Genomic DNA, 144,179 nt, shown 5'->3' with positions numbered 1-144,179 from the left:
TTTTAAATACATTTTGGTCTTTACATTCAAATAATTAATGGCTATAAGGTTTCAGACGGTGTCATACTACACCCAAACGTAAATGTTTAACTGAAAAAAATATCAGTCATGGCATGCAGCATATCACATTAATGAACAATTATAAGCTGAGCCACATAGTCATCAACCGCATTCAGTTTTTTAACAGATTTTAGACAGCATCTTGTTTTTTTTAACTGATTCTAGACAGCATTCTGCCTGTTTGACTTGAAACCTACATAAAATAGATTCCAACCACTTCCAAATGTCCATGTCTGTTACAACATAAAAACCTCATGTCATAATTTACTATTTTCAATACAACCATTAATAAAGGCAATCTCCATGTCTGTTACAACATAAAAACCTCATGTCATAATTTACTATTTTCAATACAACCATTAATAAAGGCTATGCGCATGCATAAAGTGAATGGCAAATTGAGTGGCAAAGTGAGTTTAACATTGTTTAACGTTGTTTAATGCAATTAGATAGGACCTTTCTGTTTGGATGTATGGGCTGTCAAAGCCAGAAAGTAGTTTTTGCCACTCAATAGGCGTTCCTGCATAACTTCCGGGTATGATGATGTCACGCACATACCCTCATATAGTAAAAAAAACGACACAACATATCCTATGACAAAATACTGTAATAATGCTGTCAAAAACATGAACCAATAATACTGTCAAAAACATGAACCTAACTAGCCCTATGTCGTCAAAAAAAAAAAGTGGGTTTTGATTTAACTTCTTTATTGACACAAATGTATATTAATAAACGCCTGTCAAAAGGATTTCCATTGAGTAGTGTGTCTGTGTGTGTGTGTGTGTGTGTGTGTGTGTGTGTGTGTGTGTGTGTGTGTGTGTGTGTGTGTGTGTGTGTGTGTGTGTGTGTGTGTGTGTGCGCGCGTAGTACTGCGTACGTGCCGTGTGTGTGTATCTGTTGGGAGGAGAGCAGATATAATTATTACAGGAAAACAAAATCAATAATACATTAATTAAACAACATTTCCAATTAACCAATCAATTAAAATAACATTAACAATATGGGCGTATGGAACCAGTTTTTAATGTCCCAAATGGTGTCGTTTTGTGGTGTTAAGGGCAGTTCACACTGAGCACTATAAAATACAATGGTGAACCATAGTTATAGTGGGAATGGTCCTTTGATTCTTGTGGTGTTAGGGTATATTTGTATGGTGTGTGGGTTAAATTCATACCCTCTGGTAACACTCCAACATGGTGTGGTCTCGTAGAGAAGGTCTGGAGTTCTCTACATCAGATCCACTCCCTCAACAGTGGATCCACCCTGATGGTCAAAGACAAAGGTCATAGGTCACAAACTGATGCATATGTTATATTTATAATCTATTCATTTCAACAGTAGAATAATGATCAGATCCTATAGCTATAGACAGTTATATCTAATCCATCCGAGGACACATTTTATACGGCCCGCGGCTTCATTCCTACATTGTATTATAAACGGCCCACAAAACTATATTACTCAGGATTCCTTGTTCCCTGTTGTCTCAATCTGAAGGGGTCAAGAAAGGATACTTTGTTGATTTTCTTTTACCTTGCACGTCTGGTTACATTTGGTAATGTGAGTTATTTATGTTTTGTTCAGAGCACACACACCTAACACCTGATATTGAATATTGATAGTTAAATCAAATTAAGATTGTTATGGTCCGACTAAAAGTACATTTTGTCAGGATATATAGTCGGCTCTTGGGTGTTTTAATATTTTCTAATGTGGCCCCCTTTGAAAAAAGTTTGGACACCCGTGATTTAAGAGGTCTAAATCAGCCTCAAATCGTATTGGGAGGAGAACGGCCCTTTGTGAGTGATTCAGATTGTAACTAACACCTGTGTTGAAAGAAGTTAACAACTCACATTCAATTATAATCAGTGATCTTCTGCCATTTGCTATACAGCATATACCCTAGAACACTCACAGCCATGGTTTTACTTTGTGTTAGTAAAATAGTCTGATAACAACAAAATTATGCATTTAGCAGATACTCTTATCCAGTGTGACTTACATTAAGCAAAATATTAACACACACACACACACACACACACACACACACACACACACACACACACACACACACACACACACACACACACACACACACACACACACACACACACACACACACACACACAGAAGTGTAGTCTCAGTAAACTCGGATCACATAGAGACAGCGTAGTCGTGTGTCAGTAAACTAGGTTCACATACAGTAGACACAGTGTAGTGCTAAACCATGGGTCTTCAACAGAGGGTCCGGGACCACAATGTCTTTGTGTGATAGGAACTTCTTTTTGTTTTTACATTACCACCTGAACCCAATAGCATCCCCATTCTGGTGGGAACATTCGCCAAAAATAGCCGATTTACAAGCTCACAACATTTTGGTGAAGAGGGGAAAACCAATGTCAGAACCAATACCAAACCAAAGTAGCCAAAGTTCATGTTAAATGTCTGAACATACACATGAACATGAATCCTACACAACAACGACAGTGCTGTAATCCATCAGGTTTGTTCTGTACATTTAAACTATGGGATAGCAGGTAAACAATGAACATAGCATCAGTCTAAATACCATGCCATCTCAATTACAAGTTTAACATTGTGGTCAAGACAAACAAGCCTAAGTAACAAAAACAAGAATGACCAGCATACATGTGCAGCTGCATGGTTGTCATATCTAGGTCGGTCAATAACATCAATCAAGCACAATGTGGAAGGGAAGGGACACGCTCTCTTCTCCTCCAGGCTAGTTTGTTAGTCCAGTGGTTCTCATCGCGACCCCCAAAATAATCATATTTGAACTGGGGATCCCCCACCCTGACAAGCACGTGGAATTGTAGGAGTTGAGGAATTACATTTAGTTTGACTCGGTTCCACAGATATTAAATATTGTGAAAACAGCAGATCGACAAGCTTATAAAGCAAAATGCCTACAATTCCAAGTGCTTGTCAGGGTGGGGGGTCCAAGTTCAAATGTGATTATTTGAGGGTCACAGCTGAAAAGTTAGGGGACCCTTGATATAGAGTGTAAACCTACAGGACTGAGTGGCCTCTGCGACGTGTGCCTTGAGAGAGAGCTGACTGTCCAGGACAACACAAGGTTTTGAATGAATGAATGAATGAATGACTGTCCAGGACAACACCAAGGTTGAATGAATGAATGAATGAATGAATGAATGAATGAATGACTGTCCAAGACAACACCAAGGCTCCTGGCTGTTGGAACCAAAGTCACCAGAGATGCAAACAGTGAGATCCTGCATGGGGCAGGACTTACCTGGGAAGAAGAGAAGCTCAGTCTTGTCTGGGTTCAGCTTGAGGTGGCGAGAAGAAAACATCCACTGTGAGATAGATGTCAGCCAGACATGCAGCGATACGCTCTTCAACCTGAGTGGCAGAGGAGTGGAGAGAGAAAATCTGCTGAGTTACAATCAACTAATTGCAACCGTAGGTCGCATTTAATTTGCGACTGAGGGTCGCAGTTTACCATGAGAAATGTCACAGCTTGTCTCCGTGTATCTGTCTGTGTGTGTCAGTGTGTGTGTGTACACATATTTTTACAGTCTATGGGTTGTTCCCTTGACACATCACTGTGAGATCACAGGTGACATCACCTATGTAAATGTCCATGTATGAGTATTCCACAGAATCCATTTCATGCACATACAGTATATGAAGATCCCTGGTGTCATCGATATATATCACTGGCCAGATGGCCAAGAAATCGAACCGCCGAACTATCTCAAATTGTGATGTAGTATCTGACCCGAGGCCCCTTACTAAGTAACATACATTTACACCATACCTTCCCTGAAAACGTCAATATTGAACTCCATATTTATAGGCTACGGATATATATTATTATTGACAAAGGACATTCTCAGAAACAAAATCCCTTTTATGCCCATATATGGAGATTTCTGATGTCAGCAATCCCAGGCCCTAACAGTTCCAAGAGCTTGCTTTACTCTGATTTACACCCTACCTTCCCCGAAAACGTTAATATATATGGATAGGCTATATATTGATAAAGGATAAAATGAATAAAATGCCCGTATACAGTATGGGCATTCCCAGATGATGCCGTGTTAGGGTACGCCCATATATGGAGATCCCCAGGCATCAAACCCAGGCCATAACATCTAATGTAACTGACTGATTTACATATCATTAAGGCAGCATCACAGATGTAAGAGAGAAAGAAGTAGTGAATCACTCTGCTTTCATTATAATGAGTCTGACATGACATGAAGGACCCATCCAGTCCAAAAGAGCATTTTAAACATTTAGCTTCACAAACCACATCCTGAATGCTTGGATTTTTAATCCTCAATGAAAGTATTGTCTGTGCTCAGAGTTCCTCTGAACTGAAAACTTTAGACAGACTCAGGGTTAAAGCCCCAAAAAATCCCAAGACTGAAAGTTATTTTCAGACCAAGTCCCAATATGTGATTTTTGAAACATGGCTCAAGCAGCGCACACCATTATTTGGGGTGTTTCCCTGAAGTTCTGAACTGCATTGGCACACACACATTTAGTGAAGGCATGCTTCATTTTATAGAAGTATCTTCTGAAGTTCTGTTGTATGTTCTATGCTAGTCTGGCCAATTCAAATACTCATATCTTGAAATTATAACTGCTTTTTAGTTTGGAGATCACTTGACTAGCGTTTTTTTTTTTCCAACTTTGTCATTCACGCCACGGCCATCGGTACACCTCCCCCTTATTTGTTTTATAGCCCATATGGAATCCTCAAGACTGAAATCAGTCCCCAGGACTGAGAACTTTAACCCCTACAGACTGCTGCCTGCAACCAGTTTCCCAACAAGTAAAGATGATTGTCTGTCTGTCTGTCTGTCTGTCTGTCTGTCTGTCTGTCTGTCTGTCTGTCTGTCTGACTGACTGACTGACTGACTGTACCTCGATCCTCTGATATGCAGTGACAAGTCCTGATCACCTCTACTGCACAGCTTTGGTTGCAGGTCCTGAAGCACAATATTCAAAACACCACAACACTGTTAAAGGTCCTACCTACTGTAATCCTAGAGTGGCTGTGATATTACATTCATTTAGTGTAGCCTATTCCATATACAGTATATAAAGCCATAGTAGCTCTGGTCCATCGCGTCTCCTCCCGGACGCGATGGACCAGAGCTAAAGCCATATAGGTCACTCCTATGCCCTCCTGTGTCGGTGACATTGTGAAATGTAAGTAATATCATCACAGCCATTCTAGTGCTGAAGTTGTCAGATAGCGTCCATACTCACAGAAACCTATTAAAAAGTCTCCCACACTCTCTTCTCCTCCAGGCTAGTGTGTTAGCTGACCCAGCCACAGTCCATCTAGTAGTTAGTAATGTCAGTTGGTTAACATTTACCAGATTATTTAATTACAACATCTCTGTTTTCAACGCGTGGTTGCACCTTCAGATTGTTTACCTTCCTGCTTCTTTTTGCCTCACCCCCTCTTAACTGCTAGGTTGTCTTGTCTAGAGTTGATTGACACCTGAATACCCAATGACATTGCTTCCATGATCTGGACCAAGTAGATGCATGTCTGCCCCCTAGTGGACATGCTGCTTTAGTGCAGCTGTTAGTGAAATGACAAAACTGGGTTCAAATCCTCATCTGATGATCTCAAGGTTAAGACTTAAGAGATCAAACAAAACATCACTCTAACAACATTTAAAGTAGGCTATCATTAATATGATGATGATGATAATAATAATAATAATAATAATAATATAGTAGCCTAATAGGGGTAACAATAAAACTGCTGTGAGTTTCAGCAGAAAATCCTATGCCGTTTGTAATGAAGGCTGATCAACCGCTGCCAACTTCCACAGGGTGTCCAGTCAAAACACCACAAAACTGACGTCAATGAGATTTTTTTCCTCTTCTGTTCACAAAACACACATAGGTCTACCTGGGGTGCCCAGTGCATTTTGAAAGACATTTTGAGTGCATATCTTTACAAAGATGCATGTTATATTGTTAATTTATTGTTGTTAATGTAGCCTACTGACATATTATCTCGCTTATTATAGTGATGTGTATTACCTGCATGCTTATTGTAAATCGCTTTGGATTAAAAGCATCTGCTAAATGCCTAAACGGTTAACTGTAAGAACATTCCAAAGTACTCCGTCATCAAATTACAGGTAGACTGGGGTTTGAATATGGAACCTCTCTGCTGAAAGTCAGATCATTAGACAGGGACGGATTAACCTCAGCAATGGCCCCTGGTCGATAATTCATAAAAAAAAATCAAACCTCGGTTCGAAGTGAAGCGGTGAACCTTAGTTTTATTTATTTATCACTGCTGCTTTCTTCTCTTTTCTTACTTGAATCTTTTGTTGGGTTTCTATAGATATCCACTCCTTTTGTTGATAATATTCTACATGTAGGCCTACAGGACAGATGAAACCTCTATTCTGAATTGTTATTTGAATAAGGTTTTTATAGTAGCATTAGTTGTGGATGCAGTAGGTGAGAACTATTGCATGTACAGGACAGATAAAACCTGAAGGCCAAATTATCATGTGAAGCTAGACCAATCCTCAAAGTATCATCAGACCGGGAGGGACACTACACACATATTCTGGACGTACAGGACAGATAAAACCTATTCATTCTGAACTGAAATGGCCATATATGGACATGGGACACACATTTTGCTTTTTGAAAAAGCCTATTCATTCTGGACTGATATTCTGGACGTACGGGACAGAAAAAAACTGTTCATTCTGGACTGGAGTGACCATATGACATGAGGTGACATACATTGTGTTTTTGAAAAAAACTGTTCATTCTGGACTGAGATGACCATATATGGACATTAAACACACATTTTGTTTTTTGTAAAAACCTGTTCATTCTGGACTGAAATTACCATATATGGGCGTGGGACACACAAAGCCACTCAAAAATGTTAGGGCCCCCCCACCCTCCACCCCCTCATCATTTACCAGTAGGCAGTAGGGGTGACCCTACTGGTAAATGATGAGGTTGACACACTATCTGGTCACCTACTGCTAACATGTACTGAATTTCTATCAAAATGTATTTTAATTGGTCATAAAATAGACATTATCCTTAAGGGGGGACTTTACCCCACTTTACTCTACACAGCATCTCAACATGTTGAGCTATCAGCAGGTTGCCAAATAGACCTAATACTTTTCCTTCCGATTTGAATTTCTGTCTATACTCTCTCTCAAACTAGGTGAAGGCGATTTGAATCAGTACACAATATTGTATTATATCAGATCTATATCAATTGATCCATTGTCCCTTCTGTGATCCTTTAAAGTTGTTCTTCTGGTAGTCAGCCTGCAAAGGTAAGCTTCATTGTCTAGAATGGGACTAGTATTATATTTTATGACCACTAGGTTGAGCTGTTGTATTAAATAAGAAATGTGCCCAGGAGTTAGTATCTGACTTCTACAGCTGCCAAAATAAGAAGCTAAATATCAGAGTTGACATGCATATCCTTATTTTCTCTTAGACAAGTTGTGTTTTCGTGTCTTCAGCTAAATAAGCCAGGTAGGAATGAGATTGGCCACGTTATCTGTGTAAACACAATATCAATTACACTGTTGGATGTCTCATCAGAGAACAGTTGGACCGAAATATTCTTTTTGTCCTTTTCACGATTCCTTAGGGTGTTCTAAAAGGACCCCAACAGGTCTAACTCTAAGAGTGTACAAATGGACCCTTTACGGATCCATTTGATTCCATTTACACTTAAATTACTTACTTACTTATACAATGAGTTGGGGGTCTGACAGTGTGATAAAAAACGCTTCCAGAAACAGTTTAAAATGTGATGGATTCCAGTTCCTAAATATTGGTTTTAGGCTAAAATACAAAAAATAAAATAAAATAAAAGCACCAGAGGACATTTGTAGTGAGCGATGGTGAAGTGTTCTAAGTATTTTACTCTCAGTGTAGAGGTTCCATGTTCAAATCTTGGTTCTCATGTAGGTTATTGCGGTTACATTGCTCCTCCTATATTGCTATGTTACTTTAACATTTCTTCCAAGGTTAAAATAACAAAGAATTAGTCAAAAGCATTAGGTAATGCTCCAAATGAGACATGGTCTAGAGACTTTCAGTTCAGAGGTCTCATTTTCAAATCTTAGTTCTCATGCAGGTCATTGCTGTGTTACATAGACCTTTTCAAGGTTAAAATACAAAAGAACAAGTCAAAATCAGCAGAAAATATCTTATGTGAGAGATGGTGTAGTGGTTTAAAGATCAGACTCTCAATGCAGAAGCCACATGTTGAAATCCCAGTCCACCTACAGTTCATTCCTGGAGTGCTTTGATCTTTTCAAGGCTAAAATAGAAGAGAACTCAAAAGCACCAGGAGATACCTGTTGAGGGCCCAAAGGTGCCTTGGCTCAATGGTGTGGTGTTCAGAGAGATTCAAGTCCCATGCCCAAGGTACACAGAGGACCCATGTTTTCTGAGATGTAAAGGTGTGGGCTTATGTCTGAAAGAACTCTGTCCAGCTATACTTTTACAGGAAGAAGTTTTAAATGGTGAACTGACCTTTTTCTGGATTCCAAGAATTGACAGTCACCTGAAAAAAAGTCAGTTGAATTCAACCATTGGTATTCCATGTACATACCTTGCCAGCATGGGACTTGAACCTGCGATCTGTCTATAGCAGAAACAACTGATCAAGCACGCCAACCACACCATTGAGCCATGGTACCTTTAACCTTTAAGCTCTGTGCAGGTATCTCCTGGTGCTTTTGTATTTCAACCTTGACACGGTCAAACTACACCAGCAATGAACTGTGGGAGGATTGGGATTTGAATATGGAACCTGAGAGTCTGATTTTTGGACCACTTCACCATCTCTCACTAAAGCATTTTTCTGGTGCTTTTGAGTAATTCGTTTTTATTTTAACTTTGAAAAGGTACAAGTAATAGAGCAATGATCAGTAGGAGGACTGGGATTTGAACACAAAGTCTGATGTTTAAACAACTACACCTAATAGAAAAATTCAAAGACTCTCATTCACTTAATTCAAAGAAATAAGACATGAGAGAAATCAGATATCGGATTTTACTCTGGAGAGGAAAAATAATCAGACACAGGCAGACATACAGTAAACAGGAGTGTCTGATCTCTAGACCACTACACCACCTCCCACTGGGAACATTTCTCAGTGCTTTGGAGTAATTATTTTGTATTTTAACTAAGGCTGGGACTTTAACTGATTAATTGCGATTAATTAATTACAGAAAATTAACGCGATTAAAAAAATTAACGCATTTTAATCGCACTTAGTTTTTGCACCACAGAACCTTCAGTTTCGGGCATAGCGATCATAGCGATGCACCAACCAAGAAGAGACAACAAATGCAAAGGGAGAAGTAGCCGATCAGAGTGCTTTGCTTGGCCCAGTGGATGTGAAATTTAGATTTAAAAAACTCACTTGTTGATTCACTCGTACAACAAAATGTGTTTTACTTGAAAAAAAATGCTTCTCTGGTCAAATATCGATGTGCGATTAAAATGCGATTAATTGCGATTAATTAATCACAGAGCCTGTAATTAATTAGATTCAAATTTTTAATCGCATCGCAGCCCTAATTTTAACCTTGAAAATGTCAAAGTGCTAACACAATGTACCACAGCAGATTTGGTAAAATCTTAAGAAAACCCATAATACATTCATGAAAATAAAAGAAACTTGTGTGACAAAGAACTATTTGCTCTAATCAACCTATCACAGAAAAATAAGAATTGTGTGTGTATTTTATTTAATTGGTAACCGTCATATAATTACACTATTACACTCAAGGGTTGTAATTTATTCATTATTGACACTATTTACCATCATTATTGACAATTGGTGACTGGAAATTGGTTAGTGTCAAGCATCTTGACACTGACAGTGATGCCAGTGTTGTGTCACCAATGGTGGTAAAATGACACCCTGATGGTTAAATATTGATGAAGTAACAAAGGTCTTGCAGTCCAAACAAACCGCCAGAACAGAATCATAATCATGACAGACCACCTCCAACAACCTAAATGTTCGTTAGGGCCCCACAAACAGACCCCAGGCAGTGTAGTACAGGGGCTAATACAAATTTTGGTACCACCCAGGGTGACCGTAACATTTTGGGATTTTCTTCTTTGTACATGTCTCTAGTTTATATTTTGGTATGATAACTCTTTCTGTGAAGTAGCTTAATTGATGTTATCACCCGCTATAGTCGGTCTTCCATCGACTTTCTATACAGGAGGAAAATACCCAGAAAACATTTTCTTTCTGGGTATTTAAGTAGGATGTGAGGGGTCTAACTAGGGGTTTGTCATGATGCTGAATCCATTGCAAGCATTTGTTTTGCACAAAGAACATTCATGGGGCTACAAATGGCCCAAGAAAACGCCCACAAAACTGATGAAAAGTGATGACTCATCACTTTATCACTAAACCACCGTTTTCTGGGGCCATTTGTAGCCCAAGGAATGTTTTTTGTGCAAAACAAATGCTTGCAATGGATTCAGCATCATGACAAACCTATTTAAATACCCAGAAAAAAAATTTTTTCTGGGTATTTTCCTCCTGTATAGAAAGTCGATGGGAGACCGACTCTAGCGGCTGATAACATCAATTAAGCTACTTCTCAGAAAGGGTTATCATACCAAAACGTAAACTAGAGACATGTAGGAAGACAAAATGTAAAAAACGTACGGTCACCTTGGGTGGTACCAATTTGTGAAAATATCAGTATTAGCCCCTGTACTAGTGTGTGTCTGTATCTATATTCCATTCAAATGCCCACTCAACACTGTCCCTGTCTTTGCTGTCAATGCAGATGGTCTTTAGTTTTACTCCTGCTCTGTCATGTAGTTGAGACACAAGGGGGCGGTGTTTAGCTTTGTCATGAATTTGGAAAGCAGTTACTTTATGAAATACTAGTGTAGCAGTAAACAGTAAATGTTCTTAGAAGAAAAAGAAAAAAGGTTTATCCTCAACTACATCCCTGACTTAACACTTTTTAAGAACAAAAGTAGAGAACAGTTCTGTGTATTTATACTTAGTTGCATGCTGGTGTTGCATGCCGTAAGTAGCAGACGTAGGCCTAAGTATAGTAGCAGGCATACAAACTCACAACTTGATCTTGTAGATGCTATTTACAGAGCAGCACACCAGCCTGCAACAAAGTATAAATCGGGCTTTACTGGGATCTTTGGCAGTGGCTGTTCAATCTATTCTTCTGCTCAACCTCCCAGTGTTTACTGACTCACAGCACCACCCACTGTTGGAAAGGGATAATTCCTCAGGACATTTGTGTTGTTACAAAGAAGCATTAAAGAGTGTTCATGCGCTCTTTTAACTATACATCTTCAGGGGGGGGGGGAAAAGAAAAAAAGTTTATTTTGCATTATAATTATGAAAAAATAAAAATAATAATTGGTGCAAATTGCAATAAACAGTCTTTGTCATGTTGCTCTCTACATTTCTCTGGGGAGTAGCTTAATGGTATCTTATCTCACTGCACCTTCCAGGTAGTTTGCCCAACACTGTATTTCTGAGCTGGGGCCATTTGATATGACCGGAAACTGGACCTACTGTATAAGCATAAACTTGAAGTGTTGTGTTGTGTCATGTATATTGTACTGACTGAATAGGTTTATGATGCAAAATAGCAAATCATCCTCATCATGGATTGGACTTGCAGAGTATAATAACTGCACATCTGTAGGGCATTACCAACTGAAAGCATCAAAACATGAATTCTGATTCATAAGCTAAGCTATGCAACTGAAATTGCTGTTGTTGTTTTTTTCCAATCTTCCTTTTTTTTCTGGGCAAGTGGAAAATCACCCAAGTTCCCATACAAGGGTCCGCACATACACAGACACACTCGCCCATACAGTTATCAGAAATATGATGCCTTTTCAAAGCCGACACCCACACTCTCTAATGCTATCATATTCATCACCAGCTATAGACAAACATTCTGAATGGCACAATGATACCTTCCTACCAAGAACGTGTGTCCCAGTGACCCACTGGCGTCAGCGCTCACACACACACACACACACACAGACGTACACACAATGCCCATCTCTGGGGATATTCCAGAACCTCTTTCCCGCAGGCCAAAAAGGCACCACATCTGCGCACGTTCAATCTAGGCCATGTGGCTACTAGCCTTATATAACTCATAAGATACAACTTATATGACAACAGAGGCATGCAAGAGGCATGGAACTTGCCCAGGGTTATTTGTGTGTGTGTGTGTGCGGCGCGCGTGCACGCGTACACTAGACATGTCTAGAGCAATGCTGCAAGTGATCTAGGTTAACCATTTGAGTGAATAGTGGAAATGCCATAAAGGCAAAGCTAGATTGATAGTCTAAACTCTAAAGACACTGTACACCTCAATTTGGCAAAAAAAGCAACCCCATTTTGGAACCAAATAACTAAATGGTTGTGGTCTACTGTGGTAGGAAGCTGCAAGGTCTGTCATTGTGGTTTCTCAAGTGAGACAGATTCAGGGGATGAATTCAGAAAGTGGACACAAAAAGCTTTACACTTTGGGATATGATTACCAACCATTGACAACCAAGGAGAGAGACAGAGGGGCTTGGCCGGCCACACCAATGAGCGGAACTGGCGGTTGGTGGGAAGCCAGCTGGGGATCATGTTCTTGTTGCGGGTTGGACTGTTCAGTGGAGAAGGGAACTGGGGGAGATGATATGAACCTCCCTGCACATTATACCAGAGTTGTACTTGGTTGCATGCAGGTATCGCACACTGGAAACAGCTGATCAACAATGACAAGATCTATTTTCAGTGCTCGACACCCGAGTGTGATGCTCATTGGCCGTGTTTATCTCAGGAGGACACATGTGGTTGTCTTTGTTGTCTCCATTAGAACTACAGGACAATGACAAACACTGCATGCAGGTTTCTCTCTAGGATATACCACAACAGTACTTAATTCTGTCTCTCACCTAGGAAATACCACAACAGTACTTAATTGTTTTTTCATTTACATTATACATGGAAATGATCTTTTCTTAATATTATTAATTACAATTGTCCACACCCAAGCCTTAAACAAAGTTAATTTATATTGTACATTTGTACACTCTCAGGGTTAAATTAACATTGTGTACGCATTTGTAATGCTGTCATAAGTCCTGCACATTCTGTCGTAGTATCATACATCATTGATTTTCAGATATGCAGTATACAGTGGTTCTCAAAGTGCTTTCGGGAGGGGTTCCAAATGGACCCTTACAGGTAAAATCGTACCATTTGTGGGCTCTCAGGAGTTATGGGAGACCTTGAATGATTGCACACAAAGAGAGGTCCCGCACACTGTCCAGAACTTGCAAAAAAAAAGAAAGAAAAAAAAGCAGGTGTGCATTTGGACCTTCCTTTTGTGCCACGCACCTGTCATCATCCTTTGAGATTGAAGGCAGTGTCCCCTAAGATTGGCCATTAACCCATTTAGAACGGGTACACATTTTGTGTATCATTATTTTATGCTTTAACTATTGAAAAATAGCAGATATACAAGCTCACAGCGCGGCACCGAGTGCCGCGCTGCGAGCTCGTAGATCTGCTATTTTTGAAAAGTCGTGAACATTAGAATTTTGACCCGATTCTATAAGTGTCTTTTGAATCCTTCTAATTCTAGGCCTAAATGGGTTAAATAAAGGGGGGGGGGGTCTGCTATGACTGGGGTCCTCCACCTCCTATGACCTGGACGACAGTCTTGCCTCTGGCGTGACCCTGCTCCACCTTCTCCATGGCCTTGGGGACCTGAGAGAAGGTGAACTGCTCCTCCACTACTGGCCGGATCTGGGGAGCACAAACACAAAGGTTCATTTATCATAGGTACTCAGGATAGGTTTCGAGTGGTTAAAGAATATCCTTTACTGAGCTTCTGGATAAAATTCTGTACTTAAAATATAAAACACCAATAATTATGCTCAGGAAAAGGATTTGGAACGCCCCTATTCCCCTTGCAGAGAGCAGTCCTGGTCTTCTGGCGGCATTTGGTGGTAGTAAAGGAGCACACAATCAATCAATCAAAACGCAAAGGGATGATTCAGTAAAAATAATATTACATTAAAGATGGTCCATTAGTGTGCTCCAGTAATTAACCCTGCACAAAATGACTATTATAATTTGACTAAGGATATAAGAAGCATTGATAGTAAATACCGAAACTCATTTTCAATGCATTATCATGCACTAACACTCACACTATGAACTACTGAAGGAAAGCAACCTTCACCAGGGGAAATAGGCCCCAGTGCATTTTAGAGTAATTCAAGAGGAAATAGATTTGAATGATGGAAAACAGTAAGGGAAGGAATTGGTCATGGAATATGGAAAAGCGTGATAGAATGAATGGTACCTGTCCTGCATCCACCATTTCACAGATGTCATCCAGGGCAGGACCACTCGGTGCAAAGAACCCCCAGCGGTAGTGGACGCCTTTATAGAGATGCTGAGAACAAACACAACAACAAGACAAACAGTGGGTTAATGTGAGACCCATTTTCATTTTTCTATTCTTTTTTTATTTTTTCATAAATGAAAAACAAATTCAAACATTTATCAAAAAAATAAATTAAATACTAAAAACAAAGAAATTCCATTAAAGAAATATATGCAAACTGGTTCTTGCCCGGGGGGGGGGGGGGGGGGGGCAGTATATGAGGGATTGAATGTAGGAGTTTCAGAAGTAATGGTGGAGACCTCAGACGTATCAGTGATGTCAGTCATATCCAAATTTGGGCATTGTTTCAGCATGCGGCTGTTACATGTGCAGTATACAGGCGATGGTATCAGTGATCAGTGAAATTTGGGCACTGTTTCACCCGTTTATGCCCATATATGGTGTTCCGTGTTCAGGCCAGTCGGTGACATCAGTACTATGACGTCAGAGTCAGACAGCGGACAGACATTCGCTAAATTAATAGTTAGACACTGTATATGCAACATCAACATGCATTCAAAATACAGAACAATTCATTGATTACCGTAAATGACATAATTATCCTGATTGGCATAGACATACTCGCCGATGCCGATACCAGCATCTTAGGGAGTATCGGCATCTTTTCCGATACTGGTAAGATTTCTACCCCGGTAGAAGTGATTTATGACCCCATAACTGGCTCCGCCGGTGTTCTGAGAGCCCTATTGTGGTGCATTCACTTTGTTTATATTTTTCCAATCAGACGACACGTTCCAAAGAGGCTACGGGAGGTAGGCCTACATCTGAGGAAAGGAGCCCCACAGTGTCAGGTGACTGGGTGGGGACACCGTCCACTTTTCACACATAATCCCTATTCAGACTTTAGCGATACAAAAGGACAAATGAGTTGTCTCAGTCTTTTGTGCAGTGTGTGTGTGTGTGTGTGTGTGCGCGTGCTTGTATCACTATACTTGTGTGGACCATTACTGTTATGTCCAGTGGTGTGTTCTAGAATCTTTTTGAGGGCATACTATAATCTACGATTCGCGGCCATTCCTGTGACCAGCGCATACGCCAGTGCATAATACCTATCAGATATGCTACTTTGAAAGGTTCACGAGGGCAGGCGCTATTTCTCTCTTTTTTTTCACAGCATACGGCGTAGACCCCCGTATCAGGTAGAACACAGCACTGTGTATGTCCCCACAAGTATAGAATTTGAGAAATAGACAATTTTACCTGGTTAGGATTAGATATTAATAAAGGAATTATGCCAGATTTATACAGTTTGAGCAGGTGCCGCACACTGAAAATAGTAGATCTAAAAGCTCACAATACGTCGCAATGTGACACGGTATGCGCTTGTAGATGGATCATCTTCAGGATGAGGCAAAAAATGGCATTCATTAAATCACTGTCCTAAAACATTGATGTTCTCACAAGTACAGTAATACGAACGAGTGTGTGTGTTTGGGGGAGGGACTTAACATTGTAGCCTCAGGCAGTATTACATGACGTGGATTCCCAAGCCCTATTTGGAAACCAGGACACCTTATCTTCTGCACCAGTTGACGGCGCTCTAGTTCTCCTTTCTATACCAGTGCATGTGTATTGTGTGTGTGTGTGTGTGTGTGCGTGCGTGCGTGCGTGCGTGCGTGCGTGAGTGCGTGCGTGCGTGCGTGCGTGCGTGTGTGTGTGTGTAAATGTTAGCAGTGGTGAAACCTAGTGGTATAAGAAATGCTCAGATTCTTTAAAAGTAACAATACCACAATGTCAAAATACTTGGTTACTAGTGAAAGTCCTGCATTGATTTTACTTGAGCAAAAGCAAAAGTATTGGCATCAAAAGATACCTAAACTACAAAAAAAAAAGTAAAAGTTCTCCTTATGCAGATGCAGAAATGACAGATTTAGCCATTTTGTAGTTCAGCTATTCTCCAAAAGAAGTAAAAGAAATTGTTTAATTGGTTAATGTATGTTTTGAAATAATAAACCAAATCTATTAAGTTATAACAGCAGAAATAACCGTATAAAATGGAGTAGAAGCGTTGAAGACTACATAAATACTCAAGTAATGTACAAGTACCTCAAAATTGTACTAATTCAGTACTTGAGTAAATGTACTTAGTTACTTTCCAACCCTGCCCTGAAGACATACTATACCGTTGCCTCCAGCCTAAAAACCCACATCCTTTCTCACCATGTTCCCTCCCATCCTCTTCCGTTCTGCACCTGTCAGATTTCCACTGTAGATGTGTCTTTTGACACATAAATATTGCAGTCTTCTTTTTTCTTCTTTTTTTTTTACTTCAGTAGCCCCTTTCCCTGATTTCTAAATCCAAGTACAAGCCTCAAGCCTCAAGCCACAAACCATAGGTACAGTAGCCATGGATGAATAATAATAACATTACAATAATATATAAAATAATAACATTACAAATAAAAAATATAGTGAAGGAGTTGCAATCAGTGCCTCCTGAAAAGACTTATTTAAACTGCATCCATAATATTTCAGTATAATACCCCCCTGTAGTACCCCAGTCTGCATACCCCTTGGGGTACACAAAGCCCCATCTAGAAACAACTAAGTATTATGTTATGCTGCAGGTTAGGCTCAACACACTCCAAGCCTTGAAAGAAAGCGAAAATAATTGTTCATCCATACATTTCTGTCTCAGAGGTACTTTCCCCAATTTTAAAATGTTTTTAAATTGTTTTTATTATGTTTTGACACTTGCTTTGGCAATATAAACGTATGTTTTCTCATGCCAATGAAGCTCCTTTGAAATCGAATCGAATTGACAGATTTAAGCACCCAATCACTTATCAGGTAGAGTAAACTCAGTGGGGGGAATCCTTTGTCCTTTTTTTCTTTTTCTTTTTCGAGACACCGTATTGAGATCCAGAGAAGAACAATTGCACCTGTACACAGCAACATCCCTGTGGGACACCCTCTCTTTGTTCCTTATCAAAGCTATTGTACTCATGGTCTCTGTGGCATAAAGTGTGACAAAAAACGAACCGACTGAACAGCGCTCCATGGCACAATGGTGTCAACTTTGGGTTAACAGGGCATGGGGGTGTGTGCCATTCAGCAGCGAAGAGCATCTCAATGTTTCCATCCTATTGGTGCATGTGTCCTCAATGTTTCCATCCTGTTTCCCAAACAGTGGGTCTGGGACCCATTTGTGTGTCACTGACTATGGGTTCTATGGGTCACGACTCGAGTAAAGATCCCATTTGCTTTTCCTTAATTAAGAAAAATATATATTTCAATTAGTTTTTTTTTTTTTTTAAGATTATATAATTCTATACATTTCGCTTTCTTAGAAACAATTAAAAGCAAGTCTCTTGCACACCTGCAAGGCAATAGATGCGTCGAGGAGAAGACAAAACAATGATCCAAGGAACTGAAAAAGAGAAAAGCTTTTGTATCATATCTTCATATCAAGAGCTAGCTTGTCGATCTGCTATTTTCTCTAGTTTGGGTCCCAGGCTCTTTTGGGTCTTGACCTAAAATGTTTGGGAACCACTGGGGTAGATGATTGTAGAATAATATAATCTGAAGTTAACATGTAGTTATGTGATTCCATTTCCCATTTTATATGATATGTTTTCCTCATCATCCCCATATGCAATGTGAGAACAATGGTGTTCGGAGCTATCACATCCATACTGGGAATGAACATGTTTATGTTACTAGCATCCTGGCGCCATAAATGTCTATATATATGGGGATATATAATCACCATTCTCATCAACCCTTCCAGACACTGGAGATTGACAGTTGTTGACTCTATCCATTGTTGATCCATACATGTGAGACATACTGATACCCCCTTCAACCTGCCTCCATCAAACAAGGGCCCCATGTCACGTATGTCCCAGAGACTAGAAACTGCTCAGTTCTGTGTTCTTTCACCTTCCCTGGCTGTGACCCTCAAGAAGGGTGCTAGTTCTGCTGTCTAGTGAACTTTGTAAATCATGGGTTGAGGTGTCAAACTGCATCCTGGTATTGTTGTGTATGGCAAACCTACTGTAGGTGGTGTTAGTTGCTTAGTTGGGCTTCCTTCGAGAAAATAGCTGATCTACATGCTCACAACATCTAGATTGGCTATTTGCTACTTTTGCACACAACATTAGTAGTATATATAAAAATATTAAATATAAAATATAAAAAAATAAAATATGTCAATAATGTATGAAACCACTCATGTCATTTCAATACCTGGGGGCAAACCCCTCACATAAAGTACTGTACTTGGGAGGGGAAAAAAAGTCTCATGGGTGAGTCAGTAGGATACGTGAAAACACAGAAATGTGTGTTGAGGAATTAATTGGCAAGTATTGATGTCGACTGACGAGTGAACAAGTTTATTATTTCTTCCATCTTCTCTTCTGGGGGGTACCTGGCACAAAATACTTTCAGATGGCAGAGATCTGTGGCCTGCATATGCATTTGGTAGTCCTCAACATGAAAATGTTTGAGAACCACGGCTGTAGATATTATAAGTATGAAAACAATGTAATTCATCCAGGCAATATAATAACTGAAACTACTGTACTCCCCTGGATTCAGTTCAGTTAATTTAATTTCCTTATCAGACAAACTTTCTCCTTCAAACCACACTCACTAGCATCCGTTGAAACAAGTACATACTGTGTATTTTGCGGTCACAGGCTGGGTGAGATGTCACGAGCGGAGTCACTGACTCACTCACACACACACACACACACACACACACACACACACACACACACACACACACACACACACACACACACACACACACACACACACACACACACACACACACACACACACACACACACACACACACACACACACACACACACACACACACACACACACACACACACACACACCCTCACCAAAACCACTGGTGCACTGCACCAACGCTGTGCAGCCGCTCACAGTTCACCACAGTGGTCAGGCTGACAGGATACCACACCACAGTGCCACACACAAGAACTCAAGGGGGGCTCAGGAATGAGGCATAAATAGTTTTAAAATCCAACTGTACTGTATGTAACATTCTGACTATGTACAGTATAGGCTAACTATTATGTTGCCAAATAAGTGCAAGATTGTAGCTAGGTACAATGGGCTTATACTAATATATAAAGGTTTACCTCCAAAATGCCTTTTTTTCTATCGAATACTCACGCCATGGAGACTTGAGTTCAAGAGTATTTTTTATCGCATTCCTAAGCCAATAATTTGATTATAAGAAATCTTCCCCCATTGGGCCTTCAAAGAGTTTCCGCAAATCATTGCGACAAAAACAAAAAGGTATTATTGAACTGAAGTCTCCATGGGGTGAGTAATCGATAGGAAAAAAAAAAAGTCATTTTGGGGGTGAACTACTCCTTTAAGCGCTTCTTTATAATATGCTTTGTTGTGGGTTTTTTTTGTTGTTTGAGAAGGATTGAGAAATTCTTTGAAATTGTTGAAAACGTTCAGCAACAATGACAGACACATGCCCAAAATAAGGACACCACATTGAAGGTGGTTAACGCTAAATCTAGGCAATGCTAAAACAGAGCAACGCTATTGAGATTTTGTCATGTAAATTTGAACTAACTGTATACCTTCAACCCGTACAGTAACAGAAGGGAGAACTAAAGTCTATTGACTTTGCTTCATTGACTGTTAGATTAGGTAAATCATACTTGTAAAAACGATTTACTGTAACTATAAATAAAGTCGCTCTTCCTACACAGAAAGTATGACGAGTTTCCAATGTCAAACATCTATGACCGAAGAGGATGTGAACTAATCATTGTAGTGCTACCTACAGTATAGTCATTGTTGTCCTATTGAATAAAATATATCTCTCTGCTGTCGGGCTAATCTCAATGGAGTTTTTACTACATTTCATTGGTTAAATATTTGTTAAAACAACACAAAGACTTAAAGGGTGTTCAAAATAACGCTGATTTATGAGAAAAAAAGAAAAGAGGGCTAAACAGATGGAGTTAGCTAGTTTGGCAGACAGTGTGAGGATCCAGTGGAGTTAGGAGGTTTTGGCCGAAGTGCTTTTTACTACTTTTCATTGGTTCAATATTTTTTTTTACCCAAAACACGTAAAGGGTGTTCACTAGCACTGATTTACGAAAAAAAAAACTGAAAAATTTAGTTTTAGAATAGATGGTTTCTGCCAGACAGCGACGATATATATTATTGTCCCCTATTTTTTGTCTATTTTATAAATAAGAGATGAAAATGAAATGGGGGAGAAAGCTCTGTCTGTGCAGCGCAGTCTGTTCAGTCTCTACAGTATTGAAATGACAACGAATGCAGCCATAATGGAAAGATAAGGAAGCCATAATAAAGGTGTGGTTTCCTTTAACCTAAAAGAAATTGTGCTTTGTTAAAAGTGGTTAATCGGACAAATCAATGTAGTGGATTATTTCAAAAGATCTATTGAAGGTTTTCGTGTTTATTCAGTGATATAGTAGACACTTCTCTGTCATTCAATTAATAAAAAAAAAGAATCATATAATAATCTCTAAGAAAATAATCAAGTGCTGCTGCCCCAGTTCACACTGTAGTGATCAGTATAGTCTGAACAAGTACAGTGTTCACAGTTCACACTATACTTGAGGGAGAAATAACTTCTCCCATCCAACACTGAAAAGTGTTTATTGCGCTGTTCATTCCAGAAGAGATCGGTTATCCATTGATCAGATAAATGGACCCTGTAGTCCATGAGTAATGGATTCATATCCCTTACATAGAGACACAATGTGGTGGTGTTTCTTTGTGTGAGGCTTTCATACGAGTCAGATTCAGTGACTCACAACCTGGCACACTGCTGGTTGTTACTGGAAGAGGGACGGTCTGGCTGCCTTGGATTAAAGCTACAATCTGGGACTTATTTGAATTAATAAAACGTTATTTTAACTAATTCAGTTATATGAAGTGCACTGAGACAATAGATGCGTACCCATCTTTAATGTAGTTTGGACATCTCTCTCTGTCAGGAGAGACTTATAGATTGTTACTTTAAAGGACCATATTGTTGCTGTCGGGCAGAAACCTCTTATCTCCGTATATTCTTTTGTGTTTTGCCAATTATCGGCAGTCCCACAGTTTTGGAATCACTGAACTAGACCAGTGGTTCTCAAACTGTGGGTCCGGTCCACATGATTTTTGGGAGGGTCCCCACTCCCCAGATGACATTGTGAAGTGTGAAGTGACAATTTGAGGACTTAATCGACTTTTAAAAGACCATTACTGCATTAAAAGTAATCAACAGACTCTACTATAAAAACGGGTCAAATATTGTCAAAGTTGTCAAATAATATAAGAAAGAGGAGAGAAAATAGCCGATCTACAAGCCGATCTACGCTTTTTGCTATTTTTACAATATTTATCTGTGGAACCAAATTCAAACCAAATTGATCACTGCAACTCCTACAATTCCAAGTGCTTGCCAGGGTGGGGGAGTCCCCGGTTCAAATATGATCATTTTGGGGGGGTCACGGCCTGAAAAGGTTGAGTACCATTGAGCTAGCTAGACTAAGCCCGGTGGTGACAGCACTGACCTTGAGGGCCTTGGTGGCCACGGTGGCCCCTGTCTGCAGCATGCCGTCACAGATGCCCAGCGTGTCGGTGTTCTGGAGGAAGGGCGTGACCAGGGTGATGTACTTGGAGCCGCTCCAGGGCTTCAGCAGGCCCAGCGCCCAGCGCTCTGTATCGCCACCCACGTTGTCCAGGATCAGGTCAAATCTGGGAGAGAGAGGAGAGGAGGGACGGGTCAATTGATTGATTGATTTCTTAGACTTTATTCTAAAACGGCTAGTTCCATTCCTTGATTCTGATTGGCTGGGTGCCATGGTATACCTGAGACTGTAACCCATACCTTGAATCAGTTTATATCAAAGCCAGGTGCGTTATTTCTTTCCACTGTGCCGTGAGGCTGAACTAGAGAAGCGAGCGTTTGATTTCCTCTCAAATCCTGCCGTGCGGGTGCTTCTAAGCACCGCCCGCATGCATAGGACAGTGACTGAATGGCTCCGGGCGGGGCTTGTAAAGGCAACAAGCGCCCTCTATTCTCCAGGCACCACTCGGCTGTTTAGCTTAGGTTGCTATGCTAGCGTTTTTGATGTGATACATAGCAGCTAAATCTGGATGAAAATAAACATGTGTATGGATCGAATATGGTTCTTAACTTCTTAACATGAGACTGATCTAACACAAGTGTTGTTTCCAGGTTGTTTCCCTATTTTTTTTTTTTGCAAAAAGAATGACGTGACTTTGTAAACACACACTGGCTTCCGTAAGTCCCGTTCCTGCTGGTAAACGCAAGGACATGTCTCTTCCTGGTGGCGGAGAAGTGTACTTTTTTCTTTAAATAATGCAATGCTATGATATTCATGTTGCAATATTGTGACCGTTTTAGAAAAGCAATAAGCCACGCGAGGCTTGTGGTTACCGGGGGAGTATACACCGGTAACCACTCGCCTCTTGTGGCTTATTGCTTTATTAGAGGTTTGCATTAGCCTGATCTCAGACTCAGCTCACGCAATAGTCTGAAACTGTGCCCTATTCTGAGCGATTTACGGGGGAGGGACTTTTTTGCGAGTGATCGCGACGCACGGTAATCGAGACGCACGGTGGACGCGACGCACGGTCACGGAGTGTGTGTGTGTGTGCGTGTGTGTGTGTGTGTGCGCGTGCGTGCATGTTACACTCACTTCTCCAGTGTAGCTAGAGGTAGCTCAACCGGCCCAGCAGTGTAGTCCACCACGTGGTCAGCTCCCAGTCCTCTGACCAACCGCTCTGCATTCTGGGAGCATGTCACTGTCACATGGGCTCCCCATGCCTTTGTCATCTGACCACAACAGAATTATATATAATGTGATTAGAATAATACGGTTCATTTTATTGTTCAGTTAATGATTAAAGGAATTTAAATCAAATCACGCAAAGCAGTACACAGTATATCTTGAGTCATGTCATCAACATGGATCGGTCCCATTTAGCGCCACCATCAGGCCGATTTTTTCAAACATTTTTGGACACTGCTCTTACAGATTCTGCTGTAAAATCACGCAAAGCGGTACACAGTATCTCTAAAGTCATGTCATCAACATGGATCTATCTGTCCCATTTCCCATATTCCCTCCTGATTGGCTACCATTGCCTTCTAAAGGTTGTGTATGCGACCTGGCGGTCGCTTACCTCCCAATTAGGGAGTCTTACTGGTAGTTATGCTTTTCCTATCCATGTGAATAGATATCTCTGTCTGTAGGTCACGCCTGACACTGTGGTTCCCCTAACACATCACTGTGACATCACAGGTGACATCACCTATGTAAAAGTCCATTTACGGGTATTCCCCAGAATCCATTTTATGCCAATATATGAAGATCCCTGATGTAATCAATATACATCACTGGCCAGATGGCTAAGACATGACTGTGTGGCTGGTTCAGATAGGGATTTCCATGTACAGGGATTTTATGTTGTGTGATGTCATGGGAACCACTCTAACAGTATCCCTTTTATGCCCATATATGGAGATCCCTGATGGACTTCATATGGGAATGGCCATATATGGAGGATGACACCCCATATCTGTGTGGCTGGTTCAGACATGGATCTCTATGTATGGGCATAAACGGATGTACCATATTCAGTACATGGATCTCCATATATGGGTGCCAGGGGTCTCCATATATGGGTAACTGGTCTGATATACTGTACATCACTGGCCAGATGGGCGAGGTCGCATGTCGCCTTGAGGCGTCTTACTAGTAATAAAATACTGCTACCAACTACAACAAATATTGTTATTTGTTTTGGCATTTTGCCAGCTGTGGGAATACATACATGTGTACACAATACATATGTACAGTACAAGAGCATACAGTACAATGCTACAGTTGTGTAACGTGAGCTATTTGGGCCACATATAAACCATAATGCTACCATGTAACACATTTTGTAAAGCCCTCAAGCAATGTGTATCACCTACCACCTTTATGGAGCATAATTTATATAACGCCTTTGTTTATTTTTGGTTCGACTCATTGCTGCCGTTTCTTCTATGGCCACTGTTTGCGCTCTGCTAATGTACTAGTACTACTATTTTTATAATTGTGTTAAGACGAGATTGAGAATTTTCTTAAAATCCGTCCCGCAAGATAATTTGGGGAAGAGGAAACTTTATTCATGAACATACTAATGACCATGTACGATTGTACGTATTAACCTATCTATGCATGTCACAGCTGATCTCTGGCTGTTCACTTGCTGCTGTCTCTCACTACCGCTGCGGTCTATCATGCAGTTTTGTTGTGGGTAGGCTACTTGGAAAACAATAGACAGTATTTAACACTGTGGTTAACACCCCTCCAGACAACCCCCCAATCTGTCCCAGCAAGAATGCATTGGTCCCAAATTCTCCAATGCAGTCACAGATAATTTCTCCTCTTTGCAGTCTCTGCGTGTCTAACCCTACACCCTGGGTTGAAAGCTGTGCACTGTGTGTTGAGCAGAGTAGTCTTTAGCTTCATAGATAGAGATAGATTTTTTATTTTTTTAACGCAATTGTGTGGCCAAATTTACAATTTGCTTTGTTCACAGTCTAGAGGGTTTAAGGGGTTAAAGTACCTGAATAGCAAACGTTCCCACTCCACCTGAGCCTCCCAGAATCAGGATCCTATGAGGAAGGAGAAGTCATAAATATGAAAATATGTTTTCTTCATGTTATTGTAAGCATCCCATCTGCGGTATTAGGTCAGAATCTTTCTGTGTCCTGGGCGAAAACCTTTTCTTCCTTTTCACTGAATTCAAATGTGCTTTTCTAATGTGTTTCCTTTGTTTCATGTTTTGTGTAACGCACATTTAATTGCATTGTTGTTGAAATGTGCAATGAAATACTGCCTTCCAAGGTTTATGACCCTTTCCAAGGTCCTAAAAGCACCCAATGGAATAATGAACAGGCACACACAATGTTATCTCTAAATGTAAGCGTGCGCGCGCGTGCGTGTGTGCGTGCGTGCGTGTGCGTGCGTGCGTGGTGTGTACCTCTTCTTGGCACAGTTCTCCTTGGTAAGCCCACCAGTGTTGACCAGGCATGACCAGGCGGTAGCAGCCACGTATGGCATGGCTGCCGCCTCCACGTGACTCAGTGACTTTGGCTTACGGGACACCTGAACACAACAACAAGAGAAGGAAGCGATGAGGATGGCAGCCCCTCCACTTCCTCCAACCCACCCCAGTGTTGATTTTGACAGCTGTTGATTTAGTTTGTCATATTTTAGTCATCTAAAATGTTTTAGTTTTAGTCTAGTTTTAGTTGACTAAATCTACAGTTGATTGCGTTAGTTTTAGTCATCTGAAAGGTTTTAGGTTTAGATCAACACTTCCTTGTTTGCATCGAGGCGACGTTGCGCTCACTTTCACTACTGTAGGCAAGGAAATATATATATTTTTTTTACTTGGGTCAATGTATTCATTTATTTAGTAAGTAAACGTGCAATAAGCGGGATAACCTTCAGGTTGATATGCCACCTCCACTCCGCATCGGTGGCATATCAACCTGTCGGGCTCCTATCACTCTGATAATGACCGCTGAGCGAGATGTTATCCCTTACGTAACAATCGTGAATGTGTGTGTGAAGCTGAACAATATACCTCATTGGCACTCAGCACCACAAACTCAGCCAAGCTACCCTGCTTCCAGGGTGGTATTGCAGCCCAAACCTGACAGAGAGACAAACAATGCAACACATGATTATCTGACAACACAATGTCTGCCTCATGACAAGCTAATGAGCTTTTCTCGACAGAAGGTCTACAGAACATTGACGCAGTTTGCCCAGGTTGTATGTCACTGTACAGTAACGTATCCATCCTTTCGCCCCAAGGGGAGCGTGGTTATGCAAGACGAAACAATGTGACGCTCCACATTTCTGCGTTGCTTGGATTAGTAAACAAAGGAAGAGGGAAGGGGGAAGTCCTTTCAAAATACAAGCTCAGTGGATGACTTCATGAGTGGGCAGAGAGAAACGCTTGTTAACTTTTGACCTGTTTTCCCGATTTCACCATAGGTGAAAATGTTCAATATATGCTTTAAAATGTTCACAAAATAACGTTATTTTTTGTTAGTTTTTTCACAATAACCATTCCACATGATTGGTGTTTTTGACAACTTCTCTAAAACACTTATTTGCATTTCACTCTAACTACTAAATTGAATGTCACACAGTATGACTACTAAGGCATAATCGAACATCCATAACACACGTCACGTACGCACTAGGGTTTTTAGTAATCTAATTATTCGACCTCAAAGTATTGGAATAGTCGAATATTCGACAGGACTGGCCAAACTGTCAAATATTAAGTAAGCAAGAGGCGAACATTGTGAAAATAGCCGATCTACATGTAGATCTGCTATTTTCACAATATTTATCTGCGGAACTGAGTCACATTAAATGTAATAGCTACAATTCTAAGTGCTTGTCAGGGTGGGGGTCCCCAGTTCAAATGTGTTTATTTTGGGGGTCACAGCCTAAAAAGGTTTGATAACCCCTGGTATAGAGCATTAACAAATTCATCCACCAGGGGCATTGACAACTCATTCTTATGACTTCCTATCTAGCCAAGCTTTATTAACTATATAAGAGAAAACAATAAAAAAAAAAGTGATTATTCGACTTCGATGAACAACGTCGAATAGTGACTTTGATATTCGAATATTTGGTGAATGCCCTAGTACGCACATGCACGCACCTCTATTCTATTATTATTCCCTCTTCTCTTACCTCGTCGCCCTCTTGGAAGTACTTAACGTCAAGGCCACACTCCATAATGACCCCAGACACATCTCTTCCCAGGACGAGAGGGAACTCACTGCCTGTCTGTTTGATGTTCAGAGGGTCCCTCTGCATAGACATGGTGGAGGAGCCATAGCCACCTGGATGGACAAACAATGACAAATAAAACCTTCGTAACGTCGTTGTCGGGTGGAAACCTTGTATGTCCAAGACCGTTCGTTTTGTATTTATCATTTTAAAAATGAACTAAACTAGTGAAAACAGCAGATCTATAATGTGTGCTTGTAGATCGGCTGTCTTCACTACAGTTGTGTGACAGCCTTGTATGATGAAGCAGGGCATTGCTTGGTGAAAACTGAAACTTGGAGATACAAGGTTTCTGCCCGACAGTGACGATAAATAGAATCTTCATAAAACCTTCTCGATTCTTCACACAGTACATGCAAATCAGTGAAAACACACATGCAGATTCAATCAACTGCTATCATGTCATGTCCTATATACCAGGGGTCTTCAACGTTTTCAGGCCAAGGACCCCTTGGTTGAGAGTAGTGTTGTAGTCGAGTCCACCTAAAGCGAGTCCAAGTCAAGTCCAAGTCATATGCATGTATGTATGTATGTATGTATGTATGTATGTATGTATGTATGTATGTATGTATGTGTGTGTGTATGTATGTATGTATGTATGTATGTATGTGTGTGTGTATGTATGTACGTGCGTGGGTGCGCGCGTGCGTACGTATGTACATGCGTATGTATGTATGTATGTATGTATGTATGTAGGTATATATGTAGACTACATTTTTATTTAGGGACGACTTTTGCTTTTGAAGAATTATATGAAAAATCATGAGTTAATTGACATTTATACCATTTATGGTATATGCGATACAGAAATCAAAGGATGACGTTAAAGGAAGATGGGGTAGGATTAAATAAGTTTTATACTTCTTCCTACTCCCTTTTGAACATGGAAAATCATTTGTTGTTGCCAGTGAGGCTTGTTTTGACTTGCTTTGTAACTTTAATTTTAAATTAATATTTCTTTTTAACTTTGTCAATTTTTTTTTAACATGTTCAAAATAAAGACTTTCATTCATTCATATGGGGTTCGAGTCCGAGTCAAGAGCCCCTGGGAGGGGGTCGAGTCCGAGTCGAGTCCGAGACCAATGGGAGGCAAGTCCGAGTCGAGTCCGAGACCAATGGTAGGCGAGACCGAGCCGAGTCCAGTTTTCTTTTTTTTTTCTTTTTTTTGATAGGTAGGCTGCAGAAAACAATATATATTTTTTTTTTCCGGGGACACAGACACAGACACACACACACACACACACACACACACACACACACACACACACACACACACACACACACACACACACACACACACACACACACACACACACACACACACACACACACACACACACACACACACACACACACACACACACACACACACACACACACACACACACACACACACACACACACAGGAGAGGTAGTTTTTTTTCCCATACCAATTTTCTGTCTAAGAACTAGACATTTGAGTTGCTACAATTACATTTTCTCCCAGTCAGAGAACAAGTACTTTAGTGTACAAATAAGACTTGGCATATACTGCAGTACAATATCCCAAATCACAGACGATAATTAGGACTATCCAGTCTAATATCATGATATGGATATAATATTGATGCCCATGCACCAAAAGGCCAAGTGATAACAAAAATAATATTATTTAAAAAAGAATTATGTCTACTACTGTAATCTATAACATTTTTAAACATTGCTGTTATAGTTGCATTGAAATAGAGCATGCATGATTTTTGCAAAACGTTTTTCAAACAAACTCTTATCTTAATATTTTATTTTGACTAAAAGCTAAAATAAATAAATAAGGTTTTCCCATTCAAACACATAGCAGTAGTACGTGCCTGTCTGCATTTCATTGTTTAAGGTGAGAAATGTAGGCTACCCTATGTCATTAGTCTGATGCCTTTCAAGTATATACTGTACAAGGCAAAACAATACCCCATGTCACTGCTTCAAGTTGTTTTGATTCGTTTTAACCTCTCTACAGGGACTTACAATGTTACACTTCTCTCTGTTGATCAGTGCACTTTAAAACTTTCGGACGAGGCTTGCTTAACGAGTAATAGACTACACCTGGAAATACAAAAAGACGTAAATTCTTAATCCAGCTGTGCAGGTGGACATACACATGATCACAAAGGCTTGTGTTTGGAAGCTGTTAGGATTTATTTATTTGGGGACACAAGGATATCCTGCAGGTAAGAGGAAAGTGGACTGTTGTGCTGTTGTCTGTTTGGCGAAAAAAATAACTTCTGGGAAGATTAGATGCTTGCTGCTGTGCTGAGCGGGGGGCTCTACGTGTGTGTGTGTGTGTGTGTGTGTGTGTGTGTGTGTGTGTGTGTGTGTGTGCATGCTACTGTGTGCCTATCAGATGTGCGTCAGAATGCTCCGTTACTTAACAAGGCAGCTCTCTTAATGTTAACGTGAATGCGCTCCTCATATGGATATACATTTATTCCATTGCATTGTAGTGATTTGACTCGAATGGACTCGGTGGGGGGCGAGTCCAAGTCAAATTAGACCAAGACCGAGACGAGTCCAAGTCAAATTAAGGGCGAGACCGAGACGAGACCGAGTCAGTGAAAATTTGGACTCGAGTCCTGACTCGAGACGAGTCATTGACTCGACTACTACAACACTAGTTGAGAGAGCGATGAAGCGGGGACTCCCACAACCTTCTCATAGATTCCATATAGTTTCATCGTTTGACAGCACGATCATCTGTGTATTTTGGATTCATGTATTGGTGTTTCAGATATTTAACCACTTGAACCGTCAATACTTAATAAACTTGACCTTTCACTCTGTACTTAGTCTGATCTTTTTACCCTCTACACAAAACATCTTTGCCGAAGATAGCCGATCTAAAAGCTTATAGATCTGCTATTTTTGGCTTAAGTTCTTAGAATTTGGACACTAGGGTTCACGTGGTTAATATAAAAAAGGGAGAAAAAAAGGTTTCTATCACACAAAGATTTGGAGGACCACCTGCAGTAACTCTGAGGACCCCCTAGGGGTCCCGGACCCCCTGTTGAAGACCCCTGCTATATACCATAGACTGGTAACTTTTAGTCCGGAAACTTTAGTGAGCTGCACATCTCTACACATTTTGTTTAAACAGCCTAGCCGCAAATTGCAACTCTTTTGTAACATGTTGAATCTAGAGTTGCAACACCAACCACTGGCAGGCTGTGGCAGCCCATGCATTCAAACAGAAAAGTGCTATCTGATTGTATCAAACAACGTTAAACTCACCAATATTGCAGCAATATGAAAAGCTTGAATTATCCTCTAAAATTTGGGCAATAACATGAAATTAATATATTCATTTTGATTTACCATGGCTGTTTTCTTGTACCAAGCCCCTTTGAAAAAGCAACTGTCCCCGTTAAGAACGTTTCGGGGCACCAAGCTACCCCATGTATGGAGATAATCCCATCGGGTCGGGCTCAATGCTGGTCATTGTGCCCTATGTATGGAGATGCTGGATGCCCTATGTATGGAGATGCTGAGAACCCTATATATGGAGTCTAATGGAGATAACCCAATGTGTCACATGAGACTATCATAATTTTTCTCATTTTTGTGTTGGTTGATTCACTTGTATAATGGTCAAACACAAAATATTTGTCTGCTTGTTGCATTTAAAAAGGTATTACATCAGGATGCTGCTAGCTCTATGCAAATGGCCCATGCATTAAGAACTGTAGTGTAGACAGAGTTATCAGCCTGATTGAGGATAGGATGAAGCTGTGTGTTCCGTGTGGAAGAGAGTTGCACCTCCCAGACGGCTGGAGACATCTCATGCCTGCAGGTACTCTGGCTGTACTCGTGCTACCTTGCGATACTCTTTGGCGTGTGTTCGCGGGCACTGCATCTCACACCAGCTGATGGGAACCATCTGGGCTCCTGCTTCACTGTGGGCAACGACCACTCCCAGCTCATTCTCTGCCGTAGTCAACAGGTAGTTCGACTGCACATCCCCCAAAGATATCACTTTAGCCAGTACAATGTCCCCTGGTCTGAAGCTTTTGTATGTTTCAACCTTGTCTTTCTCCGTGGCCCGTACATCTTCCTTCCTGATAGTGCCTCTGAAGCGGTCCTTCAGTGGTGTGGAGCCTACATAAAGGATGTGAACCTTGGCAAACCTGGGGTTAATGCTGGTCACCTTACAGGTGACTAGCGCTCCAACATCTGGCAGTCGTTGCGTCTCTGTTTCCCTCACCACTGAGATCACCGGTAGCTCCTCTCCTTCGTTTTTCCTCAGCACGTATCCTGCTAGTGAAGAATAGATGGAGCCGTGCCGAAGGTACACGCCTGTGCCGGGTATGCAGTCCTCTGTGCTGCATAGCTTGTCACCAGGAACACACAGCTTCACGAGCAACATGTTTCCAAGAAGTGCAGGACAGCAGAGCTGATGGCACTAATAGACAGCATGCGTTGCCGGGGCTGACGTCATGGCCCGCGCAACGGCAACAGCCATATACAGAGATACATGTGTCATTGGGACGTGTCATGTCGGCTCACTAAATAACTTTAAACAAGAGAATACCAGCACAGTAAACAACGTACGCGTTTCGGCGTATAGCCTTCCTCAGCGTTGTATATACAACGCTGATGAAGATATACAACGCTGAGGAAGGCTATACGCCGAAACGTGTACGTTGTTTACTCTGCGGCGTGCCACGCCAACATAATCATAATAAAAGTGCCTTAAATGACTGTTCCGTGAGTGCTGGTATTCTCTTGTTTAAAGTTACGTTCCCGACCGTGCACCCGGTAAAATTGCCCAGAGAAGAGAAGAGAAATGGAGTCGTGCTTGCTTCCTCTATGTAAAGAGGCTCACTAAATAACACCATCGACTTGACAGCTCTTCAACTAGGCTATATCACAGCAGCATTATAGACTTCATTGGCTTGGCTTACTCCATCTAGAGGGCTTAGCTTACTCCATCTAAAGGGCTAGGCAAGGCTGGGCATCTAGCAAAGCCTGTTGGATCCTCTCAGAGGGTCTTGCAGGCTAAAGGGCCTATCAGAGTACAGTCTGCTGTGAACTCATCACCGCGGTGTAGTTTTCTAGCTATCACCTAGGCTTTGTTATACTTTTTTAGGTGATAGCTGGCATAGCCAGCCTATATACTAATGCAGCTAACTAACTGCAGTATATATATATATATATATATATATATATATATATATATATATATACAATGGGGGAAATAAGTATTAGATACACTGCCGATTTAGCAGGTTTTCCCACTTCCAAAGAATGGAGAGGTCTGCAATTTTTGAGCGGTGGTCACACCGTCTCCATAGCGTGGCCGTGTGTGTGTGTGTGTGTCTGCCTGTATGTAGCCTGAGGAATGTGTAGCCTGAGGAATGTGTAGCCTGAGGAATGTGTAGCCTGAGGAATGTGTAGCCTGAATACCACTGAGTGACCAGAGAGGTTGAGCATCAACTGCAATACACACACACACACAGGCACCCCCCCCCCCCCACCACCGCTCAGTTCACACGGGTGTGATTTTTTATCGTATGTATACTTCAACTATGTGAGACAGAATCTAAAAAGAAATTCCAGGAAATCACATTGAATGATTTTTAAATAATCAATGTGCATTTCATTGCAAGAAATAAGTATTAGACACGCCTACCAATCAGCAAGAATTCTGGGTCTCACAGAACTGTCAAATATTTTTTAAGCAGTCCTCCTATTCTACACTCATTACCTGTATTAACTCATACCTCGCGATCCCCGTAGAGACCGTACATTTCCCGCTGTACCGCGCTGCCATGCCCGTAGAGCCCGCAAAGTTTAATTAGCTTTAATCATTATGAAAGGATTAAAAGTATTAGCGCAGATTTTCGCTGATTCTGGCTCTTTAGGCCCGCCCCCCTAACTGTATCCGGTCATTTCCGGTCTGGACCGGATCCAGCTTTCCGTATCCAGTCTGAGCCTGGGCCATAGTCCCGCCTCCATTGGTTTACTGTGTAACAGAAGTGGAAGCTACTGGGCGATGGAACGCTCGTTTTTCAATCGGATTCTTGCGTTTGGAAACTTTGATCCAGTCTCTACACGCCTGGATTATGATCCCCGCACATATCGTGCGTTTTGTGCGCGAACGTGTCCACGTGTTACCATTAGGGATGTCACCGAATAATCGATTTTCGAATATTCGTTATATTAATCAATATTCGATTTTAATATTTCATAATCGAAAATCGAAAAAAAAAATCTTTTTTTTTTTTTTTTTAATACCATTTTTTGGCTTAGTTAGTTAGTTTCAACCAAAATATAGAATATAGGCTAACAATAGTATTAATGATAATAGTAAATGGCCATTGATTTATTATTCACACCAGCACCAACTGTAAACTGTGTAGACAGAGTGAAGGAGCACAGCAGAGTGGCAGCTGCCTGCTACACACTCCCCTCCCCCCCTGTCTCAGACACAGGTGTGATTGATTCAGGCTTGATTGTTTGGTACTGGTGGCCATCATCAAAGAAAAGGGAAAACAGCGTCCTCTGTATTGTAAAGCATCACAGAATCTGTTCTTGAGAGATTAGGTGAACAGTACACTGGCACACTAAAAAGAAAGATGAAGAGTAGTAGTTAGGCTACCAATTACCTGAAGAGCCATGTTGTACATATGTAAATGTGCATTGAAATCCAGTAAAAAAAAGAAAAACAGAAGAAAAAAAAATGTTTTTTTTTTTTCTTTTTATAAAAAAAAAATAATATTAATTAATTATCGATTTTCGAATAATATTCGATTATTGCTATAGAATAATCGATTTTGATAAAGGTCCATTTTTGACATCCCTAGTTACCATAGCGCACAGTTGGCTTTTTTCAATGCGTTTTCATGTAAACACTGGCTGATAAGCAGAGATACAGCGTGGCAACGGATATGTCTTTTTCAATGGGGTTTTTTGTATTCGAAAGCTTGTCACCGAGTCTACACGTCTACTAGATGAGTCGCGCACAGATTGTGCACGATGCGTGCGCGTGCCCACGTTAAAAGGTAAGGACAATTTGGCAGCTGCTTACTACAGCTATGTTTAAAATGGCAGAGAAAAAGTTAATTCATCCTATTGACCCACGTTTTACATTGTTACCTGTATAAAAGACCCCTGTTGACACACTCAATCAATCAGTCTCCAACTTTTCCACTAGGGCGAGACCAAAGAGCTGTCTAAGGACCCAGGGAAGAAAATGGTAGACCTGCACAAGGCCGGGATGGGCTACAGGACAATAGGAAAACGGCTTAGTGGGAAAGCAACAACTGTAGGCACAATTATTGGAGATCAATTATCACAAAAAGTGGTAGAAATGAAAGTACACATTAATCCAGCCTACACAGATGATAGTGCTGTCAAGTCTAAATTGTATAAGAAATAATCCATGTACATTTTTAATCTGCAACTATACAATTATGTAGTGGGGGGGGGGTCCCTGCTTCATCTCTCTCAGAGCTAAGGGGTCCTTGGCCTGAAAACGTTGAAGACCCCTGCACTAGAAGAACTGTTGTAGTCACTATAGTCACACTCACACTTACCTCTCATGCTGACGTCAATGGGGTTGAGCCCCGCGGCGTGCACCTTGACCATGACCTCGTTGGGATAGTGGATGATGGGGAAGCTGGCGTTGTTAGTGAACCGCAGGACGTCGTTGCCGCCGTATTTATCGATGACCCAGGCGGGCATGGTGGTGGGCCGTCTGCTGGACAGACTGAACTGCCTGCTCTGAACCCCATGCTGCCTGGAGAGCAGCAACAGCCACCTACTGCACACCACCAGCTGTCTCAATGCAGCCATTCTACCCAATAACCCAACACACACACACACACACACACACACACACACACACACACACACACACACACACACACACACACACACACACACACACACACACACACACACACACACACACACACACACACACACACACACGTTCAACTTAAACCAGTGGTTCTCGAACGTGGGGGTTGGGACCCCAAGTGGGGTCCCTAAATTATTTTGTGGGGTCCCCATATGATTAGCTTAATGTAAAAAAAAATCTCACTCAACGGTAAACAAACCAACACACATTATAAGTGTTATGTACAGCATACATGGGCAACTGGCGGCCCGGGGGCCACATGCGGCCCCCACCTTCACTTAATGCGGCCCGCAGGTTAATACTGGAATACTGATATATTATTGGTTTAAAGGACAACTTTGTTTTTTTACAACAAGGGTTCATATTTTAGATCGTAATTAGAGAAAAGAAAAAGTGAGTGTTAAAATGTTTTCATTTGCTTCGTTCTATTGTTTTATCGCGTTTACCGTGCTAAAATGTGGGGCATGCGTACGCATGGGGGCATGCGTACAAGTGGCTAAATATGTCTTTTTAGACACAATAAGCCAGCAGTTTCTTTATTGCTATTTACAGTAACACTTCTAGCCCACATAAGTCACATCCAACCATGAAAGGTTGGGTTGTATCTTGGGAATGGGCTTATTCTGTGTAAAATCACATATTTAGCCACTTGTACGCATGCCCCCAAACACTGAAATAAGAATCTCTAAAACAATAGAAAGAAGTAAATGAAATAATTTTAACACTCATCTTTTATATTCTTAATCTAAAATATGAACCCTTGTTGTAAAAAACTAAAGTTGTCCTTTAAGCTGTTACAATTCCAAACATGACCTGCTTTAATTTCCGTCAGTCTATGTTAGTAGCTTAATGCCTAGCATAGTAGTATTAAAATGTATTTTTTTATGTCCAATGTATGAGTATATAACTAAATGCGTTTGAAATTAAATCAAAATGTTACATTTCAGGATTCCAATTAAAAAGAAGCAAAAATAGCCGATCAAAAATAAAAAATAAATAGCTTGTAGATCTGCTATTTTTGCTTCTTTTGTATGAGTTACTAGAATGACAAAGTAGAATGAAGGTGGAAATATAGTGGCCCTCGCCATCATCAAAGTTGCCCACCCCTGATGTACAGAGTATCTGCACATTTGTTAAGTAACAATTTAAGGACTTTGAAGACCGTTTTAATACCAAACTGGCCAAACTGTCAAATATTAAAGTTTTACTATGTAACTTTTTTTATAAAACAAATCTTAAAATTGTCCTAACTGTTAAATCGCTAAAGTTTTAGAACACCCACTCCGTTATTTTCAGCTTCTGAAGCCTTCTCTTTATATGTTTTCTATGAGCCGTGAGGGGGGGAGAATTTCGCGCCATGATGACGTAATCTGCATCATCTGTATACGTTGTGTATACGTTGCCCAATCACATCGCCGATCATGCACACATGGTACACTACCGGCCAATGCAGCGCATCGTGAAGTGGGGTCGCCATATTTGTAGTCGCCCGTGTGTCTCTTTACTCAAAAGCTAATCTCGCCTACCAGGCAGGGTGAAGTAGTCCGTTTCTCCGGAATGCCTGAACGCACAGGAACCAGGGACCCCTCTAAAGATAGCTCTCGGCGTTGTGGAGGCAGACGCGGGGGTGTGAAGGTACGAAAAACGGGCGAAAGACGCGAACGCGACCGCGGTTTGCTATATGGCTACTGACCACTAGTTGAGAATCTTACACAGTATAGCTTTAAGTAAGCTAGAGGCAAACATTTGAAAATAGCCGATCTACATGCTCACAACGTAGATCTGCTATTTTCACAATATTTATCTGTGGAACCGAGGCACATTAAAAGTAATACTTACAATTCCAAGTGCTTGTCAGGGTGGGGGTCCCCAGTTCAAATATGTTTATTTTGGGGGTCACAGCCTAAAAAGGTTTGAGAACCCCTGACCTAAACACTGCACTGAATTACTATTACTATCCCTAGCATGGTGTGCCCTCAATTTACTTGAGACTCAACAAAGCTCAGGAGAGGAAACTCAGTTGGAAATGTTACCCCCCGCGACCCGACTCCAGATAAGCGGTTGAAGATAGACAAAGCAGGCAATAACTTATGACCAATGCCGCTCAGTAACTATGCCTTTAAAATGCATAGAGTAACGTGAAATGTTTATGTTTCTATAAAAGGACAGCGTCTTCTTGGTTCAGCTTTGCGTTCATCATGCTGCTTGCTGTCAGCCCCGCCCCCCGGACCCGGCGTCTTCTGACTGTCTGCCAATCGGCACGCGCGTAGCTCAGCGGCTGTCCAATCACAGAGGGCGATGCACGGCCATAACAAACATGGCAGCCTCCATGATGATGGTGCTCCTCCTGTCATGCTGAAGGTTGACACACACAGAGACGTTATTAGGAGACATCATGCTCGGCCTGACGATTCGGGAGGTTAGTTTTAGTTGCGATTGAAGCGCGTCTTCGATGGCTTTACTAAATGTCTGGGTTTGTTGTGCATGCTGCACTGAGAAGGATCATATTAGCCTAAACGTTAGCTAAATGTGGCTAATGAAACCCACGTACACAACCGATGTGCTAACTTACCTAATAAATGTAATCTCTCAAGATATTGTGTAATTTAACTCTTAATAGAGTACAAATGGAACCAAATCATTAGGTTCCATTTACACTACACTCTCATAATTAAACTGAGATTCGTTTCGAATGAAATAATGTTATATGAGATACTTCAATGGTTTCCTATGGAAATAAGCTTAGTCTTTTCTAGGATCTCCTTTTAGTAGACCTTGTACCAGTGAACTGGACCGTCATGAAACTGTACTTTTTCCTATTGCAAACTTCTAAAGTCTTCAATCAATCAATCAATGAAAACCCCAGCAATGGTCAACTAGTTTTGATACACAACAATGCAGTGGTGGGAAAAAGTACACACATTTTTGTCTTAGTAAAAGTATCAACACTGCAATGTAGAAATAGTAAAAGTTCGGAATTAAAAATGTACTTGAGTAAAAGTACAAAAGTATTGGTATCAAAATGTAGTTAAAGTGTAAAAAGTAGAAAGTAGGCTACTCATTGTGCTGAATGTCCCATTTCACAAGTTTTCAGATGTTTAGTATAAAGATCTTTTGAAAATAGCAGATCTACAAGCTCACAATGTGTGGCATCATGAGCTTGTAGATCAGCTATTTTCAAAAGACCAGATTAAAGGGCTGAAGTGTATGTTTTGTAATAATAATGAAGTATCTAGTAACTGAAGTTTTCAAATAGTTGTAGTGGAGTAAAAGTATAACATTTGCCTCTGAGATGTAGTGCAGTAGAAGTAAACATACTTCAAATTGGAAATACTCCAGTACAAATCTCAGGAGTACTTAAGCACAGTACTTAAGTAAATGTACTTAGTTACTTTACACCACTGCAACAATGTCACATTCAATATGACTTTATATTTAAGTACATTTTTATTTATGAGGGCACGTTTGGAAAACAACCAGGGCTGACCAAAGTGCATGGTGCCATGATGAATAATAGGACCCAGAAAACAAACGCTTTGACGTCTTGCCTTTAACGTTTGGCTGCAGGTGTCTCTGGCACTGAGGGAGGGAAGGATCACGCCCACGGAGCTGTGCAGGAAGTGTTTGCACCGCATAAAGAAAACACAACCGTTGAATGCATACATCACGGTGACCGAGGAGCTGGCCCTGAAACAGGCTCAAGAGGCAGAAAGCAGATTCCTCCGAGGTGTGTGTGTGTGTGTGTGTGTGTGTGTGTGTGTGTGTGTGTGTGTGTGTGTGTGTGTGTGTGTGTGTGTGTGTGTGTGTGTGTGTGTGTGTGTGTGTGTGTCCACCTGTCATGTGTGGAGCCTTATCACTCATTTATATTTTCTTCTCTCAGGTGCTCCCAGAGGTCCTCTAGATGGAATCCCCTTCGCGGTCAAAGACAACTTTTGCACTGAGAGTGTCAGGACCACTTGTGCCTCCAAAATGTTGAAAGGTACCTCAATCAATACATGCCACCACAACATCTCATATTTCTCTCCATATACTGTCGGCATCATGTGCACATGATTGGGGCCAGGATAGCAATGTCGATGTGTGTCCCTGAGCAAGACTCTTAACCCCTAATTGCTCACGTGCTCCTTGTGGGCAGCGAAGCAGCTGGGTTGGGCTGCAAATACTGAATTTCCCTCGCGGGAGGAGTAGGCATCTATGACACACACACACACACACACACACACACACACACACACACACACACACACACACACACACACACTCACACAATAAACCTCTTGAACTGAAGGTGATCATATTCCCATAATTATTTATGCTACAGATTACACTCCACCATACAATGCTACAGTTGTCCAGAAGCTCCTTGACCAGGGGGCCGTTCTCATGGGGAAGACCAACATGGATGAGTTTGCTATGGGGTAAGACTGCCGAAACAGAACTACTATGCAGCATTGTTTTTTATACCTGGAGCCAGGTTACTTAAAGGTTTGGTTTGGTTCCAGATTACAGTTAAAGGAGTACTTCACCCCCAAAATTACTTTTATATTTATTACTCGAGCCATGGAGACTTGAGTTCAATAAAAATAAAAATGTATTTGTCGCATGTCTAAGACAAAAATTGGATTATAGTATATTTACCACATTGATTCCGGATGGGGACCCAAATGCATTTGGGTCCCCATCCGGAATCAATGGGGGTAAAGTTATTGTAATCAAATTATTGGCTTAGGAATGCGACAAAAAACTAAAACATATTATTGAACTCAAGTCTCCATGGCATGAGTAGTAATCAATAGAAAAAAAAGTCATTTTGGGGGTGAACTACTCCTTTTGTGGCAGTATCACTAAACCTTGTCATGCCAAGAGTTCTATTCATTGATGCACAATAGTGTATTTCCGGGAGTTTCCTCGCCGTCACTTTATCCCTCTGTGCCTATCTTAGTTTGGTTCACAGACAGGTTAATGCGGCGCTATCCAACCTTTTGTGCCAAGGGTTTATTCATCAGTGCATTGCCAGGAATTTCTTGCTGTCACTTTATCCCTCTGTGTGTGTCTTTCCCAGTGCGGGCAGTACAGATGGGGCTTTCGGTCCAGTGAGGAACCCCTGGAGCTATGCTGCTACATACAGAGACCTCACAGGGGCGGAGCCAGACTCTGATTGGGTCATCACAGGAGGAAGCTCTGGAGGAAGCGCTGCAGCCGTGGCGTCGCTCAGCAGTTACCTGTCAGTGAGCACATTCAGAGATGACACAAGATCCCTGATAAAAAAGAAATGCAATTTCAAAACCCTTGAAAAGTAAAAAATAAAATAAAAAATAAAAATACATTGTTTATATAGATGTCTTTGAAGCCCTATATATTGTTATGGGATGACGAATAGATCATTTAGCAGATCTACAAGCTTACAACAAGCTTGTGGATCAGTTAATTTTCACTAGTAGTTATGTACATTTCTCAAAATAGGGATTTCGGGTAGAAAGCAGTTATTAACAGAGTTGTTTTGACTTATCTTCTTATATGTTATAACAGGGGTCTTCAACAGGGTGTCCGGGACCCCTAGGGGGTCCTCAGAGTTACTACAGGGGGTCCTCCAAATCTTCCAATCCTTTTTATATTAACAACTTGAAACCTAGTGCCATATTCTGAGAACCGTAGCCAAAAATAGCAGATCTATGCTCACAATGCCTCGCACTGCGAGGTGTTATGAGCTTGTAGATCGTCTATTTTCGGCAAACAGGTTTGGTGTAGAGAGGGAAAAGAGCAGACTAAGTACAGAGTAAAAGTTCAAATGTATTAGGTAATGACGGCTCAAGTGGTTAAATATCTGAAAACATTGACATGAATCCAAAATACACTGATGATTGTGATGTCAAACGATTAAACTACTGTATATGGAATCTATGAAAAGGTGGTGGGGGTCCCTGCTTCATCTCTCTCTCTCAACTAAGGGGTCCTCGGCCTGAGAACGTCGAAGACCCCTGCTGTAAGCACAATAACAAAACATCATTTACTCAAAGTACCCTTACCCGTGCTCTTTGCAGAGCTTTGGGATCAGACACTGGCGGTTCTACCCGGAACCCCGGAGCTCTGTGTGGAGTTGTTGCCCTGAAGCCCACCTACGGCCTGGTGTCCCGGCACGGCCTCATCCCCCTGGTCAACTCCATGGATGTCCCCGGCATCATGACCCGCAGTGTCAGCGATGCAGCCACTGTACTGAGTAGGTTACCCACTAGTAGGGCTGTCACAGTTATTACATAATCGTCTAATCGCAATTATTTGACATAATAATCACGATTATTTTTCATAATCGCCATAATCGTTTCCTTGTTGAAAAAGGTTCATATATTTTTTTTAAGTAAAAAATATTGGAAATAGCAGCTCACAACGTGTTACATCGTGACACGTTGTGAGCTTGTAGATCGGCTATTTCCACTATAAATGTCATTTTTTTAACCCATTTAGGCCTAACCTATAGAATAGGGCTAAATCAGAAATGAGCCTACAAAACAAATATGTTGCTACATACTGTACATGTACTGTAAGCCCCTCCCAAACAGCAAAATGTGTTCCCGGCCTGAATGGGTTTTAAGTAGAAAGTTGTCAAATATTTAGGTTATGTGTCATATCTACCATGTGCAACTTCAAAGCCTAAAAGACAAACAGAAATGTAATTGTCAAAGACACAATTAAATCGTTAATCGCAATTATTTCAGTGACAATTAATCGTCATGTAAAATGTCATATTGTGACAGCCCTAGCTGTCGTAGCACAAACGCACATCTTTGTGTTGTTTAATGCAGCTCGTTCAATCAATCACTGTGTAGGATATCGGCCGTGTTTTTCTTTTCTTTCTTCCCCGATTCTGGCTTCACTGAATATACAGTGAGGTGAAAAAGAATTGCTTTTTATTTTAACACAGTTAAGAACTTGTATCTCCTGCTATTCCCCTGTTGCTCTTTCTAGGATTTATGTTATGTGTTCCAATCCTAATAATGTAGTTATGTCCTAATGTAAAACGTTACTGCTTTAAGTTGGTGCACTTTCTTTTCCCATTGCTGTATGTAGACACTTTCTTGATCCAATGCACGTTGTAGCGCTTGTTTCATTGAAATATCTTAACAGATCTTTATTAATTAAGTACTTAAGTAAAGTGATATGACACACAGGCATCCTCCAAGGCCTTGATGTCAGAGACTCGACAACAGTCCACAGCCCTTCATCGTCTACGGAGCTGCCAGAAGACTTTGATGTGAAGAGCATCTGCATAGGCATTCCTAAGGTAAGCTTAGAACTATTATTAGGTAAATAATTATTCACCAACTCTGACTATAAGCATAGTCAGGCTTCCTCATTAACTACCATCACTGGCCAGCTCTTCAAGCTTAGAAGAATAAAATATTAGCTTTTCACTAACGTGTTATGCTTTACTTTTAAGAATAGCTTGCCATTATTTCTTTCTATTAACGTATGAGTTCTATACTTTTTTCCCCAAAACGTTTTTAGAAACAGACCTTATGTGTTGGAATCCTTTTTTGTGTATCTGTCTCCAATAGGAAATGTTTCTAGTATCTAAACTTGTCCCTCTGATCTTCATTATGTGGGTCAGGAATATCACGCCCCAGGACTATCCCAGGAGACACTGGAACAGTGGAGTCGCGTTGCGGACATGTTTGAGAGTGCGGGGGCAAGGGTGGAGCAGGTCTCCCTCCCCCACACCCAGCACTCCATTGTGTGCTACCATGTGCTGTGCCACGCTGAGGTGGCGTCCAACATGGCTCGATTTGATGGCCTGGAGTACGGTATGGATTCTCTTTTGAATTTATTAAAGAGCAAATTTACTAAGCCGGCCTGATTTATAACCTGAATACAATCATACGGTTGTGAGGAGGACATGTGAAAATGTGGCATAACACTTCACAGTGCATTCTGTGCCATGAGAGCTCACTCTCAACAATGCTGGGAAAAGCTGCCAGCCTACATATAATGTGTTGCAAAACAGTAAACCCACTGCCCACCAAGTGCCCCTAGGTGGCAGCTCACTGCTTCTATTTCCTGATTTACACTGGGCTGCACATGGTGTCTGCCCTGAAAATACTAGCCAATCTACAAGCTCACAACGCGCTGCAGCGGCTATTTTCGATGTATTATATAAGTATAAATCAGGCCTAGCATTAAGGATGGGTCTAATGCAGAAAACAAATTCCACCATGGATATCATTGCAAGTTGCCAAAAACGAAACATTGTGATATGTCAGATCTGTATATATGCTCCTCACAATAATATTCAAGTGAAAATGTGGTAATTTGTCGATATTTGCATTATGCTTTCTCAGTGATGATTCCAAAAGAAGGTTTTACACAGAGACCTGTGCTTATAAATATTTCTGGGAACTGTTGATCTCTTCTGGCTGCATATTGTTGCAAAAGTACAAAGCCAGTAGGATACGGTACGGAACAGTACAGCAAACAGAGTAAGTGGAGTTGTTGGGTACAGTGTACATAACTGGCCTAGGTCTGTTTGAGGATGATAACTTAAACAAAGATTTCATGCGCTGGTGTTCGGCAGGTCACCGCAGTGAGGTGGACAGCTCCACGGAGGCCATGTACGCCACCACCCGTCACGAGGGCTTCAACGACGTGGTGAGAGGGAGGATACTGTCGGGGAACTACTTCCTGCTCCAACAGTAAGCGCAGTCCGGTGTTCATTTATTTTCTTTTTTTAAACAATGTGTTTATTTTGTTTTTCATAAAGACATACAAGACAAATATCTGACACTAACACGACACATAAGAATATTAAACAATTATGACACAAAGAGCACATATACCATTAACACCTAGGTTCCTATGCCACAAGGCCGGGTAAGTGGCTGCAGAGGGAAATCATCTACCCTACTCCCGGTTCCTCCATCAAATAAGAAAGGTCATTGCCCTCGACATACTGAATAAAATTCCCCCATAATTTCTCAAATAGCTCGTGTTTGTTTTTGAGAGTGTATGTGATTCTTTCTAAAGGAAGGCACAAAAATAGTTCCCTAAACCACTGAGCGATGCTAGGTTTCCCTCCGGTGTTCATTTTGACAGCAACTTTTGGTTTAGTTTTTAGTCGTTTGTTTTAGTAATTATTTTAGTCATCAGTTTTTAGTTGACTAAATCTACAGTTGACAACATTTTTGGCAGGCCTTGATGGTGTCGTAATGGCTGATTTTACACTTGGTTGCATGCTTAAAATAGCTGATCTGCAAGCTCACAACGCGCCGTGCTGCGACACCTGCTTGTAGATCTGCTATTTTCAGAGAGTAGCACCCAAGCGCAACCAAACAAAATGACTTGTCTTTTAGTTCTTCTGGATCTCTTCTCCACTTGTCCCTTCCTAACATTTTAATCTACCGGTAGTTTGTATTTGTTGAGGATTCGTCAATATATTTAGTATTAGTTTTAGTCATCGTACGTAGCGTTGCTTAGTTTTTATTATGTTTTGTATTCCGTTTTCGTCTGTGAAAAAAGGTAGTCGACGAAAAACTTTGGTCATAGTTTTTGCCAACGAAATTAACACTGAAGCGCACGCGCCATTTAGGTGGTCCATCACTCATTTCAAGCTAGCAGTTGACAGCTTTAGCGTTATTTCATAGCTTTGACCTTATGTAGAGCTATCTGGTCGTATTGTCATGTGCAAAGGATATGGGGGTGTGGCTGCTGTAACATGGCGTATTATCAGTGGAACTAAACTGTTGGATCAAAGGGGCGAGATTTGAGTTTGTATAGGGCGGGTACACTCCTAGCAATTATAATAATAATCGTCATTTATACAGCACTTTTCATACAAAAAAAGAAAAGGCTAATACATAAAACATCATAGAAGAAGCGCTGTATAGAAGAAAGGAGATAAGACAGGTGAGACTGAATATGTCTTAGGATCCTGCATGAAATTGTCTACAGTTTCAGCCATTTTGAGATTCTCTGGCTGGGTATTCCAAAGGCTGGAGGCGTAAAGCTGCCTTTCCATGTGTCTTGGCCGTGACTTCTGGAACTGTTAAGAGTTCAGTGGACCTCAGAGATCTTATGAGCATGCCTGAAATGTACTCGGGTGCACGGCTATGGAGTGATATAGACTAGTAGAAGAATCTTAATGTAGATGTATTCTGAAAGTGACAGGTAACTTGGAACGAAATTGGACCTCTTCCATATTTCCTTCACGGGAAGGTTCTGTTCTTGCCTCGTAAACCGCCCTCTTCCGGAAACCATTTCATTTGTTTCTGGATTACGGAAGTTGGTTGTTTACTAGGCTAGTTCTGTTCCACTCTGGTCGAACAGAGTCAGAGTGCTGACTGCTGATATTGTGCATGTTGGCCCCCTGGAAACACTCTGCTATACCAGAAGGTCTCAAAGTGTGGTCCAGGGACCCTCATGGTTTCATTGAGGAGCTTCCAAATGGCCCTTTACGGTTTACGCGTCCATTTGTACACTCAGAAGATTGAAAACCAATGTGAACACCTGTGAAGGAAGTAAGGAAGAGGCCCAGTTTCTTTCCAACATGGCTGCCGTGCATAGAGCCTATTCCAAAACCAAGTAATAACCCCAAGCCCCCAGAACGGCTTGTAAATATTGAAGCTACCAAAGCTGGAACTGCTGGCGGGGTGAAAAATACATGCATGAGCAAAAGAGCGTGCCGATGGGGTCTGCTATTGGGGTTCAATGGACGTCGTTTGACGTTTGTGGCGGTCGTGAAGTAATTACGTCTCTACGTAATTTTGCCATGTGCCAAAAGTGCCAATTTCCCCCACAATGCACCTGGATTCATTACTACTTCCGCATGCTTCAAAGCGCCACTGAGCAACTTGCATTTAAATGAATAGCTGGGGGCGGGGCTATCTGTTCTCTATTATATATATATATACTCTATGAACCCCTCAGAAACTACGAGCGCTACTTCATGAAGGCACAGAAGGTCCGTCGGCTGATCGCAGACGACTTCCAGCGCGTGTTCAGGTCGGGCGTGGACGTGCTGCTGACGCCCACCACTCTGTCTGACGCAGCGCGCTACGCCGACTTCACTCAGGAGGACAACCGCACACGCAGCGCACAGGAGGACGTCTTCACACAGCCGGTCAACATGGCAGGTAGGCTACTTTGGAGACGTGCAGTGCAGCCATGCAATGCACTGTTTTTACTAAATGTACAGTACACACGCAGACCGAAATCCTTTTGTTCAAAACGAGTCCAGTTAGTTTCACACTCGGCATTGTGGCAATTCTGTTATCCACAGCAACTTTGACGTCGAGCTGATCAATCAAAGACTTGTTTTTTGATCTATTTCAGATCACATCACCATTCTCATTTCACAGCTAAACTGTACGTTTATAATTGTAATAATTGAATCGCGGTTATGAACCGACACCCGTTATGGCAGTTATTGCACCCAGCCCTACATTCAATATCAACAACAATATGTCCTGCCTCCCTATCCTGTTTTACTAAAAAATATGTCACGACATGGAAGTTAGATACTTTGAAATTCCCTTAAACCATACTTTTGTTAACCCATTAAAACTGTGAAAGCATCTGTCATTTTAGATTTGAGCTATGTTAGTTGCCACAATGTGGGTTTTTTCTTTTTTTTTAGACAACATTGACTCTGGTAGTTTCAGTAATATTTAAACTGAGAAAATGTAAACAACATACGCACAATGTTAAAGTAAAGCTATTGGAGGAAATACAGTATGTTTATGTATGCTGTACTTTTTCAGTGAGTAAGCAGGCGATGTTCATTCAGGGAATGTAACATCTTTAAGACTTCATTGATAAATAGTGTTTTTTATTTTCTTCTGGAAGCAAAAGTAGCTTCTTTTGGTCTTAAGTATATGTTCATGTTTGCTTTAGAAAGATAACATACACTCAGAGACTTCTCGCATTTATTGTAAGATAAGGGCAGACATTCAGTCATCCCATTTTTATCGTGAATCAGATAAAAATATTATTCAAAACAGCTGATCCCTACAGGGACTGTTTACATTTGGGGGAAGTTAAAGTTTCACCCAGCCTTTTGCTTGCTCTCCAATGCAACCTGTAAATAACCTTGAGTTTCTAATCTTTGCCTTTCCTTTAACCTTCTCTCAACTCTCCATTTTGTTTTTTTGACACAGGCCTCCCTGCTGTTTCCATACCAACCGCCTTATCGAGCCGGGGCCTTCCCATTGGCTTGCAGCTTATAGGCCCCGCCCTGCAGGACAGGAAGTTGTTAACCATAGCCAGGTGGATGGAGCAAAGAGTCACGTTTCCCTCCATCAGCTTCCATGAAGACTCCTGTGACACAGAGGTGACCAGAAGGAAGCGGACGTCACCTGCATGAGGAAAAAAACATTGAACTGTGTCATACCCAAAAACATTGAACTGTGTCATACCCAAAAACATTGAACTGTGTCATACCCAAAAACATTGAACTGTGTCACACCCTCCTGGTGAAACTACTGACTGTCAGGTGAAAAGAAGCGACTGGCGGCAAGAAAACGTGGTTGTCATCACCCCACATGACCAACTGTAGGGTTAGCAGTGACTATGGGTGTGGGGGGGGGAATTCGGAACACCATGCAATAACTGTGAATAGATGCACAGAAGCAACAAATAAACATCATCATATGTGAACAGAATATCATCATGTTCAGCTACTTATTGCAACCGTCAGGTCGTGCTTAGTATGAAAACGTCCGCCTCATGTCTGTCCGTCAGTGAGTGAGTGTGTGTGTGTGTGTGTGTGTGTGTGTGTGTGTCACGCTAATACACACACCATTTCATTACCTATCAACTTCAGTTCCTCCCTCCCATTCCATCCATGAATGCAGGTCACAGAAATTTGTAAGTAACACATTTTGGAGTGGCACTCACTCACATGGGTCTGTGGCGCGTCGCTGATTGGCTCTCGGCTACGGCTGTCTGTGTGTGCCTCTCTGTGTGTCTGTCTTGCTGGCAGAAGCTCTGTTTTTTCATCGCGACCTGGCGGTCACTTCTCGACCTTAGGGTGTCTTACTTGTACAACCCAAAGTTCCAGTGCAGTTCAATACATTTCAGATTGCTTGATGTCATGACCGAGACCATGAGCGTCATCCTTTCATCGGTGTCGCAGAACTCTTTTCATGCACCCGATGTTTCAATATAGCAGTTGTATTGTGTTCTTAGGTTAATACCATTGTTAAATAAATAAAACATGGACACATTATCCAGAGTAATATTATCTGTCTGATCTTTGGGTTTGCATTGTACACAAACAACACACAGATATTATGTATTGTTTAACAAAGCATCTTTGTTCAGACATATTTTCTCATCAGTCCCAAAGGCCTTGATCATGTTGATCCAGTTAATAGAAGGGGTTAATGTGCTGCACTCATTTGGTCTTTCAAAGGGGTAAATTAGACGGCAGATAAAACTGTCTCTTGTTTCCTTTGACATTATCTGTCTGGTCTGATCTTATTTTGCATTGTACACACAAACAATATGCATTGTTTAACAAGGCATCTTTGGTCAAACATTCTCTTTGCAAAGTCTCATCAGTCACGAAGGCCTTGATCCTGCTCTGAATTGTCAGTGGCTAAACACACACAGACAGTCAATCAGCAGTGATAACCTGCTACAACAGTATGTCAACACAGACTTTCAAAGGCTTTGAAACATGCTAGCTCAGTAATAGAGCGTTTCAGGCAAAAATCGTGCACTTTATGAAAGTAGCATGAAATTTGGCACACAGAACATGTCATATGGAACATTTTTGGCGATAGGGCCATCGCAGATTTGTCTTGGGAAACTTTTGGGAGCCAATCAAAGTTGGGCTATAGAGTAAAATAATACAAAAAAGAAATATGCTTTAAGTAGCATGTGAGGGGTCAAACTAGGGGTTTTTCGGGATTCTGAATCCAATGCAAGCATTTGTTTTGCACGAAAAACATTCCTTTCCGGGAAACGGCCGCCACAAAACTGTGAAAAGTGATGACTCATCACTAAACCATAGTTTTATGGGGTCCGTTTTAAGGAAAATGCTTGCATTGGATTCAGAATCCCGAAAAACACCTAGTTTGACCCCTTACATGCTACTTAAAGCATTTTTTTTGTATTGTTTTACTTTATAGTGAAGTCTATGAGAGCCCAACTTTATTGGCTCCCACAAGTTTCCCAAGACAAATCTGCGATGGCCCTATAGCCAAAAATGTTCCATGTGGCATGTTCTGACACATTTCATGCTTCTTTCATAAAGTGCACGATTCCATCAAAATACTGCCCGAAACGCCTGGACTAAGCAACCTGCCAACACAGGCACAGTGGAGGGTAATCAATGCCACACTGGTAAAAAAGTGTGTGAGAGAGGATTTTTGGTTTAAAATGAAAAAAAAAGATTAAGAACAAAATGAAGTCCCCTCACATCTGTTTGCAAATTAACAAAGGCACACAATTCTGTATTCATTCAAACTCTGAACTCTGAATGGGAATACAATGTCTGATGTGAAAGAAAATGTTTCAAAAGAAGACAAACAAATACGATTGTATGGACATTCAACATCTGGTGGTGTCATGATTAAAGTTAATGTTCATTGTATGGCACACTGACTATTAAGAAAATAAAAACATGGCAAAGGTTGCCGACCCCTGCTGCTAACTAAAACAAATTATATACATGATGAATTGAGGATGTGAGATGGGAAGCTTCGATCATTTTAAATATGCGTTTTTAATTTGCCCATATCTTAAACCTTTCAACTGGTTTACTTAACTTTTAAAGATCTTTGATAATGAAAGTGATGTAACACTGCATGCTTGACAATAACCGTATGATGGCATTTGGACCCGTTTTCAGTCTCAATACATTCATTATGTAGTTTCATCCAGTACCCAGGAGAGGGTTGTGAGGAGTTACAGAAGCAAGCCTCAGGTGTACTGTACAGCTCTAAAACATGACACAAAATGAATGCACAGATCACAGGCCAGCTTACGTCAAGTGTGTGTGTGTGTGTGTGTGTGTGTGTGTGTGTGTGTGTGTGTGTGTGTGTGTGTGTGTGTGTGTGTACGCACTCTTCACTCATGCATGAGATGGACAACTTGCCACTGACAAAAAGATTGTTTGCATGTTTCAAAGTCATAGTTTGCACGTCTCAAACACCGAAATATGAGACCAGAGTTCTCTTTCTCAGAAGGACCATAGTTCGTGCCATCAACTCAGGCAATCCAGGCCTTGGAAACATGCCTATTAAGGTGCTGCACTGCAGAGCCGGTGCTTATGAGCCTGCAATGACCTCTGCACTTGGATGGCTCTGGCCTGCATAATCCTGGTCCCTTTCCCACAGGGACATGATGAGCTATGCTTACTATTGCTGGCATGCCGCCTTTGCTCATGGCTAAAAAGAAGTTTTAAACTGTGTTTGACCTCGAGTGTGGATTGATAAGTGAGACGCAGACCACAAGTTCTAACACACAAGCATGTGTTGATTAATTAGGCCTATAGGTGTTTGTGATTGATTGACTATAAGGCAGGAATTTAGAATTTTTTAAATACAATACAAAATAGCTTCAAAAAAGAACTGCAAGTATTTGATGGGCTGATGGTCATTCAGGTTTTGTCAAATGTATGGTTTTGTCATGTAAGTGCAGTATGTGTCAGTCCAAGAAAATGCATGCACATCCAAATAGAATAGCAACACATGTTTGGTAATACAAGACAAATCCAAACATGTTTTTTAGAAAAGTGTTCCCGAAGTGAATTTAATTAATCACTGGCACCACACGAGTGCCCCTTTCCTTCTTGAGCACTTGCCTAAAACGTCTGTGAAGGTCCCTTGCACAGGAGCGTAAAATAGGCTTAACACTTCCCTTTAGAAATCTGACCGACCATCTCCTGTTTTCCATTTGGTCTACTAGGAAATACATTCCTATCTTTTATTGATTTTTGCAATGCAAATTCCCCCACCTCAAACCAAGCAGAGATAATATGTGTTTACATGAGACAGCCAACTGCTCACTGTTTGTCCCTGTCATACCCTGCGGCTGATTCTAAAAATGCTATTTAACTTAACTGTTTCACCCAGAGAATAAATTGCCTACTGCAGGGCTCCAATGCCCACTTGTTTATTGTAGCACATTGTAGCACATAGTGACTTCATCAGACTACAGAGTCAGTAGTATGACTTGTTTGAATTTCACACATAGCTTATCTCAAAATATAAACAAGCCACTTTGTTCACTCCCCCCCACAATAACAATGCCAAGAGCATAGTTGAAACTGCAGAGTTGGAATGCATATTTTAACAGTAACTCGATACTTGATAACAGTGAGTTTCGGTAGATATGACTATGATTCATTTTGACCATAACATCAAAACATCCAGCATAATAGGCCTACTCATTTACTAGAGTGTGAAAGAGTCCCAATTGTCCAGTGTGGGCATCGGTGGGCAATGAATGATGCCCCATGTCATGGCAGGATCAACCGCAGGCATCTGTCAGTCACAAAGCCCCGAATGACCATCTTCAAAGCATGTCGCATGCCTTCTGTGTTCCAGTCCATAGGCATGGTTGGAATGGAATGGAATAATGTTTTAATTAGCATACAGCCTCCTACTGAAGTCACCAGCTGTGTCTATTTAGATAAGTGTGCTCCTGACAGATCGCCTATTGAGCGGGCTCGCACGCAATGTTTGGTTTGTGGTAATGTTTTGCCTGTGTTCTAAATATTTATGGGCTTCAGTTGTATTGTAGATGATACAGCTGTGTGAGCATGTTTTTTGTTTTCCAGGAACTGTGCACACAAAGGAGAGACATTGTTAGAACCACAGCAAGAGAATTTTGACTATGGTTTTTATAGCAGTCCTCAACACCTTTTTGTGTTATCCTTTCTGCTCAAGTGTTTTACTGCTATTACATTTTTTGAATAATAAAGAATTCAATCAAAAAAGACTATTGTGTGCATCTCTATGTGTGATTGTGTGAATATGCGCGTGTTTGTATGAATTTGTTTTCAAATCCATTTGGGGTTTGTTGGGGAAACTGGACGACAGGGGTATTTCTGCCTAATAGTCATAGACCCCATGGCCATTTGGGATCAATATAAGTAGGAAAGGTTGCCTAGATGTTATTTAGTGCAGAGTTGTCCTTTAAACAATTCAAGTGGATAGACAGTCCAGGCTTCTCAACCATAAAGCAGTCTTGATACACACACTGCAACCTTTGTCATTTTCTTAGATGTTAGTTTTCAAAAACAAAAGAAGCGCTGTCTATCATAGGCAGAGAAGGCTGGCATGGATGCAGAGGTAGCAATATATCTGGACAACCTTGAGGGGTCTACCTTCAATGCTGAATACTGGAAGGACAGGGGAAGTAGACTTTTATTGAATGATGACTTCTGTTTTTGGGGTGTCAAGGGGTTTTCCCCCCCAAATATAGCAGATGTACAAACTTGTAAATGAGCTGCTATTTTTTAATGTGTGTGGTTCAATGTGATGCTGTATTAACCAGCATTTGGCCCTCAAGAACCACACTTTGAGAACCACTGCCTTTATACTACAGGGTCACACACCTTGAAGAGAAACACACCCAACAGCGGATGGTGCGGCACCAGCAAATGGGGGCCTCTCCATTCCGACATGTCTCCATTCCGACATTGACTTCTTATTGTCGGAGTGGCAACACTTCCATAGAGGTTAGGGTTAGGGTTAGGGTAAGGGATAGGGTTAGTGATCGGAATGGAGACATGTCGGAAAGGAGACATGTTGGAATGGAGACATGTAACCACCAGCAAAGACACCACCATGCAGATCCAGGGCCATCCTCAGCCCCATGATGCCCCGACTGTGGCAAAGATAAGTGATTCTAAAACTGTGCTACATCTACAGTGGCATCATCCCCAGCAACGATAGCCACTGGCAAACGTATTAACCACAATACAAAGGAAGCTGGTTCATCTTCAGTAATGTAAGTAAGAGTTGTGGAGTGTGTACCTGTCTATAAATTGGGGTGACAGGATTTAAAGAAATTACTGGGGTATAGATTAACAGAAATGAGAAGCTCAAAAGCATAATTTATGTATTTGTCGTACTGTGTCACACTCCGAAAAAATATGTTCTACATAAGCACAGTGGATGAAAAAGGAAAAACTGTTAGTGGGGATGTGCATGGGCAGAGCATTGCAGCTTGAATGGAGATGGCGTCCATGATTCAGCAGGGCAATTAGCAGCTTGGTTCAGGTGTGGGGAGGAGATGTTGGAGCCCAACCTCCTCACAGGGCCCCATGCTACTGCTGAGTGGACCTTTGGGAGCCTTTTGACACCATATGTGTGTGTTTGTACCTGTATGGGTGACGAGTATGTGTTTGCTATCGTGTGTGCCTGTATGTGTATGTGTTTATTATTGTGTGTGTGTGCTGTGTACCTGTGTTGTTTGAGTAGGCTACAATGCAAACCCACAGATTCCGGGCTGATAATGTCAAAGGAAGCAAGAGCCAGTTCTATCCTGTGTGAACTGCAGAACTGCTATACGCCGTTGTTTACCACCACACATGGTTATGTAGCACATTACCCCACCCACGGAGGGAGGACATTTTCTTAAGCACTTGCGTTTTAATTAGTGTTAAAAAGGATAACACAATTAAAAGTCCCGGGGACATATGTTTCCATTGTGGAGTCCTATGTTACCTTTATATCCAAACACCGGCATGAGGGCAGTAAAACTATAAGAACGATGCCAGGGCCAGGCTGCTTTCGGCCCCACCTGTTTGTGGATAAACTCTCTAATTACTTTGGTGTTGTTGACTCTAGTTTGGCGTAGACTAGTTGGACCCTTGATTTCCATTTGAACAGAACCCAGAGGGTGAATGAGTGCATGTTCAGGTGAGGTACTCTCCTCATCTACATGTTCACCCCAGGGGTGTTCTCTCACCACTCATTTATATTCTTCTGTATACCACTGTTCCCCAAAGAGTGACCCAAAACAAAAAGATTTTTTATGGGTCATGAGTAAATAAATGTGCCTTTATATTTTGATCAGGCTGGTAGACTATACATTTTGTTTTAAAAACGTGGCACGAAGCTTGTAGATCTGCTATTTTCACTAGTTTCAAACTAGAGAAAACTAGGCAAATGTCTAATTTCTCTTTTGGGTCACAGGCTAAAAGGTCAGAGTCTGTTTGAGAATTGATATATCCTAACGTTTGCAGATGGCTCTCCTACATGATGGTGAATCAAGTCATGTGGTCACACTGGTCAAAACAAATAGACACCTTTCCTGGCCCTCACAAGATAAATATGTTTGGTTTGATTGCTTGTTTGTTTTTTAGAGTTAGCGTTAAATTGCAACTTCCTAAAATGTTGATATAGTAATGCCAACGTGTGTGTGTGTGTGTGTGTGTGTGTGTGTGTGTGTGTGTGTGTGTGTGTGTGTGTGTGTGTGTGTGTGTGTGTGTGTGTGTGTGTGTGCGTGTGCGTGTCCGTCCCTCCAGAGGGGGCCAGGTGGGGGGATATGTAAATGTGGAGGATGGTAGTTGGTGTTTTTTATTTCAGCCAAGGTCAAACACCACAGCACGCTGTTTAGCATACTGTACATAAGCTACTACAATAGCACCTTAAATGTTGATTCAAGATGCAAGATCTTATACACAAATACACAAGAGTAAAATTATTTGATTTTTGTTCCTCAGCATTGTATCAAGAGAAAGAAAGAAAGAAAGAAAGAAAGAAAGAAAGAAAAAATCACACCCGTGTGAACTGAGCGGTGGTTTACCCCCCCCCTTCCCCCCTGTGTGTGTGTGTGTGTGTGTGTGTGTGTGTGTGTGTGTGTGTGTGTGTGTGTGTGTGTGTGTGTGTGCGTGTGTGTGTGTGTGCCTGGTCTGGCCTGGCCTGAACAACAGCGCCCCTCCCTTAACATGTGTGGTCATAAAAGGTACTGCAGGCCTGCAGGCTACATACAGACACACACACACACACACGCACACACACACGCATACACACACGGCCACGTATAGGAGACGGTGTAACCACCGCTCAAAAAGCAACATTAGAAATATGTACATTAGTCATAGCACACTTTGGGGGTGCATGGTTCCTACTTCTAAATACTAACCATATCATGTGTACATGTGTAGGTGCACACTGCGCAGTGTGCGTGTATAGATACGCTAATTTCCTGTACATTATGATAGGAATAACTACTATTTGTTTATTAGGTATAGTGTTTGTTTTGGTCTATTTGTTTTCATTCTAAATGTGTATTTACTCAGTTGGCAGGTTTTACAGAATATATATATATATATATATATATATATATATATATATATATATATATATATTCTTCAAAATGTATGAACAACAAAGGTAAGGTAACATTATGTAATAGTTGCCCGACCCAGGTAACCTCGTAGACAAGCAAATGATATTGGTTTACCTTCCTGGTGTGCTAAATATCATGTGATTTTAAGTCAATGGAGCCTTTCCCATGATATCATGAAAAGAAAAAAAGAAAAAACGATATTAAACATTGGCTTTGGGTGTCTGAGCCTGTTGTGTTGACATTTGGCTGCAGTATGTTTAAATGCCTCTTTTGGTTTAAGTCTTAATTTGTAAGAGTGTTGTACACTCTTGAATCAACACGTTAATGGATCCACTATCATTTTTAAAACTATACAAGAGCTTGTATAGGCCTATCTGCTATTTCCACAGAATGTATGCCTATTGTGCCATTCCCAGAATGGCACAATCCTTTTTAAACCCCAGCATCCGTGTTCTGGGAAAAACAATACGGATCCTGTACTGCCCAATCAGCAAGCTCACAATGTGTTGTGAGCTTGTTGATTGGGCAATTTTCAGCAATGATATTTCATGTCAAGTGAAAGTACACTAGTTTAGAGCCCTGATGGACTTGACAACGTATGGGGTTTAAGTGGTTATGTGAAAGAACCACAATAGGCTATAGCTGTTATACAAGTAAAAGGCCTGCTGTATGCAGAATTTGACTTGTGTAAAAGTACAAGTGTTGTGAAGGTGAAGTGAGCGGTGCCTTTTATGAGATCATTTCATTAAACGTCCCACAAAGCTTGACCAATGCCCAGCTTTGCGGTATGAAGATACAGACGAAGGGACATACACACAAAGCCAGATGTAGGAGAGGTTAGCACCACTCAAGAATGGTGATCTACAAGCTACATGCCTAATGTTTTGTAATAATATTCTAAATCTACAAAGTAACGTGTAATGAAAGTTTTCAAATAATTGTAGTGGAGTAAAGCATGTTAGGCCTAAGTAGAACAGGAGTAGGCCCATATCGTCTCTGTCGGGTGTAAACTCATATGTTCAAAACTGCTACTTTTCAGGAAGATCCACAAGCTGCGTTTCGAGCTTGTGGATCTGCTATTTTTGATACTTTTGTATTACGATGCAGTGTGATCAAGACAAGTAAGGCGTTAGTTTACGAGAAAAATAAAACACACATATAGAGATAAGAGGCGTATGCCCCGACAGCAACGATAAAATATAAATAACGGAAATACTTGAGTAAAAGTACCTAGAAACTGTACTTAAGTACAGTTCTTGAGTAAATGTACTCAGTTACTTTCCACCACAGGTTTAGAATGTCATTAGATAGCCTTGATGATGAGTCATGGAAGGGTTGCTCATGACAACCAGACCCAGGAAACCAGATAATGGGGCGATTGGCCTTGTCACCAACAGCTGGTTTCCACTGTCCAATCAAAAGGAGAGGTTTTGATTGACGGGCTTGCCTGGGGTCCGTTTGGTATCAAATGGAGCGAAGCAATATTTTTCTTTCCTCCTTCTAAACAAAGTGGCGAATTGTATACACCTTGATATGTGCAATGTGATTTTCATTGAAAAGGAGGTTGCTCGACTTATTTCCGTCTCTCGCCCCAAATTAAACTGGTTAGGCTACTGCTTAACCTTCCATCTCGGGCTCACCTTACCCCTGATCCTTTTGGGAGTTTGATATGACTCGTGGTAGCTGACAGAGTACAGCATCTAGCAATGGGCCTGGCGTACAAGATACACTATACCACTAAGATACCCATGTACCTAACAAAATATGGTACCAAAATGTCAAGAATGTATATACAATTACAACACCAGAGGCAGCTACACAAATCATGTCCAACCCAGATTTGGCTCAAACAAAGGGTTAAATTTGTTCTCCTACTATGCCGCAAAAATGTGGAATGCCCTACTGATGTCCTTAAAGGAGTGTAAATCCCTACCCTCCATTAAAACCGCTCTGAACCCGTACCTCCCCCTGACCTTTTTCCCCCGACGGACGGACATGATCTGAAGGTTTTCATACTAAATGCGACCTACAGTCGCAATAAATATCCTTACAACCCACCAATGGTCCTGTGTATATATGTACGTACTTCGTCGTACGACGCATAATGAAAATAGCTGGTGGACCCCCATCTGAAAAAGTTTTGTACTAGGGACCCCAGAAGAGATGATTTTGTTAAAAAACGAAGAATCATTCAAAATGTTTATTTTTTCAAAAATGTTATTTTTGAATAGCCAACGTATAAAATATGGATAAATGATTGTGATGCTGTATTAGCAAATTTCACATTTCGCTGGGGACCCCCTGGAACACTGTCAAGGACCCCTGGGGGTCCCCAGTCCCCACTTTGAGAACCACTGGTGTCGAAACCAAAGAAGAACCAAACTCCACCACATAGAAACTTCATACATCCTGCTCCTGTCATGGATCCAGTCTCATGGTCATCGCTCAGGGTTCCGGCGGTGTGTTCCACAATGAATCAGTTGATGTAATATAGGTGTGTAATATCTGATATCGCCAAAAGCACATGGTTCGGGTGCATATGTTGTTATGTAACCTCTTGCATGGGGACTTTATGAAGTATTAACAGCTAACTGTAGCGTTAACCACCATGGTTTGGGCTATCCCTATTTTGGGCTTGTCATTGTATGCGAAAACGTTTCAAAAGATACAATAACAAGAAATGACACAGTCCTTTCATACCAGCTTGTGCCTTGTGGAGCAGTTTAGTGGCCTGGTGGGATCCATTGGGGACTGAATTTCGGTATGGAATATACAGTATTATTATAACATGTCCTGAATTCTGACATCATTTTGCAGGAGATTTGTGACGTAATCGGCTGTGTATCTATTGACCACTTTGCAAGCTGGTAAAAATGTTAACCCCTATAGATTATGCCAAACAACCACTGTTGCTATTCTAACCTGGCTGATAAGGTACAGTAGCAGCGAGGACAGTGGCCTATGTGAGGAAGAGATAACATTACAGACATGGAAATAATAGCAGATGGCATAATTTCAGTTGCAAGAGGCATAGTTCCCCTCACACGCACACACACTTTTTCAATTTCAATTTCAAAGGGAGCTTTATTAGCCTGAGAAAACATACGTTTACATTGCCAAAGCAAGTGTCAAAATATAATAGAAAACAGTTTAAAAAGGGTAACGTAAAGTTACACATACACAGTCACACACACACACACACACACACACACACACACACACACCTTTTTCCATACTGTCACCAAGCTCTCATCGGGTTTTGAAACAAGATCCCTCTCTCTCACACACACACACACACACACACACACACACACACACACACACACACACACAGTCACACTCAGAGAGAGAAATCAAATAAGGGTAGTAGGGTATGACATAAGTGAGATTACTATCCATCCAGTGCCTGTATTTCTCTACTCATGGGGGGTTTTGTGGGAGGGCCATGAATATGTGCCTCCCTTCCCTATACGTACATCCACCTCAACTCTAACTGAACAGGCCTTTGTTTGTTTGTATCTCTCCATCTCTCTCTCCCTCTGCCCCCCGTCTCTCTCCTCCTTTCTTTATCTCTCGCTCCCTCTCTCATCATCTCCCTGTTTCTCCAACAGGTGGTTGATGTAGTTGATCTGAGTCAGCCTTTGTAGACACACACACACACACACACACACACACACACACACACACACACACACACACACACACACACACACACACACACACACACACACACACACACACACACACACACACACACATGCTGAGAGGAGTGTGCGTGCGTGCATGCGTGTGTGTGTACTCGCTCATGTGTGTGCCAGCACGTGCACTGGAGACATAGACAAAGATCTGGCTGAGATACCCTGGTGCACTCTTTTCAGTGTACTGTACTGTTGATATTTCACAAGGAAATATTGCCCAAGTCCCTACTTAATGAATTTGAGAATCAAATGATCCAGGGCAGGTAACAAATACGTACCTGCCCTGTCCTGTAACAACAAATGAGAAGAGATGCGATAAGAACATGCAAAAACGTTTAAGTCAGTCTCCTATAGGCTACTGTAGCTTGTGCTTCCAAAAATAGATTTAGGGTTAGAAGAAAATTAAGACATTAGTTTGTTAAAGAAGATCATATCAAATATAAAAATAACATTGTACAATACTTGTACCAGCCACCGGTACAAGATGTTATTTTGCCGCCACATCAAAATAAACGTATGTTTGTTCCAAACATGTAATGAACATACAGTAGGCCTACCTCTGTAAAAAAGAATTGTAGAGTGTTGCCTGGGTGTGCTGTATTGTGGTTACAATGAACGATAGCATCATCAATGTATTTGCTTTCCTAATGCATTTTCAACTTCCCTGGGTATTGTCCAACTTGTAGCATAGATTTGGGCACGCTTCCAGTGATTGCATTAACTGTTGCAAATGCAATCATGGCGTCGGGCTGCATCAGACAAACAGCCTCCCCATCCGTTCCCGGAAGCTTTCTGGGTACTAAACAATATGCCAGGAATCCACGAGGATGGTGAGGAGATATCTGTTTCCAGCATGTGCTACTCTTTGACTAATTGATGAGCAACAAACTCCAGTGCATTGTCTTAAAAGCCACACTGTGACACGGCAGCTGAATCTGTGTTGGCGTGGCAAACAACAGTTTCTGTTATGTTCGTGGTAATGAGGTTCTGAGGTGTGGGGCCTTGGGTGCAACACTGGTACAGTACATTTAACACAGAGAGTTTACAAATGGCACCAAATGGACCCATAAATGTACTGTGTAAAAAGTGCTGTGTCAGATCTAGTAAATGACACTAAAGGAGGATACACTTGCAAAAAAAGCCTTTCTCTGTCTTTCAACCGTGGAGTGTGGAGTGGAATGCACACTGCAGCTTCAAGGACCCTTGAAAGTTCACGTGAGCCGTACAGGCTCCATGGTGGAAGATCTGTGGAGAGCTATTCACCTGACCTCGTCTCGCTGCCACCCCCCAGTGCCCCCACCCACCTGCAACTCTACCCCATCTAACATTCCCTTCCCCCTTCGGCTCAATCTCCCACCGTCTTATCACCCGTGTGTCTTTTATTTGTTCATGAGTAATCCCCTAACATAAACACCCCCCAACCCCTCCTTCACCTCAACTCAGGTTTCCCCTTACATTTCAGATAGCGGGGGGGAGGGGGTTGTTCTGTGGAGAGGTTTACTCGGAGGCGTCATGCCCTGGTGACCAACTAAAGGAGTGCCCTTCTCTCAAATACCCGAGTGCACTCCGTTGGCATTAAAGATTCATTGCCAGTTGCCACGTAGGCCTCCATGGTATATAATGTGGCAAGCAGCACTATGACAGGCCTCCTTGGCATCTGATAATAAAAACAGTAGCAACAGAGGGAGAGAGAAATGAAGTAAGGGGAAGAGGAAACAGTGGTCACTGGCAATTGTGCTTAAAGGACCACTTCACCTCTGGGACAACCAGATCTTATTTTATTGTTGTTTGGGACATTTTGCATCATATGACCAGTTGTTGCATGCCGAAATACTAAAATATCAAAAAACACAGATTGAACACAAAAAATAACTCAGGATTGTGTTGATCGTGTCCCAAACAACAATAAAATAAGATCTGGTTGTCCCAGAGGTGAAGTGGTCCTTTAAGCCCTACGTAGAGATGCAAGGATAACACAATACGGACAGAGACAACACAATACGGATTTAGACAAGTGAGGCATAAGAGTGGTCAGCGGGGGAGGGGAGGGCGGGGCCGAGGTGTGGTTAAAAGCCCATTTAAAAAAGCTTGTAGAACTGCTATTTTGGAAAAGGAAAAAATATACCGTATACAGTATAATACAATATATATATATATATATATATATATATATATATATATATATCGCCTGTAATGACATGCCCAAAATAGGGAGACCGCCAGTTTCAAAGTGATAAATGAATGTGAGGCTGTCTATAAGTGTCAATCTAAAATCTGATTAATCTGCTAAATAAATAAAATACCTGGATTTTGAGGTTAAACGCAAAAGATATAGGGATATAAGATATAATTGCCCAAATGATATCCCCATGGGTGGGGGGATTAAAGGCCCTGAGTCAAGTCTAGCCCCGGAGCAGATAAGGTGGGCCGGACAATGAGCCTATTGTCATGTGATCAGGGTGGGATGTGGTTCCCACAGTGCAAAACAGTGAGGGGCCGCTGTGCTGGATGTGTCTGTGTGGACGACAGTGGAGGGTAACAGCAGGTGAAATCCCCAAGTCACAGATAGTGCCTGGTACCTTACAAGGGGTGCACAGGTCACCAGCTTTTAAATTATTCATCTGCTCTTAGTCAATTATTGAAGTGTTTTTATTTCTCCTGGGTTCACACCCTCCACACCTCAAGGGATGGGAACACACTAGTGTGAAAGCTGCTCTGTTAAAGTCATACATACAAAGTATAGAAACTTCAGCAGAGATAAACACTCTCAATGCCAACGTTTGAATTGGTGGCGAGCTCTGTTGAGCTCATGTCATCTCAAGGTTAGGAAAACAGCAGTGAATTTAAAGGGTTTGTTTAACAGATAAACACTCTCAAAAGATAAGTTCACGATTGTGAAAATAGTTCATGGAAAAACAAATTTGGGTCCCAGCTCCCAGTAGGAAACCACTTGAGAATTGGTGTTTTGCCAAGGATAGGCCAGTTGTTTTAGTTCCCAGAAGTCCATTTGGTCACACAACTTAGCATTGTAATCAAGTACCATCTAACCAAAACTAACAGAAATATAGGCTTTGTATACTTTGACTTCAAGGCTTGTGCGATAAGGCAAGTGGAAGCTGGTGTTCGGTTACAGAGTGGCAGCATTATTTGGTGTCAGCCCTGGTACCATTTCCAAACTTAGGACCAAGTCCTGCGATACCAGTTAAGTCAAGACAGACCACGAAGTCTGGTTCCTCAACCCCAGATTCCGCAGGACCACGTCCCAACAAGCATACTTTAATGTTTGCGTTCTGCTACCAAGATTGAGATGTTTGGATAACCATAAAATTGTGCCATGACATTTTGTTCTGCATACTAACTAGGTTTAGTCCTTTTTTTTAGTTTTACTAGCCTAAGGGTCAAAGCCTTAACAGTCACCAAGTATCAGATCAATGTGTAGACATGCAAATAGATCAGGAACCAAGATACCCATGTACCTGACAAACTTCCAAAATGTCAAGGATGTCCACATTCACACCAGAGGCAGCTCCACTAATAATGTTCAAAACCAGATTTAACACCAAAAATGGTTCCAATTAGTTCTCCTGCTATACTAAGCCCCCTTCAGTTGTTTTTGCCCTTTTTCAGCTTTTGATGTTATCCTATATGCCCAAAGTACTGTTCTAACCGTCTTTCAATGTGAGAAGATGCATAGTGGTTCCTGTGTAAATAAGCCGTAAAGTTTACCAAGATATCCTTTTAGTTGACCTTGTACCACTGATTTGTGCCATCATGAAACTCAACTTTTTCCTATTGCAAAAATCAGATAAATTCAATATATAAAAAAAAGAGCTCAGACTATGTTACTGGGCCTACTTGCAGTGTTGGATTTTAGCATTAGGACAAGAAAGTGGGTCAAGTGAGTAGCTACACGGATCGTGCAATAGAGTGACTAGAAGCTACATGGTGCAAGCAATATAGTACCAACAAACCGGATTAAAGATTTAAATTTTTTATTTACAACTCGAATTGTTAAGTACATTCAGAGTAAAGCTTTATTCAACATCAAAATATAAAAAGCCTAAAAGCAAAGCACATTTACAATGAAATCACAAAGTGTCATCAATAAGTAATACAAAAGTTAAAGCCAATTTTATACAATGGCCTTAATGTCCATCAAGTATCCACCGTGTGATTAAGGCGCAAAGCGAGCAGGGGAGGGACGTCTCAAATAGTCTCCACAAAACGTGTCGATTCCCCATTAAAAACTCAAACATTTATACATCATTTACCGAGGAACGCGACAGCAACGTGCATCCTGTGACGGTGCCTTTTTTAAAGGAGGAGAAAAAAGCGCTCCTTCGGCTTGAACACATCCCCGGCTGAGGTCCACCGAAAAAAAACACCCAAACCTCACACATCTTTCTCCAGGGTCAGCGTGCACGGGCCGTGCATGTTGATAAATACAAAGTCTGAATGAACAAAACCACCCATCTGCCGATGTTATACAGTCTTGGCGGTGGTGGTGTGTAGAAGGGGTGGGTGTAGGTGTTAGGGGGTTGGGGTTAGACTCTGCTGTGCAGCAGTGAGGAGAAGGCCGCTAGTGCCACGGAAACGAGCACGGTGAGCGTGTTGGCGTGGACGGACACGCTCGAGTCCGTGGGACCCCTGGTGCCGTTCCCCATGTCTGTACCGTTCCCGGTCATATTGGTGCCGTTCATCGTAGTCATCGGCATGGACGCTGTTGTGGCGTTCTGTGCCGCGACCTGAAACAAGAGAGAACATAATTATGAGGCTTAGCAAACAATATGGTTGACACAGCCTACCTGTATTAATTTTGCATGACTCCTGAGGAAAGATAATATAGCCTTGTGTAATTAGTCAATACATGCCCGTTCTCAATATCTGCGTGAGTGATGCAGACATTGAGTATACTGAAATGTTAGAATTAGAAGCATAGGTTCCCACTGGTTCCCAAACACTGGGTCAGGGCCCATTTGTGGGTCATGGACCCATTTTTAATGGGTCCCTTAATTCCCCCAAAGCTGAATTTCAACTAAACATTTTCTTCCCAAAAAATTACTTTTTATTGATTACTCACATGGAGACTTGAGTTCAATAATATTTAGTTTTTTGTTGCATTCCTAAGACAAAAAAAATGATTATAGTAAATTTACCCAGATGTTTCCCCATCCTGAATCATTAGGGGGAACATTTACTATGTGTCATTTGTACAAAATGCAAAAAATTCAAAAATTGAACAAAGTCTCCATGGGGAGAGTAAACAATAGAAAAAAAGTCATTTGGGGGTGAACTACTCCTTTAAAAGCTAAGAAATGCCATAAATTAGAAGAAAAATCTCTAGTTGGCTTGGGCAGAGGCCCATTCTTTTGGTTGAGCTAAAATGTTTGGGAACGACTGCTATAGCCTGCCTGCCCTGTATTAATTACACGGGCTAGAGTTTTGATAGTGCTGCTACTTTAAACGCACACGCATTGTGAATCACTCAGGTGATTGTGGTGAGTTTCCAGTGTCCCGGTGATGATCGCTTGTGTGGCGGACACCCTATCCCGTAGGCTCATTATACTAACTAGGGACAGCTGTGATGACGATGCCCTTAATTGTGTCACACTACTCAGGTTAATTAAACTTAGCAGAGTTTCTCTTCAAAACATTTAAACAATCCGAGAGCACATCGGCATACATGTTGCAGTTTTATTTTACGTTTGGTTCCCAAACTTTTCAGGTCGAGAACATAATTACACTTTTGCCCGGGACCCAAACTAGTGAAAACAGATCTTCAAGCCCATAACATTGCGAAGCAACGCGTTGTGGCTTGTATATCTGCAGTTTTCGCTACTTCTTCCAATCGATTGATTTTATTTATTCATTAAAATTACTGCTTTCATTAATGTTTTTGAAAATGTTTAATCAATTAAAACATTTTTTTTGTAGGAAACATCTGCGACCCACAAATGGGTCCCTACTCCCTAGGTCTACATGTTGCAGTTTTTCCTTTTTTTAAAGGGAATTTAAAGAAGCCTAAAATGAAATATAAAAGGGGTAAAGAAACGTAGGCTACCTGTGATGAAAGATGTAGAGCCATCAGGATACATCCAATCATTGCTGCGATCATCTGATTCATGTTGACTTATATTTTTAGGAGCTGCGCTGGAACAAAAGACTGGTGATGATAATTATCCTGTAGGTTGGAGCCAGAGAGATGCTGCTTCGTCGGTGTGAAGTGAGAGAATGAATGAAAGGAACAATCACATGGCTTTTTATACCGCCTCCCACCTGACGTCACCAGTGGTGGAAAAAGTAGAATAAAGTTATCAATACTGAATTGCAATGTAGAGAAATAGTTTGTTATTAAGTAAAAAGTCCGGAATTCAAAATGCACTTGAGTAAAAATATGAAAGTGTTGGCATCCAAATGTAGCTACTTGAAGTAGGCCTACCAAAAGTAAAAGGCCTACAAAATGTTTGAAACTATCATAAATTGTGAGCTTGTAGATCGGCTATTTTCAAATAATCAAGGTATAAAAATAGGACTAAAGTGGTTTATGTATGTTTTATAGTAGGCTATTATGATGTATAGGCCTATCTGCAAAGTAACTAGCAACTAAAGTTTTCTTTTCGGATACATTTAGTGTAAAAGTACAATATTTAGATCTGGGATGTAGTGGAGTAGAAGTGAAAGTGTTGGAAATTGGACATACTCAATCAAGTAAAGTACAAATGCCTTAAAATTGTACTTAAGTAGTACAGTAGGCCTACTTGTTTAAAATGTAGGCTACTTTACACCACGTGACGTCACACGGGACAGTGTCCTCTTTTGAGATCTCGCGTGGAAACTTACTAGTCCCACATTTTCCCCCCAGCAGCATCTGTAGTCTACCTATTTGTTTCCAGACGTATCCATTTACTGTAACACCAACCCCGAAGAGAGGCATATTGTGGATTTTAGTTATCAAACTTTATTTTATTTAGTTTCAAGGACCCGACCCCCATAATAAACTCTGAGAATATTGTGTACACTCTCAGAGTTACACAGATCTGTAAGGGTCCAGTTCTACATTTGCTCTCAAGCCAAGTTCTCCCTGGACCCCACTTTTAGTTTGATTTTCCCACCTCTCAAATCATTGAGCTTGCACTTTTATAAAGAGTAGACAGACAGATATACATTAGGCCTACTTTAATAGCTTATTAGGAATGCTTTCACATACCTTTTTTGTGTGTGCCTATTATTCTTTTGACAGACTGGAATCACACTAAAGTCTTCCCCAAATAAGTTCAACTTGTTTGCAGGTGTAAAAGAGTGGTTGATATTAATTTCCGTACAATCTCCCAACGTACAGATACAAAATATAGTCATAACAATAGAGAAAATAACAAAGGGCAACTGTGAGAGGATTGTTGCGTGGGTGCTACTGTCTGCTTTCACCAAGAGGGGTTACAGCGCCATCCAGTGGCAAAAAAAATGATAGCTCTCCCCAATGGACAATGTCAAGTACAAAAATACGCTGCTTTACACGTCACAATCATACAAATCCAAAACATAGAAAAGAAAACACATAAACAAGAACAAAATAGTTATAAATATTAATTCTAAATAAGTAAAAAAACACTATACGTCAGAATTACGCTTCCGACTTTATCCCATGTTGCTTTCCGTAGTTGTCCTCTCATGCAGGCGTTCCGGAAGAAACAGAGCAGCACACAGGGAGGTCGAAACTAAACAACACTGCTACTGCGACACTACAGAAAGAAAACAATAGGTAATAAAACACAATAAAATAACAGTCAGCAACACAACAAGGGCAACTTTGGCCTCGCCATGTTGCTGTGCCGTATCTCGGCAGTGAGCCGGAGCCTGACCAGATGGGGGTCAAGCGGCTCTGCACGCCGGAGCGGCGCTGTCCTCCACCCCGCACTCTCCTTCAGCTGTAGCCGCCCAAGGTGCGTCAGTTCGGGGGAAGGTAAGCCCGCAGAAGCCGCAGCAGCCACCGGGTCCGCTGCTGAGGGACAGTACCGGGACAGTGTGCTGCTTCCCCGCACGGACTTCCCCATGAAGCTCACCGGACAGAAGCTGCTGGACCGAGAGCTTCACATCCAGCAGGCAAGAGACACTGTTTGTGTTGACACAGTCAAACTGGATCTGATCCGAATGGAGAGCTGAGCTCCACTATGTCACTGCTTTTAGTGATTACAATGTTATTTTGTCCAATCTGTATGATGGAGTTATGTTAATACAATGTAGCTTATACAATTGGGTTGGTGGTTCGCTGTGGTTGTATTTGGTTTCACTGAGACATTTAGATGCTGTGCAGTGTGTCTGGTTTGACACTACTGGTTGACAAGCCTGAAGGTCAAAATTAAATTTCTGCCCTGAGCAAGTAGGTAGGCTATGCTCTATCTATTACCTCAAATGCAGCACTTGCACAGAGTGCAAATTCTACCCTGGGTTCAAATCCAGGGTAGAACAGTAAACCTATAGAGGATAGCTTTAACACTGAGAGTCTACAAATCTCAGAGAACTCTGCGTTACACATCATTATATTGTATCATTATTACACAGCATTATAAGAATCTGTCTAACATGAATGCTAGACTCTGGGTTCTTATGTTTGACTTTAATCGTCCTCCTCAACTTGACTTTGTATGGGGCAGGAGTGTGCTTTCGCCGAGCTGTACTCATGGCAGAGAGAGAGAAAAGCCAAAAAAGAGTTCTGCCTTCATGACGGACCCCCATATGCAAACGGAGACCCCCATGTCGGACATGCACTAAATAAGGTAAGCGATGCATTCCTGGTCTTGTCATGCATTTTCAGCTATTTTCAGCCAGAATGTGACTGGATATGATGGTAAATGGTCTGCATTTGTATACCACGTCGTGCATTACATTTACACACCGATGGCGGAGGCAACCATACAAGGCAAGGCAAGGCACCAACATCCACTTCGAGAGCAGATAAAGTTAGGAATATTGCTCAAGGATACTTCAACACAAAGCCAGGAGGAGCTGGGGCACAAGGGACCTTTCAGTTCCCAGGCGGTCGGCCAATCTGCCTCCTGAACGACTGACTTTATCTTGTCTTTGTTAACCTATCACTTGTACTCATTGATTTAATGCCTGCCGGTCAAGTGAAGTATTGGAATACGATACGTCGATAAAACATGCTATGAGTCCATGAAATGACAGTTAACACAGCCAGAGATTGAAAGGCTTGAAGCTTGATTTCCAGCATCCAGTCATACAGTACATACATTCTGACTGCCTATTAGGCCATGCAACGTCACTGTATTTAATGTTTTGGTTGCCCCAGATCCTGAAAGACATCCGTAATCGTTTTGAGATGCTGAGGGGGAGGCAGGTCCACTACGTGCCTGGCTGGGACTGCCACGGCCTGCCCATCGAGCTGAAGGCTCTGGGGGAGCTGGGAACCAGTGACCTCAGCCCACTGCAGATCAGACAGAAAGGTGAGCTTATGTTATGTGTTTGGGTCACGTTCATATGTACTAATTAAACCTAGCACATTATTGGCCAGCTGCACCTTTGCTATACATGTACGTACTGAATTTCTATAGCGTTCATTGTTATCTCGCCCAGCGCGTGAGTTTGCAGAAGGAGCCATAGCCCGACAAAAGGCAGCTTTCCAGCGTTGGGGAGTGATGGCCGACTGGGACAAGTGCTACTACACCTTCGATGGGTCTTACGAGGCTGCACAGCTAAAGGTCTTCCAGGACATGCATAGCAAGGTACCTGATGGCACTTTATTCTTTTTGTGACACTGTTAGATGATCTGCCATTAACTGGAAAAATGTGACATCAGTAGTTGTATAATTGTCATTTACTGTTACTCTGTGCTCTTCTTCAGGGGCTGATCTATCAGGACTACAAGCCAGTCTTCTGGTCTCCATCCTCCAGGTAGGAAGTACACAAAACGACTAAACCTGCCGTCCCTTTTATTTATGTTCCATTTGATCCTTTTCTATACCGATTCATGGGCCAGGTTGAAGACTATTTTTCAGTTCCTCAGTCTCCTGCATGTTTCTCCCTGTCTGCAGAACGGCCCTAGCGGAGGCAGAGTTGGAGTACAATCCGCAGCATGTCAGCAAAGCCATCTATGCCACATTCCCTATGGTTACACTGCCACCTAAGCTGGCAAAGGAAATAGGTAACACACACACAGACACACACACACACACACACACACACACAAACGTTTTAATTCATTTGTACAATATAGACGACGATGTATTGATTTCATATTGTCGGTCTGTGTATGTATTTCAGTGGATCTGGGCAGTATTTCAGTGTTGGTGTGGACCACACAGCCATGGACCATCCCTGCCAACCAGGCTGTCTGTTACATGCCCAACGCCCAGTGAGTACCACAAACTGGCACCTACAGTACACCGTAAACCCTAAGTGTTAACTCAGAGTATACAAAATGTAACCAAATCGATCCTTAGGTCACAGCCAGGTCCATTTGGTTATATTTGTGCACCCTAGGAGTAAAATATATACAGTACTCTGCACCCACATTCCTTAGTTAAATTAATTAAAGAAATATATTGTCGTTGTCAGGTGAAAACCTTGTATGTCCAAAACTGTTTGTTTTTCATTTTTCATTTTAAAAATGATTTAAACTAGTGAAAACAGCCGATCTACAAGCACACAACGCCTCGCGGTGCAAGTCGTGTGCTTGTAGATCTGCTGTTTTCACTACCTTTGTGTGACGGCCTTGTATGATGAAGCAGGGCTTTACTTTGCGAAAAAAACATACAAATGTGAAATTTGGAGATACAAGGTTTCCACCCGACAACGGCGATATAGTGCTTGGCAAGGATGTCAAGTAGGGGTAAAATGTTAGTTAAACCAAGAGTAAAGATGAATCAAACATTACAAAACCTCTCTAATGTCTAGTGTTGTGGTGAATGCTTAGTAACCCCCATGCTAATGTTGTGGTGTAAAGGTACTCGGTGCTGAAGAGGGAAGACAGCTCAGAGCTAATTCTAGTGGCTACAGAGCGCACCGCTAGCTTGGCAGCACTGTTGGGCACAGAGCTGGAGACTTTGGGAACATTCACAGGTGATACAGCCAGACACACACGTCTAAATGATGGACAATTCATGGCAGTCATCGATGCATCTATTTTTTTAACCACTCGAACCCCATACAGTTGACCGGAGTCCCTCAGGGCTCTGTACTAATGTATTTTATTTTTTCTGTTATTGTTATAAGCTTTAGCTGAAAACGGCTGATCAACAAGCTGCGATGCGTTGTGGCTTGTCGATCTGCTATTTTCTGTGAAAGCCATCCCCACAATAAGGATGCTGGGGTTTAAGTGGTTAATCGCCCTTGATAAGCCATATTCCCTCATGTAACACAAAATGACTTCAACACACCCATGTGCACACTGCACACACGCATGCTTTACTATGTTAAACCCACTTCTTGGTCTCTCCCAAGGCTCTCAACTTGAAGGTGGGGTTTGCAAACACCCCACGATTCCTGATAAGGAAGTGCCCTTATTGCCAGCCAATCATGTGACCATGGCGAAAGGAACAGGATTGGTCCACACGGCACCGGCTCATGGAATGGATGATTATAGTGTGGCTTCACAGTTTAAACTGTCTGTGGTAGGCTATATTATCTGTTACTATTACTGAACGGATGTTTACATTGTGGCTTAACAGTTTAAACTGTCTGTATAATGGTTCTATCTAACAATAGGCTTTTTCACAGGAATATTGTTATGAAACAAGTATTTCTGGTGAGCCAACATGCATAATAGCAGAATTCTGACCCTGTTTGACCTGAATGGAAAACTTAATTAACACCTGAACAAAACTATTTATGTCCATATGGCTTCCTTGCAAAAGCGTACTGAGGCTTTTGTATGTCCAAAAAGAAACAAAGACATTATAATTGCAATGCAACCGGCAGCTTTTGTGGTAAAACTAACAGGAATGGTTCTGCTTTTCTTGCAGAAATGAATAACCACTGCCCACATGCATTAAAGCACGCAGGATAAAGATAACTATAACAATATGTCAGGCTCACATCAATTATGTCGGCGTTATCATTGTGGTGTGGACGCTACAATCCAGTTGAGTTGAGAACAACTTTTATAACTTTATCTTTATTGTACCCAGTGGGAATGATGCTTTAAATGGGCTAAGAAGTACTACATAGTTGTGTGTGTGTGTGTGTGTGTGTGTGTGTGTGTGTGTGTGTGTGTGTGTGTGTGTGTGTGTGTGTGTGTGTGTGTGTGTGTGTGTGTGTGTGTGTGTGTGTGTGTGTGTGTGTGTGTGTGTGTGTGTGTGTGTGTGTGTGTGTGTTCGTTCTCCTGTAGGAATGCATGGTGGATGAGGATGGCAAGTTCACTGAGCTGGCTGGCCCTGAACTGCACAATCTGTCAGTAATGGGAGAAGGCACTGACAAAGGTAGACACTGTTTGAGGGAAAGCTTTTGTGTGACGCTGTTGCATGATATGAAGTAGGGAATTGATTTACATAATTTAAACACAAAAATATGGTGATAGGAGGTTTCTGCTCGACATCAACAATATTGTCTTAATATGTACTGGTGGTCTCTGTGTGTCTGTGGTGTGTCAGTGATTTCTATGTTGAAGGCATGTGGAGCCCTGGTAAAGGAGGAGCCGTGTGTCCACAGCTACCCATACGACTGGAGGACCAAACAGCCTGTAGTCATCAGACCCAGTAAACAGTGGTTCATCAACACCGCCTCACTCAAAGACAAGGCCAAGGTACTGACTGACTGACTGACTGCATGGATTGAAGTTGAATTCAGTCATTTCCATTCCATTAGAAGCCTTCAGTCTCTATGGATGCATGTTGCGCAGCAAAAATAGCAGATCTACAAGCTCACACCATCATAATAATAGTCAAACATTTGGTGAAAATAACTGATTGTGAGGCGTTGTGAGCTGCCTTGTAGATATTTGTTCAACCAAGAGATTTGGCGGTGAGGGAAGAAAAAGGAGGGGGCCACGAATACACACCTGGGGTACCCCCCAGAAGTATACACTGTATGGGTTTAAGTATGTTATCAAATTTTGAAAGAAACAAAATATGAATGAATCAGATCAGATGTTGCCCACTGTTTCTAAGCACATGGTTTCCCCAGTATTGATAATATTCCATTCTACATATTGGTAAATGTGATTGTGTGGGTGTGTGGGCGGTTCTTTTGCTATAGAACTCATGACTCACACTAATCCATTTGCGTGAGAGATGATGACTCACAATGCAACAAATGTCTTTCTTTTTAGATGTACGGTATTTTTCGCATTTCATTCTTTATTTCAGATAAGTCAGGGTAGTAGAGAGACAGGAAACCAAAGGCAGAGAGAGGACAGGCATATGGACTTGGGGTCTGGGGAGTGGGGACCCCCAGGGGTCCTTGTAGGGGGGGTCCCCAGCAAAATTTGTTAATACAGCATCAGAATCATTTTAACCCCTTTATACATATTTTATACGTTGGCTAGCAGATGTACAAGCTCACAGGCAGCATGGCACGAAGTGACGCTTTTAAACATTTTAGAAAAATCTTGAAAGTATTTTGTTTTGTGAATTTGAAAAACATTTTCAGATGGGGGTCCATGGACGAATGCATATCAATTTGGGGGTCCTTGGCATGAAAACAGTTTGAGAACCACTGGACTAGACTGACTATTTTTTACTTCAGGGTCAGGGTTAAAAACAGCACATAATTGTAATAATGGCATTCCTAAAATTGCCCTCCTAAAATGCTGGTATATCCTCACAAATATAGAAATACAAACGTACGTGTGTGTGTGTGCAGGAGGTTCTGCAGAAGGTGCGTGTGGTACCGGAGTCTGCGCGCGGCAGCCTGCAGGCCATGCTGGACAGGAGAACGTACTGGTGCATCTCCAGGCAGCGGAGCTGGGGCGTCCCCATCCCAGTGTTCTACCACAAAGACACTGCAGAGCCACTCATCAACAAGTAAACACAACAGATCAGATCAGATCAAACACTCTGCTCAATTTTCACGATTTTTCAAAAATAGCAGATCTACAAGCTCGCAGCGCGGCACTCGGTGCCGCGCTGTGAGCTTGTATATCTGCTATTTTTTTTATATTTAAAGCATAAAATATTGCGTCATAATGTGTTCAGGCCTAAATGGGTTCATTTATGTCCTGACTGGATAAAATTGGTATCCCGACCGGAACATTTGTTTTCTGTACTAAAGACCTGCTGAGATAGGGAGAGCCCTGTTATTGAACAAACACAACAAACGGATAGAGCTATTTAACACATATTAAAAACAAACAAATTAACACTTACTCCACCTTCTAATTGTGTTTGTGGCATAAATCATGCATGCACAGAAACACAACCCTGTCTCCTTGTTTGTGCATCATGTAGGCACACAGTGGCCCATATATCTAAGCTGTTTAAAGAGAAAGGCAGTGACTGCTGGTGGGAGCTGCCCATGGATGAGCTGTTGCCACCAGATGTGCTTAAGAAGGTCAGTGGCTAGTCTCTGTTTCAAACTGACTCTGTTTCCCCACTCACTGTACAATCGGCTTGTTACTAATGTAGGTGTTTGTGTGTGTGTGTGTGTGTGTGTGTGTGTGTGTGTGTGTGTGTGTGTGTGTGTGTGTGTGTGTGTCTCAGAGTGGTGCAGGCCCAGTGAGTGACTACGTCTGTGGAGAAGACGTGTTGGACATCTGGTTTGACAGCGGAGCGTCGTGGGCAGCAGTACTGGAAGGTAACCTTGTCCCACGTCTGGCCATTTCAAGACACTGTCAGGCAGAAACCTCTTATATCCATATTCAAACCTTTTGATTTTTTTTTGTAAATCAACACCCTACTTGATCTATAGCGTCACACAAAAGTAGCAGATCCACAAGCTCAAAAAACGCGGCGCAAATCCACCCGTTTTGAGCTTGTAGGCTGCTTGTGCTCATTTTGAATTAGAATCCTGAAAACAAACAGTTTTGGACCCACCCGACAGAGACGATTTGTAGAAGTGACCTCTGTCCAGAGACGTAAATAATGGGAAAAGGATATTCCTTGTGTGCTGGCTACTTCTTCTTTGTTTCATAGAAGTGAAAGCAGCCCATCTTTTATTTATTATATAGAATTTACTTACATTTACATGAAACATCTCATAGTAAATGTAGATGATATAAAATATATCAATCTGAAAGTGGCCACTTTCATCTTGAATAAAAGTCTGTTCTTACACACTTAATAGCATCACTCAGCCTACTAAAGACACTGCCATTCAGGCCTTCATTAAAAGCAGCAGAAGTACCCTCACCTCTTTGTTAAGCCAAGGACAAGCCGCCTACGATAACTCTTTTATCAAGTGGCCGTTCATTAGCGATAGTGTGCTGAAAACTACTTAAACTTACGCAATGCGCTAAGAGTGCTTACTGGCTTGTCTCACACAACACGGTTCTGCCGGAGCTGTACTGACTGGCTTTATTCGGATGAGAACCTTGGATTAAGGCCCAGTGCTGCCTCAGCGTCCGCGAGTCATTGTGCTAAGTGTTTTTTTCAGTCAGCAGAATAGCCAACCTGCAGTGTGGTTTGGTTGTGTTTAGGCCTGCCACAATTATTACATAATCGCTTAATCGCAGTTTTCATTCATACGTTCAAATGTTCAGTGCCAAAAACACAATTAAATCGTTAATCACAATCATTTGCGGGACAATGAATCTCTGAATGTAAGTTTGTGACCGTGACGGCCCTAGTTGTGTTGTCATTTCCAGAGGAGACGGAGGAGGAGGGGGGAGACCCCGAGGGAGCAGACTCTCCTCCGGCTCGGTTCAGCTGGCTCCCTGCTTCCCTACGCAAACCCCTGGTCGCAGGTTACTCAGCCAACCACCTACCCTTCCTGTCGCAAAGAAAATATATATAACACTCGCATCCCCAAGCACCCTCTTTGTCTTTAACCCATTTAGGCCTAGAATTATTGACTGCTTTAACCAGTGAAAAATAGCAGATATACAAGCTCACAGCGCGGCACCGAGTGCCGCGCTGCGAGCTTGTAGATCTGCTATTTTTGAAAAAGTCATGAAAATGTGTGCAAATCTTTGAATATATGTATTTTCAAAGTGAACGTTTGTAACTCGTGGTCCCTGGAACTAGATATTTTGAAATGGGGGTCCGTGGCCAAATAAATATCATTTTGGGGGTCCTTCACATGAAAAGGTTTGAGAACCACTGACATAGTAGTCTCTCAAGAACAGACTAACTGAGCTCCAGTTAAGTGAAAAGGACCTTTTCTTTGACAATGGCTGGCCAGATTGCTGACATAGAAATATAGTTTTTTTTCCAAAAATCTTAGAAGGATTCAAAAGACACTTATAGAATCGGGTCAAAAATTCTAACTTTAACGATTTTTCAAAAATAGCAGATCTACATGCTCGCAGCGCGGCACTCGGTGCCGCGCTGTGAGCTTGTATATCTGCTATTTTTCAATAGTTAAAGCATAAAATATTGCGTCATAATGTGTTCAGGCCTAAATGGGTTAAATATTTTCTCTTCTCTCACACGGTCAAATGTTCAGTGTAAAACTTGCACGGTGCAGTTGGTTATTGTTTTTCCTCCTGAAGCTAAACGGCCTCAACCCTCTTCTTCTTTTGAACAACCTCTTGTTTCTCCTTTTGCATGTAGGCCTCCTGACAGACAGAGCACATTGCTTGGGAGAGCATTTCTGTGTCTTGTTTTCCAGGACCGGCCCTCCCGTCCACTGTGCATTCACGTGGGCCGGCGTTCGGTCTGTGGGCTGTCTCACCAGCACGGCAGCTGACAAGGCTGAAAAAAAACCTTTGTCACATGTATTTGCCTGTGATGTACAGTGGTGTCTGTAATGGACCGTTACAATACATCTGTAACTGTCTATCTACAAACCTGCCAGCTAGTTTAAAGAGCTTCCTTTTGGTTTCTGGGGTTGGGTTTCTCGAAGGCATTTCATTTAACCACTTCCAGTATGCCCTGTTTTATACTTTGTCCATCCATCCATCTTCAACCCCTTATCCGGAATCGGGTCGCGGGGGAAACAGTTCCAACTGAGACCTCCAGATTTCCTTATCCCGAGCAACTTCCTCCACTCCCTCAGGGAGTATACCGAGGCGTTCCCAAGTCAGTTTGGAGATATAATCCCTCCATCTGGTCTTTGGTCTGCCACGGGGTCTCCTCCCAGTGGGACGTGCATCGAGGACCTTCCTAGGAAGGCGCTCGGGAGGCATGTGCAGCAAAATTAACGATCTACAAGCTCATAACACACCACAGTGCGACACACGTTTTGAGCTTGTAGAGGTTATTTTAAATATTTTGGGACATTTTTGAAAGATTTAGCCTACAGTATATTGACATGCCCAAATTGACATACCCAAAATATGGGCATGAGGGTGGAAAGTGGATACTTTCCAGTTTCCACAGAGCTCTCTTGAACACATATGATAACAGTGGTATCATTTAGCCTCTGGGAAACCTAACCTTATTCTACGTACAAAAGATTGGTCCTGCTAGAAGGTCTTTTGGTCACAGGTCATTTTGTCAAGGCATGGGTGAAAGGTTTTGTGGTCATTGGACCGTAAAAGCAATTCTTCTGTCGCGTTGCAGCATCCCAAAATAACACTGGTCATCATGGCCCTCTCTTGTCTTTCTAGACTTCCATCTGTGGTGGACAAACTACTCTGCTATTCCTGATACTAATCTTTTGTGCAGTGCCTCTGTATCTTGCCATGCATCTTTCCATGTAGTTCCACACATTTTTCTCACTTAATTGGTTATGCACAGGGGTCTTCAACCTCTAGGGGGTCCTCAGAGTTACAACAGGGGGGTCCTCCAAATCTTTGTTTGATAGGAACTTTTAATCTTTTACCCTAATCACTTGAACCCTAGCATCCTATTCTGAGGTGGTCTTCAAGTGGTTAACTGTCTGAAAATACACCTTAGAGGAGTAGTTTACTTCCAAAAGGACTTTTTTATTTCTATTGATTAGTCACACCATGGAAACTTGAGTTCAATAATATATATTTTTTAAGACAAAAACATTTTCTGGATGGGGACCCAAATGCATGGGCCTGGATGGGGACCCAAATACAAGACCCTGGATGGGGACCTAAATGCTTTTGTGTGAGAATCAGTAGGGGTTTACTTGACCCTTGAACCTAAATTTACCCCCATTGATTCTGACCCAAATGCATTTGGGTCCCCATCCAGGGCCTTATTTGGGTCCCCATCCAGAATCCATATTTCTTTTTGTCTTAGGAATGTGACGAATACAAAAAAATATTATTGAACGCAAGTCTCCATGGTGTGACTAATCAACAGTCACACTATGCTGCTGTTACGCTTCAATTTCCTCTCGGGGATTAATAAAGTATATCTCATCTCATCATCTCATCTCAGGAAAAAAAAGTCATTTTGGGGGTGAACTACTCCTTTACCATGAATCCAACACAACGCTACACATTGACTTTGCTGTCAAACAAGTCTATGGAGCTATTTCATACAACATGTAGTGTAGTGTAGTGTCGTTTCTCTCTCAGCTAAGGGGCCCTTGGGATGAAAACGGTTGAAGACCCCTGGGTTAGGTTATATAATGTGGATAATGACTAATGATTGTTCCTTGGCTGTGCGCCTCCAGACTCTGACTCCAGGGCGGATGTGTACATGGAGGGGAAGGATCAGCTGGGCGGGTGGTTTCAGTCCTCGCTGCTCACCAGCGTAGCCGTGAGAAATAAAGCACCATACAAGTCAGTATCAACTTCTGTCCAGTCACACACAAAGTTTGATGTAATTCATGCACGCTACCTGGGTCACACCAGGGCTTGAGCTTGTAGATCTGCTACTTTCTTCTTGTGTGTGTGTGCGTGTGTTTGTGCGTGTGCGTGTTTAGATCTCTGGTGGTCCATGGGTTTGCCGTCAGTGAGTCAGGAGAGAAGATGTCAAAGTCTGTAGGCAATGTGGTGGATCCTGACACCATCATCAATGGAGGAACGGTAGGAGAGATGGAGAGAGTTGACGGTTTAAGAGAGACAATTTAAAGGGATATTCCACTTTCAACAGGGAGCAGTGGAAGGGCCTCTCTCCACATACACACCCATTGTAAATTCAAACTCCATTTTAACCATGATAGATTCATTAAAAACATCCATTATTTTTCTGGTGACTCATAATACCCTCCTAATATGTGAGCAGGCCGTGTTTTTTCGATAACTTATGAAATACAAAAAAATAATTATTAAAAATAAATGAAAAAAGTTATTAAAAAAAACACGGCCTGCTCACATATTAGGAGGGTAGTATGAGTCACCAGAAAAAAATAATTGGTGTTTTTAATGAATTTATCATGGTTAAAATTAAGTTTGAAGTTAGAATGGGTGTGTGTGGGGAGAGGCCCTGGGCCTGGAGGGCCTGGTAACATTTACATAAAATATCTAAATATTCAATCAAGCTAATTAAAAACTGTTCAGGGTATTCATAAAAGCCTGATTAGATGATAAAATTACCAAAAGTTTTTTTGAAAGTGAAATATCCCTTTAAGCCATCTTTTTTGGGATCTTAGGATTCAGCCAACAGATTAATTCCACTTTAACTGTTCTTACGAACCAGTGGTAATTTGACTTGACAAAAAATCCTCATAGTAACACATTCATGTGTTAAGAACTCGTCCCTTTTCTATCAAAACTTTGTTCTGTGCTTTTGACCGTCGTCCACTTACCTCCACTCCTCCATCTGTCTCTCTCCCTCTTCTCAGGACCCCAGTACACCAGCGTATGGTGCAGATGCATTGCGCTGGTGGGTGGCCGAGTCCAACGTCTTCTCCGAGGTCCAGATTGGACCCAGTGCACTCAACTCTGCCAGAGAAAGCATTAATAAGGTATTATTGATCACGTGTAATGTAGGGAAAATGTGCTCAAACAACAGGAAGTTGGGTGCTTTCCTAAATGGATAATACGGCCGTGAAAATGAACAGATGGAAGCCTTTTAAACGAGTTGTGCGGAAACCAACTAGACCGTTGATTGTTCTCTCATTCCTTTATTGGATGTAACGGATGTAACATCACTGCAAGCAGCCTACCTGCCATCAGTGACATTTACGGTGCAGGAAACAAGGCTGCCAAACATCATGAAGGACGCCATCCACCCCCTTCGGGCAGGGGACTGCGTAGTATCAGGGCCAGAAACACCAGGTTAATGAAAAGCTGTGAGACTTGAACTTGGGCTCACTGCACTTGGGATCTGTACAAATACTCCTGAATTGCTTTTTATCATGGCTGTTTTTAACGTTTCATTGAATTGATTAGTGGGCACATTGCAATTGCTTTATTCATTGGGTATATCAAACTGTGGGGCCTTGAAATAAATGGGTTCAGATTCAGTATCACTCGTGTAAATACAGAATACATAGAGGTACATTGCCGTACATATCAGCTGTACTCACGGTTCATTCCTTTTCTTTCTCAGCTGAGAAACACGCTGAAGTTCCTGCTAGGCAACCTGGGTGGGTTTGATCCCCGGACTCAGGCTGTGGACCCCAAAGAAATGCACTACATCGACCAGTACATGCTGCATGTGCTGCGCGAATTCACCTTGAAGGTAGGGGTGTGTGTGTGTGTGTGGCTTGAATCCATATTGTGTGGGGAACAAGTGGACCAAGTATACCTGGGGTTTAAGTGGATGACCCTGTGTGTGTGTGTGTGTGTGTGTGTGTGTGTGTGTGTGTGTGTGTGTGTGTGTGTGTGTGTGTGTGTGTGTGTGTGTGTGTGTGTGTGTGTGTGTGTGTGTGTGTGTGTGTGTGTGTGTGTGTGTGTGTGTGTGTGTGGCAGGTGACAGACGGCTACAGTGAGAATGACGCAGGCAGAGTCATCCGCGTCCTGCAAGCTTTCATCTCCAGAGACCTGTCCAGCTTTTACTTTAGCATCATCAAGGACAGGTACGTCACCCTTTTGTATATCGTTGCTGTCAGCCAGAAACAGCCAGATACAAACACAAAACTATTTTTGTGTTTGTATCAAAAGTAGCAGATTTGCATGCTCAAAACTCGCAGCTTTCTATATTTTTGACTTTCACACCTGAAAATGTACAGCTTTGGATATATGAGGTTTCCCCCCGACAGAGGCAAAATTTATTTAAAACCTCTGAAAATGCATTTAGGTAGATCCTTCATTTCCAATGGTCGCTGAGGTGCAGACAGTAACTTAAGACAAATCCAATTAACAGTGATTTAAAGGTCGTTATAGGAATTTTGATGAAAAAAACACTTATTTTGCCTGGGACTAAATCTAACCCCAATCCTAATTTTTACCATCACTCTGTCTCTCCCTTCCACCTGTCTCTCAGGTTGTATTGTGATGCAGAGGATTCTCTGGGCCGGCGGTCGTGTCAGACGGCCTTAGAAGAGATCCTAGACGGAGTGACCCGGTCCATAGCTCCCATCCTGCCTCACCTGGCTGAGGACGTTTACCTACATGCATCTGGACACGACAGTATGTGTGTGTGTTTGTGTGTGTGTGTGTGTGAGTGTGAGAGCGAGAGCATTTCTCCACGTGTTTCAGTCTGGGCTGGGCGATATGATTTCAAATCAATATCATGATTATTTCAAACATCGTTTGAACCATAATGAACCATTGTTTGCAAAGAATACGCAAAAATAGAAGACCTACCAGCTCATCGTGTCATGTGAGCTTGTAGATTTCATATTTTTTCACAATGTTCTTTTAGCCCATTGTACAGTGTATATAATAATACAGGGTTAATCTCTAGTTAGTCGATTGCGAAAATCTTTCAGATTCTTTTCTTGTCGATTTGTTTCTGTCAGGCGAAAACGGTTACTTTTTAGGATTCAAAATAAATAGCAAAAGTAGATAGACAAGTTCAAAACCTGTTACTTGGAGCCATGTTTCAAGCTTGTGGCTCTGCTAATTTTGATACTTTTGTGTGTTGCTGTAGTATGATGGGTTATAGGGCTATACTTTACCAAAAAAAAAACACAAAGTTTCTGCCCAATAGCAATATACAGTATACGAAAAACGTTTTGGTTGGTTAGAAGTTCATATGTTGGTTTCGATATATTTTAGGTTATAGTGTCAGTGTCTTTATGCGGAAGGTCTCCTCAGGACAGGAGCCTATCTCTCTCTGAATGGAGACGTGTTTTGCGGTCACCTGTATGGCATGTATATAGGGCGCCAGCATGCTCACAGGAAATCCTGGGTCCTTTGTTTTCTGCAGAGGGGGAGACACTGTTCCAGAGCGGCTGGATCAAAAGCAGCTCTGTGTGGCGGAGGCCAGGCTTGGAGGAGGCAGTGGAAGGGGCGTGTGCCATCAGGGACTCCTTCCTGTCCTCCATTCCGGGCAAAAACGCCGCCCAGTACGACCTCACCATCGCCATCGACCCGGGTCTCCTGTTTGAACTCATGGAGGTAAGGATTACTAATGTAGTCTCACGAGCTAGACTGTTGCCCCCAGTATAAGTGTATACAGGGTACCTGCCCATTTCTAAAGTAACAAATTAAAGAAATTCTTAATAACTCTAAAATATAAAATGATAATACAAAATTACACCATTACTGTGGATTGACATCTAGACCTACTGCAATACAGTATGAAACAGAGCTGATACCTTTAAATGCATTTTGAGAAGAAATAATGCTGTTATTTGTTCCAAAAGCTTTATACCATATATATATATATATATATATATATATATATATATATATATATATATATATATATATATATGTATATAAAATGTCACAATGTGACATAGCTCTATTTACACAATGCTGTACCCCCTCCCAATGTATATATGTTCCCCATTTTAAACTGTTTTTATTTTTATTTGTGACACTTGCTTTGGCAATGTAAACGTATGTTTTCTCATGCCAATAAAACTCCTTTGAATTGAATTGAATTGTGTCGAAAGTCAACAAATCAACAAAGTGTACTAAAGAAATGGTCAAACACTGGCCAAATTGTCAAATATTAGATTCCAAGTGCTTGTCAGGATCTGGGCGGGGTCCTCAGTTAAAGGACAACTTTAGTTTTTTACAACAAGGGTTCATATTTTAGATTGTAATTAAAGAATATAAAAGATGAGTGTTAAAATTATTTCATTTACTTATTTCTATTGTTTTAGAGATTCTTATTTCAGTGGTTGGGGCATGTGTACAAGTGGCTAAATATGTCATTTTACACAGAATAAGCCCATTCCCAAGATACAACAAAACCTTTCATGGTTGGATGTGACTTATGGGGGCTAGAAGTGTTACAGTAAATAGCAATTAAGAAACTGCTGGCTTATTGTGTCTAAAAAGACATATTTATCCACCTGTACGCATGCCCCCATGCGTACGCATGCCCCACATTTTAGCACAGTAAATGCGATAAAACAATAGAACGAAGCAAATGAAAACATTTTAACACTCACTTTTTCTTTTCTCTAATTACAATCTAAAATATGAACCCTTGTTGTAAAAAAACAAAGTTGTCCTTTAAGATATGATTATTTTGGGGGGGTCAAAGATAAAAAGTTTGAAAAGATGAAAAGTTTGAGTGCCACTGCCACTGCTCTAATCATCTCTTCCCTGCACCACCCACAGTCTCTCCAGGAGAAGCCCACCTCCACCTCCTCCCAGCTGACGGAGCTGATGATGGCAGCGAGGACCACCCTGACCAGCTCCCTGCCCAGAGACCTGCCCCCCGACGCCCTGCTCAGCAAGGGCAGCTTCCTCATCAACCTGGAGGGTACGTGTAAGGAGGGCAACACTTAACGCCAACTAATCAGATTAATCCATTATCAAAAAATCAAACCTCGGTTCGAAGTGGAGCGGTGAATCTGTGTGTGTGTGTGTGTGTGTGTGTGTGTGTGTGTGTGTGTGTGTGTGTGTGTGTGTGTGTGTGTGTGTGTGTGTGTGTGTGTGTGTGTGTGTGTGTGTGTGTGTGTGTGTGTGTGTGTGTGTGTGTGTGTGTGTGTGTGTGTGTGTGTGTGTGTGTGTGTGCCTGCACAACAGCGCCCCTCCTTTAACTTGTGTGGCCACTCAAGGTATTGCCATGCTACGGACATACCCAGCCAGCCAGCCAGCCACATAGCCAGCCAGCCACAGACATACCTGTCGATTGGGAGCGCTTTCACCGCTCCAAAAATCAAACCTCGGTTCGAAGTGGAGCGGTGAATCTGTGTGTCGTGTGTGTGTGTGTGTGTGTGTGTGTGTGTGTGTGTGTGTGTGTGTGTGTGTGTGTGTGTGTGTGTGTGTGTGTGTGTGTGTGTGTGTGTGTGTGTGTGTGTGTGTGTGTGTGTGTGTGTGTGTGTGTGTGTGTGTGTGTGTGTGTGTGTTTGTGCCTGCACAACAGCGCCCCTCCTTTAACTTGTGTGGCCACTCAAGGTATTGCCAGGCTACAGACATACCCAGCCAGCCAGCCAGCCACATAGCCAGCCACGGACATACCTGTCTATTGGGAGCGCTTTCACCGCTCCAAAAATTAAGACAAAATAATTCATTTGGGGGTTGGGATCAACGTGAAAATCATCTGTCGGGTGGAAACCAAAACGGTTACAGAATTCTAATTCAAAAGTAGCAGAAGCAGCAGATCTACATGCTCAAAACACATTGCGGTGTTTCGAGCTTGTGGATCTGCAACTTTGAATGCTTTTGTGCGACACTGTAGTATGATCAAGTATGGTGTTATTTATTTATTTTTTAAGATTTGTTTTTGGGGCTTTTTATGCCTTTATTTGATAGGATAGTAGACTGACAGGAAATGGGGAGAGAGATGGGGAATGACATGTGGCAAAAGTCGTCCGGATCGGGAATCGAACCGGTGACGCCAGCAGGCATCATAGCCTAGTATGTGGTATGCGCCTTGACCACTAGTAGGCCAGCGGGCGCCCCTGGTGTTATTTTATGGAGGAAAAAAAGTAAAATATTGATTTGGGGGTGGTAATTCTTCGCCCATCTGTGTGGTGGTGCTTGGTAAACTGTTACCTTCCTCTGTTGTTAGGTGGTGTTATACATGAGAACAGCGCATACAGCATTGCGGTGGTGCCGACCTCAGCCGTCCGATGCCTGCGATGCCGTCGCTACACTGCCGAGTCAGCAGACTGCGTGTGCCCGCGTTGCCAGTCCATCCTCTCAGGAACACACTGACATGGCCTGGTCAGTCACCCGGGTTGATGGGAACACACTGACATGGCCTGGTCAGTCCACCCGGGTTGATGATGGCTGCTGCTGTGACAAACGGCAACCAAATGGCCCTCGCTACCGCACCAAAGTGAACGTTCTCTTTCCGTGATGAACAGGGGCTCGGCTTTCCTGGTCTTAAACCAAACATTGACCATCAGGGGGGAAATGTCAAATGGAGCGTGTCTAGTTGCACAGAAGAAGGTAGGGTCCGTCCATGCATCAGGAGGCAAAACGGATCCGGAGGTTCGATGAGTCAATGGAAGCCGGCTGGACCAGCTTGTGAACAAACACTGTTTCTGAACGATTGTGTCCTTTGTCTGTGAATCGGTTCAGGAATATAAAAGAAGACATATCTAACTTGTTTTTATTGATGTGCACACTGTATACTTTTATTGAGGCATCTAAACAGCACCTTGTATTGTTTCTGGCTCTGCAGATTTGGTTGGGTGCTATTGGTAAACTTAACTTCTATGGCGTACACATCGAAAAGAAACACAGCAGAAAACAATGTGTGACACATCTTCTTTCATTTTCTTGGCCTGAGTATTTTATAAAGGTCTCAAACGTTCAGAAATGGATTTTTTGTTCATAAGCTGGTCCGCCTGACCTCACTGACTGCAATGTATTCCACGGCTGCAGTTTGCCTCCCAGTGTGACGAATATGCCGGCTGGAATTGCTGCATTGCAAACTTGATGTAGATGACAGTTCCTTCTTTTTAATTACCTTGGTAGCACCCTACTCTGATGCTCCCTAGCTTTTGTCACCTAACTGAAGCTTGCTGCTTTGGCTGTGAGTGAGGGAAGACGAGACTGACCGTCTCTGGTGTTCACAAAGGCTCCAAGGACCATCCCGCCAAAATTAACTTTGAGGCTGTTCATCTGCAAAAGTTAGTAATTTCATAAAATATTCCAAGATTGTGTTTAATTAAAATGTTAAATGTTCGGTTGTGTGCATAACTGTAGTCCCAGGTTTCCAGAACATACCCATTTCCTGTTCCTGTTTAGTGTCCCATAGCTTTGTTTGATTGGCTTGGCAGATTTGAACGGAAAACACAAATGACACCTTCGTGTAATAAATAACCATCTTCTTATAATTATAAATGATTATATTTGCAGAACAGCCTGAAAGCCAAATTTGGATTGAATTAACGTTTTATTTATTTAGTAAAGACATTTTGTTTTGTGTAAAGGCTTAAATTCACATATTTTGTAACATTCAACATACAAAAAGAATCTGCTCTAGTGATTCGTTCGAAGCGTGCATACATGTTAAAGGATGCATGAAGAAGGTGCATCAGTAAATAGTCAGACATGCAGGATGGTTTATGTATATGTACTGTAATAAGCACTTATAGCCTATAGAGGTATGGTACAGTCCTCTGAGGGCTTGTCGTATTTTCTATTCACATGTAAAGGTGTGGAAATGGAAGTCACTATGTTCAGTGTCACTGTGTGACACCAACAAATAGTGCTGCAAGTCAGTTGGGAAGTGTTAAGGTGTATGGGTGAATGTTGACTTGTAAATGCAGACCTTTGTATAATTTCCTTGCACCCTTCATCAGAATCCTTTTTTTTATTATTATTGTATGCAAGCATTCAACAAAATTATATTGCCACTGCATAAAAATGTACTGTATTGTGTTTCCAACAAATAAATAATGTGTAACAAACACCCACTGTACAGACCGGATCATTCCAGGATCTTGAAGCTTCAACCCTCTTTATTCTGCTTAATTCAATGCCAGTGCAGGACACAGAACAGAATAGGATCATCCTCATCCATCCATCCTTCTAATCAGTAAAATGTTAGGGTTAGTTTATCCATTTGTAACTGAGAGTGTACAAATGTAAAGAAAGGTGTTTTCTTTTGAAGGGTAGAAACACCTCAACATGTTTCCTATTTTATATCTATCTATCTGTTAGAAAGAGACCATTTCTAACATTCTTGCTCAGATGTTCAAACACATTTGTACCCTCTCAGGTTTAAATGAACACTGACGATTTTACTGTGTAGCCACTAAAAAGTCAAGACTTGGATGGCCTCTCTGCTCCTTTGTCCCTCTGGGTCACTACTGCCCACTCCCAGGATCAGTCCTCTGTGGTGAGGACGTCCACAGCCTCCTGCAAGGCCAGACTGTACTGGGCATGGTTCTCTGGCAGCATCTCGATCAGTCAGCTGTTCTGAGCCAGCGGTACCGAAGGACACCGCAGCTCACTGAGGTCCTGGAAGAAACACACACACACACACACACACACACACACACACACACACACACACACACACACACACACACACACACACACACACACACACACAGCTTTAGAAGTCAGATACCAACTCTTTGGGCACATTTCTTATTAAATACAACAGCTCAACCTAGTGGTCATAAAATAGAATACTAGTCCCATACTTTACTGAAGCAATACCTTTGCAGTTTGCAGGCTGACTACCAGAATACAATATAGGTGTGTACTGATTCAAATCGCCTCCACCTAGTTTGAGAGAGAGTATAGAGAAATTAAAATCAGAAGAAAAGCTCTGATTTGGCAACTTGCTGATAGCTCAACATGTTGAGGTGCTTGTGTATAAGCCATATGTTGAGGGCTTGAATCCCATTTTAAGAAGCTTTGATTGATTGATTGATTGATTGAAGACTTTATTAGAAGTTTGCATAGGAAAAGGTACAGTTTCATGACGGTACAATTCACTGGTACAAGGTCTACTAAAAGGAGATCCATGAGAAGACTAAGCTTATTTCCACAGGAAACCATTAAAGTATCTCATATAACATTGAATGACAGACGAATAGAACACAGTACTATGCAGTAGATATGTACTGCCCTTTGCAGGCTGAATACTAGAAGAATACTATAAGAACAACTTGTAATGGAACAGAAGGCAAAGCAAATTGTCCTGGTTAAGATGGCACATCATGTGAAATCCATAGAATTCCCTTACAGTGCTGGTTCAAATCCAATCCTGAAATGGAATCAGAGTTAGGTAGGTAGAGACCTTTATTGATAGCATATAATTATTCTTAAGATCATCTAAGGTGAGATTAAATTAAGGTGTGGTGTAAAGAAAAGTAGATTTATTGTTTATTGTAAGTACTTGAGTATTTCCATCCATTGCATCTCAGAGGCAAATATTGTACTTTTACTCAACTACAATTATTCGGTAACTAAAGTTACTATATTATCACAAATCATACATTACCCATTACAGCCCTATATACATTTCAGTGAATGATATAATTATGATGTATTTTCTACAGTATTCCTGTCTGTCCACTGGGGGGCACACACACGTCCATACGGCGTCTGATCAGGACCTCCATACGACGTGGAAGTCAGACCAGCGCACCCAACCAGCGGGGACGGTCGTCCTACCAGGACCTCCATACGACGTCTCTACGACCTCGTCCCGACCTCGTCCCAGAAACACGCACTTTTCGCTGCTTGGTCAGGTTCAGGCTCTCACCACAAGGCAAGTATATGTAGGCAGCGGACGTTCACAGAAACATGCATTTTGCTGCTGCCTTGCTGCCACCAGACCAGACCATTAGACCATACAACCTAAATAATACAACAACATGAATATTCTATATTAAAATAAAGTTATTTGTTATTGGATCTAGGTGACGTACAGAACGTGAAAGACGTCGTTAGTGTGACGCGTCAGCATGATCTGGGGTCTATTCCGCTTTTCAGGTTGCACATCCGGCCCGATTCGGATACGGAAATGGTCTGTGTGCGAATGTGTGTGTATGTGAAACATTACCGGATACACTAGGGGCGGGCTCTAGACCAGATAGAGCGCTGAAAAGGAAATCGGTTGAAACCTGGCCATTCGTTCTGTCACTGGTTTAAACAACAGGTTTATCTTATTCATTTGTTTATTTTATAAACGCTAAAATCAAAATACAACCGAACATGACCAACCAGTAATCAGAAACCGTCACAATGAGATATTTCAACAATCTGGTGAGTTTTACTGGCTATTAAACTAACATTAGCTTTAGTTGTTTACATGTTAGCAACGTGTTTTTAGCCTGCAGCCGAACTGTATTTAATATATTTTGGTGAAAATGTGTGTTGGGGGGAGGGGGGGAAGTCACATGTGTTGGTGTCTCTTCAGCAGGGCCTGAAAATCGTCATGTTGCATAATATCTGTGTTGGCGTCAATCTATAGATGTTTAAAAATATCTATATTCTTTAATTGAGTTTAATAATCTACAAGGTAACTCACTTGTAGGCCTACTTATCTATTATTCCCATTACTTTCACTCAGTGTTGTCAACATTGGACTGTCAGAATCCATGAGATTTATTTGTTTGGGGGTGCGCTGAACTCCCCAACCGGGATAAGGGGGTCCCCAAAACGTCTTAATACTAGATATATTTTCCTGTGTTCTGGTGATTTTTTTTTTAAATGCCAAATTTAGGTGTACAGATTTGATGACTGAAGCAAAGGACATCTTCAATAATGACTTCTCATCTTTAAGTCATTACTTAAGTGAATACCTGTATGATCTTTCTTGCATGCATTGCCCCCACCCCTAAAGTGGGGGGCCTGGGGTTCCTCCCCCAGAACATTTTTAACATCCATCCATCCATCCATCCATCCATCCATCTTCAACCGCTTATCCGGAATCGAGTCACGGGGGTAACAGTTCCAACTGAGACTTCCAGATTTCCTTATCCCGAGCAACTTCCTCCACTCCCTCAGGGAGTATACCGAGGCGTTCCCAAGCCAATTTGGAGATATAATCCTTCCATCTGGTCTTTGGTCTGCCATGGGGTCTCCTCCCAGTGAGACGTGCATCGTGGACCTTCCTAGGAAGGCGCTCGGGGGGCATCCGTACTAGATGCCCGAACCACCTAAGCTGACCAAGTGTAGGAGCAGCGGTTCTACTCCAAGTCTCTAATCTGGGTTCCCAGTAGCTTCTCATTTTTGCCACTAGGGGGCGCGGACCACCAATTTTACCACCAGCTAATTTTAATAATAACATATCAACCCTTAATGTTGTGTCCCAGAGGTGAAGAAGGCCCGGTTCTGAGCCAGTGAGTCATCATGAACATGGTGGGCTCTAAGACCAAGAAGCGGGTGGTCCTTCCCAGCCGCCCGGATCCGCCCACCGTGACCCAGGTTCTGGAGGACATCGAGAGAGCGGCGACCTCCGACCCCGTGTTCACCTTGCTTGATGATACAACCCAGGGTAAGAAGACCACCCTCTAATCCCCTAACCCAGTGGTTCTCTGCCCTTCCAGGCCGTGACCCCCCCAAATAATCATATTTTAACTGGGGACCCCCACAACCTGATGAGCACTAAGAGTTGAGGCATTACATTTAGTTTAAGGGGCCCTTTATAGTTACGTATGCTTGATTTTGTGTACATTTTGGGTGAGTGAGTACGTACAGTAAATCCGTCGACATGCATAGTTCCTCTACGTTATTTACATGCCAACCCGCTCTCCGCTGCCATTCTGCTCCCGTTGGGGCCGCGCGCCACATCTCGCAGCACAGAACAGAATAGCTAACAAAAGCGCTATGGAGGTGGTTCTGCGCACACGTGTAAAATAATACGAAGCATTTAGCCAAAATATGTAGAACCACAGAATTTCTGAACATAATTCCCAAGTTGAGCCACTGAGCTAAATGAGCTCTGTGTGCCTCAGCCTAATAGAGAGAGGCGGGCCGACCTCTGTGTGTGTGTGTGTGTGTGTGTGTGTGTGTGTGTGTGTGTGTGTGTCTCTCTGTGTGTGTGTGTGTGTGTGTGTGTGTGTGTGTGTGTGTGTGTGTGTGTGTGTGTGTGTGTGTGTGTGTGTGTGTGTCTTATCCATTATAATTATAACATCGCTATGATTTATCACTCGTTTTCCACCGCAGATCACTTCCTCATTTACTCAAAACGGACAGCAGCAGGAGTCATGTCACCCTCCACGTCATTTCGAGACGGCAGAGGACCCGGCGAGATCTGCCGGGTCCTCCGCCGTCTCGAAATACAATACATTAAATGTAATACCTACAATTCCAAGTGCTTGTCAGGTTGGGGGTCGCCAGTTCATATGTTTATTGTGGGTGTCATATCCTAAAAAGGTTTGAGAACCCCTGGTGTAGAGTCTTCGAGGTCTCAAGAACGTTTTGTCTTGTGCTAGGTCATTCCACATTTTGGTGGCAGAATATTAGAATGCATTTTGACCCATATTTGAGCCACATTTTGGGGGGAATGAGGTCAGATGGTGTTATGTGTTATGACCATGTGCTTGTGTCTTGGATCTCGAGGGCACGGATGATGTTGAAAAAAATATTGTTTTATGTGTGTGTTTTCAGACACCAGGGGGCAGTATGAAGACACTGAGGTGGAGTCCAGGTACCAGCAGAGCCGCCTCTACCTGGACCTGAATGAGAGACTGCAGGAGGTCAAGGGTCAACTGACCCTTCAGAGGGCGGAGCTACGGGTGGCCGGAGAGCGACTGGACCACGATGTCGCCGAGGTGAAGCGAGGACTGATGCTCTGCCATCATCGTGATGTCACTATGACATCAATGAAGAGTTCACCGAGGTACGGAGAGGACTGATGCTCTGACCTCATCATGATAATGCCACCGAGGCCAAGAGAGAAGTTAGTCTGGCGTAGCCAGATTAATCTGAGATCTCCGCCTATACTGACAGGACTCTAGACATCTAAATGGAATCAATAGAGCGGTGTTTCTCAAACGTTTAAATGTCAAGGTCTCCCCTTTAACTCTGACAGTGTACAAATGGGGGAGTGTGTCGCTGTTACCACTTGTCATCTTTTTGAAACCCGACTCTAACCCTCACCCTAACCCTAACCTCCGTGGAGTGAGTCACTAACCCTCAAACTAACCTGTCTGGGTTCATTTGGTTTGTACACTGTCAGAGTTGAATGGGTCAATTTAGACCCCCATAAAGGAACCCACAGAGTCCCTGGAATCGTCTTTGAGAACGCCAAAAGTCTGACGTAATTTACGCATTCCTACCTGGGTCGCGGCAAAAACAAAACGACCTCCATTAATTCAAGGCTTCATGGGGTGTATAATTGTTAAAAAATAACTCATATTTTGTGTGAACTACTTGGTTAAAGCTAAAATTTGCTGGATGACAGAACAAATGCAAAGACTTTGCAAAGACTTCAAGGGCACTTGAAAAACCTCAGGTCACTGACTGACTTTACACACTGACACGTTAAGTGGTCAGATGGGTGGGCTGTGTTGCATTTCCACAGCATGTTTATTTGGAAATCCTTTGGACAGATGTTTTATTCATGTGCATTTATTTGTCAATAAAGATGACATCAAATCAGAACAGAAGACATCTTCTCCTGGTCTTGGTATGACACAAGTCAAACTAATAAAACAAATACAATGAATGTTTTATAGTGAAACTTGCAGATGCCGCTCTGCCAAAAATATATACAAAGAAATGCATGCAAAAATAGCAGATTTACAAGCCCACAACACCGTTGGGATGCTGGTGAATGTTAACCTGTTGTGTCGGAATGGGGATATGTTGGAATGGCTAACCGTTACCTGTCACATTGTGGCACGTTGGTAGCTTGTAGATCGTCTATTTTTGGTGAATGTTCCACCCAGAACTTTGGGGTTCAAGTGGTTAAATGCCAGGTATAAAAGTTATTCTCTTTCTCTTGACACATACTGTACTTTAGGGGAGAAGGATTTACATATTTGCGTACCGTTAATATTACATAAAAGGTGCTATTGTAATTCAGGGGTGCTGTGAAAGAAAGTTATTTACTGGGGTGACCTGTAAACAGGCCTGATTTTAGATAATTGTAAACAATATATTGTAATATCTTTCTGTCAATTAGTTAATGTATAAGAAAAACAATTAAGCCTTGCTTCTTTGCTGTAGTGGTTGGTTCTATTGACACATGAAGTGGTTGGTCTAATCTAAAGTCAAACTGACAAAATGCTTTAAATTTCACAACTACAGTATAGGCCTCAGGTTATAATTGTTTGTTGATTTGATATGCTTCATGCCCTGGGAGTGTTCTGCTTATTAGAGAGAAGCTATTTATGGGTGTAATACCACACTGTTTAAGGTACCTTTTACAGCCACTAATAATTATTATAAAGACCTAAATAAATGTTAAAAAGGGGGGGGAAAGGGTTTCATTAAATAATAATTTTAATTATTTTGGTGGTCGTCTGAATTACCCAAATATGTGCACATTTTAATATATTTGAATATTTTAGTATGTCATCTCTCTCTTCAACCTCAAATATGACCTAAAGGGTTTTCTTAAAGTGAAAGAACTGGTGGTGTAGGGGTAAAGCACATGGTTCAGTACCAGAAGGTTGGAGGTTTGAATCCTGGTGAGGAGAAATCCCTAATTTTGTCGATTATGAGGCAAGCAGATGGATTTAGCCCGCCTCTGAGGGGAGGGGCTTAAAAAAAATCATTTTTAGCAAAGCAAATTTCTCATTTTCTCCACCTCCTTATTCACCGGCAGCTGGTCCTTTCCTCTGTCAACTCTGCGATGCCGTAGTATGTTTCCCATTGTCTAGGACTGTGTTGTGCACTCAGTACTTCGTTTCCCATTGTCTAGAACTGAGCTGTTCACCCGGGAGTCTTGGTTCTGCCCGTGGGGTTCACTCGGTACTCTGTAGTCATGTCATGACAGTGCTGTTCACTCGGTACTTTGTAGTCATGACAGTGCTGTTCACTCGGTACTTTGTAGTCATGACAGTGCTGTGCACTCGGAAGTCCTGGTACCGCCCGTGTTGTTCACTCTGTAGTCATGGTTCCGCCCATCTTTCGAACTTTTCCTGACACCATTTTTGGCATTCCACCATCGTGTTTCCACGATCTTTCGAACTCTCTCATTAACCATTGGTGAGTTTTGAACTCATAGTCTTTCGCTCCTAGGCATTGATCTTAACCACTCTGCCACCATGGTTCACAGGTTTATTCTGTTCTATTGGCGTTATTCATTGAGAGTTTAGGTAGAAGAAACAGGAACAAACTTAGAAAACCACATTTGGTGGATTTGAACCAGTATGAGTAACCTTCTGCAGTTTAGGAATTTATCTTAACCACTACACTATTGTGCCTTGTATGTGGTGTTATCTCTTGGCAATTTTCACTAAATTATTTGGTACATGTGTTAGAACCAAGTAACAATTTTGAAAATATTTCCTACTGGATTTGATCCTATGACCTCTTAACCATAGGGCACTTTTCTTAACCACTGCACCATCAAGACACACATGTTAATGGTTGTCCTCTGTGCTATTTATTGAAAGTTTAGGTACAGTTAGAAGAGAACGGAACAAAGGAACAAACCTGGAAAACATTATTTACTGGATTTGAACCAGAGACCTTCCACAGTCAAGAGACATATTTTAACCACTATACCATTGTGATTTGCAGGTGATATGACCTCTCAGCATCATTCACTAAATTATTTGGTACATGTATTGGAGCAAAGTACCAATTTTGAAAACACTCACCACTGTTTTTGATCCTTTGACCTCATGACCACTGGGCACACATTTTAACCACTGCACCACCAACCCTTGAACAGCATTGGTTCTCCTCTGGGCTATTCATTAGAAGTTTGGGTACAGGTAGAAGAGACAGGAACAAACTTGTAAATGTTATATGTTGGATTTGAACCAGTAACATTCTGCAGTCAAGGGGTATATTTTAACCACTACACCATTGTGATTTGAAAGTGATATCATCTCTTGGCAATTTTCACTAAATTATTTGGTACTTATGTATTAAAGCCAAGTACCAATTGCGAAAATGTTCCTTATTGGAATTGATCCTATGTCCTCTAGACCATTGGGCATTTATCTTGACCACTGTACCACCAAGACTCAATGTGTATTGGCTTTCCTCTGTGCTATTCATTAAAAGTTCAGGTACGGGTAGAAGAGACAGGAACAAACTTAGAAAATGTTCGAAAAAATAAATAAATTAGAACATCTGTTGGACTTGAACCAGTAACTATCTGCAGTTAAGGGGTATATTGTAACCATTACACCATTGTGATTTGGAAGTGATATCATCTCTTCGCAATTTTCACTAAATTATTTGGTACTTCTGTATTAAAGCCATGTACCAAATGTGAAAATGTTCCTTACTGGAATTGATCCTATGACCTCAAGACTGCAGTTAAGGGGTATATTGTAACCATTACACCATTGTGATTTGGAAGTGATATCATCTCTTCGCAATTTTCACTAAATTATTTGGTACTTCTGTATTAAAGCCATGTACCAAATGTGAAAATGTTCCTTACTGGAATTGATCCTATGACCTCAAGACTGTTGGGCACATATCTTGACCACTGCACCACCAAGACTCAATATGTACTGGCTTTCCTCTGTGTTATTCATTAAAAGTTCAGGTACAGGTAGAAGAGACAGGAACAAACTTAGAAAATGTTAGAAAAAAAAATTGAACATTTGTTGGACTTGAACCAGTAACTTTCTGTAGTCAAGAGATATATCTTGACTACTACACATTGTGATTTGCAAGTGATGGAATCTCTAATCATGTTTCACTAATTATATTTGGTAAATGTATTAAGTCAAGTACCAATTTTGAAAATATTCCTTACTGGAGTTCTATTGTCAGCTACAAGTTACTGTCCTTGGGCTAAAACTAGGGTGACACAGAGATAATAGACATAGTTCCAACTTCAGGATCATATTGAGTCAATCCAATTCAGCTCAATTTTAGTACCACTTTACCTCATGGTTCCACCTCATTATAGTCTCAATAGAATATAGAGCATCACAGCGGAAGTGGTTTCCTGGTGCCAAGTACCAATTTTGAAAATATTCCTTTCTAGAGTTGATCCTATGACCCTTTAATGATTGGGCACTTATCTTAACCACTGCACCACCAAGACTCAGTTTGTCCTACTTTTCCTCTGTGCTATTGATTAAAAGTTCAGGTACAGGTAGAAGAGACAGTGAACAAACTTAGAAAATGCTATTTGATGGACTTGAACCAGTAACTTTCTGTAGTCAAGAGATATATCTATAATACGATACAAATTGTGGGCCCTTGAAATGAAAGCCTTTCAGAACACTTCGTTTTGGAGAGGCAGAGATAGGTGAATGATCACAGGTTCAAATCCTGTCTTAGTTGTCAACTTGTCACCAATGTCTTGACAAATGTTGAACACTTTCTTTTTTCTTTTAAATTCAAATCTTTCTTGTGAGGTCACATGGCACCAAATCATGTCAGATGGAAGTTTGGAACCAAATTGGTATCAATTTACGGGTCTTTGTCATGAACATGTGTGAGAATCACTATATAGCACAGAGGGACAGTCATAGCTCAGTGTCTAGAGTGAAAGCCTAGTAAGCCAAAGGTTTCAAGTTAGACCACAGATCACAAAATGCTGACATAAAAATACTCTCAAAATACAGTACTTGATATATGTTATAACTGTTCACATGAAAAGGCAGACATTTCTTCACTATATATCTTTTATAAATGAATGTCCTACTTTATCATACATACAACAGTGTCACACAAAAGCATCGAAACTAGCAGACACAGAAGCTTGAAACATGGTGCGAAGCAACACATTTTGAGCGTGTAGAGCTGCTGCTGTATTTGTATTATTTGAATGCTTTTAAGGCTCACTGCCTGTCTCAAATAGACTGCGCCCTGTCGAGATGCCAACTTTCGCCTTTAATATTTAAATTGCTAGTAAAGCAGGCCTGATAAAAGTATCAAAAAATCCAGGGGGAGGGCACCACAGATATAAAAAGCGTCCTTCAGAATTCCCAAGAGCCCCGCCTCAGAATTCTGGAGGCTTGCATAGAGTTATTGGGAGGCTTGCCAGCTCTCTTTGACCAACCCTTCCCACCAGAGGGAGGTATCTAGCTTTTTATATCTGTGGAGGGCACCCCCAGACCACCCGCTTGGGGGTGATCACTAAGACCCCGCCCTCATACAAAAGGAATCTGCCCTAGTGATTTGTTTGAAGCGTGCATACATTGTTAAAGGATGCATGAAGAATGTGCATCAGTAAATAGTCAGTTAGACATGCAGGATGGTTTATGTACTGTAAATGGTTGGGGATATTAATGCAGCACTTATAGCCTATAGACGTAATGGTACTGTCCTCCGAGGGCTTGTTGTATTTTCTATTCACATATAATGGTGTGGAAATGGAAGTCAGTCTATGTTCACCAACAAATATAGTGCTGCAAGTCAGTTGGGAAATGTTAAGAAGGTATATGGGTGACTGTTGACTTGTAAATGCAGACCTTTGTATAATAAATTCCTTGCACCCTTTATCAGAATCCTTTTTTTTTTATTGTATGCAAGCATTCAACAAAAATATATTGCCACTCACTGCATAAAATGTATTGTACTGTGTTTCCAACAAATAAATAATGTGTATGGAGTTCATGTCTGTCTGATTAACAAACACCCACTGTACAGACCAGACCATTCCAGGATCTTGAAGCTTCAACCGTCTTTATTCTGCTTAATTCAATGCCAGTGCAGGACACAGAACAGAATAGGAGGTCTACAGGCACAGCTAGTAATGAACTGTCTGCATATATGTATATAAATAACAAAATAACATGGTCTTTTTCTTTATGGTACATCGCTCTAGAAAGAGGAGAAGATATATAATTAAGTATGAGAGAATTGTGATATGGCGCGCACACAAAACAGGACACCCCAAAGAAAAGCAAATTACAAATTACTAGTCACTTTAAGTCAGAATAAGATGGGCAAGCCGGTGTGGTGGAAATTAAATTACATGCTGATAAAGAAAAGACATGCCCAGTTCCATCACTCACAAATCATCTCTACCAAATACATACTTTGCACTCTCTTTACAATATCTTTCAATAACACAAACATTAGTGTCAGACAATGTAAGTTACAACAAAAATAAGGTGACCGAATGACCGAATAAAAAGCCATTTAAAAGCCTGTCATATCCATTCTTCCTATAATACCTCATTGACAATCCAATGTTTTTTCTGGTCTCCGTCATTTTTTAAGGTGGCCTTTAAAAAAAAGAAAAAGACATGACAAATATCAGTGGACCCAAATAGTGGTGGGGAGGACCGCCCCACTCGAGCGCCAATGTCTCTTTCTTTATCCCTCCTTTTCTTCCCTGCCATCCTCATCCATCCATCCTTCGAATCAGTAAAATGTTAGGGTTATTTTATCCATTTGTAACTAAGAGTGTACAAATGTAAAAGTGTTTTCTTTGAAGGGTAGAAACTCTCCTCTCCTCTGTCTCAACATGTTTCCTATTTTATATATCTATCTATCTGTTAGAAAGAGACCATTTCTAACATTCTTGCTCAGATGTTCAAACACATTTGTACCCTCTCAGGTTTAAATGAACACTGACGATTTTACTGTGTAGCCACTAAAAAGCCAAGGCTTGGATGGCCTCTCTGCTCCTTTGTCCCTCTGGGTCACTATACTGGCCACTCCCAGGATCAGTCCTCTGTGGTGAGGACGTCCACAGCCTCCATTAGATGCAAGGCCAGACTGTACTGGGCATGGTTCTCTGGCAGCATCTCGATCAGTCGGCTGACCAGCCTGCTGCTCTGAGCCAGCGGTACCGAAGGACACCGCAGCTCACTGGGGTCCTGGAAGAAACACAGAAACAAAAACACGCACGCACGCACGCACGCACGCACACACACACACACGGATTAACCTATTGCTCAAATCAAATGGAGGTACAGTGGATAAGAAAGAAGACAGTTCTTGGACAGAGTTTGAAATGTTGCTGCTGGCTTCAGATCCAGGGAGGCTGGGCTTCCATCTGAACACCTCATGCCATGAATGCACAGATGCTGTGCCATTTCAAACGTGTCCATTTACTCAACTTCTTTCACCTTAGCACAGTGTTTCTCAACCTGTGAGATCCACATGATTTTGGGGGGGTCGCCAGATGACAATGAGTGAAGTGGACTTTTAAAGCACACAGACGGACGCACGTGTGCGCACACACACAGGTTGAGAATCACTGTTGTAGGGCGGCGGGTGTTCTCACCATAGCCTTCAGCCAGGTGCAGAGGGTGGGGGGCAGGCGCGCCAGCAGTTCCATGGCGGCCTGGGTCTGCGTCTGGCTGTGGAGCAGTGAGTAGCTGAGCCTCTGGCCAGTCAGCACCAGCAGCTGAGAACCCAGCACGTCCTTATCTTCTACCTGCATCATCACCTGGGAGGAGGAGGAGGACAATTTAGCCCAGGGGTCTTCAACAGGGGGTCCTCAGAGTTACTACAGGGGGTCCTCCAAATCTTTGTGTGATAGAAACTTTTTTTCTCCTTTTTTATATTAACCACTTGCCAAAAATAGCAGATCTACAAGCTCACAGAGGCGTTGTGAGCTTGTAGATCGGCTATTTTTGTCAAAGAGGTTTAGTTTAGAGGGGGTAAAAGAGCAGACTAGTATAGAGTGAAAGGTCGAGTTTATTCAGCATTGACGGTTCAAGTGGTTAAATATCTGAAAACACAAATTGACATGAATCCAAGATACACTACACTGATGATTGTGCTGTCAAACAGTGAAACTATATGGAATCTATGAAATGGTTGTGTGGGGTCCCTGCTTTATCTCTCTCTCTCAACCAAGGGGTCATTGGCCTGAAAACGTTGAAGACCCCTGATTTAGCTTATATGGTTGACCAGAGTCCCCCGGCTGTCTAGTCTATATTAGTGTCTTTTTCTGTTTTTTGTTATTGTGGCCAAAGCCTTGGCTGAAAATAGTCAATCGACAAGCTTGCGATGCGTTGCAAGCTTGTCGATCTGCTATTTTCCTGCGAACGCTTTCCCCACAATGCCACAATACAGATGCAGGGATTTAAGTGGTTAAATGGGTTAATGGAGACCTGCCCTACCTCTTCAGCCCTGGGATCCAGTCCCTGGTTGTAGAGCTCACAGACCAGGTGCCTCCGGATGATGTCGGTGTTGACCTGCAGCAGGGAGCCCAGCTCCAGGCACAGCGAGGGCCACCAGTCAGCCCTGGGCCCGCTGGCAGGGAGAGGCGTGGAGGCAGAGGGACAGGCTGCGTCGTCTAGGGCCTGAACCCAGGCTGTTAGCACTCGCAGCAGGAACTGAGAGGGAGAGGGCAGGATGGATGGAAGAAGGGTAATGAAAGATCAAAATTTTACAAAAGTAGTAGTAGTGAAAATACCCGAATTAATTGACAAGCTCACAACGACATACAAAAGTATTATAGGGCTTAAGTGATTAACATCACATAAAATCTTTCTCAGTTTCACTTTGTTGCTCTGTTTAAGTGACCCCGTCTCTCAGAATTCTCACCTCCTGTCGTAGTGAGATGAGGCTGGGGTCCATGTCACCACTGGGCATCAACTGGATGGAGGTGAGGTCTCTGAAGAAAGCATTCTTACCCTAGGATGTTATTTAGAATGTGAGCCAACAAATAAGGTGATTGGACAGAATAAAAACCCATTTAAAAGCCCACCATATCCAAATGTATTCCTTTAATACCTTGTCTGTTTGTGCACAAGAAGCTGCCAATTTTGGTTCTCCTGGGCCCCTGATATTGCTTGTTTTACTACTCCTTTTCCACCGTTTTGTATGATGTCTGTAATTGTTTAATGGCACAATATCCCCTCTAGTGTTCAATGCAAGGAATTGCATTTATTTTACACACGTCAAAACAATTATTTTTAATTCATGTAAGCGTATTTAAGTAACCTGAAAAAATAAATAATTATTAACAGTCAAGCAATTGAAATGGATGAAATTAGCATCTTCTGCTGATTCCTGAATACTGACACATGGTGCACATTTAGGTTTTTCTAGTTTTAGTCTTTTAAACAAAATTTTGTTTGAGTCATTTTAGTCATCTGAAAAGTTTTGGTTTTAGTCAAATTTTAGTCCATTAAATTATATCATAAGATTTTAGTTGACCAAATCTACAGACAAAATGTATTTTCACTAGTATTTTGACGGGCCATGGCATGGCATAGTAATGGCTAATTTTACACTTGGTTGCATGCTGAAAATAGCTGATCTACAAGCTCACAGCACAACGTGTTGAGCTTGTAGATCTGCTATTTTCAGAGCGCAACACCCAAGGGCAATCGAACATGAAGTGACTTAAATTTTAGTCTAGTTTTTATTTGTTGACGAAATTGTCAACATATTTAGTCATTATAGATTCGTTTTTCTTTAGTCTTTGTCAGTGAAAAAAGGTAGTGGACAAACATATTCCGTTCATCAACTATTCGAATAAATATTGTGAAAATAGCAGATCTACATGCTCGCAACGCCTCGCAACGCGAGGCGTTGTGAGCATGCAGATCGGCTATTTTCACAACGTTCGCCTCTTGCTTACTTAATATTTGCCAGTTTGGCCAGTCCTGTCGAATATTCGACTATTCGAATACTTTGAGGTCGAATAATACGAATACTAAAAATCACTATTCGTGAATGCCCGTTTTTTGGTCAACAAAATCAACACTGCTGAGTGCTAACAGGTTCCTCACTTTGCTGTCAAACAGGCTGAGAGGTTTGAGCCTGAGGCTGAAGGTCATAGTGGCGTGCAGCAGCGAGGCCAGCAGACAGTGGTGCTGCACCAGAGGGTAGTGAACGCCCTTCTGCTCCAGGGCCAGCTCCGCTATGGACGCCGGGCCCTCCGCCCCGCCCCACACCTCCTCCACACACAGCTCCGGGAGGGACACCTCCTCCACCGCAGAGTCCGCCTGGAGAAGGAAAAAAAATAAACTGCCGCCGTTACTTCTCTCTCTACATCACATGCATTCGCTAAAAATAGCCGATCTACAGTGCTTACAATGCATCATAACCAGTGTTGTATTGGTGATTTAATGTTTGGGGGGGGACGCAATCTTAACTTTTGACCCCCGCCTTCTTCATTTTGTTTACCTTTAACGTGGGCGAGTGCATGCACATCGTGCGCGACGGTTCACGGATCGCGTACACTCTACGATCCTGCCGTGGTAAGCAACAAAACACAACAGCTCTCCATAGTCCATAGCGACAGTGTATGCATGCCTCGTGTATGTTGCGTAACGAGGACGTGAATGGCGTTCGGAGACAGGATACAGGGGGTGGTTGTCCCACCCCATTAGCGGACTGGGAACATCCGTATCAGTTTTTTTGTGGATAGTGCTGCTCTATAGAGAAAGAATAATGGCGGATCGGCGATCATACTTTAATTGTTTTATAGCGATTACAGCATATTAACAGCTCATCATACTCGTCATAGGCAGAACGGACGCATTTATATAACTCGTCAAACTTGTCATAGGCTGTAAATGATGTCGCTTATTACCTACACTAACAGGAGTTAACAGGTCAGACAATGGTCTATTGATATGCATACAGGCTCGTTCCTTTGTTAAAGGTAAACGCTGTCGGGGAGTGCGAACTTAAGGGTTGTTTTACATCGATACCTGTCCGTGAGAGGCCTGACACAGCTTAACAACGTTACGGGAGGGTGTCTACACATGTGACTGGACCAATACAACACTGATCATAACGCTGTGACCTTGTAGATGCGTTATTTTCACCGAAAGTTTGCCTGGCATGACATGCCCAGAATAGTTACACTGGGGTTCAAAGTGGTTAAGAAATGCAGGGAAGCTGTAATTCAGGGATTTGAAATTCAAGGTAGCGGGTATTCAGCTGTAGGGTGGCATCGGTACAGCAAATCAACTCTGGTTGGTCAGTAAAAGCACTACGAACCGATCACAGGTCGGGTGCTCTAGACCGTCATGGGCTTTGTGCTGTAGCTGTAATGTCAATGGTTTAGAGAGACCCTAGGTATGATTAGAAGCAGTAATTTATTAAATACACACATGGTTAAAGATAAAATGGCTATGTTTAGGTATTAGGTTACAGATGGTTAAGTTTAGGGCTAAGGTTAAAAACGGTTGTGTTTATAAGGTTAGGTCTCATGGGTTTGGAGTAGCTGAAATGAAGCCAGGGTAAGGATCTGGGACGGCATTCAGCAATCAGAACGACCGGCGGCAATAAGGAAAATAAATATTGCACATGCAATTATCTGACTAGCTCTCAGAAGCCAAAACAGCTGTTTGTTGTGACAGTTTGCTGCTAGTTCAAGTTGTTCTCTTCTATTCCAAACCCATGGCTAGTAAGTAACAGTGGATCGCAACTCGCAAGCGCAAAAATAAATAATAATTGTATTTTGTTTTCAGTCGGGTGAAAATCTCACATGTCCAAAGCTGTTACTTTTGATATATTTTTTTATTTGAATCCTCAGAAGTATCAGATCGCCAAGCTTGAAACGCGGTTGCCGATCTGCCACTTTTTATACTTTTGAGTGATGCTGTAGTACAGGGTTCCCCAATTAGTTTTCCCCAAGGGCCGAATTATGTCTAGGGTACCAAGCCGAGGGCCACAACATTGCAGGGGCGACGGCGGCGTTCCTGCTACTCCAGCGACTGCGACAGTTCAGATATCGTCGTTGTCGGGTGAAAATATTGTATGTCCAAAACCATTCGTTTTGCATTTATCATTTTAAAAATGATTTAAACTAGTGAAAACAGCCGATCTACAAGCACACAACGCCTCGCACCGCGAGGCGTTGTGTGCTTGTAGATCTGCTGTTTTCACTACTTTTGTGCGACGGCCTTGTATGATTTGCGAAAGAACGTACAAATTTGGAGATACGAGATTTCCACCCGACAACGACGATATACTAGTGTTGTTGCTGCTCTTATACCACCATTATTACTAGGGTTGGTGGGGGCCAGACAGTAGCCCCCCGCGGCCCGCAAAATGGCCCGCGGGCCGCCTATTGGGGAACCCTGCTGCAGTATGATCAAGTACAGTGGTAATTTGGGGAAAAACACCAAAACATTTCTGCCCGACAGCAACAATTCAATCTTTAAGGGGTCAACCCCATCAGCTGTAGTTTTTGGATTGTTTGGTTTATTCAGAATTAAATGAATTGCTGTTCATCGCTGACAGTGCTGGAGCCAGCGGGGTTCATTCAGGACTCATGCTGTGGTCTATTGGTGCTGTTCGCTGCTCATTCACCATGCTTCCCTCTGTGGTCCGTTTACTTACATAGTGATTTATAAAAGACAAAGGGCAGTGATTGTAAACCAACACTCCAGTCACCTCCATGAGGATCTGCAGCAGCTGGACACAGGAGCCCAGGAAGGACGTCATGGCTTTGTCTCCCATTCCCACGTCCTGCACAGATGGAACGGCAAGACAACGTTTTCAAGTACAAAATAATATGCTAACCGAACTAGGGCTGTCACGATTATGACATTTTACATGACGATTCGTTGTCACTCAAATAATTGCGATTAACGATTTAATTGTGTTTTTGTCGTTGACAATTACATTTCTGTTTGGCTTGTAGGCTTTGAAGTTGCACATGGCAGATATGACACATAACCTAAATATCCCAAAAAAAACTACTGACATATTTGACAACTTTATACTTAAAAAGAACATTGATAGTGGAAATAGCCATTCTACAAGCTCACAAGTTGTGAGCTTGTAGATCTGCTATTTCCTGCTATTTCTGCTATTTCTAGTTAAGTCATCTGATCAAGATGGTATGCAAAATGTTCAAGGTCAAAGATGACGTTATTGTTAGATCTTGTACAGGGGCACAGTTCTTTTGTTAAATAAATGACAAAAATAGACGCTTACCCTTCGACATAAACGATCTTTGGGAGCCTTCCCCACCTACAAAAGAAAGGATTTCAGATTAGGACGAGAGATTCTACTTTATAGAATTCCAACATTATCTCCCCACTTTATCATCATCAAATGTTCAAATACTTAACATACACTTACAGTACAGGAGTATGTGTGAATATACATCAATGGGTCTTTACCTTTTCCACGAGGAAGGCTGCCGCTGAGAAACGTTTGACAATGAAGGTGCTCCACATCATTGAAGATATACCTGTCAAGAGAATCACATTATAGACGAATGTTCTGTCACTTCCGTTGAGTATTAATTATACAGACATGAATTCAAGCTGCCAATCGTTTACCCCCGTCACAATTTGCATATAATATTTGTAAAGACAAGACATTAGAATGGCATTCTTATGTCTGCTATGCACATGTACATACAACTCTCAGACAACCTGATATTTCAGTCCACTGCATTGCATCACAGTGAAGCTAGATGGTCACATTTGCTGCAGCATTCATAATGGTATCTGAACACATAGCTACCAGCTTACTCACCTAGTTGAATGTGTGGACTTGAGACCAGCTTCAGGTGGTCTACAGCCCAACACAGATATCGACCCTCCTAGGAAGAGAAAGTAAGAGAGAGAGAGAGAGAGAGAGAGAGAGAGAGAGAGAGAGAGAGAGAGAGAGAGAGAGAGAGAGAGAGAGAGAGGGAAAGAGAGAGAGAGAGAGAGAGAGAGAATTTAGGAATAGAGAACGAAGGTTTGATCACAAGAGACAAATTTGTCCTTAACTCATTTAGGACGGGCACCCCTATACTTAACTATACCTTTCAAGAAGGGAACCCCTTTTGGAGTTGTTGTTGTCTAAATGGGTAAAAAAAAAGATAACTCCTACCTGTACCGGAGGCAACTGAAATTCTTATTAGGTGAAATGTGTGTACTGTAACTCGGTGAGGAGTACTTTATGTGCGTACCTCGGGGTCTTTGTTCCACTGAACCACGTATTCCCAGCAGCAGTGGGCGTACAGGAGGTCAGAGGAGAGGGAGTCTGGGAAGCGCTGGCACACGGTCACCAGCAACTCTGGAGGAGAACCGTGAATGGTGTGAATTGACTTTGACTTCATTCCAAACTAAAGCGGTGTTTAAAACCTGGAGTATACAAGTACTGTAGCTAGAAGTGGCATCTCCCATTGTGGATCCTGTCATTTGGGTGCAGTAGTAGCCTACAATACTACATAATTTCATTTCATTTAAAAGTAAAGAGAAGCCATACTGTACAGTCAACATCCCAAACACTTTATTACATGAACCTTAGGCAGCATCAATATTCGGGGGAACATAACAGGTGAATATGTTTACGTTCAATGAAGTATATCGTCTCCATCGGGTGGAAACCTCATAACATGTCCAAAACTGTTGAATTTCGGGATTCAAATTTCAAAGCAGCATAAGTAGTAGATCTACAAGCTTGAAACGCTGCACGAAAGAGCTTGCGGATCTGCTACTTTTGATGCTTTTGTGTGAGAATATATTGTAGTATGATCAAGTAGGGAATTAAATAAAGGGTTTAAGTGATTAAAACACAACAGCCCGGGTGATGATCTGTAAAGTATGTGATGAACCGTGAAGCACTGAAAGCACAGACCTGCTGTCCTGTTGGACTCTGTGTCTTTGTCCTTCTCTCCTCCTTCCGTCTGCTCTGAGCTGTGTTCTCCCTGCTTCTCTCCTCTCCTATGGAGGAAGGCCGCCAGTCGCGCCGGGGCCAAGTCCTGCCTGAACACCCACTTTGATACGCTGTCCGCTATGCCGCCTGCACCACAAACGCACACGCACACACAGGAATAAAGCTAAATAAAATCTCACGACTGAAAGAAATGTGTATATGCCCAAGTCCTGTTATGGGATTTGTGAAAGGTATTTAACTCAATTTCCAGGACTATATAACAATAATTCAGCTCAATAACAGGTCGCTTACTCCTATGCGCAATGCCCAAAGACAGGTAGTGTATGCCAGTGGTTCTCAACATTTCAGGCCGTGACCCCCGAAATAATCATATTTTAACTGGGGACCCGGCACCCTGACGAGCACTAAGAGTTGAGGAATTTTGTATAACATTGTTCTATTGTGAAAATAGCAGATCTAGATCGGCTATTTTCACAATTTCTGCCTCTAATGTTTGACAATTTGGCCCATGTTTAATTTGTCATTTCAGAGGTATTAACAAAATCAATAACCAAAGACAATGCATAGCTATTTTTTTCAGGACCTTCCAGGACCCTTGATAAATTCCAAAACCTTTTTGGAAAATATTTTTCTAATTTCAAAATATTTCCAGGAATTTCATGACCGTGGGAACACCTGTAAGTACAAAGCGAGTGTTACCTCGTCCTCCCTCCAGCAGGGTTTTCACAGAGTACTGAGGAGGTGTGCTGCCGGACGCGGTCCCCTGTGGAGGAGGAACCCACAGCAGGGTCTGCAGAGCCAGCATGTCCTCCAGCTGACGGACACACACAGCCCACTGCTCCAGTTCCAGAGACACAGCCTCCCACTCTGCCTGCAGCTGCACACGCACGCATGCACGCACGCACACACACGCACACAAGCACACACACGCACACGCACACACACACACACACACACACACACGCACACGTATTAAGAGAATAAATATAGGACAAAAAAAAAACATTACATGGATGCACCTGGGACGTACGGCATTCACCGAATGTTCGAATATTCGAATATCAAAGTCACTATTCGATGTTGTTCACCGAAGTCGAATATTCGCTTATATTTTTCTTTTTTATTGTTTTTTCTTTAAAACATAATAGTTTATAAAGCTTGGCTAGATAGGAAGTCATAAGAATGAGTGTTCTGTATCAGCCTTGGGATGACAGTCTGTCTGGGCACAAGAGTGTACAGAACTACAGATACAGGTTCAGTTGGTTACATTTGTACATTCTCTGAGTTACTAACGGTTAACAAAGATACATTCACTGTGTGTGTATGTGTCCTCCTTGTCTACCTTGCTGTCTCCCAGGCTGGTGATGTTAGTTTTAGCAGCGCGGTGAGCCACCAGCGCAGCTAGCAACGCAGCGGCCGCGCTGTGGGATTGAACACAGGCACAGCGCACCTGCTGCCACCAGGGAGAGAGAGACTGGGGGTCCCATGAAGCCTCTACCACACCTGTGGACAGCAGAAGAATGAGAGGAAGAGGCAGGTTTAGATTCACTACAGCCTCAAATGTAATGACTTTGTTTTCTTGTCCTGTGACAACTAGTTAGAACGGAAATGTCTGAGATATAGACACGAAATACAGGGCTCACTGAATGTAAGGTTCGAGGTAGGTTTTTCTGGTGCAAAGAAACATCAAAAGCCATCACCGTTATTTTGTAACTACAAAGATGAATGAATAAACACAGACACTGTAGAAAAGATCACAGTTTAACAGTCTGTGTCAATGTTGTGGAAGTCATATAAAATTGTATATTTTCATACAAAACCTCAACTCAATTACTGTCTCACCCGAACGGAGGCATTAGTTACATACATTTTCAAGTGTGGACATGCTGACTTGCCTTCGACAGTGAACTTTGAACCGAACAGAAAAGGATAAACATTTATCACCTGACCTGAGATAGTAAGAAGAGGAAAGCCCAAGTAAGGGACACTAAACTTGGTCAATGAGGGGTGCCAGAAACAGGTATGGTAAGACATCTCCACACTCACCTTTCATGTTGCTTAGGGCAGTGAGCAGAGCATGCAGGTTTCTAACGGTCATCTCTGGCTTCTTTAGTACATCTTTCTCCCTGTGCAGCCACACGCTCAGCAACAGAGACTACACACAAGGAGAGAAGACAATGAACACGGAGGACTCTTATTGTCCTGGACTGATGCATTAATTCACCCTTTGTCACAACTTTCTGATTGGTCCATGAACAACCAACCAGCAGGCTCTATCCGAGCTAACACTCCTCTCAATTCATGCTCATCACTTCTCCCCTCCGTCTTTTCATCCATCTAGGGGTCCTTGAGGCGGTTCCGTGGGGTCCCCAGCTAATTTACTGATAACTAAGAACCCTTAATATTATGGTTCTATGATTCCAATGGTGCACTCTCAAGAGTTATAGGGGTCCATGGCCCAATTCATACCAAACATGGGGGTCCGTGAAATGAGCACGTTTGAGAAGCACCGATGTATCTCTGTTTGTCTTACCAGTAGCTGCTGTGGACTGATTCCAGCCTGCTGTAGTGTGTCACACACCCTGTGGATCGGGCTCTCTCCACACAGACATCCCCATAAAAGGAAGCTCCCTGCACAGGACACAAGCACACATTCTCAGCCACCTACTGTATACGTTCAACAGTATGGGTGCGATGGATGCGTTGTTCAGTGGCTCATGTAAAGTTAAGTGCCATAGCAATACATTTCCCCAAATTAGTTGGTTTTGTAAACCTCCATCCCTAATTTCTCACATGGCCCTCTTCTAGTGCCACAATGAGGCAGATTCTTGAAAAACAAATTTTCCAAGCCCTGCTCCTACAGATTTTGCCATAAAATCACGCAAAGCGGTACACAGTATGTCTACAGTCATGTCATCAACATGGATCTGTCCCATTTAGCGCCACCATCAGGCCGATTTTTTGCAAAACACATTTTTGGACACTGCTCCTACATCACACAAAGTGGTACACAGTATGTCTATAGTCATGTCATCAACATGGATCTGTCCTATTTGTGTATGCATGAGACCTGACGGTCGCTTATCTCCCGATTAGGGAGTCTTACTGGTATATATGGATCATAGGTTGTATATATGAACAAATGTGTTTTATTAAGCCAAATTCTGTTTTAGCATCATGTTGACAAAATTAGCTGGAAGGGCTAATACTACTGGCATCCTGTGTATGCGTGTGCAGTATTTACCTAGCTGGTTCCAGTCTGTGTCAGAGCCGCGGACAACGTTCACCTCCCCAGCCTCGGTGCACTCCAGCTGAGAGAGGAAGGTGCGGGCGGGCAGCGGAAGGTCAGGGGAGTCCTGGGCGAAGGAGACGCTGGGCCGCGTGGTGAGCTGGGCATAGCGCTCCAGGGTGGGAGCCAAGCGAGACAACTCCACGTCCAGGCCCTCCAGGGACTCCACCTAGCGTGGAACCAAGACAAAGAATGGTGATGATGATGATGTTTGATCATGTCCATGGCGACTTGGTTAATGAACTAGTGTGCATATGCCATACATGGGCAACTGGCGGCCCGGGGGCCACATGCGGCCCCCACCTCCACTTAATGCGGCCCGCAGGTTAATACCGGAATACTAACATATTATTGATTTCAGCTGTTACAATTCCAAACATGACCTGCTTTAATTCCGTCAGTCTACTCTAAATTAGTAGCTTAATGACTAGTATAGTAGTACTAAATGCGTTTGAAATTAAATAAAAATGTTACATTTCAGGATTCCAATTAAAAAATAAAAATTCAGGATTCCAATTCAAAAGAAGTAGCCGATCTACAAGCTCAAAACGCATCGCAGCGCGATGCGTTTTGAGCTTGTAGATCTGCTATTTTTGCTTCTTTTGTATGAGATACTAGAATGACAAAGTAGGACGTAGCAATATGCAATGTGGCCCTCTCGAGTGAAGGTGGAAATATAGTGGCCCACGCCATCAACAAAGTTGCCCACCCCTGGCATATGCAATGTTCAAGTCTAGAGCAGATACTCTCAAGTTTTGAGGGGGTGTTGTATTTTTTGGACCTGCACCAAAGAAGAGGATGTCTCTGTGTGCTCTATCCAGTGTACAACCAATGACCTGGCAGTGGCACACAACACAACACAACACAACACAACACAACACAACACAACACAACACAGAGAGCATGGCATGCACAGCTAAAAGTTAGATAAATGAAGAGGGCGAACTAACGCAAACTAAGAGCAAATGTACAAAACAATTGCCCAACAATGCCGCATGCATGCACAAACTCACTCTCTCTCTTTCTCACAGACACTCAGTGATATCCATGACTCGCATTTTCCCTTTGGAATCTCTCTCACTGAAATAGTTGACATGCAGTTGTCACAGTGAATATGACAGTCTAGCAACAAGTAAGCAAGAATGGCGAGACAAAGGGAAACTTAACAAAATCCTACAGATCAACTGTGTGTGTGTGTGCGTGCGTGCGTGCGTGCGTGGACTCACAGCGTCAGGGCATGGCTCTGTGTCTGTGGCAGATTGCAGCTGTTGGATGTCTGAATAAAGCTGTAGCAGTTTGAGTTGAGAGGAGCAGAGTTGAAGCAACGCTTCATCCACTGCTTCAGGGTCTACAATGGACAGAAAACCAGCGTAATTTTGATTTAAAAAACTCACTTATCGATTCACTCGTATAACAAAATGTGTTTTAAGTGAAAATGTACATACATCTATGATTCACCCCACCTTTTAGTAACTGACTGTCACTGCAAAAGTCTAAGTAAAGAAGAGTAGGCTTGGGAACCAACAGTTCCTGAGCAATGTGTCCCATAGGTCAGGAGCCTAGCTCATGTTTTCTTAGTGTGAGATGTCTTGATGTACAAGTACATCTCCTGGACATGACATTAGTATGTCACAGGGATTTATAGTCTTTGATATGGCTGGGGATTGAACCCCTGACGTTCCAATCTCAGTGCGGATGTAACAGAGGTGATCCGAACCTCCCCACCCGCCTTCGAACCCGGGTCTCCTGCGTGAAAGTCCAATATCTTAACCATCACTCCAAAGGGACATCCCTATGGAACGAGAGCAGATACTAGACTTTTGAGGCTTCAGGCCGGGGCTGCGACTATCACACTGTATGGCGGTCCTCAACCCACCACACTGAAACTCCAACCACACAGCCACTGAGCTGCTGGCAAAAATCTAAAAGTCGATAAATCCTGAGTGAAGGGAGAGCTGTTGCACTTCACCTCGCTCCTTGAGACTGTTGTGTAAGGCGCATGTGACGTTGGTCAGGCAGGAGATGGGAGCATTCTTATTGGACAGCAGAGACTCCAACGCCTAAAGATGAACACAATTAAACATTATTGAAAGCATGTTCATATCATTCTCCTCATCGGTTGATTGTGTGTGTGCGTGTGCACATGTGTGTGCGTGCGTCCTCCTCACCTGCTTCTTAATGGCAGGGTGTTTGATTTCTAGCAGCACACTCTTGGCTTCACTCTCCAAAATATCTGAAGAGAGGTGGAGCAATAAAGACAGTCAGATCAGTAAGACATTTCTAATACCTCCATGTAGTCTCATCCCTGACTCTGAATGTCTGTTCATGCCTAACAGAAACAAAATTTACAGTATTACCCTTATTGCTTCCAAGATCATCGGACTTTCCACACCCACACTTGCTGATATGAACAATAAGGCCATTACATTCTTAGCACTCTCAATAATATATGACACTGATCATCCTCCGTATCGCTACTTCGACCTCATGCCATCGGGGTGAAGATACAGAACCTTGAAGTTTTGTCCCCTCAGCCATCGCTACACTAAACAAACTGGTTTTCTGTGCATAGTGGAGACCTGATGATCTGTCTTTGTGATATGTTTGTGTTATGTGGTTATGGTTATGGACTGTTTTTTGCTTGAACAGACATGTGAAGACAAATTTCCCTTCGGGGACAATAAAGATTATTATTATGTCTTACCAGGCTCCACCTCTCTGCTCCTCAGTAAGGTGGCCAGTCTCTTTAGCAGGTGCATGTCTTTGGCTCGCTCACTCTTCTTGTCACTAGGTCAGACAGAACAGGAAAAAAACTTTAGGTTTAAATATTCTGTGCATAGTTGCATGCATACATATATAATATTTACCCCTTAAGACCAGAGTCCGATTCTACAAATGCCTTCCAAAATCAACGTTTTCGTTCCAAGGACCCCCAAATTACAGTATATGTATTTGGCTGCAGACATCCCCATCTGAACATGTTTTGTGCCAGGGACCCCCCAGAAGAGAAGATTTGTGTTAAGAAAAACTGTTAAAGAGAGCAGATGTACAAGGCCAGCTCGCAGCCCAGCATGAAGTGGTGCGCTTTGTGAGCTTGTATGTCTGCTATTTTTGAGCAATCTACTTCAATTATGGTAGAGAGAAGATATTAATTTAGACAAACTGATCCTATCCTTTATCCTTTGAAGAGGTGGGCATGTGACAGAAAGGTTTGCAATTCAAGAAAATGTGGCTGCTGAAGTTTAATGATGTGATGCTGTCATTATGCCCAAGCCCAACTTCCTTACATTGGTACCTTACATGCAGTAGTGAAGTTGAACTGAATGTAAGGAACCAATGTAATGTAAGCAACTGTTTGAAAGAAAGAGCTAGGACATGCTCAGCTCACAACAACACATTGTGAGGCCTTGTGAGAGCTTGTAGATCTGCTATTTCTGCAATAAAAACAAATAAATTGGTCACAAAATGGTGTCAGTGTCAACCTGAGGGCCAGGTGGAAGGGCACGGTGATGGTCCTCAGAGCTCCGGTGGTGGGGTCCAGCAGACACACCTGCTGGGTATGGAGCTGCCAGCCCTGACTGGTCACACTGTTCACCCCCATCAGACGGTAGCCGGCATACAGCAATCTGGAAGAACATGAGAGACAAAGGATATGCTGTTGCAATGTTTGTGTACGTCCTTACTTCCAAAACGTGAACGTTGTCTTTGTTTGAAACCAGAGCTGGGTATTATACGACCTAAAAGTCTCATCACAGTATAAGTAACAGAGTAAGGGAAAGTAACGACGAAAGTTAATTATTTTCTATATAAAGAGACAAAAAGATTATATTAGATAATATGATGATTGATAATATGCTCAATTGAAACTCCTTTTACTCTTTCAAATCTAAATAATCACACCCAATGTGAAGTGAGCGGTGGTCGTGCTTGCATAACATCTTCAGACTAGGATTTAAGTCTAGGATGTACAGGCTATGCTACACACACACATTTTGCTATGGCAAAACGCTGAGGAAAAAGGCTACAGACATACGACATATGACATCACTAGACAAACATGATGCTACGCACACACATTTTACTATGGCAAAACGCTGAGGAAAAAGGCTACGGACACACGCACAGCCACTTATAGGAGCGGTTTGCACCGCTCAAAAACTCAATATATTGCCCATCCCTGGTTTGAACCCGAGACTTGAGAATGAGCATCCAGACAGTACCTGCAGTGTTTGCCCACAGTGAAAGCCCCCACCCGGGGACCGTGCTGCGTGCCCCACACCTCCAGGATGCCCCTGCGCGGGGCGTAGATGACCAGGAACTGGGCATGGCGGCGGGGGAGGGGTGCCGAGGGGGACGACTCACGCTCGCCTCGCCTCTCAGACACCTGCACCCAGCCCAGCTGGGCATCACGGTAACCTAGAGAGGACACATGCGTTCATGACCTCCTCAATGAACATCTAATATCGTCGCTGTCAGGCAGAAACCTTTTATCTTCATATTTTTAACTTTTTTTAATCCTTTTTATTTGTTTAGACGTAAATTAACGCCCTACTTGAACACACTACAGTGTCACACAAAAGCATCAAAAGTAGCACTGGATCTTAAAAGTAACAGTTTTGAACATGATGACGATAGAGACGATATATAACTAGATTTCCTGGATATTTAGGGCTGCAACTAGTGATTTTGTTCTCAAATGATTCATCTGTTTTTCAAATAATCTGCAATTCATTATAAAAACACCTTTTTAAAAATAGAAACATTACAGTAAATGTTCACCATAAGTTATCTGAAGCCACAGAACTATTGAAATGCTTACCCAGCAAATGAAACAGAACTTTTAATTTCATAATAAAGAACAATAAAGCATTCTCATACTGGTGAAGTTGCAAGTAGTGCATTTTGACTGATAGTTCCTCCCCTACTGGATATGGTAACATCCAGGGACGTGCTGGGCCCCTGATTCAGCCTGGGAAAAAGAATTGGAGAGGCCCTCATTGCGCGCTATAGAGAGAGATCTCTCTCTATAGCGCTGCTGCTACTCAAAGATTTGTGACAAAGTTACAAGCCAGTGGGCCAATTACATGAGTTATATTTCGTCGTTGTTTCGGTGGAAACCTTGTATGTCCTAAACCGTTTGTTTTGTATTTATCATTTTAAAAATGATTTAAACTAGTGAAAACAGCCGATCTACAAGCACACAACGCTGTGTGCTTGTAGATCGGCTGTTTTCACTACTTTTGTGCGACAGCCTTGTATGATGAAGCAGGGCTTTGCTTTGCGAAAATATGTACAAATTTGAAACTTGGAGATATGAGGTTTCTGCCAGAAAGTGACGATTTACTTTGTTGGCCGCCCAGCCCCCAAAATGGCTGACATTTTATATTAAAAATGTTCCTAATGGCCGGCCTGGACCGGCCCGGAATGGTTCCTTTTCCCCTCACCCTTCCACATGCGGATAGCGATGCCTCTGGCCACGTCCAGAAGTGTGACTCGGCCAAAGTCGTCTGTCACACCGGCCAGCGTGTTGCAGGGGGACAGACAGATGGACTCCCCGTGGCGACGAGAGTCCGGGAGACCAAACCTGTCCGAGAGAGGATTGTTAAATGAAGACTTTGTTAACGACAACTGCTTCTGAACAAGTGGTGTTTTGGCATAGATGTCTATGCTGGTTCCAAAAGGTGACTGTGCTTCTGCAATAATTGCTGTGACCTTTCACATGCTCATCACATATCTTCATTAAAGAACAACATAAAGGCTGCGTCCCAGGTCCCAAGAGGTGGTGCCATAGTTTTGTACTTTTTCTGGTTTTCATTTGTCTAGGAGGTTGAGTACTTCATTAGACCCCCTGGTGTGGTTGTTATGAGCAATTATGCATTCACTTTTTATTTGGGTTTTTAGCTGGAGGATGCCACCTGCTGGTTCAGACGTGCCGTTCCAAAAACACCCATACTTATTACATCATAGAATCAACCCCTCCCGTAATTACCATTCACCCAACACATGTGGGTGTGGCTAACTTCAGCTGGGTCACCACCCACCATGACAACCACTCATACCAATGAACTGGTGGGTGTGGCCACATAAAAACATAATTTTAACTCTTTCTGTACAATTTTTTGGAAAAATTCTTCCTCCTAGTATATAATCATAATAGTAGATAATCATGTTTTATAGAGGGGAAAATCATGGCACCCCATCCTTAAATCAAATCCTATTTCCTTGCTTGTATGTTAGTCCTTCCCATTGAGGAAATAGAGAAGAGGCGACGTCCCATTTCTGATGACAACATCACATGTGATAGGCCAACTCCCTTAACATACAAGGACTAACATACAAGGATATAGGATAGAAGTGTAGGAAATAGGATTAAATTTAAGGACCTGGGACGCAGCCAACGTTTAGCACAGTATATAAGGGAGAATGTGATTGGTTACCTGACTCCCATGGGTGTAGCTGGCTCCACTTTGGGCTTCTGTTTCTGAGCTGGTTCCTCTTCACTCTTGTGCTTCCAACCTAACCACCCACTGAGACACAGAGTTCAATGCAAATTAAAGAACAATAAAAGACACCGTTGACATGTGGGTGAAGAATTATTCTTTTCCATTTCTACCTTTTACTGTATAACGGGCATGAAGGAAGCATGTCAGGGGTTGTTACGACTGGGGTCGTAGTTGTAGAACTACTGTAGGTACTGTATTGCTTTGGTCCTAGTGTGGTGTGGTGTATGACAGAGCTGAGAGTGTCTGGGAGTGTATGCAAAACAGGGGTATCACTCCCAGACAGAGTGAGTGTGTGAGAGCATGTAAAAAACAGGTGTGCCGCTCCCAGCAGCTGATTGGTGGGGAAACGACCAGGATGGCTGGGATTGGTGGGGAAGCGTTCCAGGAGTTCTGTCTGCTGACTGGCTGACAAGGGTGGAGGTTGGGGATAAAAGGAGCAGCAGACCTCGGCCAGCCACGCAGGGGAGCAGACCTTGTCCTCCTCCTCTCCCAACTGGCCCCCAACATGTCCTTATGTTTTCTTATGAGTTGATATGAGTTATGGGTTAAGTTGAGTTGAGTTGCTTTGAGCCTTTGAATAATGTTTATGTTAAGGAGGTAAGATACTGTTTGTTCTTTTGGTAGGCAAGTGATTTTCTTTTGAGTGAGTTTTCTTTTGATTTGAGTCTTGAGTTATCCTTCAGTTACTCCTAAGTGATTCTTCAGTTACTACTGAGTTCTTAAGTTATTCGTTAGGTTTTCATTAGTTCTACTTATTCATAGACCCCTATGTATTATGTTTCACTTCTATTAAAGCTATACTGTGTAAGTTGCTCAACTTGTGGTCAGTAGCTCTATAGCAAACCTCGGTCGCGTCCGCGTCTTTCGTCCGTTTTTCGGTTCTCACACCCCCGCGTCTGCCTCCACCTCGCCGAGATCTATCTTTTGAGGGGTCCCTGGTTGCTGTGCGTTCAGCCATTCCGGAGATACACTCCTTCACCCATGCTTTATGTATACTCTATGGCTTCACCGTGCACCCGAGTATAGAGACACACGGGAGACTACAAATATGGCGACCCCACTCCAAGATGCGCTGTGATTGGCCGGCAGTGTATAACCCTCGCTTAATTTTTCCGCGAAAACCGGGGCCCGGTCAGGATCATAGAAAACATATAAAGAGAAGGCTTTAGAAACTGAAAATAACGGAGTGGGGGTTCTAAAACTTTAGCGATTTAACAGTTAGGACCATTTTAAGATTTGTTTTATAAAAGAGTTACATGGTATAACTTTAACTGTTCCAGTTTGTTATTACCACTTTGTAAATAAACCGCACTTTATGTTGCATTTATAACCCGTTGTTGGTGTGGCTACTTGGGAGCTGGGGAAGACAAGGGTTAATTTCATGTTGTGTCTCAGGACCCCTAGACTGGGGCATAACAGGGGTGAAAAGAACTAACAAAACAAAAACAACAGATGATGTATTTCTGATTCAAAGTAGCAAAACAAATGAATTTCAATCAAGAAACACACCCGCACACTGCCACTTGCACGATCCAGACCCAGAGGTAAATTTATTAGAAGCAACGTTTCGGTCGTTAGACCTTCCTCAAGCTTCAAAGTAGCAAATTCTGCTGAACAATGACAGATTTGCATGATTGTCTAAATCACTTTGATGCTGCTAAATCCTTAATTAATCTCATTTTAAATAACCGGAGAGACAGGGAGAGGGAAACAGAGAGTGAGACAGCAAGATGAAAAGATAAGCAGGGAAAATGAAAACGCCAGAGTGGTAATGAAATGCAAAGTGAGATATAAAAGGAGACAGTGGATAGAGGAACCACTGTAAACTGGTATGGATGGAGACGCTGCCAGGGGACAACAGGCTATAATTCAGTATTGATTCAACAGTTTTGCTGGCTGGTGCAGTAGCAGCAATAATGCTGACAGTGGTGGACAGTAGGGATGCGGTATCGGTACTCGCGGTATCGGTACTCGCGCCGATACAACCCTATTTTGCTGTACTCGTACTCGCCCGATACTTCTGACGGCAGCGGCCGATACCGAACAGGGGCGTCACAAGGGGGAGAAAAGTGGGACTGGGTTACTGGGGCTCAAGGTGAAAGCCAGGGCCTTAATTATTTTATACTTTTGCTATTGAAAAATAGCAGATATGCAAGCTCACAGTGCCGCACTGCAAGCTTGCAGATCTGCTATTTTTTAAATACCCCATGAAGAACATTCATGGGGGGCCAGCAGTGAATCCTATACCCAGGGCCCAGAATTTGGTGCGACACCCTTGGTACACGCTGAACGGAGTGAACGCTGGCATTCAGCGGCAGCAGGCTGTCTGTCTGTCTTTCTGCAGCTTCAACATGAGTAGGCCTACATTGAGTGATATAGCAGCATCATTCATCATTCATTAATCTTAAAACTTGCTACGATGCAAAGTTTGTCTGAGTGCTTTGCCTTTGATGGAGAAATCAAATCCAAAAAAGGCGACTGGATGTGAATCACTCACTCATTACCTCGGCAGCTCGGCTCGAGCCTGTTGCATCAGTGTGATCCGCTCATCTGAAGAATAATCCATTTTGAGGTGAGATTTTGAGAACATGGAGAAAGTAGTCTCAGTCATAAGTTGGCTGCGAATGCCATAAATAATGGTTTAAAGTAGGCCTAACAGTGATGAGAGATGAGTGAGATGAGAGAGGTCGCTTAACGAGAGTCCTGTCAGTCCAGCTGCGCTGCTGTGCGCTGTGCTGGGGAGTTAATTGGTACTTGCCCTAGTTTTACGTCTTTCACTGGTGATGTAATCAATTATTTTGGAGCAGATTCCAATAGTATAAACATTATTAAAAGGCTTTCATATACTCTTGATATCTTTTTCAAATGAGGTTTAGCCTAATAGATTGAAATGTGCTAGATTTTGGCTATTTTCTGCTTGTTAACTCATTGAGTGCCAATCCCGAACTAGTTCGGCTTTATTAGCGTATCGTAGAGTGCCGATCCCGAACAAGTTCGGCTTTTAAAAAAAAAAAAAAAAAAAAAAATTTGAAAAAATTTTTTTTGAATTTTTTTTTTTTTTTTTTGGACCCCATCAAATCTGGTGAACATGATTTCAATCGCGATTTTGCATGTTCCACCCCCATACAACCCCATCTAACATACAGGGCAGCCATTTTTGTTTACATTACATGTAAAACATAATGGCGATTATCTCAAGAATGCCTGAACGGATTTCCAATCGTATTTTTTTGTTTGAAAGCTGTGAACAAACTGCACAAATCCACTCCAATGCAATGCAGGATTTTTAGAGCTCATTCTTCTCTGTTTTTTTCCCATGCATGAGGTGTGCAAGGTTTAATCATGGCTAAGTTGACGAAAATAAGGCTTCTAAAATGCTTGGTAGCCAATAGCTAACTTCAAGCTAACTTCATCCTCTTCCTGTACATGCACAAAGGAAAGTGTTCAGGCAAGTAGGGCTTGGGCTTGGGCTCCAGGGCTTGGGCATGCATTACCAGCATATCTCTATTATTCTCTGGTCACTGGGCGCCCTCTAGTGGTGATAGGCTGGCACTCAATGAGTTAATGTCAATAAATAAATACATCAATTAATTTTCGGTTATCCCAATAGGTTTCAAAATTGTCGTGTACATGTCAGTGAAATTAGTCGCTAGGAACATCCCTAATTTTAAGATTTGTGAGGATGACAACACATTGTTTTGTATTATTAATTGTACTCGTATCGGTACTCGGTATCGGCGAGTACTCACAATGAAGTACTTGTACTCGTACTCGGTCAGCAAAAAAGTGGTATCGGGACATCCCTAGTGGACAGTAACAAAATATATTTACTTGAGTACTATACTTCAAACAGAAATATTGACTACACTACATTTCTAGGAAGGGACTCTCTTGGCACCCAGCCACAAATATTATGAATTATCTACTTCAGCTCTTTTCCAATATCTATCTATAAATGTGAGAAGTCTCTGCGTGTCTGTGTGTCTGTAATCCGCGTATCTCGAGAACCGTTCGTCCCACCGGCTTCAGATTCGGCACGCGCGTTCCCCGCCGCGGCACGGAGTGCAGTGCCGGGCCTCGACCCGACCCGACGCGCGTTTTTCCGAAACCGGCCCGAAACGTTCGGAATATCCTTATGCGGAGCTGATTGTTGACATCAGGCTGATCCGGAGGAAATCGGCGCAAGCGCTGACTCATTGTGACATCACTCATAAAAGGCTCTGACATCACGTACGTCACATGAGTCAACAAAAAATCTCTGAATATCTCCATATATAGCATATATGGGCATAAAATGGACGCAGAATCACAAAGATCTCCATATACGGGCATAAAGGGACACAGACAGACGGATACAGAGATCTCCATAAATGGGCATAAAATGGACGCAAATGGCATATATGGGCATAAAATTTACGCAGAATCACAAAGATCTCCATATACGGGCATAAAGGGACACAGACAGACAGATTCAGAGATCTCCATATATGGGCGTGAAATGGACGCAAATAGACAGATATCTCCATATATGGGCATATATGGGCATAAAATGGACCCAGAACTATATCTGCAGTGATCTCCATATATGGACATAAAATGGACGCTGACAGACAGACAGATAACAGATATCTCCATATATGGGCATAAATGGACACAGGCAAACAGATTGTCAAAACGGGTCCTATGACAACAGGTATAATGGGGTTTGCATTAAAGGGCGGGGCATTCATTCCCTATTTACATCGTTCCCGAGTTGGCCAGGTCGCCGACTAGACGCTGGCAGCTTCTAGTAGTGATAATAGCCTATCTACAAGCTCACAGCACGTAGATCAATTTCTATAACTTAAAGGTCGACTTCACCACTTTTCAACCTATCTTCATGTAATTGGTCTACTCGGTCTGTATCTCATAGGAGGGCTGTGGGAATTTCAGAAACCTGCCTACCAGCTACATCATCGTTAGGCAGATCATTTTTTTAAATATATATATATATATATATATATATATATATATATATATTTAGATTTGTATTATCGCGAGAACATTATAGCAAGGTAACTTCTCAGGAATAGAAAGCCTGCAGTTTCTATAAGCTTGGATTACCCATCGATGATGTCACTGGTAGGCGGGTTTCTGAGCTGCCCACAGCCCTCCTATGAGACACAAACGGAGTAGAAAAGAATTGTGCCATTTTATCATGAACATTAGTGAGGCCAATTATATGAGGATGGGTTGAAAAGTGGCGAAGTCATCCTTTGAGTACTTCTATTTCCGAAAGTTCGTAATTACTGTTTTGAATACTTGTGTGCTGTGGACTCACAGGAAAGAGACCCACACCCACATAAATACAGACCTGGCAGCATTAAACAGGGCTGAAGTGAGTTTGCTGGCCACCGCTAGGGCAACATGGGACAGCAGAGGTTGGGAACTTCCCTGGGGAGAGAAAGAGATAACACACACAATGCTGGATTTAGTATCATAATGCATTATATCTTGTATGTACCATCATCATCTGCTTTTACGTCTGGAGACTCCCGTCCAGGACAGACTTCAGTCCAGTTCAGTTTCCTGTAGAAAACTTGGCTCAGATCTGAACCCTTTTGATTTGGCGTTTGGAACCCCCACAATGTTATTAACATTAAGGGGCAATGTGCCTGAACTTCTGAATAAATGTTACTTTATTATTCCAGTAAATGGGAGAAGCCACAGCAACGACCTGGAAACCAGTAAGACTCCCTAATCGGGAGATAAGCGACCGTCAGGTCGCATACACAAACTTTAGATTGCAATGGTAGCCAATCAGGAGGGAATATGGGAAATGGGACAGATCCATGTTGATGACATACATGACTTTAGAGATACTATGTGCCGCTTTGTGTGATTTTAGGGCAAATCTGTAGGAGCGGTGTCCAAAAATGTGCTTTACAAGAATCGGCCTCATGGTGGCGCTAGAAGAGGGCCATGTGAAAAATGAGGACTGGAGGTTGTGGTTTGGCAGCCAAGGAGTGTGTGTGCAAGTGGTTATCTGAAAATAATGCACAGCCTCCAGCCAATAAATACTGAGTATTATCTACGGCCATGCTATCATACCTAATAAACATACAACATGTGGAACTCCCACAAAGAGTGTGACCCATGTACCATGCGAGATAACATGGCAGAACAATGCCACCAGTCAAGTCAAAGTCTTGCAAATCCTGTTAAGTGGTTATCAGAAGTCTCTCACACACACACACACACGACACGACACGCAAGCACAAACAGTAGCTACCTCAATGGCATAATAGAAGCCTGTGTAAGGTCCTCCTCCCACAGTGATGTATTGGCTCATGGCGGGAGGGCTTCCCTTGACCGAGGCGTGGAAACCCCCCAGGATAGAGGCATTTTTCATCTGGTCAAATACATTCAGTGTCATGACGCCTAGTAGCATGGGGCCAGAGAGAGAGAGAGAGAAAGAGAGAGAAGGCAAGAGGTGGAAAAATGAGACAGGAAGAACGGAGGGTAAAGGAAAGAGTGGGAGGTTTACAGAGAGGCAAGGTAAGAGGGAAACCACAAGTTAGACATGAGTGACGCTTAGTCGATTTGTTCTGACCACTGCTCAATATCTGTGCTTCTGATTGGAAATTAATTTCTTTTCACATCGCTTTTCTCTCTCCTTCAGCTCAGTGGCCTTGTGGTGAGAGTGTCCCCCCTGAGATTTGATTACCCTCAGCATCAAGTGTTGGATTTTTGCAACACGTCACGTCCAGGGGCTGTACACATCATAGCTGGGGGGTGTACTTGTACAAGTCGCCTCACGCTACTGAAAGAGGAGATATAGGCCTATGGGCCACATGGCTCTGCAAGGCTTTCTTACTTCATCTTTCACTTTATTTACCTTTATTACCTTTAAATACCTTTATACTAAAGGTGGGATGATCCTGACATCTGTCTACCTGTCTGTGGTTTAATTAATATCCCGAAGATTAAGTGATTAAACCATAGTTATACTCTGGATATTGGAAAATACCTGAAAATAGCTCACAACATGTCAACAAATGCAATGCAACAGGTTGTGAGCTTGTGTGAAAGATAACTGAAATATCTTGGTTTAGAAATGTGGTTTACAGTAGTGTGAGTGTCCAGTGAACATGCGTGTCCCTCTCACCCACGCTGCTGTGGTCTACAATGGTGTCCATGTCTTGCAGACCCCACTTCTTATAGGCCAGTGGAGGGGGTTGGATCACATCGCTGCCCGCTGCCGCCGCTGGGCGGATGGGAGAGAGAGCGGCAGGTGGAGGAGGTCGATAGATGGGAGAGGTGGAAAGATGAAAGTGGAAATGTTAAAAATGGAAAGTAGTGTTAATCAATAGGAATTGAGAGAGACCCTTTTCACATGTAGGTCAGACACACCAATGGATCATTGTTGGTTAATACAGCCATGAATTGCATGAAGTCATGTGGAAAGCAGCGGCACAATCAATTAACTAAGACAGCATGTGCAGCTACACACCCATGTGTTTGTGCACAAATACAGTATTAACACACAAAGCAATACTCAATGCTGAGAGAAAACTCCTGGGACAACGCTTCTCTTTTTGAGCGGTGGTCACACCGTCTCCACAGCGTGGCCGTGTGTGTAGGTATGTTTGTTTGTTTGTATGTGGGTTTGTATGTGGGTCTGTATGTAGCCTCAAGCCTGTGGTGTAGTACCTTTTCTGACCACACATGTTAAGGGAGGGGCGCTGTTGTTCAGGCCAGGCCACACACACACACACACACACAGACACACACACACACACACACACACACACACATGGGGGGGGGGGAACCACCGCTCAGTTCACACAGGTGTGATTTTTTTTCTTGTTTCTTTCTTTTCACAATTTAAAAAAAATAGCATATCTACAATGGCACAACACGCAGTGATGCCGATGGAAACATCTGCAGACACACACACACACACACACACACACACACACACACACACACACACACACACACACACACACACACACACACACACACACACACACACACACACACACACACACACACACACACACACACACACACAGGCAGTCGTACCTCTCGCCACCTGGTTCCGGCAGGCCCGTAGCGACTGAAAGAGGCTAAAGCCGTCAACGGTGACCAAAGCAGCAGGGTAGAGGATACTCAGCTCCTCATGCTGAAGAACAGAGAGGAAGAAAACAAATGAACACAATAACAATGAAACCAACGCATGTAGTGCACCTCTTAATACGCGTGTGTGTGTGTGTGTGTGTGTGTGTGTGTGTGTGTGTGTGTGTGTGTGTGTGTGTGTGTGTGTGTGTGTGTGTGTGTGTGTGCGCGTGTGGTACCTGCTCAGTGACACCAGCATGGCGGGGGATTTCGTACGTGCGACACTTGAGCCGCAACACTGGGTCTTCATTCAACAGCTGGGCCAATAGCAGAACCCCATTCTGACAAGATGCAACAACATGTATGCATCAGTCAACCATTCAATCCTATGTATTGTCACATCACACTGTTACATAAGCCTATGAGATCTCAATATTACTGTTGAAGTGTTAACTCATTGAGTGCCTATCCCGAATTAGTTCGGGATATATGATCGTATCACAGGGTGCCTATCCCGAACAAGTTCGGGATATAAAAAAAAAAAAAAAAAAAAAAAAAAAAATTTTTTTTTTTTTTGAAAAATTTTTTTTTGAATTTTTTTTTTTTTTTTTTGGACCCCATCAAATCTGGTGAACATGATTTCAATCGCGATTTTGCATGTTCCACCCCCATACAACCCCATCTAACATACAGGGCAGCCATTTTTGTTTACATTACATGTAAAACATAAGGGCGATTATCTCAAGAATGCCTGAACGGATTTCCAATCGGATTTTTTTGTTTGAAAGCTGTGAACAAACTGCACAAATCCACTCTGGATTGCATTGGATTTTTCAGAGCTCATTCTTCTCTGTTTTTTTCCCATGCATGAGGTGTGCAAGGTTTAATCATGGCTAAGTTGACGAAAATAAGGCTTCTAAAATGCTTGGTAGCCAATAGCTAACTTCAAGCTAACTTCATCCTCTTCCTGTACATGCAGTCATGCACAAAGGAAAGTGTTCAGGCAAGTCATGGCTGCAGGGCTTCTGCATATACCAGCATATCTCTATGGGATTTTCTCTGGCCACTGGGCGCCCTCTAGTGGTGAAAGGGGTGGCACTAAATGAGTTAAAATAGGAACGCATATAAATGCATAACAAATATCAGCGGTTTCATGTGCATGGTTTAAATGTCATATGCACTCACAATTCACTATTAAATAAATTAACTGAAATACGGTATGTAACCATCATGCATCTCTGTACATGTTCCTGTTTAACTGGCACATTTTCATTAGTCATGAACTACTACAGAACAGAGGAAATCATTTTGCCACAGAAACTTTTAAGAATTTGATTGTACTGTAAACAGACCTCTGTGTAGAAACGCACGTAGCCAGAAGAGAAACCCACAACAACACATGTCCAGTCTGGACGCCCTGTTGAGCTCCTACACACAAACACAAACACATACACAATCAACTTATGATGTCATAAGGACACATAAACAAAAAGGTAAATGACAAATACTGTAGCTTACCTCTTCTGACTCGCCAGGGGTATACAGATGACACTGCTCACACACTCTCTGATGAGAAAACACACACACACAAGCACGCAAGAAAGGTATTATTACTCTAAGTTCGGATTGCAAATCGGGTGTATCAAGGACACTAAACCACAGGCACTCTCTCCGTCATTCTCATTTGTCTTTTACTGAACCATTCCACCCTGTAGCAACTCATAATGTAATAACGGCTCATAATGTAATAAGGGCTCATAATGTAATAAAAAAAATGTAATAAAAACTCATAATGTAATAATCAGCTCATAATGTAATAAAAAAACGAGCGTGTAACGTAATAACAGATTTTTCAATAATGTAATAATGTAATAATGTGTTACATTAAGAACCTCCACATAGGAGGCTCATAATGTAATAAAACTTCATAATGTAATAATGTATTTTTTATTACGTTATGAGCTGATTATTACATTATGAGCTTTTATTACATTTTAATTATTACATAATGAGCTAGTTTTTTATTGCATTATGAGCTGATTATTACATTATGAGTTTGTATTACATTTTTATATTACATTATGAGCTGTTATTACATTATTGGTTATGGGTAACACACCTTGCCAACTTTGTTGATGAAGAATTCACCGTTTGTCAGCCTTCTGATTGGTCCCTGAGACTCCCTGACTGGCCAACCAGAAAAATACATTCACTTTTTGCAAGCGGGGGTGGAGTTCTGCAGTCGGAGAAAGTGGCAGCCGTCTTTCACCGGCTGTCCGCACTGCGGAGCACGGCCAGGCCGCTCGCGACCATAGCGTTTGCGATCATTGTAATGAATAAGCTTCAACAGACTAGTTCACATGGACCTTATCAATGGTCTAACTTGTTACGATTGGGTACATATATTTTAAATGGGCAGAATTACGAAAAGCCAGCCTATTATGTGAGGAGAACAGATTATAGTTCTCCTCTTCCTACCCAAGATGCAATGCGCTTTCTCCTTCTATTTCTATTCTCTCTCTGATCCAGAGGATTAAACTAATTAAAACATATATTTTCGGGGGAAAATTACTGTTTTGCTATGTAATTACTGTACCTTTTTCTTCCCTTTTTATTAATATCACGTAGATGTGTTTTTTTTTGGTACTTTATATAGCTGTAATGAGGCTATGAAGGAAAAAAATCCCATCCACTTCCACTATAAAAGAATCTGCAATAGTGATTCTGTCCCACTGGGATTAAACAAATTAAAACATATATTTTCGGGGAAACCCCCTGTTTTGCAATGTAACTACTGTACCTTTGTCTTCCCTTTTTATTAATATCACCTAGATGTTTTTCCTTTGGTACTTTAAATTGCAATAATGAGGCTATGAAAAAAAAAATCCCATTCACTGCCACTATAAAAACAATCTGCCCAGGGTTAATGTCCCACCATAGTAACAGGGCAGAATGGGGCGGGATTTGCAAAAGCCTGAATTGAGAAACTATCTGCTAAGCATGCAGCAAATGAATACATATAGGGATCATTTAAAGGGAATACACCATGAATTTTCATTTTTCCAATTTTTATGTATTTCTTTTGTGTCCCACCAGCAGGTTCTATCCTCACAAAGCCCTATTTCTGACCATTGTGTCTTTCTCAGTTTATGGGCAGATCTATGTAAGCAGGTTTCAGAACAGGCTGTCTGATTTTAGGTCCGATTGTGTGCTGAGTGGGGGTTGGGGAGGGGTGGGCAGGCCTGAGAAGGAGGCAGGAGGACCTGGGAGAGGGTTGGGGAGGGGTGGGCAGGCCTGCTGAGCAGGAGGTGGGGACTGGGGAGGAGTGTGGGGCCAAAACTGGCTCAATAGCGCAGTCCTCCCACTCAGGACAAGGTGGTACTGCAGCTGAAAATGCTCTGAAAGCCAGGCAGAAATGACAGGGGCTCTGTATTCAGGAGTGGTAATCTAGCCTCAAACTAGAGGTCTGCGCGGGACTGATTTATTGAACCCGCTCCCGCCTGATTTCTGCCGACTCCTGCCCGCGCCGCCAATGATTTCATTTTCGACCGCCCGCTGTAATTTCCTCTCCGCCGCTCCCACCCGCGACAAACAAATGATGTGAATTTTGACCCGCGGACTCCCGCGGCGCACATTACCACAGCACGTCCAACAGCCTCCCTCCCAAGAAGGCACATTGAAATGAGATCCAAAACCATTACCAAACAAAAAAGTGTGCCGTGTGCGCCATGCGAGGAGCATATTTGTGACGGATTGACGGTGGGTGAGAACAAATGAGAGAAAGAGAGAGAGAGGGCGAGCGAGGGAGCCACGGCACGGAGTGAGAGAGCAAGAGGCGAGAGAGAGAGAGAACTTGGCGGAGAGAAAGAGAGACTCCAGTCCACGTACTGTATCAATGTGGGTGCGTTGTCCTCACTCAGCAGGGGGAATTGCGTTCTCTATTCACATCTTGACTTGCTAAAGAAGGCACGTTGACGTTTGTATATAATCCATTGAGATCCAAAACCAACAGGACTAGTGTAGGCCTACGTGCGCGAGAGAGGAGCATTTGTGAGGTTGTTAACAGAGGTAAAGTGTTTATATTGCGATTGGACATAGGCGATGGGACTATATTATAATAAATAGTTGTTATTTAGGCTAAATAGTGAGTGACAATGCCGCCGCAAATATCTGCCCACCGGTTAACTGTTAACAGACGAGAGAGGGAGGGAGGGGGAGTTAGAGCGAGAGAAAGAGAAAGTCCACGGCTCCACGCTGTAGGTGCATGCGTTCTCCTCAGGCGCTCAGCAGGGGAAATTACATTCTCTACATATTCACATCTTGCTAAAGTATAGATAAAAGCTTATTGCGGGAGAGTGCGGGATTTTGCGGCGCCCGCCGAGTTCATTTTGACCGCATGTCCCCGCCCGCAGGGATTAAACTACTGCCCGCGCCGCAATATATGGTGACGGGTCCTGCAGGTCCCGCGGGAGCGCGCTCCCGATGCAGGGCTCTACCTCAAACCTTTTGAAAAACGTTTTTTTTTTTTTTGTTTTTTTTTTTTTTTTTTTGGACACAAACAATGTTATATTATTTTTAAATGATTACATTATTTTTAAATGCATGGTGTAGAACCATTAACTGTACAAAGAGCATCCACAATGTTCAACGTACAGTTCGTGATTGTATCGACACTGAGTGTTGATGCAACATTGATAATAACATTGATCAGCTGGCAGTCGGCCAGAGCAGTCGCATTTTCGCAACGTCCAGGGACAATGAAAAGGAGGGATACTTTTTCTTCTTTTTTTCCTATTGTTCCTTGTATGGTTTGCCGACTCGTGGAACGCTCATAATTGTATATACGGAGAATTATGTGCGGAATGGAGAGGAATCACGCAGTGTTTTTTTTCCTCCACGTTGGATCGGAGCCAACGTGCGGAATGGAGAGGAATCACGCAGTGTTTTTTTTCCTTCACGTTGGATCGGAGCCAAAACATCTCGGCTTCGGTAAACTGACGGTCCTTGGGTCGCTGCTGCTGACTAAGAACAAACCCCAGATGGGCAGAATGGACAGGCGGTCCATCATTTACTTTATTCTGCTTCTTTCTGGTGATATTGAGGTTCATCCAGGGCCCGTAGTCACTCGGCAAGCCGCCCGTCTCACGAGGGAACAACAACTGCTTTCGGAGACAAAGAACCCCAGCGGTGGTAACATCGATACGGGTTCTACTGGTTACGAGTGCTATGGCTGCCCACGCGGCTCTCTACAGCAAAGCCCCAACATTGAGGCTACTTGTGACCAGCTCGCGGCCGTGGTTTTCGAGCCGCCGCCCGATAACAACAGCGCCGACGTGGACCTGGATGTCCCCCTGGATGTCCCCCTGCCGCCCCCCCTCGTCACCGAGGATGTCCCCCTGCCGCCCCCCCTCGTCACCGAGGATGCTGGTGCCCAGCTCGCAGCCGCTGGATCGCCGGAGATGTCCGTCGAGCCGGATGCCCCCCCGCTGGTCCCGCCACCCCCCAGGGATCGTGATCAGTCGTGGCTGGCGCAATATCTTGGCTTTGAAGCTGTCGGCGCCGCTACACCGACCCCCCGTGCGGTCGAAAAGGCATGGATCTCCTCCTGTTTGAGCTCACAGTCGACACAGGAACCTGAGCTCCCCACCCCCACCCCCGCTCCCCCACTTCAGCCTCAACTACAACCGGACTATGATGACCACCTCCCCCCCACGACAAACTTTCCTGTCTCGGTCGTAGACAAAGAGCCCCCCAGCTACGACGATGGCTCGATTACTACAGAGAACATGCACTCTGTTGTTTTTGCCAAACCAGGACTTCATCATGTCCATTCGAACATCAATAGCTTGAATCCCAAAAAACTGGAGTTAATTAAGGGAATGTTTCATGACGGTAAGGCAAAGATTTTATCCTTCTCTGAAACTAAACTTGATGACTCGTTTACGGATGCTAGCATTGAAATTGCCAACTATACTGTAATCAGGAATGATAGAAACAGGTATGGAGGCGGAGTTTGCATGTATGTACACAATGATGTCAATTTTGTCCCCCGTCCAGACTTACACCACAGTTCACTTGAAACTGTATGGATTGAGGTAATCTTTGAACATGCCAAAAACGTACTAATATGCGCTGTCTATAGACCACCTGATCAGAATGATTTCTTTGAGCTGTTTGATGAGAGCTTAGCAAAGGTGGACGGTACCGAGTGTCACATTTTGGGCGACTGGAATGTGGACATTTTGCGTAAAGACGCACCCATGTTCAAGTCCTTTGATGGGTTATGCAAGCAATACAGCCTCACTCAGCTTGTCACAGTACCCACCAGGGTGACAGAGCACTCTCAAACCCTCATAGATCTCGTCGTAACCACTGACAAGTCCAAAGTCACCGCTAGCGGGGCTATTGTATGCGGTCTTAGTGATCATTATATGATCTACTCTACCCGAAAAATACACAAACCCAAAGCTAGTGGCCACAGAACTGTCGTTGCTAGAAGCCTGAAGAACTACTCCAGTGAGGCTTTTAATCTCAAACTAGCGGGTGTAGACTTTTCCCCAGAGCTGCAGTGTACAGATGTCGAGGAAGCATGGTGCGGTTTTAAAACCAAATTGACCGATGCTCTAGACGACGTGGCCCCCTTGAATACCACCAGGGTTAAAGCCCGCCAAGAGCCATGGTATAACTCAGATATTGCAGAATCAGCTAGACTCAGAGACAAAAAATACGATGAAAAACGAAAGTGCTGCAAAAAGCTCAAGAAAAAATTCAACCATGACCTCAAAAAACACATTGAGCATCTTACTGCTCAATGCAAGAGACTTAGAAACCAGACAACCGCCCTAGTTAGATCCGCCAAAAAAAACTACATCGACGACAAAATCGATGAATACAAAAACAACCCACGAGACCTATGGAAGTTGCTTAACAACCAATTAGGCTTAAAATCAAAAACCATATGCCACAACATAAACATCAAAACGGACGCCGCTCTCATTTCTGACAAAGGTGAAGTGGCTACCCATTTTAACAAAACCTTTACCACCACAGCCCGTTCACTGGTCAAAAGACTGGTCGCCCCATCTGGGCGGTATGGTGAAGAATTTGTTAATACATTCTACAAAAAACTGGGCGTCAGTAAAGACAGCTTTAAACTTTCCACAGTGACAACTGATGAAGTGTTTAAAAAATTGAGCGCCCTACCTCAACACAAGGCCACTGGCCTTGATAAAATCCCAGCTAGATTTCTCAGAGATTCAGCCGCCACCATTGCTCCAATCATTACCCACATAATTAACCTTTCCATCGAACAGGGTCATGTCCCCCAGGACTTCAAACTAGCAAAAGTAACCCCCCTGCATAAAAAAGGTAGCAAACTAGACCCTGGAAACTACCGCCCCGTTTCCATTCTTAGCTCCATATCCAAAGTCATGGAGAAAATAGTCTACGAACAGATTGCAAGATATCTCGATGAGAATAATCTGATTTACGAGTTCCAATCTGGATTCAGAAAATCCCATTCCACTGACACATGCCTTCTCTATTTGACTGACCAAATCAAACGCGAAGCGGATCAGGGCAAGTATAGTGGCATGGTCATGATGGACCTCCAGAAGGCATTTGACACCGTGGATCATGCTATTCTGATTGAGAAACTAAAAGCCATCGGTCTTGACAGCGCAGCAGTGAGCTGGATGCAATCTTACCTGGTGGGGAGGGAACAGGTGGTGGAGATTAACGGTACCCTGTCCCCCCCCCTCCCAGTAAGCTGTGGAGTTCCCCAAGGTAGCATACTGGGACCTCTGTTGTTCCTAATATACGTGAACGACATGGCATCTGCTTGCGACTGCAACCTGTTCCTGTTCGCGGATGACTCGGCTCTCCTAGTCTCGGGCAAGGACCACTTGCAGGTTGAAAAGACACTTAACTCTGAACTGAGTAAGATCTGCACATGGCTTAACGACAACAAATTATCAATTCACCTGGGCAAAACCGAGTCCATCCTCTTTGGATCAAATCATAACCTCAAAAAGGTAGAGAACTTCACAATCAAAGTGGGTGACAAGGTCATAACACGAAAAAACGAAATCTCCTACTTAGGATGTATTCTTGAAGCTAATCTTTCCAGCGAAAAGATGACTTCAAAAGTAATACAAAAAATCAACCAACGAACTCGTTTCCTACAGAGGATCGCCCCAATGGTCAACTTCAACACACTGAAGACCATAGCTGGTGCAATAATCCAGCCCCTCTTTGACTATGGAGTCCACGTATGGTATCGTGACGCCCCACAAGCCCTAAAAACTAAACTCCAAACAGCCCAAAATAAACTAATTAGGGTCCTGCTTAACCTTCCCAATCAGACTCACCTCACCGCTACTCACCAGTTAAGAGTGGGGTGGCTCAGAGTAGATGACAGAGTACAGCAACTTGCAATGGGCCTGGTGTACAAGATACACTACACCACTATGATACCCAAGTACCTGTCAAAATACTTTAAAAACGTTAAGGATGTCCATAATTACAACACCAGAGGCAGTGCCACAGATCACGTTCAACCCAGAGTCAACTCAAAGAAAGGGTCGAACTCGTTCTTCTGCTACACCACAAAAATGTGGAATGCCTTACCGAAGGCCATAAAGGAGTGTGGATCACTAGCATCCTTTAAAATTGCCCTAAAAAACCACTTACAGGCAGCAGCCGTTCACAACTGGTAAAAACCTAGCCCAACCCTACCCTCCCTGCCCCTTCCTTGTATATACTGTACATACTGATTGTTTAGACTTACTGTTACCTGCCCCTTCCTTGTATATATTGTATATACTGTACTTACTGATTGTATAGACCTACTGTTTTCTTTTTTTCTTTACATATCTACTGCATAGTACTGTGTTCTATTTGTCTGTCATTCAATGTTATATGAGATACTTTAATGGTTTCCTGTTGAAATAAGCTTAGTCTTTTCATGGATCTCCTTTTAGTAGACCTTGTACCAGTGAACTGTACCGTCATGAATCTGTACATTTTCCTATGCAAACTTCTAATAAAGCCTTCAATCAATCAATCAAATCCCCATTGTGGTCAGTATGACGACAGTCTGCTATTGCTAGTTTTGGGCCATTTTGCCGAAGGTCATGGGGACCATTATGTAAGCCTTGATGGACCAGTCACACACTTGATTCAAAGAGCCAGGAAGCAGAGGAGAGAGCATCACTTCTATCTGGCCCTAAATCTCGCCCTAAGTCTGGCCCTCACTCTGGCCCTGACCCGGTCCCTCACTCTGGCCCTGACCCGGTACCTCACCCTTGCCCTGACCCGTACCTCACTGTGGCCCTGACCCGGTACCTCACTCTGGCCCTGACCCAGTACCTCACTCTGGCCCTGACCCGGTACCTCACTCTGGCCCTGACCCGGTACCTCACTCTGGCCCTGACCCGGTACCTCACTCTGGCCCTGACCCAGTACCTCACCTTGGCCCTGACCCGGTCCCTCACTCTGGCCCTGACCCGGTACCTCACTCTGGCCCTGACCCAGTACCTCATCTTGGCCCTGACCCGGTCCCTCACTCTGGCCCTGACCCGTACCTCACTCTGGTCCTAAATCTGGACAGATCGAAGTGGTGCGCTCTCCTCTGCTTCCTGGACTCTTTGAATCAAGTGTGTGTTATCGATGTTGCATCAACACCCAGTGTCGATACAATCACGAACTGTACGTTGAACATTGTGGATACTCGTTGTACAGTTAAATGATCCCCATATGTATTCATTTGCTGCATGTTTAGCAGATAGTTGCTCCATTCTTCATCAACAAAGTTGGCAGGGTGTGTAGCAACCAATAATGTAATAACGGCTCATATGTAATAAGAGCTCATAATGTAATAATAAATGTAATAAAAACTCATAATGTAATAATCAGCTCATAATGTAATAAAAAACGAGCTCATAATGTAATAATTAAAATGTAATAAAAGCTCATAATGTAATAATCAGCTCATAATGTAATAAAAATACATTATTACATTATGAAGTTTTATTACATTATGAGCCTCCTATGTGGAGGTTCTTAATGTAACACATTATTACATTATTACATTATTGAAAAATATGTTATTACGTTATGTGCTCGTTTTTTTATTACATTATGAGCTGATTATTACATTATGAGTTTTTATTACATTTTTTTTATTACATTATGAGCCCTTATTACATTATGAGCCGTTATTACATTATGAGTTGCTACACACCCCGATAAGATTCTTTCTCTTTTATTCTTTTATGTTCATTCTTATCCTCTTTCCCCCATCACTCCACTCCTCTCTGCCTCTTCTCACGGTTCTCTTACCCCTCCTCGGTGGGAAGCGTTCCACTCCAGGACACAGCCAGGGTCATCTGCTCTCTGCCACTGTCATCTGTGCGCCACTTGGCTGTAAGGTAAAATAACCCATTAAAGCAGTAGTGCTTTGGAGGCTGGACGTGCCCACACAGCGTCCGGCCAATAATTTTCCCACATGCACACGCAGAACAGCACAGAACAGTGCTTGCGCGTGTGCATGCTAGAACGCGTCCCCATAGATTAAAGTGATGACGCGCCATATAGCCTATCTAATGAAATGGCAATATTTGCATAACAATTTTACCAGGTTTACCTATTCATAATGGATACTTTAACACCTACTGTAGGTTTCCAGCGGTGACTGCATGTGTATGTGTGTGCGTCCTCATACATGGCTACATTATGTGGTACGTAGGCTACTGTTTGAGGTTTGTTCAAAGCAAACTTTGTTTCTCTACTGCGACGCTGTATTTTTTAATTGAATTAAATGAAACTAGATAATAAAATCTTAAGTAACAATGCAAATGTAATTAAGACTAGAAAACATCGTTTTAGTTTTCCCACCATTAGATTGCTGAGATCCATTCTTTCTAAATAGCCTCTAGAGGCGCGTGCATGCGCGTGCATGTGACGTAAATTAATGACCGTCTGCCCTGAAAAGAAAATCCCAAAGCACCACTGCATTAAAGCCTATGTTGTTACACCTTTACAGGCGGGAAAGCATCTGTCATTTTAGATCAAATACTTTGAATAAAAATGTATGTTTTTTTTCTGCAGTTTTAAAAATCGACCTCAAGTCTAAATGGAATAAACAGCACTGTATGACACTTTTTTTGTGTTGTTTTAATATCTTATGTGCACATATGTATGTGCTTGAGAAACCATTTAGTGTGTGTAAATTACACATCAGTGTGTGTGTGTGTGTGTGTGTGTGTGTGTGTGTGTGTGTGTGTGTGTGTGTGTGTGTGTGTGTGTGCGTGTGTGTGCGGGCTGTGAAAATGTGCCAAAAATAGCATTCGAATATTCGCCCGAAAATCCACCGTTGATTCGAATAAATTAGAATATTCGAAAATATCGAATAATTCGAAGCATTCGCACTTCGAAGCTGTTTATTCTAGACAGTCGCTTCTATCGCTTTTTTTTTTTACTGTGTGCAGGTCCGCGTTGGTCAGGGACGTGCAAAGAATGTTAAGAGAGGCAGGGGCTGACATTTCTAAAAGGGCCTTTTGGTGGACAATTCTCTGTTAAAAGGGCAGGGGCTCAAGCCCCGTTTGATGTATGTGTGCACGTGCCTGCGTTAGAGCAGAATCGGATCGTCTTGCAAAGCGTGCCTCACTCACAGCAGCTGTGATTGAGTTGAGTTGGAACAGCCACGACATGAAATGAGCAATTATAATCACACCAATGGATTATGTTTTGGTTTGAACAAAATTGGGTAGTCTTACAAGAGCAGTGTGAGTGACGGAGGAAGTTTTACCGTTACCGCGTGGCTGCGTGCGGGGAGATTGACTCGGTGAGAGAAGAAATCCATGCTTTTTTATAGTGTTTTCGGTGGAGAAGTCTCGTTGTTGTATGCCTTCCCGTCACTACTAAATGAGTCGCCCGTTTCAGCTCGACTCGTTAATCATTCTGAATCAACGTGAGCCAGTTTAAAAGCACTGTGTGTGCACTGCACTGTGCACTGTCTGCGAGGCGGACGAGTGCATCTCTCCACTCCGACATGTGACGGCCAGTGACAGTGTGAAGGGAAAGTGAAGCAGCTGGAGGTTTATTCTTCGCTGTATGACGGTGTCGCTAAATAGACACCCTTAATGTACAAGCTCACAACGTAATGAACGTATTGGATCAGCGACGTATTGTGGACTTGTAGATCAACCCACTTTTGCAGCAGCGAATGGAGACTTCTGCCTTGCGAGACCAGCCACCTTTTAACGTTCCATGCGCCCAGAATCTCGCGAGAAGTGCGGTAGATTTGTTTTAATTAAATATAAATTAATTCGAAGCTCCATTTTTTACGTTCGAATATTCTTTTATTGTTAACATTCGAACGAATCTTCGAATATAGAATATTCTTTCACACCCCTAGTGTGTGTGTGTGTGTGTGTTGTCATACCTGAGAGGAAAACAGCCCTGTGTTCTCGTGCCACCACCAGCATGTCAGAACAGGGCGACAGGGAGACCACGCAGTCTTGCATCCAGGGGGCGCTCTGCCCTGCGCCGTTCTCCTCCACCTGGAGAGAGAGAGAGAGCAGAGACGTTGACCACTAGGACAGTGGTTCTCAAAATGGGGTCTGGGGGGACCTCAGCGATCCCCGAAGGGGTTCCAGTGGGTACCCAGCTAAACGATTGATACTTGAGAGAACCAAATGGACCTGGATCTGTAACGCAGATAGAGTGTACTGTACTCAGCACTTTGCAATGCACCAAAACATGGCTGAGGAGGCCATTTCATCAGCTGCAGAGGGTGCTGCAGACAAGATAGCTCATTTACTGCATGCCCTGCTGCCACTGTACGTTATTTAATGACTTAATCACTAGATAGACAAAAATGGAATAGATCAATAAGGAGGTGGACACAGAGAGAGAGAGAGAGACACAGAGAGAAAGAGAGACAGAGAGAGAGAGAGAGAGAGAGAGAGAGAGAGAGAGAGAGAGAGAGAGAGAGAGAGAGTGAGAGTGCTACTGTGTCTTTCCAATTCCATGAGGTGAGTAGATCGTATTGGTTCTAGGATGTGGGTTCAAGCTTATAGATAGATACCTTTATTATCCCAAGGGGGAAATTAAGCTTGGTTGAGATTTGACATACTGTACTTATCACGTCCCTCATCAAGTATGGTTATGGGCACTTGGAACTTACAGTAGATATCATACTAATTGGGGGGGGGCAATATAGCAAATAAGACTGTGTACGATACTGATACTGTATGAAGAATGAATCTAATCAAATTAAAATTAATAAAACAGACCGTGTTGTTATTGGTAGCGGTGGTGTCATCTTTGTCTTCGGGATTATCCCACGATGATTCCCAGTCAGAAGTGTCCCAAGAAAGCTCATTCTCTGCTGGGTAAATGAGGGAAGAAAATATACTGCAATCTAAATTGTATTAACTCTCTAAAAGGTCAGGTTGATTGAACCCACCAATGCATTTACTGCGGCCAATGTCAGCTAGTTCGGCATAGAATATCCAAAATAGGTTTCCACTTTCCGACCCCACATTTATAGTGGCTATTAGCGGGTCCACCCAACCTGGATCCCAAGCTGAGACCAAAGTAAGTGATGATGGGAGAAAGACCCCTTTTATTTGTATTTGTTTGAATCTGTTTGTAATTGTAACCGCCCCTTGGAAATGAATCATCCACACTGAAGTTCCAGACTATTATCTAAGCAGTGAGGGTTATCCCTATGTTTCCTAGTCCCCACTTCCTCCCAAAAAAGGTTCTATGTTCCCCACTCAACCAAATAAAGATTCTATGTTCTATGGGGAACATAGGTACGGCCGGTCATCACCAGTGATATTTGTCTGGCCACACCAGGCTAATGTATGTGTATGCTAGTGTGGCAGCAGCATGTGCATATTTCTGTGAGTCAGAGTGTGTCCATTCTCTGTTGAGCATCATGCTGTTCTCTGCTCAGGTCACCTCCAGTGAGATGACTCACACGCTGCACACAAAGATCAAATCTCCCCTCCAGCTCCGCCCCTCGCCCACTCTTTTCTCTCTCCATCCTACCATCCATCCATAACCCACCCCCTCTCCAACCCACCCCCTCTCCATCCATAACCCTCCCTCCCTCTCCATCGATACACCCCCACCCCCCCTACTGTTTAAATGCAGTGTTGCTGAGGCGTGACTCACCTTGCCCGTGTGAATATAATCCCCCATCTGACCTGCCCTTATACTGTCATGCAGGGATACAATTCATACAGCCATGCAGCAGCTGTATAATAACTGATACACAAGTAACATTCTGTGTGAATGGGATTAGTCACGTCACGTCTGAGAGTCTACAAACTACATCTGAGTTAAAGCATAGACCCCATCAGGGGTCCTTGAGGGAGTTCTAGGGGTCCCCAGCTAAATGATAGTTAGGACGCTCTTAGAATTAAATCAACATAGATTTTTCAATAAAAACTGAGGTCCCAGAGATAGAAATGCCATTAAATGGGAGTGGGGTCTTTGATGAATTGAGTACAAACGGTAGGATTTTTGCAGACCTTGTATTGTAGTGTACTTTCCTGTACAAACCGTTAGTAAACTATTCAATCAATCAATCAAAAGTCCTTGAAATTAAAATGGTTGAGAATCACTGCTAGAGCTGTAAAATCCTCTCTTATGGGGGTCCCTGAATCCCTGGCACATGATTTTCAAGTTGGGGGGGGGCGGGGGGCTCGGCCTAATGTGTATCAATGTGGATGTCCTTGACATCATGTAAAGGTTTGAGAACCAGTGGACTACAAGCACTAGACCAGTGGTTCTCAAACAGTGGTTCTCATGTAGCCCCTTTTCCACAGACATGGCCCAACACCACACCACTCCACACCGCCCACTTGTGCCAGGTTTTCCACTACAAGGACCTGGGTAGAGTGGTGTGAACGTGGTACTAAAAAAATATCCAATCCAGAGTAGGTCTGAGCTAGGCCAAACAGGGCCAAACACTTCATAATGACTGATCACTCACTGACTTTTCATTTAGACCACCAGGATGTAGTTGTAATACACGATAATAGATTATATTGTGTTATAATCACTGTTATAATCTATTATAGTCTATTATAATTAGGATAGTTGTAATACAAATGTATATTGTATTATAATCACAGTTAAAAGTGTTATTTAGTTTCTTACTGATAGGGGTACTTTTGTGTAATGGAAGATTAAGATATTTTTAAGCGGTGCGGTGTGTTGTGGTGTACTAGTGTCGTTTAAGCCCCTTTTTGACTGCAGCTTTAGCACCACGCCACACCACACCACACCACTTATATCTACATTTTCCATTACACAAAAGTACCCCTATCGGTAAGAAACAAATTGACCCTTTTAACAGTGATTATAAAAAAATATAAAGTATTAATGTATTACTATGATAATTATAATACACTTATGAAGTGTTTGGCCCTGTTTGGACAAGCTCAGACCTACTCTAGATTGGATACTTTTTAGTACCACGTTTAGTACAACTTTCACCCCACTCTACCCAGGTCCTTGGAGTGGCACAAGTGGGCTGTGTGGTGTGGAGTGGTGTTGGGCCAGTGGAAAATGGGCTATAGTGTGGTGCTAAAGCTGCAGTGGAAAGGGGGCACACTGCTCCCTTTCCAGGGACTTTAGGGGGGTCTAAATTGACCCATACTGACAGTGTACACATTTTCACCAAATGGACCCGTCAGAGTTAAGGGGAGACCTTGCTTAGAATGTAAAAGTTTGAGAAACACTGCACTGTAGTGTACAGCAGACATGCAGTTCATGCTGTTGCTCATTCCATTACCTGCCGTGTGGTCCTTCTCCTCCGCTGGCTCTGTCTTGTTGTTCTGGAACAAGAACTCCCGGACGGTTCGGAGTTCCTGGACCCGACAGAAGTCCACCAGGCAGCAGGACATCTTTGCTGCCTCTCGCCCTGTCCCGTCCCGTCCTACTGACACTATGGACGGGGAGTCAGCAGACCCTGGCTCGGCTGCTGCTTATTAGCCTGTTAGCCCCGTTAGCCGCAAACAGCAGCAGCAGTCAAAAATGCACCAGCTGCGGTGTTATTACGATATGACAGGCACCGTCTGAAATGTCCCTATGAAACCATTCGCAGGACGAAGCAAAGAAACGCGTCAACAAGAGGCTGTCCTCCTTGTTTTGTGTGATATTTGCACTCTTCTTCCAGCTCAGGGTGTTTTGTTTTGTTGATGACACATCGTTAGCATAACAACAATCAAGCGTTTCCGGGTTTAGGGGCAGTTTTACGGGGCTCTTTCAGAATAAAAGTATACCTGATAAAACGATTACATTTTTTTTGCCCATAACTGTACTGTACTGTAGCCTAATGTTAATTATATCATTCATAGTAACTATAGGACAGAACACAAAAATACAACAAACTGGTTTAATTTGTCTGAAACTGATTCAAAGGAAGATTCAGAGCAATATAATTAACCAGGGTGGCAGTAGGACTAACTATTACTAAATTTTTCAAATATTTGTAGTACAATATTCAATATAGTACAATATTTGTCTCTAATATGTAGTGGAGTGGGAGTAAAAGTAGCCTACTGGACTTGGGAAATACTCCAGTAAAAGTAAAACAATAAAGAATAAAACACCTCAAGGTAGGCCTACTTCCACGGGATCCCCAGGGGACCTTGATGAGGTTCTATAGGGTCCCCTTTCAATTCACTTGAAATTGTCAACAAATTATTCGAACAGTATGTTTCAATACCACTATGATTGTTTCTCAATTTAAACCAACATTTATATATACATATTGTAACCTACAGGAGGCAGTAGAGGAGTACAGTAGAGTAAAGAAATGATTGAGTTACAGCAAGTTCTTTTTAAATTGCACCTGCCAGCTAGTGCGCGCAAAACCTTGATTTGATTGATTGATTGATTGATTGATTGATTGATTGACTGATTGATTGATTGATTGAGGAGTTTATTAGAAGTTTGCATAGGAAAGGTACAGTTTCATGACAGTACAGTTCTTACGTACGGTAAACTGAAAGGATAAACACAGCAAGAAAGCCTCCGGGCTTGTTTCAATTGGGGTCCTTTTTTTAACTTATAATATTGAATTACAGACACATAAAACACAGTACAGAAAGGATTTAAAGGTCACACAACTGGATTTGCTATAAACTCTTGTAACTGGATATTGCCATAAAACACTAATCTGCCAACACATTAGATAAAAATATCTTGTCACATGTTTCCTGCAGGAAGACTTGATGGCATGTGTCTGTGCTCAGAAACAAGAGGTGAAAGTTTCACTTCCTCCAAAAACTCATGCAACCCACACCACATCTTGTTTGACACTGACAGGTGATTAGGAATGTAATCCCTGTCTTTCCAGACCCCCCCCTTCATCACTTACAATTTCACTTGTTGATCCTGTGGCCTATATCCTGTATGGCTTCACTCTCCTGAGCCCTGGCCCCTGATTGAATGAAATTGGTATCCTTCCTGAACTAAAATGTATGTTGTGTTTACTGAGGATTTGGAGAGACAGGGAGACACTCTTGAGCAATGATTGATACTGAATCTAGATGGAATGTAGAGTTCAACACGTGTACAACTGTGATGTGACAATAAAACGGATTCTAATGTAATGCTTATTTGGGCAACAACTAAACAATTCAACACCTTTAAGAAGGTTACAGTCAAACTGCCCTATCTGATACCCTCAGTGGTTCTCAGACCCCCAGGGGTCCTTGAGGGGGTTCCATGGGGTCCCCAGCAACAAGGGTTGCTGGGCAAAATCAGATTAACCACTTCAATCCTATACATCGTCTCTTTGAAAATAGGCAAAATACAAGCTCACAATGTGTTGCAAATGCAATGTGTTGCACTGTCTGTGAGCTTGTAGAGCTGCTATTTTCCAAAACAAACTTTTTGAAAATGAATGAAAACGAAATATTTTAACAACACAAATGTTGTAGGTCCCTAGCACAAAATATTTTCAGATGGGGATCTGCAGCCGAATATATATTATAGGGAGTCCTGGATATTAAAACGTTTGAGAACCATTGCCCTATACTCCTATAGGTTAGCTACCAAGGAGCAAGGACCCCAATTGAAACAAGACTGCAAGGACTTTTTTTTGTAAATCCTTTTAGACTAAGTGTTTTGACTGTAATCGTGCTGTTATACTGTTCTGTCTAATAAAATCAATCAATCAATCAATCAATCAATCAAAAACTGTGGTTTCAGAGAGAGCGGTAGGCTACATAACCTGATATGAACTTCCAGTTATTTGTTTATTTGGATCCCCATTAGCTACTACCTTAGCAGCAGCTACACTTATGTATAAAATATGTAAAAGAAATATAACATCTTAATGGTACCTCAACAACCATAGTTACAGTTTCAGGTTTACAAATACAGCCACAGACCTAGTGTGCAGTATGTGTTAGCCGTAATGTAGTGGGCGGCAGGAAATCTTTTTTGTCTCTGCCAGGCCAAAGGCGTGGCAGAGACAATTCTTGGGAGGCCAAAGGTCAAGTGTGTCAAGCCTCCGCTGTCCCTTCCATGCGCTCAATCCGCCTACGGTGGTGGAAGAAGCACTCAGATTTGTTACTAGCGATATACCACAACATAAAAGCATTCTGTTACACAGTAAAAGTCCTATATAAATATTTGACTTGAGTCAAAGTACAAAAGCATCACATTTTGTGAGCTCGTGGTTCAGCTATTTTCGGATTTCAAATAATTGTAGTGGAGTAAAAAATGCAATATTTGCATTGAAGTACAATTATTGAAAATTCAAATACTCCAGTGAAGTAAAAAAAAAAAGAAAGAAAAAAAGGCCTGGGCCCCCGGCGTGATAGTCCAGGCACCCTAGGCTGCAATGCCAGCTTGACAGCGTGTTGTGGGTTTGAATCCCGTTCCCGATAACTTTTGTTGTGTCATTCTCCCATCTCACAGTCTACTGTCATATCAATAAAGCCATAAAAACTCAAAATTGTTCAGTACTTGACTAAATGCACTTTACTTGCCATCACTGTCCGCCTACCCAACATCAACAACAGCTGTCCGTATAGCATTGTTTAACCCACCCTCTTCTCACACAGGCTTCTTTCCCATCCCATCCCTTTTCTTTTTTTTCTTTTTACACATTTCTCTGGCATACTGCCAGTCCAATTCCCTCAGCTTTACCAACAATCCCACCTACAATCCCCAAATCCACCCACAGAACCTGCAGGCTACAGTAGGCCTATGTAGACATGCATGTATGTATGCACCATACACAGTCAACGTTACTTTTATTTATTTTTTGTTGACTTCGAAAGCAAACATTTCTTCAAATTTGTATTCTTTTATAATGTTTTCACCATTTCTAACCCTCAACCGAACCTGCCTTGTGGAAACATTAAATCCCCACATGGATAGTAATACCTGGTGCGCCACGTACTCACTCACGCGCGCACGCACGCACACACACACACACACACACACACACACACACACACACACACACACACACACACACACACACACACACACATGCCAGAACACACGTATGCACACACACACATACACACACATTCACACACCTCTGGGGTTGTCCAAAAGTTTCCGTTTCTGAAGGCCAGACACAGGACTTCAGGAAACAATTGGGTGTCAGGGAAGGCCTTGGGCCTGTCCACTCAAAGGTCTGGCGCTCCCCAAAGCCGCCGCATATTGGACTGTTGTCGTGTCAAAGTGTTTTATGGGCCCTCGGAACAACTCTCCATCTGGTTCCCCCGTTTCCTCTGTCCACAAGGAAGCGAGCTGGCATCGCTCTGCCCCCAAGGTGCCCCCGCGCTGCCGATAAACAAAGGGTGCACGCATGGCTTTATTAATACACACTCTTGCTCTGTGTGTGGAATGGAAATGTTGGCCCACCTTGGGCATGCTGAGAATTGTTTTCGGACAAAGATGGTCTATTTTGATCCCTTCAGAGACGTCAAAGGAGAATTAATGACATGCAGAATCCCACGTGATGTTTACAGAATTAAAACATGGACCACGGGCCCCATGTTGCACATAGGCACTGTATTGCTTCTTAATGCAGCAGTTGATTTATTAGACAATCTTTGCTTTTGCTGTGGGGAAAAATACAATTTGGGAAAATCTTTGAATTAAGAAATATATCTATATTTCAATATTTGCCTATAATTACATGCCGAAAATAGGGTGGCTAGGTTTAAAGTGCTTAAAGACATGCAGAAACATGGCCACAGTCCCAATTCTGTTGCACATACAGGAACTCTAATAATTACTTTATAATGTGGTAGTTGAAAATGTTGTACTTTTGGAGTGGGGCCAATTGGGTTGGAAAGTTGCCATAAAATGCACAGAATAACAAGTGGCATACAGGCCATTGCCTGTTTCATGTACTGTATGTTTGT

At 42.4% G+C, this 144,179-nt stretch overlaps 6 protein-coding genes across 8 annotated transcripts; 3 read left to right on the top strand and 3 right to left on the bottom strand.

Moving 5' to 3' along the window:
• Positions 1-13,781: 13,781 nt before the first annotated feature.
• On the bottom strand, positions 13,782-37,282 carry rtn4ip1 (reticulon 4 interacting protein 1; the record flags this gene model as incomplete). Its single annotated transcript, XM_080751068.1, has 10 exons — positions 37,171-37,282; positions 35,006-35,265; positions 27,342-27,493; positions 26,209-26,277; positions 25,600-25,724; positions 25,183-25,231; positions 23,262-23,398; positions 22,110-22,293; positions 14,473-14,565; positions 13,782-13,910 (listed from the first exon to the last, which is right to left on the bottom strand). Exons 2-10 carry the CDS (start codon positions 35,262-35,264, stop codon positions 13,782-13,784), a joined length of 1,197 nt encoding a protein of 398 aa, XP_080607194.1. The 5' UTR covers position 35,265; positions 37,171-37,282.
• Positions 31,238-31,833, bottom strand: LOC308306382 (exosome complex component CSL4-like; the record flags this gene model as incomplete). Its single annotated transcript, XM_080751349.1, has 1 exon — positions 31,238-31,833. One exon carries the CDS (start codon positions 31,831-31,833, stop codon positions 31,249-31,251), a length of 585 nt encoding a protein of 194 aa, XP_080607475.1. The 3' UTR covers positions 31,238-31,248.
• Positions 37,283-37,654: 372 nt separating the features above from the next.
• On the top strand, positions 37,655-47,680 carry qrsl1 (glutaminyl-tRNA amidotransferase subunit QRSL1; the record flags this gene model as incomplete). Its single annotated transcript, XM_080751067.1, has 11 exons — positions 37,655-37,750; positions 38,899-39,058; positions 39,212-39,310; positions 39,653-39,749; positions 40,394-40,555; positions 41,373-41,548; positions 42,498-42,610; positions 42,938-43,130; positions 43,898-44,015; positions 46,246-46,451; positions 47,475-47,680. Exons 1-11 carry the CDS (start codon positions 37,727-37,729, stop codon positions 47,678-47,680), a joined length of 1,554 nt encoding a protein of 517 aa, XP_080607193.1. The 5' UTR covers positions 37,655-37,726.
• A 19,350-nt stretch (positions 47,681-67,030) lies between these two features.
• On the top strand, positions 67,031-86,148 carry iars2 (isoleucyl-tRNA synthetase 2, mitochondrial). 2 transcript variants are annotated; one of them, XM_080750080.1, is made up of 24 exons: positions 67,031-67,427; positions 67,979-68,101; positions 68,635-68,788; positions 68,919-69,067; positions 69,187-69,236; positions 69,377-69,486; positions 69,606-69,696; positions 70,288-70,403; positions 70,785-70,954; positions 71,671-71,761; positions 71,933-72,084; positions 73,143-73,303; positions 73,727-73,829; positions 73,979-74,072; positions 75,082-75,180; positions 77,970-78,078; positions 78,222-78,324; positions 79,083-79,205; positions 79,793-79,924; positions 80,155-80,261; positions 80,669-80,814; positions 81,557-81,747; positions 82,927-83,071; positions 84,326-86,148. In XM_080750080.1, the coding sequence occupies exons 1-24, from the start codon at positions 67,146-67,148 to the stop codon at positions 84,469-84,471; spliced, it is 3,147 nt and encodes a 1,048-aa protein (XP_080606206.1). In that variant the 5' UTR covers positions 67,031-67,145; the 3' UTR covers positions 84,472-86,148. The 2 variants fall into 2 exon arrangements, with proteins under 2 accessions (XP_080606206.1, XP_080606207.1); XM_080750081.1 differs by lacking the exon at positions 75,082-75,180.
• Positions 86,149-89,561: 3,413 nt separating this feature from the next.
• LOC308306164 (UPF0449 protein C19orf25 homolog) lies at positions 89,562-91,088 on the top strand (the record flags this gene model as incomplete). Its single annotated transcript, XM_080751063.1, has 2 exons — positions 89,562-89,725; positions 90,841-91,088. Exons 1-2 carry the CDS (start codon positions 89,581-89,583, stop codon positions 91,086-91,088), a joined length of 393 nt encoding a protein of 130 aa, XP_080607189.1. The 5' UTR covers positions 89,562-89,580.
• A 5,900-nt stretch (positions 91,089-96,988) lies between these two features.
• Positions 96,989-139,984, bottom strand: rab3gap2 (RAB3 GTPase activating protein subunit 2 (non-catalytic)). Of its 2 annotated transcripts, none has more exons than XM_080751204.1 (35): positions 139,574-139,984; positions 137,058-137,152; positions 136,205-136,322; positions 134,101-134,182; positions 125,278-125,325; positions 125,112-125,187; positions 123,999-124,100; positions 123,727-123,826; positions 122,807-122,905; positions 121,931-122,079; positions 121,013-121,092; positions 115,594-115,683; positions 114,601-114,740; positions 113,377-113,572; positions 112,639-112,782; positions 111,861-111,943; positions 111,325-111,389; positions 111,126-111,216; positions 110,383-110,504; positions 109,112-109,325; positions 108,401-108,498; positions 107,914-108,022; positions 107,210-107,370; positions 106,567-106,744; positions 105,829-105,993; positions 105,158-105,264; positions 104,737-104,803; positions 104,376-104,446; positions 104,188-104,223; positions 103,642-103,716; positions 101,022-101,237; positions 99,829-99,918; positions 99,402-99,617; positions 98,558-98,722; positions 96,989-98,147 (listed from the first exon to the last, which is right to left on the bottom strand). In XM_080751204.1, the coding sequence occupies exons 1-35, from the start codon at positions 139,683-139,685 to the stop codon at positions 97,995-97,997; spliced, it is 4,113 nt and encodes a 1,370-aa protein (XP_080607330.1). In that variant the 5' UTR covers positions 139,686-139,984; the 3' UTR covers positions 96,989-97,994. The 2 variants fall into 2 exon arrangements, with proteins under 2 accessions (XP_080607330.1, XP_080607331.1); XM_080751205.1 differs by having other exon boundaries at positions 137,058-137,149.
• Positions 139,985-144,179: the final 4,195 nt, after the last annotated feature.

This window comes from Nannobrachium achirus, assembly GCF_963921795.1.
Source record: "Nannobrachium achirus genome assembly, chromosome: 20".
NCBI classification, from domain to species: Eukaryota; Metazoa; Chordata; class Actinopteri; order Myctophiformes; family Myctophidae; genus Nannobrachium; species Nannobrachium achirus.
This window is presented reverse-complemented; position numbering and strand designations above follow the sequence as displayed.

Excerpts from the sequence above, each read along its gene's own strand:
- iars2 (XM_080750080.1), top strand. The coding sequence starts at position 67,146 with ATGTTGCTGTGCCGTATCTCGGCAGTGAGCCGGAGCCTGACCAGATGG. Across the intron at positions 69,697-70,287 it reads TGTTACATGCCCAACGCCCA|GTACTCGGTGCTGAAGAGGG; the intron begins GTGAGTACCACA and ends TGTGGTGTAAAG. Across the intron at positions 81,748-82,926 it reads TCCTGTTTGAACTCATGGAG|TCTCTCCAGGAGAAGCCCAC; the intron begins GTAAGGATTACT and ends CACCACCCACAG.
- rab3gap2 (XM_080751204.1), bottom strand. The coding sequence starts at position 139,685 with ATGTCCTGCTGCCTGGTGGACTTCTGTCGGGTCCAGGAACTCCGAACC. Across the intron at positions 115,684-121,012 it reads GCCCTGTTTAATGCTGCCAG|TGGGTGGTTAGGTTGGAAGC; the intron begins GTCTGTATTTAT and ends TCTGTGTCTCAG. Across the intron at positions 109,326-110,382 it reads CAGAGCCATGCCCTGACGCT|GTGGAGTCCCTGGAGGGCCT; the intron begins GTGAGTCCACGC and ends GTTCCACGCTAG.